The sequence below is a fragment of the Sceloporus occidentalis genome, unplaced genomic scaffold, assembly GCF_023333645.1.
Source record: "Sceloporus occidentalis isolate IW3139 unplaced genomic scaffold, rSceOcc1.0.p SCAF_4, whole genome shotgun sequence".
Lineage (NCBI taxonomy): Eukaryota > Metazoa > Chordata > Lepidosauria > Squamata > Phrynosomatidae > Sceloporus > Sceloporus occidentalis.
Genome location: NW_028316984.1, coordinates 58,841,243 through 58,942,456, shown reverse-complemented (window position 1 = coordinate 58,942,456; position 101,214 = coordinate 58,841,243). Strand labels below are relative to the sequence as shown.

Below are 101,214 nucleotides of genomic sequence, written 5' to 3'. Positions count from 1 at the left end.
GTGCGCTGCCATTTTGACATGACGGACACTTAGAGTCCACACGTCGCAGCGTCATAATGACACCGCAAGAAGAACCCGTTTTTTGCGGGTTCTTTTTGCTCCGTGGGAAGGTCCTGAGGTCTGGAAGCTGTGGCTTCCCTGCCGAGCAAAACCAGGCGCTGGGAGACTGCCCTTTTTGGGCGCTCTCCCCTGGGCCAAAGAAAACAATGAACTCCCGAAGAAGTGGGAAGTAACTACTATCTACCACAACCACCCTTATCTCCTCTCTCATCAGTCACTTCATACAAGCATTGATGGCTCTTCACTCCTAACAGCATCTCATGTTTTAGAGCTAGAATAGTTTTGAGCAAGTGGGATATCATGCTTGTGCAAGTTAGTCTTGGCAAAAATTTAGCTTCCCTTCTGTAGTTCCTCATTCCCATCTCACATTTTTCCAACCCTGATGAATGGATGGGGTGGGGAAGAGGCAATAGTGGAGGAAGGAGCTAGATATTCCTGTCCATATCAGTGGCTTTCCACTTGATTTTTTCTCAGTGCAACCCCATTAAATTAAAAACCTTGGTATATTAGCTATTAGATGGCAACAAATTAGCCATTCCTCTGTGAGGTTCTATAAGGCTCAATACTGTCCCATATGTATTTCAACATCTGCATGAAGACATTGGGAGTTCTGGGATTGGATGTCAGTATGTTGATGGTCTCCAAGTCTAGCTCTCCTTTACAACTGATGTCAAGGAGGCTGTAGAAATCCTTAACCATTGTCTGGGTGAAATGTGGATTGCATGTGGGTGGATAAACTGATGCTCAATCCAGGTGAGCCAGAAATTCTGTTGGTCAGTAGGAAAATTAATGAGGGGTTGGGAATGCAATATGTTCTGAATAGGGTTGTACTTTCTCTGCTCAGGTTCATACATTTGGGGTGCTCTTGTTCCTGGAAGGCCAACTTGCTGCTGTTGTCAGGAGTGCTTTTGCTCAGTTCTGGTTGGTCTGACAGCTGCACCTTTTCCTGGAGAGGATAGATCAAGCATTTAATGCCATAATTGCCTCCTGGTTGGACTACTGAAATGCACTCTACGTGGAACTGCCCTTAAAAAGTGTCCAGAAGCTAGAGGTAGTGCAAAATGCAATATCCAGACACCACTCTTACAAGAACTACTGGCTTCCAAACTGAATTCAAGGTGCTGGATTCATCCCATAAAGCTCTAAATGGCTTGGGCCAGGACAGCGGAAAGACCTCTGTCTGTCATGAATATACTCCAAATCAAGATCCTCACTGGAGGCTTTGTTGTGTGCCCGGACACTCAGGCGGTGAATCTAAACTGGTATGTACACATGACAGAACTTTCTCTATAATGGCACCTAACTCTGGAACTCCTTTGCACGCTTAGTCAAACTGGCTTCATCTCTTCTGGGTATTAGGAGGGCAGCTAATGCTGTTCTATTTCACTCCGCCCTCAGTTTTTTAAACTAGAGGTAGCAGTTCTGGCTGTTTTTCATGTCTATAGCTTTAAAGCTATTTAGTCTCATATTTTTAATGTATACAATATTATAAACTTTAAGCATTGTACATCATCTTGGGGGGCCTTGGGAGGCTGAGAAGCAGTGAACAAAAGCCTTAAATAAATAAATATACAGTACACAGCTTGATGTTGCTAACTGCCATCAACTTCGACTTATGGCAACCCTGTGAATGAGAGACCTCCAAGTTACTCTCTCATCAGCAGCTTTGGTCTTGCAGACTTAGGGCCATGCCACAGGCACTTGACCTAATAATAATGAAAAGAGAAGTTTGCCTGCCTTTGAGAGGCAATTGTAGGAAAATAAAAGCAAGGAGAATGGAGGGCACAGAAAGACATGTGTGGATGAATGTGAGTAAATGTGAGTTAAACATACTCTGGCTTTGGTTTGTCGAAAATGAGAAGAGGGAATAAGGACCTCATAGATGAAGTGGGCTTTGTGGAGGGCTTCAATGAAAGCAGTAGCACATTGATAATACTGGCAAGAACACATTAAATGTATGTAGTCTTCACATAACTTGACAGCATATAATAGTGTGTGTGTGTATACAATAGTGTATATAAAAGGGTACTCCTCTGACATCTTTTGGTGGGCCCATTTTGATGCTGTTCTGCGTATCAAACTACGGTGGACCCTTGTTATATGCTGGGGTTTGGTTCCAAGAGCCCCCATGGATAACAAAATCTGTGGATGCTTAAGTCCCATTAAATATAACAACATAGCAAAATGTGTCCCTTATAAAAATTGGAAAATCAAGATTTGATATCTGAAATTTATAGTTTTTTTGAACATTTTCAAACTGTGGATGCTTGAATCCATGTATAAGAAATCCGTGTATAAGAAGGGCCGACTGTACATAGCTCATATATTGATAACTGTGGCCTTCTTTTTCCTTTCTACTGGCTTTTCCTTTCTGGGGAGCTTAGTAAGAAGTAATGTTTGTTGCCTACTGGCCACAGATTCAGCATTCATCTCACCTTTGTATTTGAAAGTATGGCTGCTGTCAATCTGAGTGGAGTTCACCAGCCACAGCTGGCGTCTCTTAAATTTTAAAGCCTTGAGTAAGGAAAAGAGCCTTGGAAAACTAAATTATAAACTTGCACCCTGAAATGAGAGTGCTGCAACAGATCTGCAGGAAGCAAGTTCTCAAGTGCGACTAAGCATGTCTTCAGTTTGAGTGCCTTCAGTGTGTCCTTTCCTTCATCGGAATTCATAAATATTATGGAAGTTCATTCATATTTAACAAGATGTTATCTTCCAGGTTAGACATTAATATGAATGGATATCTGTTTAAGATGCTAAATGGTTCTGGAGAAGATTTGAAATGTTTCAGTTAGTGAGTATGACACTGCATTTCCTTGTAGGTCTGGAGTTTGATTTGTTAAATTAATATTTAAGGAGGCTAATTAATTGGAATGTATTTGCACATTTTTTCCAGTTTTGTTACAAACTGTCCTGCCTTTCTTGCAAGAGATCTTCTCCAAGGAGATGGGGGATGGAGTTTTAAATGTTCGTGTACAATTTCTATTGCTTTTGCCTTCTCGGTGAACTGTGGCTAGGAATCCATACTAGGATTAGGAAAGGGCAACCTGTGGTTCTCCGGATGTTGTCAAACTGCAGCTCCCATCATACCTACAAATTGTATTCTAACATTTTAAACTCCTTCTAACATAGGAACAAGACAGAAGACCACTATGTCAAGCATAGAAAACTGACTAGATTTCTCCTAATTTTCCAATGGATCCTTTCTACTGTAAGAACAGGGAATTAAAACTTGGTATTCAACAGCAGCAGCAGTCTATAGTACAGTACCTAGATCTGAAACAAGTTGTTTCTATTACAATCCAAAAATATTGCAGTACATGCTAGTGGTGTCTGTTCTTCGTCCCTTGGGCCATTAAACTAGAGTCCTATTTCAAGTCCATGGTTATCAGCTTCTAATCAGTATTTGAGTACACTATCATACATTTTTTAGAGAATATTCATGGCCACCTCTTAAATGTATTTGCATTTATAAACCTGAAACAGGGAAAAAGCATTCTGCCCAAATAGTTAATTTGAAAGTAAATATTTAAGAGGAGTTAAAATTACTCCAAGGGGAGGGTTGAGGGGGAAGGAAATGAAATAGTTTTGATTTGTTTAGGTACTGATAACAGACTCCTACTTTTGACAAGCTGACAAAAATAGAGAATGGAAACTTGATGAATCTTCTGTCATGTAGCTCAATTTTCCCAAATTATTTCTCCAATTAGTTGTAGTCTTTTGTGAAGGAATGTCTAATGATAATTAATACATTCTTTTAATTTGTATATTCAAGCTATAGTATGCCTGACACATGCAGATTTGGCATCAGGGCAAGTCAATTTCTTTCTTTCTTTTTGAAATCAAAATGTTTTAAATGCACATTTCTTTGTTAATGCTAATTATTGATAACCCACTAGATTTTCAAGGGCAAACATTTCCCTAACTAAACATACTCTCTTGATCAGTAGCTTACCTAGGACTGAACTGAAATTGAAAATTTAGTCATGAGTCCATTTGTTTTAACAGAGCCATGTAACATAATTTAATAACTGACAACTTCTCTTGCTTAATAATAGCTATGAAGTGGACTCATCTTATTTACAGAAAGGTAAAAAGGTCCCAGATAAAAGTCCTATAAAAATCTGTTATGAAATCCACTGGAGGAATGTGGAACCATCACTCTTTCTCAGCCTGACCTGGTTGTTGTGAGGAGAGCAGGAGAGCCATGGAAGCCACCTTCACAGTCAGTAATCAAAATGTCTTAGATAAGTAAAAGTACTATGAACATTTTATATAATTTATGAATCTGGGCTTCAGAGAAATCTACACAGATCCAATAAAAATGTAAGTGAAGTTTGTTATAAATAAATAATACATACAAAATATTGTGGGTGTCTAAACACAGGTAGGCACACAGGTGTAACATGAGAGGCTATGAAAGTGAAGATCACCAGGCATGAATGTTAATAGTAATAGAAGTCCAATGGCAAGCATTAAAAATCAAGACAACTCTTTTAAAAGGCAGACATGTTTCAACATTTGGCATCTTTTTTAGTGGCCATACAACATTATTATTTATATAAAAAGAGTAATACCTTAATTGGTCAACGCAAATGCAGAGAATGAGTTTTACTAATGGAGCTGAAATTTTATTACCTGTCTTTTATTGCCCTTTGTCCCTGGTCCTCACAAGACCAAGGAGTGGCCTCTGCAACAGAGTAACATCTGAGGAACAATGTAGGCTGTGGCTCTAACATCTTCACTTTCTGTCTGCAGTATGATTTGAAACATCTTTGCCTGATGAAGAAGCCAATGAAGATTTCAAAGCTTGCATGATACATTTTCTGTGTTTTGGTTAATCAATGAAAATATCACTTCTTTGTGAATTTTGGATCTTGTTGTATCGTTTACTACTCCCTCCCTGAGCCTTCTACATAAACTCCTAAGACTCAGTGACCAGGAGAAGATGGTAGACTGACAGACAGTTCTGATCCAGCAGCTGCTCACAGGAAGAAAAACGTGTTACTCAAAAATCTAGGGGTCCCAGAAAGGCACCTACTATAATATGTTTTAGGGAAATTTTAATAGCTCAAATAAGAATACCTTGGCTGGGGAAACATTCAGCCTGGGATCTTTTCCCCTTTGTATATTAGTTCCAAATCACACCAAACTCCAAGGCAATTCCAAATAGGTTTTGCAATTTTATTAATAAAATAGTCAACATTCTCTTGCACACACACTCTCATGCACACACACAAGAACTAATGAAGCAAAGGTGGGAGAAAGTGAAACATGGAAGCCTTGCTATTGGTAATACTGTACTGATCTTGAAGCCTGGTTCCAATTGAGGGGTGTCCAGAATTGAGATGGCTCAATAGCCACCATGGCAAGTGGGCTGGCAGGCTTATTGAGGAATCTAGCAGATGTCGAACAGACATTCTGTCCTGCTTCAGACTAGACCTAATTGCTAGTGCCTAGGTAGTGGTATAAATACTCAAAATCATGTTCCAGGGCAGCCATTTCAGGATGAATGGATTACTTCACTGCTAAATGGTCTTCTCAAGGGAGAGAAATGTTTGGAAATTGGCATGAATATCTCAGACAAAACAAACTACTACTACTGGAGAAGGGTCTTTTGCAGTGTATGCACAACCACCTTCTTCAGCCAGAATCCCATCATCGCCCTCAATAGATGCAGGGATTATGCTGATGTCTTTGGGTGATCTCATTGTGGTGGGTGTTCTTGCTTTTTCCCATGCTGCAATCAGTGTCTCTTTTAATATTAAATTGATATCACAATTGAGAGGGGTGATTAGGGGTCTGATCTTAGAGTAGCAAAGGCATCTTCTTAGGCCTTTTGGTCATCCCCAGTGGCATACCTAGTATATTTGACACTTGGTGCAGATCATTTTTTAATACCTCCCTCCTTTCTTCAACAGCCTTTTCCATGTCTGGTGGGACTGCTGGCCAAGTGGGAGAGAGAGGTCACTTTCTTTACTGCTTGGCCAGCAGAGCCTTTGGACCCGGAAGGCAGCCCCGTTCCACCAAGAGTGGCAGAATAGAGTGAGCTGCTCCTTCCAGATCTAACAGAGTTGCTGGCCAGGTAGGAGAAGGAGGCGACTCAACTTCCGACCCGGCCAGCAGGGCTGCCAGACCCGAAAGGCATAACATGCCCTTCCCACCAGCACACTGAGTGATACCCCCATCTGAGAGATCACCTAGTGTAGTTCACACCCCATTGCATCCCCTAGTCATACCCTTGGTTGTCCTATAAAGGCCCAAGAGGATGAAGCTTTCTTCCTAATGCTGCCTGAAGGAATGAGACTAGCTGGGTCTCTGACTGCCTCTCATCTGCCACCCATCCTCCACTATCCACTGAATGGCTGTTGGAGGAAGGTGCACAGCAAGAAACAAGAAAACAGCTAAGTCCATAGTGCAGAGTGGGAAGAAGTTATGTAGTATATCTGAAGGAATTTTGTGATCTACAGTACCAGTGTAATATGTTATTGATGTTGTTTTTAAATGTGAATTTTCATTATTTTTAATGGGTTTAGGGTTATGGTAAACTTTGTATTTTACTATGTTGTAATCCTGCCTCGATCCACAGGGAGAGGCGGGAAATATAAATAAATCATATTATTATTATTATTATTATTATTATTAATGCAGGATCTTGGCTGTTACTTTTAAAACTTCCTTATTTAAAAGGGTCCTTGAACCAGTAACTGCAGTTAATTATTTCAAAAAGTACATTCCCAGTCTCGATCCTGCACTGAAAAGTAGTCTGCAAAGATAAACAATGTTTTCTTTTGGGCCTAATCTTGAAGAAAAGGCTAGATTAAGGTTCCAACACCATACTGGATTGAAGATAATTAGACAGCTGTTTGGGTAGTTGTTTCCTAACAGAATTTATTCCAAAGGCATAGTTGTGATAGTCTGGGTCAATAGGGAAAGAGATCTTGTAGCACCTTTGAGACTAATTGGGAGAAAGAAAGAAATTGTGAACATAATCTTATGTAGTCTTATGTAGATTTAAGTATGCTTTCTTAAATGCATAAACGAAGTGCCTAGGAACAGCTACAGCACTCTCTCCCTCTGTCTTCACAAACAAACAGAAACACACAGAGAGAGGGGGGGGGGAGGGAGAGAGGGAGGGAGAGGGAGAGAGACTTTATTGTTTATTTCAAAGACAAAACACTGGTTATGGCTGCTGGATTAGGAGAGGGAAAGCAATAACATCCATATGCCTCAACTAGCTCCAACAATGGGAATGCTATCAGCTCTATGTGAACAGACTTTGCCATTACCTTACAAAGGGAGCAATTACGAGAGCCAATGTGAGCCATTTTGCTAATGCTACCTGACTTTGTGCTCTTCAACATAGCAATAATCAAATTTATTTGTGATGGGTGTTGCAAAGAATGCAAATGGAACACTCCACTGAACACTTGTGAACTGTAAATAGAGCATGAAATCATTTTTGCACTGTAATTTTTTTAAAAAAAGACACCCCCCCCCCACAACATAACCTTTGCTACCACATCACTGATGTTTCTGCTGTGACAGTGTAAAATATGGAGCAATGTGGTCTGTTACTAGACTAGAAGAAGGGGGAAAGAAAAGTTTAAATGGAAGATCCAATGCAGAGTTAGTTGTGCTGATTACTGAAGCCCCATTGAAAACAACAGGACTGCTTGTAATTTAGCCCAAGTATATCAGTGGAATCTGAGGTGATAATGTTTGATGGACTGAAGACTGAGGTTTATGGCTTTAGGCATCGCAATGAGTTGCTACTGAGTTGCTGAGTTGCTGGATGAGCCCAAGCAGGTGTCCCTCTATACAATTTTGCTTCCCAGAAATGATCCAGAGCAGTTTACATTCGCCATATAAGATAAAAAAAAAAAAACCTACACAAATGTACAAATGATTGGTGGCAAGCTGGTAAATGGAACAAGTAGTTAGTTGTTATGTGCCATCAGATAATCTTCAACCTACAGTAACCTTATCAATGGGGATTCTCCAAGATGACTGGTCATCAACAGTCTGGTTCAGGCCTTGCAGACTCAGGAATCTCATTTCCTTTACTGAATCCATCCATCCATGATGTTGTATCCATTTTTTCCTATGGCCTTCCACTTTATCAATCATCATCATCTTTTCCAATTAGTCGTGTAGTCTCCTCATACATCCAAAGTACAGTAGACTTAGTTTAATCATTCTGGCTTCAAATGTGAGTTCAGGCTTAGCTTGTTCTTGGGCCCATTAAATAGGCACACCTCAGTTAACAAGTCCTCTGACAAACAAGCTCATTTTTACAAAGATCTGTATACACAGAGAGCTCAATTTTTCCTCCATGTCCTCTACTTAGCTGGAGGCTTTTAGCAGCCTTCCTGTTGTAGGATGGTGAAGAAGGATTGCAGAGTGAAGTCGAAGGCTTTCATGGCTGGCATCCAAACACTGAAATTCTGGACCATGCCAACCACTACCATGTCAGGAATAGCAAAATAAGGACTCAGCAAATGCAAATGGGAAACCATTCAGAGTCAGGGGCTTTCCCAGCAGATAATGATCACCAATTAGCAGACATTAATCCTCTTTTGCATTAGCCTCCCAGCCTGAGGCACAGAACAAGACACATGCAAATCAGTCGTGCATTCCCAGGCTCCCACAGTATATATACACCCAACTTTTTCCAGGCAAAGCATTCTCTGAAGATGCCAGCCACAGATGCTGGCGAAACATCAGGAAGAAAATTTTCTAGAATATGGCCGCATAGCCTGAAAAACCCACAAAAAACCAAAGATTGCAGACATAGACTTTATTGTCAAGTTGCAGAACCACATCTGCAGTAAACAATGCAAAAATGCCTGAGCTGGTAAAGAATGGGATTTTACTCTGGCCAAACCTACAGGAACTGTGTGTCTGCTGGCAACAGGCAAGGTATCAAATCCTTGAAATCCTTGAAATAAGATAAACAGTAGCTGCCTCCAGAATCATTACTGAGCATGCATGAATAGCAAAAAAGAGAGAAAAGAAGAAAGCAGCTAGAACCAGTATGTAGTTCACCAGCAGGGAAAAAACCAAAGGTTTAGAAGTTTGCCCACCAAAACAAAGAAAGAGAGAGAGAGAGAGAGAGAGAGAGAGAGAGAGAGAGAGAGAGAGAAAACACACCTCTGAATGCATTTTGGAGGAAGCTTTTTCAGATGGCCTCCAGGAGGTTTCAGATGTTGTTGTGTATTTCTGAAAGGCTTACCTGACCTGATTATTTCATTTCACGTGCACATTTTGTTAGCGCTAAATAAAGCATTTACTGTGACATGATGTATTTCCTTTCCCTTTTCTAATTTCTAATTAAAAATAAGATGGAACTAACATGGAAAGAAATAAGATGAAAAGAATAGGGACAGGATTTTCTTCCCCCCGTTTCTGGCTCTGATACCCAATTTTAAGTGAAGGAAGTAATGCACAGAAACACAGCTACTTTGTTAAGAGAGATATACTTTTCTTTTTGGTGGCCCACTGCATCTCCTTCACATTTCAAATTAGTTGATTTGCTTCCTATCAGCTTCCTTCATGGACCAGTTTCCAGAACCACAAATAGAAAGTGGAAATGCAATGGAAAGGAGAATTCTGACTTTGGTATTTAATTATATGTCCTTACACCTGAGGATCTTATCTAGTTCCTTCATCACTCCTTTTTCAAATCTTAGCCTTCTTATGTTTTCGTGACTATGGCCTTCATTTTGGAGTTTATCATATGGGAGGAATTTATCTTAAATTCGAATGAAAACAAAGTGGGGCCAGAATGCATTCACTTAAAGTCACTAGTTTAGCACAATTACGTGAATGTGCATTGCGTTCGAACTGGCTTCCCATTGCCTGAAAATAGCATGCCATTGCCTGAATTTGTGTGTGGCAGTCTATCACGCAATAACGTGAAATCACATAATTTCGTTCGGACTGGCTTCCCATTGCCCGCATTTGCATGTAGTGGGTTATCACGCAATAACGTTAAACCCCATGATTGTATTCAGATTGCCATTGGATTATACTTCCAATTTCCCTTGTCTGATACTCCTTTGACTAATGACTGAGCCAAGGTATATATATAGCCAACTGTTTCAGTGTTAATTCCCAACTTTAAAGCTATGTAAATCATCTGTGGCCATTATTTTTGTTTTCTTCGCACTGTAACCCAGCTTTTATACTTTCTTGTTTAACTTTCATCAGTAGTTGTTCCAAGTCTCCATGCTAGTAACAGTTATGTCTTCTGAAAAGGCCTCTTTCAATTTTTATGCCTCTTTCCTCAGAGATTATTGCTGCTTTCCATAAGATATTTACAAATAAGTGTTAAAGAGAGAAATCATTAAAGCAGGAAATATACATTTTAAAAACCTTGCAAAAAGGATTAAAAAGTGACACAGAATAGCATAAAGTGTTGCATATGCTAATGTATTTAAAGCATAGATTTACATTTGGTGTGTGTGGGGGGGACCTCTACGGGTTGACTCTCCCTTATCTGGAATTCTGAAATCTGAAATACTCCAAAATCCAAAATTGTCAGCCTAGGTGGCTGAGATAGTGATCCCTTTGCTTTCTGATGATTCACTGTACACAAACTTTGTTTCATGCACAAAAATATTTAAAATATTGTGTATAAAATTCACTTCAGGCTATGTTCATAAGGTGTATATAAAGCATAAATGAATTTCATTATTAGACTTGGGTCCGATTTCCAAGATGGCTCACCATCTCTATGCAATTATTGCAAAAATCTTTTAAAAATCCAAAATCCAAAACACTTGTGGTCCCAAGCATTTTAGATAAGGGAGACTCAACCTGTATTAAGAGAACCAGCATTTGAGCATTGGATAATGTCCAGAGTTGATGGGCAGGTAGGAGAAGGAGGCAACTCACTTTCCTATCTGGCCTGCAGAGCTGCCAGACCCCAAAGGCATAACATGCCCTTCCCAGGCTTGGCCATATAAACCCGCTGCTTATTTGAGAACTCTTTGTTTTGATCCATTTCATTTGTGGCCTACCTAGGGTTGCTATAAGTCTGGACCTCCAAACCGGGACAAATGTAGGACAAAATTTTCAAATGTAGGGCACATTTTTTTAAAATGAAGGACACACGAAAAAAATTGATGGTTTTAAAAAAAACGTTAATATAAATTCATGTTTCTTAGGCATGATCAAAATGGAGGACATTTGGGCATTATTCCTGGACAGATGACAGAAATGTACTTTCCCTTTCTGGCCACCCCCCCTCCCCCCATACCAAACAGCACATTTGGGCACTGAACATGGCTTTACTTAACATGGCAATCTCTTGCATATTTCAGAGGCTTATTCGATAACCAAACTCTTTGGGTTTCACACTGAACATGTCAGGGATTTGAAGGGTTAAAACACAGCATACAGGGAAATGCTTGATGTGTGTGTGTTTGGCCATGAGCATTCAGCAGAAGGACAAGGTTGATTAGCACAGCTGATGCACATTGGCTCAAGGACACTTCAGTGCCCAAGTGCACATAGCCATGGATGATTAAACATGTGTCTGGATTGCACAGGAGACACATGACATGGTTACACACCTGAACTCACTGGGTTTGAGAGACCACATGGTCTGGAGACTATATAAGCCCAGGGGTTGCAAGGGTGTGGTGTGGGTTTGAAGTAGGAGTTGGATTGGTATGTTTGGAGTTGTAGAGATCTAGTTTTGTATTATAGCACTGTGAATAAAGAGCACTTTGAGGACTAAGGCCTGTTACAGACAGCCAAAATAAAGCTGCTTCAAGTCACAGTGGAGGTATGGTGTTTCAATCATGCATGCGTCCTAAGAGTCCAGAAGCCACACCAAAGCCACGCTCCAGTCCTTAGGGCTAGAGTGTGGCTTTGGTGCGACTTCTGGACTCTTAGGACGCATGCATCATTGAAACACCATATCTCCACTGTGACTCGAAGCAGCTTTATTTTGGCTGTCTGTAACAGGCCTTAGTTTCTCTTGTGGTTTATCAGAAGAAGCTATAGCATCGGTTTTCTGTGTGTCCCCAGAGGTTCCTGCATTGCTGCAGTTCCTGGAAGACATCCAGTTGCTGTTATCCCAAATTGGACTTTGGAGCCACGCTTCGGCTTCTGGAAATTGCCAGCTCTGCTACAAGGGTCTGATTTAACCCCAGGACTCATTTGAGTTGCTGACAGTGGTTGTTGGACCCCAGCAGTTGCGCTGACAGAACATGCTATGCATACTGAATATGTCAAGGTGGTTTAACAAGAAGTGAGTTTGCCCTCGGATTCAACTGTACTTCTCAGAAGTGTGTATTTGGTCAAGGGACTTTGGTTTTTTTCCCACTGCGCGTGAGTTTGTAAAAATCAGAGCAACTTACATTGGTCGTGCCTCAGAAGCTGGCTCATTTCATCATCATCATCATCATCATCACTATCCTCTTCCTCCTCCTCCTCTTCTTCCCACCCACCCACCTCCTCCTCCATTCCAGGCCACACGGCCGCTCCTCCTTCACCTCCTCCTTTGATTCCTCCACGCGGCCGTGCAGCCTGGAACTGAGGAGGAGGAGGAGGAGGAGGAGATGGGTGGCGCGGCCGCACGGGGAGGCAGGGGAAGGTGGGTTGGCACCGCACAGGCCCCAAACCGGGGGCTGGGGGCCAAACCGGACCGGGACCGGGAGGGGCCCCCCAAAAGCGGATTTGTCCCGGGGGCCACCGGGATATGGCATCCCTAGGCCTACCAGACATGTTTGGTCCACTTACCAAGATTGCCAAAGCTGATGAATGCTGTCAGTTACAGTGTACCAGCATCTGCATCATTCCCACCTGTCTAGCTCCAGGGCTTGTAGCTGCTAGCCAGCGGTGACTGCTGGCCATAAACTGCCCATTTTCTGGAGCAATCCCTCAAAGGTCAGACAAAGAAACTGAAGCCTGCTGCCTGGCACACAGAATGAATGCAGTTTGACACTCCTTTAACTGCCATAGCTCCATGCTATGAAATCCTATGATGTGTAGTTTGTTGTGGCACCTCAGCTCTCTGACAGAGAAGGCTCACAAAACTACAAATCCCTGAATTCCATGGCAGTTAAAGCGGTTACAGTGCTGTCAAAGTGCATTAATTCTGCAGTGTAGATGCAGCCTCAGTCTAACCTTTTCATTAATGAATTGATACATTCAGATGGTATCTTCATAAAAGGAAACATCATTTGGAATGTGAAGGTAAAATCACACACACACACACACACACACACATGCAAAAGAGTATTGGCAATAAAGCAAAGCTTTATGTTGCTTTTATGGTTGGGAAAGAAGCTAAAGCACCAAACCATGATGAACTGGCAAAGTTGGGAAATATTTATTGATTCGTCAGATAGTTTCTGGAATGCTGATAAATAGGCTGATAGCTGCTGTTATTTTCCACTCATCCCTTCTTGATTTGTTGGCTGATCGCTACACTGAGGCTTTATTTATCCCTCTGGGGTCATTCCTCCCTTCTTTTTCTCCCAGTTCCAGAGAAAGGCAGACCAATCTAAAATAATGGCTGCCCAAGCAAACATGCACACATGGAAGCCAGTTTTAGAGGCTTTTGTAACCAAGTTTACAATGCTGCATTATCTTTCATGGATTTACTGGAGGGTGGTGAGATTTTCTTTCAGTCTTAGTACAAACATTCTCCTTTTTAATAGTTAGAAGCCCATAACACTCTACAAGCATAAATACTAAACATTTTTACAGATGTCACAAGAATTTTTAAAACTTGCAGACAATACCTTCATAAGGGCCAATTTAATTTACACAAATGTTACTTTGCATATACTTTTGTCAAATATGTATGTAAATGCACAAGCATATATGCATCTTTACAATCCCTTTTCTATTCTCATCCTTATTTTTTCCAGGTACTATATTAAAATAACATTTCCCCTTCTCTTTCTATGTCCCATCTTTCCTGCAGTAGTTTTGATAGTTATTTTTAAAATTAAAATTGGCCAGTAATATTTAATTTTTATTGATTGCAATGTCTGTCAAGGATATTGATCTCATAATTTGCTAAGCAACCTAAAATTGTATGAATAATCTGTAGTTTCAATAGTTAATCAAGTTCAGTAATCACAAAGATACAAATGTGTGTGGAGAATATTTGGTTAGAGTGTATGTTTGACTCCAAAACGGAATGCATTTTTTCTCCACATTACGCTTTCATATTCTGCAGTAGATTAAAATGTCAATCATATTCTCCATAGTTCATACAGTGTGTCCTCTAAGCCTGAGGGAAGGTGCGCACATGTCTAGATTTGCTTATACCTCACCAATAAAAGACCCATGTGGAATGAAATATGTGCAAAGTTGAGCAGTGAGATGTCAAATTTGTACCGAAATAATGAGTTAGCACCAAATGCTAATTAAATATTGATGAAAGTCATACTTTCAATTATCTTCATTATGGCCTGATGTTTTATGTAGACAGTAAGGCCTGAAGTAGGAACACATATTGTAATTAGTTGTGTTGTATTAAAAATAAAGGTTATTTTTCTTCAGGGAGGAAATGGGGGCTGAACTGAAGGCAAAGGGGAGGAGGGAGCTTTTGCAAAAATGTTCAAGACTGCCCAAAAAACAGATGTTCTTAGAGATTTTTCTTCTTCAGGGATGTTACAAAGGTAGGCAAAAGTATTTATACATTCATCATGAGGAAAAATGTGGATCCATGAACATTAACTTTTCAGGGCTGATTCCATCATTACATTCACCATAGGATTCTTGGCAGGATGGGATTTGTAGGTTCAAACAATTGCTGAGTCAGAAATAACCATGAGAAACAGATGTGATATTTGTCCTGCCAAATGAAATGGGCAAACATTTGTCATATCAAACTTAAAAACTAGGAAATCCACATTGTACACTCTCTATTCAAAGAACTAGACCATTCATACTATCACCTGACAGTAACTATTGTTATCAAACTCGGGAAGGGAGACAAGACAGGCTGGGCCACTAGTAGACCTTCCAAGAAACCAGCTGCACCAGATTCTTCCTGTCCTCTGTTCTCCCTTGGCAGCGGCAGAGGAAGAAAATAAGGAAAGCAGGGTCGCCTCCTTTGGCTCTGCTGGAGGGCAGCAGATTCTGATGCAAGTACAGAATCAGTGGCTCCCATTTCAGATGGCATGTGCATGTGTTCTTGTCATGTACAGGAACACTTCAGTTCAGAAATCTGGGCTTCAGCAATGAAAAAAACACCAGAAAACCTTTATTCAGAAAGATGTCCTCCAGAGATGTATGTTGCCAGGACTGAGACATAAGTATTAATGCAGCACAGTTCAAGCATACAGTAATTCAAACCTTTGGGTGTGCTGATACTCCATGTGCCCATAAAATCAAACAAACCCATTTCTTCTTTCTTCCCATGGACATCCCTCCTTTCACTCCATACCATCCATTCCCATGAGACTGACCTTGAAATTCCCATTACAGCCTCTCATCCTTTATTCCCATCTGCTCATTAGCCCACAAAGCAATGTGAACAACAAACTTTACAATTAACTTAGGACTACATATCCCATCACTCATTATCAATTCATTGTGAGCAAGCAAAGCTACAGCATGCAAGCCTACACTATTAAGCACGGCAGGCAAGCTGAAAGTCCCTGGCATTCCTAGATTTTAATACAACCTTTCAAAGATCTATCTAAAGTGATGAACCTATTCAGGAAAGGTTGAGTTCTGCACACTGAATAGTTATTTTAAAGTTGCTACTAAAATCTAGACAGGATTAATCATTCCATGGACATGGAAGCCACCAGCCACTGATGCATAAAATACTGTATATAAAAATGAATCCTCCATTGAAGTAGATGGGAAAACCTTTGTGAATAAGAACAATTTTAGGCAGGCATTGTTGGGGGCAAATTAGCTTACTGTTGTAAACCGCTTAGACACTGCTTAGGCGGTATGAAGCGGTATATAAAAATGAAGCTTGTTTGTTTTGTTTTTGCCACAGAATTGCAAGAATCTTGCAGGGGACCAGGTAGGTTTTTTAACTGAAGCTGTACAGGGAGCTCATTCTAGGTATACATTTAGAGGGGACAAAGAGCTGCAGAGGTACTTCCCATTGGTGCAAAACTGCCATTGGATACAGTACACTAAACCAACCAACTCTAGTAGTAAATCCTGACTAGGTATTGGACTGTTGCTAATTGATTTATTTCTGGCACAAAAAAGCAACACTGAGGAGAAAATGAAGCCAATTTTGCCTAACACTTTAAATCAACAATTGTTTCGAGGAATTCTGTGCCAGCCAGAGTCAAAGTAAAATGCTGCCAGTAGATTAAAATGCTGATATCTTAATTTATTCAAATATATTTGTCAAATGCTTCCCTGATGGAGCTTCAGATATATGAAGCTGAGTTTTTTATTTGCTGTTTGAAAAAAAAACACGGATATTTAATTTTTTCTGCTCAACACAGCCATGTTCCAGAATGTAAATTTGACTGGAACACAGTTCTATTTACTGTGCAGTTTAGTTTGAGCTGGAGACCACTTTACTTTAATTAATTAATTAATTAATTAATTAATATCCCACCTTTCTCCCTGCATGAGACCCAAGGCAACTCACAACAAATTCAATGTATAGATAGAATCCAAGTACAGGCATCTTTAAGTATGATCAAAACTGGACCTATTCCATAATAGTTGATAAAATATAGGGTGAGATCATATATTCACAACTCTGCAATGCCCTAGCTACATAGCAGGGAGAAAACATACCACTTTTATGAAATTCAATGAATTTCGATCAGGGCATCTTGTGCAGTGTCCTGTCATGCACAAGGAGTTTCTGTGGTACAATGAGTACCATAGTGTTCTGGTGTCAATTGCACAATGGGCCCTCTAGCATCCTGAAGTCCATGGTGCAATGACAACAGTGGCACAACAGCCATGTTGTCAGATCCATTTGTGTAGTCGTCTCAATGACAAACCCCCATCTCTGCTTCCCTCTGGAGAATGTGCAATGTCACAAATCACCTTTTTGTGACCATAAGCCAGTTTTTGTCATTGTGTGCCTTGAAGTCATTTCCAAATTATTGTAAACCTATGACTGGGTTTTCTGGGGATGAGAGTGTGTGGTTGTCCAAAGTCAGCTGGTGGGTTTTCATGACTGAATGGGAAATATAACTCTGATCTGCAGAGCTGTAGTCCAACACTCAAAATGCTACACCACATTGGCTCTCATTACATAAATATCTAGCAAGATCCTGCTCATACTGTATTGGTTTTGTTTGTTTTTTAATGGTGTGTAGAATATGTATTAACAATATCCGTTAAATTCTCAAAACTAGAATGTTTGGAAGAGGCTGAACTTGATGTGTTTGGTATTCATCCCACCTCATAGACAAGACACCTGAAAGGCTCATGTCCAAAAGATTCAGTGACTCCAAGGGCTAGTCTACATGTAACTATATTATGTCGATTGCTGTGGATTTTCGCACATTTACACTGACCATTGTCTTCACTTTCCTGCACAAATCAACATCTATTCACCTTCCCTCTGCCAAAAATGTGAAACCACCCAAATCCATGCAGAGTGGCTGGACAGCCAAACACATTTGATAATGCACATCCTCATGGATCCTCTGGCAAAAATCACAAACCCTTTTCTAGCTGAGTTTCCCCTTGCAAAAAGTTCAGATTCTTCCAAATGACATGTGGCTGGATCACAGTCCATTCAGTTTGAACAAGTAGTATTTTAATGAGGTAGAAAAGCCCATAGTCAACTGAAGAGTAAAATGCAAACTAAAAAGAGAAAAGACCTTGAGGGCCAGCTGATTTGAGGATACTATCCTTGTTCCAAAAAGTCTTTTCCCTCTTCACTTCTAAAGTCCTGCTTTGGAATTTTGCCATCCCCAAAATCAAAATCAAAATCAAAGCTCCCCCAGACTATAAGAAAGGGATCTGAACATCCAGAGGCGAGAGTGTGTGGAATTAATGACGGAGTAATATTCCAAGAGCCATTTAATTAAAGCACTTTTGTTAATAATGCAGTGGGGAGGGTACGTGTTATGTAATTAAAGATAGCACATTGGTAAATGATAACTATGCAAATCCAAATCATAAAATGGAAATGCAATTGGTGTTAAAATAAGAAACTTAATGCAATGGGGAAAAGAGAGCCAAACTGAAATGAGATTCTGCTTGTTTCTTAAATGATAAATGTTAATCAGATTTGAGCAATATGATGTGAGGGGTGTTGTTGAAATACCAAGCATTGCTTGAAAATCCTGCTTTACAAAACTGTCCTACTGGTTGGATCAGGGATATCTAATGGGGAACAAAGGACCACTGGATACAAAGCCTTGTCAACCATGTGCTGGCAGGACAGAAAGGAGGGAAGGGATGGTGGTGTGTGTCCTCTTTTTTGTCCTTATTTTGTTTAGCTTTTAAAAGAATGTGGAAATAAGGGAGGTGGGAGCATGCATGGCAGTTCAAGGGCTGACATAACCCTTCCCCAGTGCTCAATACAGCATTTAGAAACAGAGTTTAGGCACCCCCCAAAAATGGGGTAGGCAAAGTTACTAAGATAATGAAACATGGCATTCTGAATGATTTCATGTCTCATTCTCTGCAATGCTAGAAGTTTTAGGACTGAAGGAAAAATTCATGGGGAGGGGCAGAATTTATTATTATGCCCTTAGTTTGTTTTCCCCGCAAGTACACACCTGGTACAAGATGAAAATGCCAAATGTTTTCACTTTATATAACTGTTTACATAACTGAGTGTAAAATATACCTTGCATAAAACCCCTGAGTTTTGTAGTTTGGAATTCTGAGATTTGTAGTTTGTTGAGATAGTTTGAATTCTTTGCCAGAACACTCTAGTTTAGACTAATGAACTACAGCACTAGAGCTCTTGGGCACATGCCTCACCAAAGTACAAAGCCCAGGATTCTGTTGAACTGAGTCTTGGCAATCAAAGTGCTACAACTGTATAGCAGGGATACTCCTCAAGATGGACTGATTGACAAAGACATAAACAATCCATTGAATGTACTTTATTGTGAGATGATCTCCATCAAGGAGGTTTTTTTTTTTTTTTAAAAAAAAAAAACATCTTGATGACTGCATAAGAATTAAACAAATTGGGAAACCTTCCAAGAGACTGAAGGCATCAGACTGAAGCCTTGACGTTATTCTCTTAGTTTGCTTTGACCTTCACATAGGAAATTCATAGGGTCACAATAATTTACAGGCCATTTGAAGGTATGTGGATGCACACAAGCATGCACAAAAGATCCTGAGAAAATAATTGGAGAGATACATAGAGCCTGCTCAAACTGCCTAGGAAATTTAGGTTCTTCCCTGCATCTCAGGAAATGGATTATAATCACAAAGGCAGCCATTTAAAATATATGTGCCATATATACACCTGTTTCTTCAGCAGCCTTGTTTCTCCATTTTTCCAGTCAGAAGAAGATGATACAATTAGCACATAATAATAAGAGAAAGAGGTGACAAAAGTCAATTTATTCTACTCCACATGTTGCATAGACTATTTTGCTTTTGCAGTCAGTCAACATAAAGTAAACACAGACATTCTTAGACAGTCTGACTGCTCAGGCACATAAATTTGAATTGCTTGCATAGAGAGAAAACATTGTAATAGCAGAAACTTCACATTTCCTTCCCATACTTGATTTGACCCTTAGCTTTTGTGCAACCGGGCATGTGCATAACTTGATCAATACAGGGAAGAATTAGGAAGACATGCTACCTTTGTCATATGGGGCTTGTGCCCTCTCTCTAAGTTTGTGAACTGAACCCATCATTGGCTTTGAAATTTTTCTATATAATCTGCAGAGAAAGTACAGGCTGAGCAAACACACATTCACACAATTTGTCAATGCTTCATGGGTTAAGTCTTAATGTTAGTTTTCCATAGTGTTTATTAGATAAATTATCATCATGGCATATCTAGGATGTCCCTGTATTGTTTTGTATTTTAAAATGCCTCTTATGCCCAACTTTTATTTTTAAATGAAATGCAGCAGAATTACAAAAGCATCACCTCCACAAAATCTCATATTCTAAATAACTTGATTTTTAATTTGAAACCAATTACAACATATCATCTTTTGGGGAGATCACTAGCTTATGTGGAATTGCTAAGATAAGGTAACCAAAGCTTAATTGCCTTTAGTTATAACGAAAGAGTCAGCCCCATCTTGCTATAAGGAAAGAGGCACAAGACTATGACAAAATTATACAGTTGCTCTCCATATCCACAGATTGATAAGAAGCAAGGCTGCCACAAAAGACCAAGACACCAAATTGGAAGAAAGGCCATAACTTTATTAACCAAACAGCACAGGGGTAGGGTTGGCCCAAAGCATGAGGTCTGGATCATCAACCAACCCCTAGTCACTGGGAGCTGCTGAATTGATGTGGCCCCCGCAATGGCCACACCGCATGCCCTCAGTGCTTCCGGGTCATAAAAGACTCCCAATCCAGTGCTATGCAATCCTGGATACCACACCCACCAGATCCATGACCTATGTTACCGCCCCAAAAAGAAAAATTGTGACAACACCAAAGAGAGGGAGGGAGACCCGAGCAAGTGTCACCCAAACAGAATGCCACATGGCCTTATATAGGCCCACCAACCAATAGAGAGCCAGGGTAGGAAGGAGACACCGCCTTCCTGGCTCCCTCAACCAATGGGCTACCCTGGAGGAACAGGACAGCCAATAGGATGGCTCTTCCACCCCATCCAGCAGAATGGGCAAATAGTGGGCCCACCCAACCCAGCAAGGCATGCTGGGAGCCCGGACGGGCCAGCAAGAGCACAGATAGTGGCTTGCTCCCCCGGGAAGCAACAAGGCCGGCCTGGAAGATGTGGGGCGGCCTCATTTGTTGAGGAGGGAGGCTGCCACAAAAGACCAAGACACCAAATTGGAAGAAAGGCCACAACTTTCTTAACCAAACAACACAGGGGTAGGGTTGGCCCAAAGCATGAGGTCTGGATCTGGATCATCAACCAACCCCTGATTGGTCAATGAACCAATTTGCTTGGTCATGGCCAAGCTTTGGGATGACATAGGGGCCACAAAAAATGCCTGGATAAGACATGCAACCGGTCGATCACATGTGTGCTATTAAGACCCTAGTCACTGGGAGCTGCTGAATTGATGTGGCCCCCGCAATGGCCACACCGGATGCCCTCAGTGCTCCAGGGTCATAAAAGACTCCCAATTCAGTGGTACGCAGCCCTGGATACCACGCCCACCAGATCCATGACCTATGCTACTGCCACAAAAGGTTGTTCCAGGCAGGAATGCCTTCCACCAACCCAAGAAACCGGACCCAACCTAAAGTCCAGAACAAGAGTCTATATGTTGCCAAACATAGCCAGAAAAGGGTCCAGATTTTCACCTGCCCAGCTTCTTGATGGATTCAATCGGCATGCCACTGTCAGCAGCCAAAGTTGCTGCGCCAATGCAGAATGAATGTCCTCCAAAGTCCTCAGGAGGAAGACCCAAATGTTGAATGGCCATGCGCAGCACCAACACCAGCTGGAATCACATCAAAGGGGATCCATCAGTATGACAGAAGAGAGGGACGGAACCATGACCCAATTGGTCACACTTGGACCTATGGATAACTAAAAATACAGAATTAAGGACAAAGGAAACATCACCCACTTGTAAAGCTCTATTTGACATATCTCACTTAGAGGAAGGCACAAGTTCTCCCACCCTCAAGGCACCAAAGAAAGCAGTAATAAAAGCTGCTCTGAACAAATGAAACTCAAAGTCAGAGCTGCAAACCTGAGGAAGCTGTTGACAAATCTTGCCAAACAGTGTAAAACAAATGGAACGCCTGGAATTACCTTGCTGCTGATGAGCTCTTCTTCAGCCCTCTAATGTCTTTCTCACCAAGAAGACAGAACATGGGTCACCAAATCCTCCAGCTTTTGAAAAGAACGAAATCCCAGCAAGGTGGACAGACATGGTTCGAGGGGCAGCACCATTAGCTTTCAACCAAACCAAGAATTGAAGGACCATGGAAGACTCTATTGGTTAATGAGCTGGGATGCCTTTTGCACCAAAGAAGGCATATAGCTTGGCAATAGCTCTGAGATAGGCTCTGAGAGAAGCCGGGGCCAAGGAAGACAAGACACCCTGATTTATTTCAGGCATCCAACCTCCCACAGCTCCTCTGGGAAGGGCATGGGCGAGGGATCCTGGCTTCCTGAAAACGAGAGAGAGCGTCTGCAATGTTATTTTGGAGGGTGGGCACAAAATGAGCTTTAAAAGTAATATTATTATAAAGGCAGCGAAGAACAAGGTGACACACTAAATGCATAACTCTCTCAGATTTAGAAGTCTGACAATTAACAATTTTTACAATAGACTGATTGTCACACCAAAAGCAAACCTTCTTATGAGCAAAGGCATCCCTCCAAATGTGAATGGCAACCACAATTGGGAACAGCTCAAGGAAAGTGAGGTCATGCAGGATGTTCCTTTGAGCCCAACTTAGAGGCCAGCGCTGGGCACACCAATGACCCTGAAAAAATATTCCAAAACCCAAGCTCCCAGCTGCATCAGAGTGAACCTGTAGCCTATCACCAAGATTCCATGGATGCTGCCAAAGTGAAACCCCATTGAATTCAGAAAGGAATCCTTCCCATAGGTGGAGATCTTCTTTAATGCCTTTGGAAAGGCGGACACGATGATGAGCGAGACACAAGCTAGCAGTGATCCTAGCCAACCTGATGCAAAAAGCCCTGCCCGGGGAGATAACTTTACAGACAAAATTAAGATGGCCAAGGAGGGACTGGATCTGCTTTAATGTGGCCTTATGGGCCTTAATGGTGTCTTGCAACAAAGAGCAGAGAGCTCTAATTTTATCATTGTGGAGGCAAGATATACCGGAAACTGAATCAATGAGAATTCTCAGGTAAGTGAGGGATATGGTGGGGCCCTCGGTCTTTTCGACAGCCAAAGGAACACCAGTCTCAACAGCTAACTTTGAAAAGGTGTTCAAAAGCTAGAAGCAACCATCCTGATTGGCTTTTCCCATAAATAAAAAATCATCAAGGTAATGAGTGACAAGTGGTGAAGAGGCCCTCCGCCTGACCTCCCATTCCAGGAAGGTACTGAAGGTCTCAAAAACAGCATAACTAATAGAATAGCCCATAGGCATGGCCTTGTCAAAATACCACTGACCTAGGAATTTGAACCCAAGAAGGTGAAAGTCATCAGGGTGGACAGGCAGCAGACAGAAGGCTGACTCAATGTCACACTTGGCCATCAGGGCCCCGCGTCTACAGGAGCGCACCAACTTGACTGCATGATCAAAAGTTACATAATGGATGGAGCAGAGCTCCAAAGGAATAGCATCGTTGACTGATGCCCCTGGGGGGGGGGGACAGGTGGTAAATGAGATAGAATTTGCCAAGTGTCTCTTTGGGCACCACTCCCAAGGGAGACACACACAAGTGAGGAAATGGCGGGAAGGGGAAGGGGCTTTCAATCTGTCTGGCCTCTAATTTCTTGTTAATTTTGGCTAAGAGGACCACAGGCATATTGCAGGCTGACTTTAGATTTTGAGCATCCATAGGAGGGAAGGGGCCCACAGCCGGGATATGAAAACCCAAAGAAAAACCCTCAGTGAGGAAGGAGGCAGCTTCACAACAAGGGTAAGCCTGGAGGAGAGGAATAAATGCTGCAGGTGTGTGGGCTAACTGGAAAGAAACCAGCATTGCATCATTTATGGCTCCCTGACCCCCCGGCATCAAAGGTGGAAGAGCCATGCTTTTTGCCGATGGCTGATTGAGCAGGGCATCCCAGGAGAAAGGGTTGCTGAGATCTCGCAGGACGGGAACAGGCCAATTTGGCAAGGGGGCTGAAACAAACCTTGCAGGAATGGTCAAATTTACACTGAGTGCAAACACACTTGCCTCCATTAAATTCCCAGCAAACAAGTCGACGGGAATCTTTTTTACCAGGCCTGGCAGGAGCTTTAGATTTGGTCTGGGTCCCAACTTCAAGAAGCCAAATCTTGTTGTGAAGGAGATCCCATCGCTCTCTGGAGCTCTGGGAGGTGTGCTGGTGAAAGGCTGTGTCATGAAAGGCTGTGTCATAAGCAATGGCAGATGCATTGCTGGCAGTGGACCTAGCTGGCAGAACATTGAGCAGATGGTTATCAAAGTGTCAAGCTCGCTCGGGGAATGCCATAGATACCACAGCCCTGAAAATAGTAAAACCTTCAAGCCAGTTGGTGAAGGTGTGTTCAGAGGGAGTTTGGGCTCTTTTTTTGGCTTTTTAGAAGAAGTAACAGCAACAGCTTCTTAACCCTTAGGTTGTAACAGAGTTACATCAACAAAACAGCCCTGTAAAATGAGCTTTCTAACGTTTTTGGTTAAGTGAGAACCAGGAGGGTGCTCACCGGGGCAAAAACAGGAATTTCGGCAGCCTGAGGATCTAACCAAATGCCCTGTAAACCTGGGTGCCAAGATCGATGCTTAATGGCCCACCGAGGTAAACCTGGAACCAAAGCATGGTCAATCCAATAAACATCCCTGCCCACAGGTCTAATAGAAGATGTACCCTCCCCATGAGTGTGGCCCGTAGAACGCATAGAGTGGGCCTTTTTAGACTTCTTTTTAGACTTGTGCTTCTTTTTGTGCTTCATGCACGCAACATCAAAGCCGACACCAACATCAGGTAAGTTCTCATCTGAACTGGAGATCAATGAGCTAGAGGAACTGGAGCTGCTTGAAGAGCTAGAAGAACTAAAAGCACTGGATGATGACACACGCTGAACTTGGCCCTTCAATTCAGCATGACCACAAACAGAAGCAGGACGCTGACCAGTCGAGGCAGGTTGTTGACCGGAAGGATGCTGACCAGCCGAAGCAGGTTGTTGACTAGTAATCGCCCCTTTTGTGATAAGCTCTATGATGGAGTGAGACAGATTTGCCACAGCAGCCTCACTCAAAAAGGTCATAGTCTGTGGCACAAAGTTAATGTTATTAATTTAATCGTATTTTGATTAATTTAACTGTACTTACTTAAGGTAAGGGGATGAATTTTTAGTTGTATATTTGCTAATCTAATTGTTTATGTCATTGTTTAGGCATTTTTGTAAACTGCTTTGATCTGTTGGAAAAGCAGTACATAAATAAAATTTATTATTATTGTTGTTATTAATGTGTGAACGCTGTCTTTCTGGCCTATTAGCTGGTTCATGGACAGGTTGGCGAGCCAGAACAGCTTGGCTCCAAGTAACAGGGCGAGCAGACACTGACTTTTTCTTAGAAGATTTGATTGGCATGATGAAAGACCAGGAGTGGGTGATGGACTGGTCCTAAACAAATATGGGCCGAAGTGCAACTCCACAAGAATACGGGCCACAAAGAAAAAAAGGCTCAAAAGGAAGCACAAACAGTCAAATTCAGCCCATTTGGGCCCCCACTCTGAAGAAGAAATTGGGGGGGGACAAGCATGCCAAAATGGATGCTTCATCAGTTCAGCAGGGCCTAGGCCAATGTTGGTGGCACAAGAGAGGAAGAAGGGTGGGGCATAAAAAGCATGCCAAATTATGAGCTGCAAGGGTGCTGCAGGACCAAGAAATGGCCAAACAAAATGGTGACGCACCAACAGAAAAGGGGGCATGACAAGGCGTGCCAAAACAGCAGCCGTGCCCATTCAGCAGGGCCTGCCAGCCACGAACAGCACCGGCTGCCTAAAGAAGAAAAACCAGTGGCGTCTGCACCACATACAAAGTTGTAATTTGACAGATCTCATTCGGCAGGCGATTCCATAGACTGGGAGCGGTTGCAGAAAAGGTCCTCTGGGAAGTCACAGTCAGTCTGGTTTTTATAGGATGCAATAGGCTCCCTTTCTTCGCTTGGCTCTGCTCCTTCTGAGAGCCAAGCAACTGTCACCAGAGTTGAGCAACTGTAACCCAAACAGAATGTTGTGTGGCCTTATATAGGCCCACCAACCAATCAGGAGCCAGGATGGGAAGAAGGCACCGCCTTCCTGGCTCCTTCAACCAATAAGCTACCCTGGGGGAACGGGGCAGCCAATAGGAGGGCTTTTCCACCCCATCCAGCAGAATGGGCCAATAGTGGGCCGGCCCAACCCAGCAAGGCATGCTGGGAGCCAGGGTGGGCCAGCAAGGGCCCAGTGGCTTGCTCCCCCCAGGCAGCAACAAGGCTGGCCTCGAAGATGCAGGGCGTCCTCATTTATTTGTTCATGGAGTCAGCCACCCATGGCTTGAAACACACACACACACACACACTTCAAAAAGGAAAACCTTGATTTCACCATTTTATAGAAGAGACACCATTTTACTATGCCATTGTATTTAATGGGACTTGAACATTCACAGATTTTGCTATCCATGGGGTGGGGGTGGGGTCCAAACCAAATCAAGGGCCCACTGTACATTGGAATTTCATCTAGACATATTGTGAGTCAAAGGTACAAGAACTAATTAAAAGACTAGAATTGAGAGCAGTGCTATACATTAATTTGGAAGTTCTGATGGTGTCAAACCACTGCGGGATCTGGTAAATGTTTAATCCAACGATGGTCTATAGTGGCAGGCTAAGGGGGTACATTACTCAGAATGCCATAGTTGACTGTACCCTCCCAGGTGTGAGGAGCATTTTCACCATGTTTCAGGGTCCTGGGCCATTTTAAACCCCAGCCAGACCTTTTCTTTAACAATAAGAAATGACTGGCCAAACACTTGGAGAAAATGTCCCCTGTTGCATAATTTTCCCATTCAATACATGGGTGGCATACCACAATCATGCAAAGATTTACTGTGTCTCATCTTGATGGAAGATCCGACTCTCTATATTCCACGAGTGTGTGATTTCCTCACAAATTCCTACCTGGGAATGTTCTCTGTGCAAAACTGAATAACACTTCAATAAATTGTCCTGTAAGTCTGCAATCTTATACTCACTTACCTGGAAGTATATGTCCCATAAAATGTAACAGCCTTTCAAAGTAGACATGAATAGATCTTGTGCATTTCTTTTCAGAAGTCATTCAGTTCAATGACGCTTACTCTCAGTTAAATGCATTATAGGATTGTAGTCAAAACCATTTAACGGGTTGGCAGCCTTACTCTAAATTGTGATAAAGTGCAATCATAAACCCCATATTTAATGTAAACATTTCAAAATAGTTACACTGAGAAAAACTGCATTGAAAATGAAATTGGGCCTAAACAAATGACAGATTTAACAAAGTCTCTTTATTTACATAGAAATATGTGTATGCAGGTATTTTGTACTTGTACACATACATTTCTAAGTATATATACATTTATAATTTCCACATACTCTACAATAAATAACTTTTAGCTGTATTTTAAACTGCCTATAGAGTAGGGTAAAAATACATGTCCAAAAATAATGGCTTACGACTAGATTACAAAAGCACCCAGTATTGAACTCATAAAGTTTAGCAATAAATCCTAGTTTATATACAGCTAAATCTAGAGTACACAAGACATAAATGTGAACTAGAATTTTAGTGGTTTATCATCTTGACAGAAAAGAAAAATGGAACAGATGTTAATGCAGAAAGAAAATCATACTAACAGGAAAAAATAAATAAATGAGTGTGCAAATTGGGATACAACCTCCAGTCCTAGAAGGGGTCACACTCTCCTCAAAGGACTGTGTTCTCAGTCTGGGGGTGCTCCTAGATTCGTTGCTTCACATGACAAATCAGATGAATGCTACGGTCAGGAGTGCCTGTTATCAGCTTCAGCTGATACGCCAGCTGCGCCCTTTCCTGGAAGTCAGGGACCTTGAGACTGTAGTAAATGCGCTGGTAACCTCACGTCTTGATTTCTGTAATGCACTCTACATGGGGCTATCCTCGTGCTTGGTCCGGAAACTTCAATTAGTTCAGAACATGGCAGCCAGATTGGTCTCTGGTACATCCAGACGAGACCATATAACACCGATCTTAAGATCACTCCACTGGCTGCCTATCAGTTTCCGGGCCTAGTACAAGGTGTTGGTTATTACATTTAAAGCCATAAATGGCTTGGGTCCAACCTATCTTCGGGACTTCCTCCTTCCATACAACCCTCCCTGCACACTTAGATCCTCAGGGAAAAATCTGTTACAGCCTTGTAAAACAAGGCTGTCTATGATCTCCCAGAGGACCTTTTAAGCTGTAGCTCCCAGATTGTGGAATGGCCTGCCGGACGAGATCCGTTAGATTACCACTCTAAACAGCTTTTAAAAAGCTATAAAGATGGATCTCTTCCAGCAGGCCTTTCCTGAATAGTTCTCCGGCTATATCTAATTGCTGACCTCTAACTTCACCACAGTTATTGTATTTTTTTTTAAAGTATGTTTTATGTTATCAATTCTACATTGTTTAATTATATTTTAAGGGGGTTGGGTTGAGGGTTCGGATTGTATATTTTTAATCTTGTAAACCGCCTCGATTGCATTTTGTAGAGAGGTGGGATATAAATAAATTTTATTTAATATTATTATTATTATTATTATTATTATTATTATTTCTTCAGATTCATGACCAATGAAATAAAAACCACATTTTTTAAATTGAAAACTTCAAGTACAATTTGTTTTCTTTCATTAACGGATATTTGGATGGAGATTTTACTTGTACTTTGGAGACAGGAGTGGACTAAACCAATAGTTGACTGGGTATCCAGTGCTTTGTGCCAGCAAGTTTGAGTCCAATGCCCATTATTTGACCCAAAATGTAAAGGTTCCCCTCCCTGGTAAACAGAAAAAGTAGGGTTCAATTCTGCCCAAAGCCTCCAGATCAGATTAGGTTCTGTACAGGAGGTAGTCTGACCATGACGACACACAAGAGAGATAGTGCTAATGTTTAGTACCATGAATAGTCACCTCTCTCTGTATTTCTTAGATTTAGTTATGGTTAATTTTTTTTAAAGTCTCTTTTTAATATTATCTATCTTATCATTACAATGAAAAACCAGATGCGGCAGACAGGGCCAGCATCCATATTCTTCTGGGATCAACCAATCAGCGTCTATTGAATGTTGAAAGTGCAAGGTGGGAACTAAATGGGAGCAGAAAGGGAAAGAAAGGGTTGTTGGTCTGTTAAGAAAAAAACAGAAATGAACTGAAGCTGGCTAGAATGGTAGCATGGTAAAATGAGGGAGTTCAGGAAAAGATTATGGTATGATACATATGTAACTGAGAGAATTGTAAAGTAAAAACTAAACTGGAAATGTTATTGTTTGGAAACAAATCTTGCAATCATTTTTGTTCCTTTTAAGTATTAATCCACTGCCTGAAACTCTTCTGTACAAGGGATTTAACAGGTCTTGGCCATACGCCAAAAGAGACACAGGATATACTGGGTGTAACCACACTGTAGAATTAAACTAGATTGACACCACATTAACTGGCATGACTCTAGCCTACAGTATTCTGGGATTTGTAGTTTGCTGAGGTACCAGAGCTCGCTGACAGACCTGGCTGAGTTCCTCACCAAACTCTAGTCACATGGTGCTGGTTTGGATGAATGGTTGACGTGGGACACTATGCTCAAGTACCAGGAAGAAGCAACCCAGAAGTATTTCACACTTAAATTCTTTTTGCCTTCTCTTGCTTCCTGTGTAAGGAAGTATGGTTTTAGGGGATATACAGTTGTCCCTCCATATTCGCTAGGGTTAGGGGAACAAGACCCCCGTGAATATGGAAAAACCGCAAATAACAAAAACACTGTTTTTACCTGAGGGGACACCTCTCTAGGAATCTCTAGGTCCTCCAGTGCAACTCTGTGGTCAATGTCCAATGTACACTGACCACAGAATAGAACTGGAGTAGCTACAAATGGTCTTTCAGTGCAACTTTTAGTTAAAATTGACCACAGAGTTGCACTGGAGGACCTAGACAGTCCTAGAGAGAACATATTAATGAAATCCGAGAATAATCAAATCCGCAAATATCAAAGCTGTAAATATGGGGGGATGACTGTAATCTAGTTTCCCACATGCTGATGGTAAAATATGACTGAGGGGCTGTACAAACAGGCAAGAAAAGCCAGCATCAGGATGGAGTGGGGTGGGGGTGGCGACCACATGCCACAACTCCGCCCTGATGCTGGCATTATGCTGCCCACCCACCCACATGGCAGGTGGCATCACACCCCTTCTTTAGCGCACTGTTTAGAGGCGCTATGCCAAAGAATCAGCAAAAAGCTGCTGCCATGGTGCCAAGGGCAGCTTTTTGCCGCTTTAATAACAGCATTTTGCTGGCCCTTTTTGGGCTGGCAAAGGACCAGATTGGCCCCACAGCATGCAGTTGCCATGGGCACAATCTGGTCCTTCCAGGGGTGGCCCAGAGCCTCTCTGTCGGGGCGGTCTGTAGAGCCTCTGGGTTTCCAATAAGAGTTGCTTTTTGCTGGCATACATTTTGCCAATGTGCATTGTAGCAACAGGAAAATGACGGTAGAACCATAGCTTCTTGAATTCCTATCAGACTGGCTAGAAGAGGGAGGGTAATTACAGAGACCCTTTGGATCCCACTTGTGGTTTCAAACAGTGCTAGTGAAAATTCTTCAGTTACTGTTCTTGCAGCAACTGGTAACTGTAAACCATGCTGCTGAGATTTCTAGAGTTAAATGATTTAATATGTATATAATTGGGCTGTGTATAATCCTGAAATGCACAAAATTTCTAGGTCTGTAGGAGGAGGTGCTGAAAAGTTCTCATCCCAACCCAGTTCCCTAAATCATAATTTTGCATAATTTTGTATGGTAACTCGAAAGAGGCTCCTTTTATATTGTATATTGCCAATTTGCAGGACTGTAGCTCTAATCTCTGATTTTTTTCAGATCATTGACAGAACCATGTCAACAAAAATGTTAAATTTTCAAGTGCTAAAAGTTCTTGTTCCTGCAGTAGAAAACTTCAAAAGGAAATTCATGTGATGCAAATGCTGAGCGGCAAGTAGCCTGTGAGCCACCTTGGGTCCTGTCTGGGAGAAAGGGGGCACACAAATGAAGTAAATAAATAAATAATACTCAATAATGAAGAAGTGGTGTGCCAACTTTCAGCATGGACATTTTCAGACCAAAGAAAGGTCTGGGAGGCCTTCAACAGTGTCAACACCTGGAATTGTTGAATGTGTTTATGGCCTGATTTTGGCAGATTGGCAAATCTCAGCTAAAATATCCCAGAAATGCATTGGTGTATAATTTATAAACTGTCAGCCAGATGGGTGCCAAGATATCTGAATCCTGACCAGAAACAAAATCAAGTACACATCTTCAAATGATTTTGCAACCTATTGAGTGATCTTGTAATATTTTTTTGTATGACTCCTCACTGTTGGCCACAGTGTTTTGGATATAAGGAAGGTATTTTGATGATTATGTTCAGAAGGGCCAAACAGGAGGAATTGAAGGAAAAACAGTAAGGGAAGCTGCAGAAAGGTGTTATCATTCTGCAGGACAATGTACCTGCTCATAGGGCTGGCAAAGCGATGCATGTTTTGAAGAATTGGGGGCTTTAGTGCATAGACCATCCACTCTACTCAACAAATTTTGCTTCATTTGACTATTTCCTGTTTCCAAACTTTTAAAATAATTTGGAAGGAAATTTTCAAATGATCCAGAGGTGATAGCAACAGCAGATAATTATTTTAGTGACCAGACATCAGATTTTTGTTTTTGGAAAGGTTAAAGAATATTGAGAAACAATGTGTCAAGTGTGTTGAACTTTGGAATGAATATGAAAAATACCATATCAATTTCATGGCTGCAGGCCATTCCCTTCTTGATAGGGCTCAGAAATTTTCAGCATCCCTTGTACTTGAAAATAACTACCCTAATGACACCAGATCCAGTCTGATCTTGGAAGCTAAGCACAGTCATCCCTGGTTGAACGGTAGGCTACCAATGAATACCAGGTTCTGTAGGCTATATGCTCATTCCTCCACATTTGCAGCTTTGCCTTTTGCGGCTTTGATTATTCACATATTTTATTAATATGTTCTCTCTAGGAATATCTAGGTCCTCCTGCACAACTCTGTGGTCAACTTTAACCAAAAATCACACTGAAGGACCTATAGATTCCTAGAGAGAACACTCTACTAGGCATTTGTAACTCCTCCAGCACAATTCTATGGTCATGGTCTGGCACATGTTGACCACAGAGTTGTACTGCAGGACCTAGAGATTTCTAGAGAGGTGTTTTTTCAGTTAAAAACATAAGGTTTTTTTATTTGCAGTTTTTCCACATCCACAGAGGTCTTGTGCCCCTAACCCCAGTGAATGTGGAGGAACGAGTATATTTAAGAGGCAGGAACTGGTAAAACAACTTTTGAGTACTCCTACCTCAAGCAAACCCTATGAAATTCATGGAGTCACCATATGTCTAGCAGTGACTTGAGGATACACATGTGCGTGCACACACACATACATATTTTTTAAAAAACTATTTTATGTAATCTTTTAGCTTTGGACAATGTTTAGTATGTTTTAGAGACAACTTATATTTTTCTGTTCTCTTTCACAGAAATCCAATCATTCCTGAGGCTACATATGAAAATACTTTTGTTTGCACAAAAGGATTTTCCCTCTCCCTAGGATACACATCTAAATCTGTACAGAAGCTCCTCCATTCCTCTGGAGCAGATTTTGGGATGCATGCATATGGCTACAGGGGAAGCAGGAATGTGTTCACCAAATATGCCCATTGCACTGGCAGGCAGACACTGATCTTCTCTTCAGTCAATCATCATTCATGATAAAATTGAAAGAACCTATTAATCTTTCACTGGAGTTTTCATTTGAACTTTCTATCAGGGACGTAGCCGGGGGGGGGGGGTGTCTTTGGGGTCCAGACCCCCCTTCCATTAGATATAATGGCGTGTACCGCTGCACCGCCATGCCCACTCCCCATTATAATGGTGGCACTTAGTCTGTACCCCCCCCCCCCCTTCCCAAAATCCTGGATATGTCCCTGTTTCTATTCTGGGGTAAATTAGTCCCTCATTGGTCCCATGAATCCAAAAACATTCATCCAAAGGTGTGGTCTGAGGGTATGTGTCACAGCCATCTTACTGAGGTTCAGTTGGTCAGTGTCTGGATGGAGATCATGAGGGTATACCACAGTTGCTGTCTATAGTTCCAGAATGAAAGAAGGATTGTATATAAATGCATTTCAGTAAAATAAAATAATTAATACTTAGTTGGACAAGTAAAGCATACTCTGATTTTTAAAAAACAAACAAAAACATCACAAACAATATCAGAACACATATACACCCCCCCCCCCCACACACACACACATAATTTTGGTCAGGTGAACACAGATATCAGATTTCTATTTTTCTACCATTTCACACCTGGCAAGTGTACATATTGCTAGAAGTCAAAACCCTTCTCCTTATGTCTGAGTAGGATTTCCATTGCACAGAAAGAGATGCATCTTCATGGCTTGATTGTTGCAATGAAAATTACATTACAATTTACTGCATTTAACAAGAACTGTCTCCTTCATAGACCTGGCAATCCTAGGGATTAATGTATTTTTACTATGGTAAAACTTATTGGGGTCCTAGAAAAGAAGGGCTTCCAGCACTGTGCTAGCAACTGACTTTAAGGATAACCCTGTTTAACTACATTAAGCAATAGCATTCAGTGGATCTTTTGACAAATGTTATCTTTAATGAGGACCCTGTTTTTAATCTATTGCATTTATTGCAAATCTTCATCTAGCAGTGTGGCAATACATAGAATCTGCTTTTAAACTCAGTAGTAGGTGCTAGCCACTGCTATTATAACAATTATACAGATATATTTCAGGAACATGGCTTCATTGTTGCTGTAGTATGCCTTCCAAGTAATTTCTGATGTATTGTGACCCTAAAGCGAACCTATCATGGTGATTTCTGGAGCTGAAAGTGTGTGACTCACCCAAGGTCACCCAATGGGTTTCTACAGCCAAGGGGAGAATCAAATCCTGATCTCTAGAGTTGTAGTACATTGCTCAAACCATTACACACTGGCTCTCAAATATGGCTTCAGTGGTGTGCAAATGACACCTCCATACTGCATTAGCTGGGCTTAATTCTGCTGGTCTTTAATTAAATGGTAAGCATTTAATAAGTGATATAGCTCTTGTGAATGATTCATTCCTGTACTGACTATGCAAATCTCATAAAAATTCACTGTAATGTTCAATTCCTACAGAACTTTTGCCTAAGCTTTTGCCAGAATTCATGGAAACTGTAGTGACCCCCCCCCCCCCAATAACCATATACCAATGTTTAATTCCCCTTTAAATTCCTACAGATGTTCATTTTAGTGTCATTTCTGCAGGCAGCTAAATATTTGCCTTGACATTTAATAGCAGTGCTAGCCCAACATTCATGTAATACCAATGGTATGTGTCTCCTTCCACACTAAACACTGTTAACTCTTTATAGCAGCAGGTGTTCTGATAGGTTGAATAGTACGCTTTGCTAACATGTCAGCCTCTTCCACAGATATTGCTAATGGTTGTTGTTTTCCCTACAACTGATTGGTACAGTTTAAGAAAAGTACACCCAGAAATTAAATGCATTTAAGTAATATTTGGGTACATGAATGTGAAAATATTTATGGTAACAGCACAGTTAGGGCTGGTACACATGCACAACATCACTTGATTACATATCATGCTGAACTGCAGTTGAGTGGCTGAACTGCAGCTGAGCAGCTGAACTGATTCCACTATAAGACATGTGTCTCTGAACTGCTGTGGAAGTTTGGTCAGTGGTGCTTGATCCAAGATGGTTCATTGACAACATGCACATTGCTGCTCGATGCTGTAGTCATCAAGTACAAAACATACATGGGTGAACCAGCCCATGACAGAGAATCATTTTCAGGGGAAGAAATGTGTTTATTTTAACCTGACTGGGAAGCACTGTCTTAAGACATTTAAAGTAGAATTTTAGACAGATCATCAATATTCTGATTTAATGGTCCATGAAAAGAAGATAGAGTGTATCATCCAGAAGATAAATAGGGTGTCTCACTGTGGTAGTTGTAGTCAGGGCAGACCTTTTGCACTAGTTTGTAGTCAACACTGTAAAAAGCAATGTAAATACAGATGACTTTAAATGGTTTAGAACACAACCAGGATACATGGCTTTGTGTCTGCTCTTGGTAGCAGATCTTTGAAGGGTCAAAGTTACACAATGCAGTTTTCTTAGCCCTGTCTGTTTTCTCATATTCAATTCGACAGTTGAAAGATTTAGACTCCTTGGTCTCTAAAGTTGACTGAGGTGAAGGTTCAAACTCCACCACCTTAGAAGGTGGTACCAGGCTCACAGAAACATTTCCCAGTCCTGTTGAATTATGCCGGAAATAAACACTGAAGGTTCCGTTGCCATGGTCAACAATTTTCCCTGTTATGAGAAGATTCAGCTTCACAGTTTTGATGTTAGAATGGAAGTCACCCCATCCAAACATTTTCTTGAATTTTCCAGTTTTTACAATTGGTCTGCGTTTAGTTCGTTGAAGAGACTCCTGAACCTCAGTGATGTTGGATAACCAATCCCAAAAGTTGTCTATGCTGTCTGAATATGACATTTGCCCATGTTTCAGTGCTGGTGATGGCTTAACAAAGAGGCGTAAAGGATTGATGATCCTTGAATGGACTACGTTATCAACCAGTGTGTCTGCAGCATCTTTGTCTTCCCAATCCAGTAAGTCTGTGGCACGTATGACTTGCTTAGCATCACAGCATATCTGTTAGAAAAGAGTAAACGGAAAGAATATAAATATTAAGGAAAACTATTTTTATCCTGCCTTTACATGATAAAATAATCAAGGTAGCTTACAACAATACTGTCATATTGAATGCCTCTTGCATAACTGGATTAAGTTGTGCAAGATTCTATGGAAACGTCCCCCATCCCCCTTCTAGATGCCTCCACCTTAGTGAGAGATAATACAGTGAGGCCTCCTTCATTGGTATGGCAGCAATCAACTACTGTGTGTTTCTTTTCTTCTCAAAAACATCTATTTCAGTGTTTATTCCACCTGGTCATTACTTTATTACCTAATGGTTGAGTTGTTACATAAGAAGACCTAATTTCCTCCACCTCTCCATTCCTCCCCATTTGTATCATATTTCTTAAGTCACAAGCCATTATAATAAACTGTAAACTTCTTTGATTTGTTTTGCATGTCATAAATACTATGCAGCAAATAAAACAAATAGTTCACTTGCAAATACAGTACTTGATGAATGAGGGGTGACATTTGGTGCTGCAATTTACTGTTAATGATATTGCACTGGGAAGACAAGGGCACACTGAGCAGTGTGAAAAATAAGATTTTCTTTCTTTTACCCTTTTAATAGCTGCATTTGTTTACATCTACATTGGAAGGATGTTGGACTTGAAAAATAAACAAGAGCGACAGAGCTTAAGAGGTACCAGATATTTACTTTGATCTAATCAAATGCTACTTCTCAACCCATATTACAGCTAAATTCTGAATTTCCATTCTAGTAGCAAGTGTTATATATTCTGCATTGTACAGAATCACTGGCTGTGTGAGTTGCAATCTCAGCCATCTAAAGAGCCGGGTTATTGTACCAAGTCAACCTATATTTCTCTGGAGTGCTAGAAATGCTCCTATTGTGAACCTAAGCTTGGAGGTTAATGCACATAGCAAGGCTTAACTGTTTTTAGTTCTGGGAAACATTTATTTCTTTACAATTTACAAAAATGTTTATTCATATACAAGATTTTCAGACTGTGTACAATAAGATAAATTTAGGACAATAAATAATAATATTATAAGACAAAATATATTAAATCATTTATCATTTAAAAGCAAACAATTTAAAACTAGTTAAAATAATTTAAAATCCATATCACATGAACAAATTGATAAAATAAATTAGGTCCCAAATGCTATCCTCCTCCTCCTCCTCCTCCTCCTGGCTAATGAAGAATATGTCAAAAAGGAAATACAAGGAAGGGGGGGGGTTCAAAAGGGGGGGGGGGAAAGGAAAAGAAAAATAATGCTCACATCTGCACAGGATCAGCTGAAAAGACTCACCCAAGAGATTTCTTTTTCACAGTATCACTGAGCAAATAATATACCTAAAGGACACATAGTCTACCTCCAGGCAACAATCTATTCACAAGATCAACACCATATATGCACTACAAACCAGGCCATCCTATTTTACTTGTATAGTGTGGTGTGCTGTTTTAATGTTTTAACATTTTTATTGGTTTTAACTATGCTATTTTTAATTTATCTTTCAATATTTGTAATATTTTATTATTTTTTAACTTTTGTAATCTGTGTTTTATTTCTATGTTTTAAAATTATTGTAAGACACTTTGAATCCCATTTTCGGAGAAAGCCAAGATGTAAATCCCCTAAATAACCAACCAACCAACCAAAATCAGTCATCATAATCAATAGACTTGGCACCAGATTGTCACTAAGAATGCCATCACACTACAGATTAAATGCAGTCTGATACCATTTAACTGCCTTGGCCTCATCCCTATGGAATCCTGGGATCTGTGGTTTGTTGTGGCACCAGATAAGATTTGATTTTTTAAAGAAAATTTTAAAACAATATTTCTTTCCTCCTTCCATCTCCCTCTGAGTTCACCCCACTCACACCATCTGTTCCACTGAGCACCTGCGTTTTAATGGAACACAGGCAAATGCTGAAGCTCATTTCTGCCCAAAGGCAGGTGTTTGAGGAGCAGTGGTGTTGTGCTTCCTTGGGGGTGTTACCTGGTGCAACCCAGATACCCCACATCCCACTAGTGATGCCTCTGTTTGGTGACCTAAGGCTTCAGACAGCTACTTTTCCAGCCCTACTGGGGAAGGCTGCTGCCAGTCAGTGTCAACAGTACTGCACCAAATGGAACAACAGTCTTTTTCAGTATATGAGAGCTTCCTATTTTCTTATGCAGAGGCATTTACACAGCCCTTCCACTAATGGGAAAGATGTTTGTGATAAAGGATGAAGATACAGCCAGCTCCCTGCATCCACAGATTCTTTATCCACAGATTGAACTATCCATGACTTGAAAATAACTTTAAAATCTATATAAATTCCAAAAAGCAAGCCTTGATTTTCCCATTTTATACAAGGAACAATATTTTACTTAACTTGTATTTAATGGGACTTGAGTTTCCATGGATTTTAGTATCCATGGGGGATCCTGGAACAAAAGCCCAGTGGATACCAATGGCTCACCATACACTCACTTCTGCTATTTCTGGAGCTGGAGCAACTTTAATCTGCTATACAAAAATGATGACTGAACATTCTTTGAAAGCTAATATGAACCTGTAGATGCCCAAACTTCTGTACAATCCATCCTGGGAAAGCCTATACTCAGCATTACATGTGGAAGGTCCCAGGTTCAATGATTTTGAATATATTTTGAGTATCACCTGAAGACCTGGGAAAGAACTCTCATTGAGACCTTGGACTGGCCACTGTCAGTCAGATTAGTATAGATAGACTAGTATAAGGAATATTTGGATGTCAGTTCCCTCCAAACTGACATCCAAATATTTACAAACAAGAGTAAATCAGATGCATAAAAGCAAAAAGGTTCATAGGGTAAGTAAAGAGTGCCCAAATGAGTGAAATGCCATACATACACATATTTTACTCCTCCCATGTTTAAACAGACACACAGACAGACAAGCAAGCAAGCAAAAAACAAAACAAAAACAAAACCATGCTGCAAATTCATAGTCACTGGTAATGACAATGCACCTATTTTAGACCACAGGATAAAGCAAACCAGATCCTTGCATGGACTGTGTGATGAACCAAATAAAAAACGTCAGTCAGAAGAATGAATATTTTTCTTACCTTTAGACATATTATATATTTACACATCTATTACTATACATAAATAATATAAAACAACTGAAGTGTTGGAATAAAAGCAGTTATAACTCAAAATTATGAAACACAGATGTTTTTGCATGAAAAATTTAAAGATTCCACCAAACCTATCAAATTTCAAAATAATTTTTACTTGACAGAGTTTAGAAGTTCTGTGATCCATGCATTTTACAGTATAATATCACATTTTCAGTCAGACATTGAGGTTTGACAAGATCGATTAAATCTCAAGCCATTGTCAATTACATTAAAATACAAACACACCATCAGGCACATAAAGTGAATCCCATACTCCAATGCTACATTCCATTACATTCTTTTTTGGTAAGAAACTTAGAACAAATTCTAATCATTCATCATAATAAACAGAGCTTAGACTTGACCGTTAATTAAATGTGTTTTCCTAGGGCAAAGGGTGCAATAGGTTTTATAGCAGCAGATGTGACTGCCATCCGGAAGGATGTAAGGAGTTTAGTAATTAAGTAACATCTCACTCTTAAGTGAAAATTCCATGGAAAATTCCTTGTTTACCAGTAGTCTGGTCCTTATATGTTTCCTAGAACATGTGTTGTTCTAGAACTAATTTCTTTCAGCTTTAGCCCATGTAAGTTTGCACAAAGGCTGTTAGTGGCACTTTTGTCCTGCTAAGAACTTTTTCCTGGCACAGCAATGACCAGATGCAATGAAACAAAACATGCACTCTGTCCTGAAAGTCAGGCATTCAATGTCATGTAGCATTATAGTACATGTACTCACAGCAGAGGGCCAACGCCATGTCAGGCTAGAAATAAACCCTGTGGTCTCAGGAAGGCTGTTATAGATTACAGTTATGTTGCATCTGACTCTCTCTCTTTGTGTATGTGTGTGCATGTGTGTGCACATATACAATGGGGGACATGTCAGATTGTGCAAAGTAAATAGTTGCCCATTACCTCCCAGCTCCCTGTTCAGACTGGTTATGTCTTGAATAAGTCAGTTTTTGTGAATGGTCAGGAGATGGAGGCTTGTCAGAAAGAAACAACAACTCCATATGGCAGATAAAATTATGATTGTGCTGAAGGTAAGTTTATAAAAACTACTGCAAGGAAGTGGTGGTGGAGTCTGAAGAAGAGCCATGAGTTTGCTGTGGGAGAAGAGCTGTGAGTTTGCTGTCTCTCCTTTGGACATTTAAAGTGCATACAGGGCAGAGCAGAAGGGACACAATTTGGCTACAGTGGAAAAGTGGATTTCATTAATGTCTATCCCCTTCCCCAATAATTTGAGCACAAGGAAGCAGATTTTATTGTTTTATATATTGGCTGTTCTTTATTATTCTTTACACTTTAATTTTTGCTGTTACTTTTTGTTGTAAATGTGTTTGAATAATTGGATATTTTTAAATGCTTGTTATATCTAAATAATATATAATAATTTTGAGATATGCAATCATGCTTTTTGGATGGTGCTGGAAGCACAATTCTCTATCTAAAACATATAAAACATGGTTGTTCATCCCAATGGTGCACTCTTTGAATGTGGTAGCAGCTGTGAGGGTTGCAAAAATAGCCAGAGAATTGTGAATGCAGGTCATGCCCTCTGTTGCTCACTTCTGCTTGACTTGATGAGAGGACCCATCCTCTCGGTCTAGTCTCCTGACCCCAAAAAGTTATATACTTTGGTTATTCCCTATGAAATTCTCTTATCCTTTTCTCACTTTCTCCTCACAAATGAGTCTGAGATTTCTTTATGACATTATATAGTGTCAGTTATTTTAAATTCAATAACTTTTTAATGATACCAATCTTTTTTCTCCTTTACACTTGCTTATATATACAGTGGGCCCTTCCCTTATGCAGGGATCCATTCCGGATCCCCCCACATAAAGGGAATTCTTCGTATACTCGCACCCCATTGTAAACAGTGTGGTGTGTGCTTATGGCATGTACACCATTTGTTTACTTGTTGCGTGGCTTCAATGTAAGCTTGAAGTTGTGTATAGTGCACTTGCGTACGGCATGGGCTAACTGTGTGTATATATATACACACACATACACAAACCAATTATCTTTCCTCTGTGCAGCAGACCACACTATGCTATACACTTTGGTCAAGAAAAGGTAAGGAGAAGAAAGCTTGAAGATATTCGGTGGTAGTGATCTCCTGAGCAGCTGCTAGTAGAAAGCTTCAGCTCTTGGAATTTGCTCAGCAGCTAGTATAAATTGAGAAATGAAATGGTAGACAAGTACGTGGACAAGTTGCACACTGGCTTTTCCTTAAAGACATGTGGTCATTCTCATCTTATCTGCTACCTTGTCCTTCTAAGTGGAAATGTCAGGGATCGAAACTGGGCAGTTTTATGTACTGCCTTGGGATTCTCCATCTGCCTTCAAGTCTGTAGTTATTTTTGAAAGAGCAACACAGTGCTGTTCCATGTTCACTAAGGAATCCACTTTTATATTTAGATGCGTTAAACAACCGTCAGACAATTTGTAACTGTGGACTCTTTATAATTTTCAAATATCATTTGCATAGCAATTGGTTATATCATAATGCCCAGTATCAACAATGATACTATTTTTCACTAACAAAACAAAACAACCAATGGAGCACCAACAGTGTCTGATTTTTAAGTAATGGTCTATCTGCAAATTAAGTAGTGAATATGATTTTACACACAGTCCTGGAGTGAGTTAGGTGACTTACTCAAATCCCTATGCATTTAGAATTTGCAAATTCTGTTCCCCACCCACCAATTGGTAATGCACCCTCAGTTATTACAGTTTTACTGCACTAATGAAAAGTGGCCAGAAATCCCTTGTTCAACAGCTTATATAATTGGATTGCTTTAACAATTCTGTCCTGTCTCCTATAGTTAAGTAAAATGACAAGCTGCTTCAGCAGGAAAGAAAGGAAAGGCAGGGGGAAAAATCTCTCATGATTGAATCTTGCAGCCTATTAAATTTTCTGCTTGTAGATGAATCTTATAAAGAACTACATTCTCTGTAGAGAGATTCACCACACCAGCATCTCTGCTGACAAAACTGAAAGCAGATCCCGCTACACAAAACATGGCTATCAATGATTAGTGGTACAACTTCCCCTGAAGCCATATCTCTTCTGAATCTTTAGGGAATTGTCAGAGCGGCATAATAGGAAAATGACAGAAAGCGGATGAAGAATGACAGAACTGAACTATATATCAGTATACTAATTGTTGATATTAATACTTTCCATGGCAATATATCATTTTCTGAAAAGCTGGCAGTGCTGATAAATACTAATAGGCACTTGGAACCTAACTTGAGGAAGAAAGAAGGGAGATAATTGCAAACTTTGTTCAGCTTTCCAAAAGCCTTTACTTTTTTTTTTTTTTTTAAAAAAAACCCTCTTTACAAAATACTACTGTACTTAAAACTTAGCAAACCAGAGGATGAAAAATATGCACAAAATATGAATAGAAGGCATATGAAAATATTTTTAGGTTGCATGTACACTGCAGAATTAATGCACTTTGACACCACTTAACTACCATGACTCAATGCAATAAAATTCTGTGATTTGGAATTTTGTAAGCTATTTAGCCTCCTCTGTCAGAACGCTCTGGTGCTACAATGAGTACAAACCCTAGGATTCCATAGAACAAAGCCATGACAGTTAAAGCCATGTCAAACAGCATTAAAACTGCATTGTAGATGCAGGCATGGTCAATGAGTATCCTTGCTCAATATGTCATGCTTCCCCATCTCCATTTTAAAATCTGCCAGTAGTTTGGAAAGAATTACAGAGAAACCAGGAGACAGAACAGCAAAGCAGGAGCAACTATGGTTCCTCCCGATCTTGTAGACACAGTGGATAAAAAGCTAAGCCAGCATGGAGACCCACCACCTGGGCAAATAATAAGACTCCCCTTTGACCTACACAGAGGCCAGAATGTCGTCCCTCCCATTTGAGGCACAGAACAGTAGAAAGGACTTCCTTAAGAGATAGGCCACAAGGGGTACTATTCTGTAATATTGTTTCGTTCTAGTTGTGGGACAAAGGTGAGCACCTGAGACTGAATCGACACTGCACAGTTACAGCAGCATTTGGGACTTTAACTGTCATGTCACCAGCTTACAGGATCCTGGGATTTGTATGTTGGTGAGGTAAACAGTTCTGAGGAACTGACTAAACTGTTAATTTAAACTGATTTAATTTCGTAAGAAATTATTTAGGACACTTTCGTCCAAGCCCTGAGGGACACTCCTGCCTCTTCCTCTGTTAGTGGGATGGAAACAATATTTTAAATATTCAAAAAATGGGGTCCAAAATATAAAGGAAACCCTGACAAGGAGAATCCTGGACTGATAAGTATCTTTACTGTTCAGAAAAAAATTGCACAGTTTCTATGCAGGAAACAGCATTTGCTGCACAAAAAGTACTATTTCTGCACAGAAATATGCAGAAAACATTGCTCAGTTGAGTGGCTGATAGGGAATACAGGCCATTATTTTCTGTATGGTATTTTCTATACATGAAAGATTTTCTATACAGAAAATGCACATGCTTTGTATTCAGAAAAGGCTGTTTTCTGCACAAAGTTCCCACCTGCAGCATTTGCTGCATAGGAAATAGCATTTTCTATACAGAAAACATAACTCCTTTGCTGAAAAATTTCAGTGGTTTCTTCACAGAAAATGTGGCTTCCCACAGAGGAAAAAAGTGCACAAATTTCCCAAGAATAAGTCCCAAAGTGCAAATAAAATGTGCAGGTTTGCCAAGAATAACCCAAAAACTGCAGCAGGAAGAAAACTGCTAAAATTAATGGCTGCTTCCTTGACGATGGAAATTGGAAAGAATTCTATCCATAGACTGTCACCAAAGGCTCTAAAAACATGAGGGCAACTGAGTAAGTGCTTTCTATCTTTCTCTCAAAACACTGTAACTGGAAGGGGAAATGATGAACACTGGCAAAAATATTCTCTGACTGGAAATGAGAGTTGTCAGTCACAAAATAAGCCCTTTGTTCTCTCCATTCCATGGTATAGCTTCTTTCCTTAGACAGCTGGTTTGTATCAGATGCCACATCAGTTGGCATCAGCCAGTGTGGTAACTCTTGTGTTTAATTTAGCTATCCCCAAAATGACAACAAATCACTGCAAAATTCATTAATAAACCAAAATGGTTATGAACCAAAAAAATGAAATTTTTGTTGTAAATTTGTTTATCTGATATAAAATAAAAATAAGGTTATAGTGTTGGACTGGAATTCCTGGGTGACATTTGGCCACTCGTTATGTCTGAAAATGTCCTACCTCATAGGATTGTTGTGAGACTGAATTGAGGAATAAGAGTGCCATTCATGTCACATATAAATGGGAGTTCAGTCAATTCTATGTTTAAAATATTTTAAACAACCAAGTAGTAATGACGATTGGGCATAGAATGGTCTCCATCTATTCCATACCAGATATATCTTTATGTGTCCCAGGGAACTGAAGTTTGAAATTCCTAATCCTGGATGTTTTGAGACTCGGTAAGCCTAAACAAAGGGCAAGGTTTTAAAAAATGAGATTATGAGGGAGAAAGAGAAAGCATGAGGGTTGGGAGGTAGGTGTGGTGGGTGAGAAATGAACTTTTCAAACATTTATTCGGTTGTTTCTTTCTTTCCAAAGGTCAACAAAGGGAGGAAGAGGAGGAAGGAGTAAAATCACAGACATGATTTCCACCTGTTATTAGTGCCTTTAGTGCAGTAATGTAATACATTAACATTAACTTTTTAAAAAATGCCCCCTTCAATATACATGTCAAAGAATTCAGTGTTTTAGAGCATATTAAGTATTAATAATAATAATAATAATAATAAAATTTATTTATATACCGCTATTCCAAATTCGATCACAGCGGTGTACAACTAAAAAATAATACAAAGAAACACTCAACAACAACATGATAAAAACATCCCAATACAATAAAAACTATAAACATACAACTATTAAAATCACAAGAATAAAACTACCTGGAGAAACAATTGTATATATTATCTCAATGTGCTAACTTTTTTCTACTGACTTGCCAGTCTTTGCTCCAGGTTTACTTCAAAATGATTCAGAGGACCCCTGACTTTCCTTGGGCATGACCCAAATATGTCATCCCAGTCCCTAAAAGGACATCTAACCACAAGGACACACACCTCAGTGACATCTTATCTGAATTGCTGTAATGCACTATACTTGGAATTGTTTTTGAAAAATGCTCAGAAACTTCAGCGTGGTACAGACTGCTCCAAAGGGGCGGATCTGTGGCACCCCTTTTCACTCTGGATTGGGGGCAGGGCAGCCTCACTGGCAGCCCTGCAGCCCCAATCCGGAGTTTTTCCAGACCACAGAGAAGCGGCAAAATGCAGCTTCTCTGTGGCACAGAAAAGGGGTGTCCTTGAAGCTTCATGTGGATGGGAGGCCGCCATGATTATGCCACCACCACATACTAGGGTTGCGGGGTGTGCAGTAGCTCTGCCCCCCTGCAACCCAATATGTGGCCAGGCTGGTGCAAAGCGCCAGTCTGTACCGCCCCTTCATTTCATCAAAAGAGCTGTAGTCAGGTTGTCAAGTGAGGCTGGCTACAGGGAACATACAGTTCCTTTGTTGCAACAGTTCCATTGCCTGCTGGTCCATTTCCAGGGACAATTCAATTCTGACCTATAAAGCCCTACATCACTCAGATACAGGCTAATTGAAAGACTGTGGTCCTAAACACACTGCAAAAATAATCCCGTTTGAGACCCCTTTAACTGCCCTGGCTCAATGCTAGGGAATTCTGGGAACTGTAGTTTTGTCAGACATTTAACTTTCTCCACAATAAACTACAATTCCAGGATTTCCCAGAACTGAGCCAGGGCAGTTAAAGCAACCTCAAACTGGATTATTTCTGCAGTGTGCTTTGGACGTGTATCTCCTTATATAAGCCTGTTCAAGTGAGAGGCTTTTCTCTTGGTCCCACCACCTTTCTCAGACATATTTCGTGGGAACAAGGAAAGGGCCTTCCCAGACTTTGGAATTTCCTCGCTAGGGAAGCTATTCCCTATAGAGTGTGTCTCTTTGCTCTCCTTCCACTGGCCAGTGAAAAATTTTCTATTCCATCAGGTTTTTAGTAATGGACAGTGATGGATTTTTAATAGCCTTTTATGTTTTTTGTTTTTTTCCCTAAGTTTTTTATAGTTTGACTTTTAATGAATTTTAAATGGCTTCAGCGATATAGATTGTTTGTTGGTGTGTGTCTGTGTGTGTGTGTGTGGGGGGGGGTTTGTAATATTTTTATATATTTTTAATCTGTACTGGTTTTAATAATTTCTATTTCCCTTGAGCCTCAGTATTGGGAGAAAGGCAGCATATAAATAATGAGGGTGATGACGATGACAATACCAATAATAAGCTGAGGTCATATTTGCTAGTCCCAGGATCAAGATGGGATAGGCAGTAACAAACAAAATACTAGAAGGGCCTCCCCAGGTGCTGCCTTCTGTCTTTTCAGATGCCTATATCTTTCTTCCAAGAAAATAAAGGTGATAAAGGATTATACCAGTATCTAAGAGAGAGCAAGCAAGAATATGTGAACCAGGCATTATTTAACTGCATGATGGAGAACATTTTCCATTTATCATTTAAACACTTGCTCCCCAGGAAGCATCTATAAATCTCATTTCCCCAGAAATAACAATTCACATGCAGATGCTTAACACCTCTCTGGACAACACCCAAATTACTTTTTGTTAGTTGCTGATTGAAACAAGCACAATTAGCATTCGCTTCCAACCAGCACCTGCTGACCACCCGTCTGCTGAACTTTATAGTTTAATGATTCTCCCTTCTTACATACTTCTCCAACGCCTGGGAGATTTAATATTACCTTTCCTTAAATCAGTTCATTAAAATACTAATTTCAAATTGTAATTATCTGTTGGTTAGTTCTGCTGCTTGAACAAGCCGTAGAGCTGATATACTCCTAACTGCAGGAAAGTTCACAGATGTTCCAGTCCCCAGGAGCCTCCTATGTGCTTCAAAGAGATTTAGGAAATGTGCTTTAGGAGTAAAGTGGACCCCCCACCCCCAGTGAAAAAAGTGGGATATGAGGAGGGGCAGGAACAAAAAATAGCATGACTTTCATAAGCCTTTAAATTAAAGATTGCTAAAATTGTTAAACAATATGGGCAAGAAAGAACAAAAGATCAAGCTTTTCTTACAGTGAACTCCTTCAGAACTTTGAGATGTTCATAAATCCTGACAATTTGACAGCATAACAGGTAACAGTTCTAATCAAACAAGACCTGTTGACAACTTAAAGTCTGAGAGTCAACATGTAGCTAAGAAGAACTGAAACCCCAGGTTTCAAATAGGGTGTAGGCATTCATCCAAATAAGTCCTAGCAATTTCAACTGTTTTCAGAAATTCAACCTGTAAAGAAACTGTAGTTCCATAAAAGGGGTGGGGGATGAAAGGTCAAAGTAAAGAAGTAGCACTGTTGAAGAGGCAAGGACCTAGTTGCCCTTGTAGATCTTGTTGGACATCAACTTCCATCAGTGCCATAGAGGGCCATGTGCTATATAGCACATTATAAAGACACAACTTTTTATCAATGTTCTGTTGGAATCAGCAAACTATCACAAAACAGTGAACAAGCATTTGAGTTCTTCAGAATCCTGGATGTTAAACAAAATAGGGAGGGGGGGGGGAATTTAAGCATTGGACTATGATTCTAGAAATCAGGGTTCAATTCCCCACTTGGCCATGGAAACCCACTAGATGACCTTGGGTGAGTCAAACTCTCACAGTCCCAGAAAACCACTTAGGCTCACCTTGGAGTTTATTGCACAGGCCCCTGGCATGGTCGGAGAATGGTCCAAAAGGGGCCAGGAAGGGAACGGAATGAGTGGGGGACGCATTTTACTGCACACAGAAGTCCCTCACTTGTTCCGTTCCCTTCCCTTCTGTTCCCAATCGTCCCCAGAGGACTGCGATTTTTGAGAACTGTTCTGAAACAGTTCTCAAAAATTGCCCCCTCTGAGATGGATGGGGAACCGATGGGGAATGGAACGCAACGAGTGATGGACTTCTATGTGCAGAAAAATGCGCCCCCATTCGTTCCCCACTCGTTCCAGTCCCTTCCATTCCGTTCTCCTTCCGTGTCTCCTTTCGTGGTGAGATAAACTCCCCTAACTCCTCAGCTTTTTGAAGAGCTAATTAAATCAGACTCTGCTAGGTGCGAAACAGATTTTAGGATCCATCCCTTGCCTTGTGTTACCATATCCATAGTCACAGCATGTTAAGTACTGTTCTAGCCAAAATGTGTTTCTGTCTGCTTTTCCTTAAGTTTTTAACCAAAACTGATTCATAACAAAAATCAACAGAAAAGAGCACAGAAATAACAATGATGTAAATATGTTTATATACATATAGGTGTGTATATGTCTGTTGCAGAGCATGTAATTTCTGAGGTGGCAATTGTACTTCATTTAAACAATCAGATATTCTAGTATGGCTGTGTCAAAATGTTAAGATCTAGGAATACTATAATAAATGTGTAGGTTATTTATTGTTATGCTTTCATTTGCACACATTTTGCATTATTTTAATTTAGTAATTTAAAAAACAGGAAACATACAGATTTGTAAATGTAATTCTTTTCAATGTACAGTAAAAGGTTATGAGATGGAAGAAAATATGCACCTTTTTTTCTTGACTGTCTACAAAGATCTGTAGGCTTACTCAATTTGAAAAGTGGGATCCTGTATGGAAGAAGGTAATTCGCCTATCAAAGAACGAATCAGTGGGGGTGACTGGTTTGCACAATGATATGAAGTTACTCTTAAACAGCTTACCTGAGAAGACTGCAATGTGCAAAGCAGCAGGCCACATGGGCTGTGGGCATTGTGTGAAGCCTTTTGTTTTTCCTGCCAGCCGCTACCTAGTGCCAATGGCTAGTGACAGAAACTGTTTCCACATGGCTTTTCTAATGTATAAACAGAAAGAGGCCCATCCTAGGGCCCTGTGTAGTAACAATAATACTGTGCAGCCATTTACCCAGGGCTGAGCAATGACATTCTGCTGCTTGAGGCAGAGTAGCAAATGGTAGAAGCATAAACAATTCAAGATGTACAGTTCCCAAAGGCAGTCAAGTTATTTTGTCACAGAAGGCAGAAAATCCCTCAAGCATCTACAGCCATCCAGCAGTAAAAACACAGTATTTATATATTAAACTAATAATGTGCTACCCTTTTTGACGCTCAAAGTCTCTTTTCCCACACTGTCTAATGGTAGTGCTCATCATGCATTCATTCAATTTTCATTGCCTTCCTCAGTGCATACTTTATGAGTCAGAAATACAAGTCCTGAAGAATGTTAACAGCAACAACAACAAAAGGACGGGGGCTGGAAACCGTACCCCTTTAACTACAACACAAGTACTGTATTTTCTGGCGTATAAGACTACTATTTAACCCAGGAAAATCTTCTCAAAAGTCAGGGGTCATCTTATACGCCAGGTGTCATCTTATAGGGCAGGTGCTGAAACTTCCGACCCAGACTGGAGACTCTGTGGTTGCCGCATATGGTGGGGGGAGCTCAAAAATGGCTGCGGGGTATGGAAAAAGGAGCTGTGTTTGCACTACTGCTCTGATAGTCTTTGAGACAGGGAGGGCTGGGCAGGCAGGGAGAGCTGAACAATCCAATCAGGCTTTGTATACAACATGTTTTCCTGCTAAGTACCTGCATGTCATAAGCATTTGAATTAAAATTACCATATTGAAATCAATTCTGATGTTTTTAAATTTTTTATTTGGTGTGCGTTGGAAGAAGGGTAGTCTTATATAGCAAGTATATCCCAAAGTCTATATTTTAACTGGAAAAGTTGTCTTATATGCCCAGTCGTCTTCTACGCTGGAAAATACAGTGTTTATTTCAAAAGCTCTGCCTTATGATGTTCAGAGGTTAGAAAAATGATTTCTTGTGATTACAACTCCCAGAATTTTCCAGCCATTAGAGCATAATGGCTGAGTGGTGGTGGGATTTTGGGAGCTGTTGTCCCTACAAATAGCCTTGCTAATGATATACTTTTGATCTGGAATTCCTGCCATTACAATTTTTTTTAATGGACATAGTTTGGCACTCAGGATTAAAGATTTATATGCAACAATTATACATTCTACCAAGGAAATACAATCGGGCTTGCTTCAAAGAAGTCATCTATCTCTGTTCATTGAATGTAAATCCATCAGGTGGTAATATTGACTAGAGGATGTTACTTCTAAAGTGAGACATTAAAAAATTGGGACAGTTGTGCGCCTTTTATTGTTGATTTTTGGCTTTCATGTTCTTCAGGATCTACTGGACACCTTGATGCCATATGGCCTTAATTAAGAGGGCAAGACCATGGAAATTATCAGATGGGAAAAAAACCAGGATGGGAAAGAAACAGGATGCTCCTGTCACAATCACACAATTGCTGCAAAGATTTTTCTTCAGGCAGGGAAGTGGAATGGCCCCATTACTTTTTATTAATGGGAGTTTCCCATTAATAAAAAGTGATGGGGCTATTCCACTTCACTGACAGGAGAAGGATGGAATGAGTGCGACATCGCAGAATGTCATGTGATAATTTTCCTCCCATCCCAACAGATATCACTGAGGAAGGTGGAAATGGAAACATCTTATGCTTTTTCAAAACAGATGTTTTCAATCATTTTATTAAATCTACTTGAGTTTTATAACAGCCCCATGGGATTGTCTGACTCAGTTAGAAAATAACTAGTTTATAGCATGACCACCATATCCGTAAATTCAGTATCCATGGATTCAGCTACCCACAGCTGAAAAATACATTATTTCTAGGTCTTCCAATACAATTCTATGGTATGCTTGAGCTGGAAGTCATTTGTCTAATTGAAAATAATACAATTCCCTATTATCCACAGTTTTAGGTTTATGGAGCAGGGGAGGGTTTGGAACATACCCCCCCCCCCCACTAATAAGGGGATTGTACTGTATAATAATGCACCTATAATTTTATGCTGCTGAGACAACTATATTAGACAGACTAATATCGTATTTGAAAGTGATAGAATTTGGATTCACTGAAGAAAGTAAACAGCTTCTTGTGGCTATTGCTGAACTCCTTAACAAAGTACAACACTCCCTCTCAGGGCCAAATCCAATTTGACAGAATAGCAACATTCATTCATTCACTCATTCATAGGTCTGTCTCACACATAAACAAGAGAAAAGAGTGCTTTGTTTTTAACATGAAAAGGAGCATATGTTTGGTAGAGTTAAACTCTACTTTTTGTCTTTGCCTGGCCCTATTCCCACACCTATTGCCCTGTTTGGATCACAGGACTAGGGATAGGATAGGACTTGATGCAATGGAGCCCTAATCTCACCTAAAAATGGCTACTCATGTGTTACAGAAAAGCAGGGAAGAAGCATTAATACATGTGGTCTTCCTGTATCTGTTTTGGCACTTGCTCACCAAATAGGCTTCCAAAAATCTGAGGCACAGAAGTTAAGAATTAGGTTCCTATTTTAATTCAATAGCCACAGATAATAATCCACATGTTTATCACAATCTACTTCCCATTGCAGCTAAAACTTCACAGAGGGGGGAAAAACCCTTTTGGTTCCCTATTTAAAGGCTCCCTTTCACCCATGTGTCTCATCTTTTGAAGCTGGGAATAAGAATTTTGAATTATTTGATTAAAACTAATAGTATACCTAATAGCTTTGGTATGCAGGAAGCTGAGTGAATTTCAGATCCTCTGTTATTGTAAAACATAAGAGATAATTAACAAAGGAAAATATTACAGTTATCTGCACCCTTTGAGAGAGTAACTAATGAACCCCTAACAGCTGCTGCTGAAAAATCAGGAACACTATCACTATCCATTACCAGACAAAGCACAGCTGACAGATGTTTGAAATGATAAATCAGTCTACACAAGGATTAATATAATAAGCCCCAGAAGACCTTTAAAAGACAAAGGTGTTGCAACAGACTTCCAGGTTCCTTCTATTTTGTTAAAATGCAGACCCCTGCTGAAATTGTGTTGCAAAAAACAAATGGTTCGGGGGATGGAAATGTAACAATCAGTGTACCTGAGCAAAATTTAAGTGTACTTGTCTAACTTAACTGTACTTTTAAAAGTATTTCCCTAAAGTACTCAACCCCCCCCCCCCCCCCCCGTGCTAACATTGAGAATACCACACTGAAGAGTTTCATTCAGGAGCTGCAGATGAATACACAATGTGAGCATACTTCATTTCAGTCATACATTTTAATTAAACCTGTTTGAAGTTGAGCAGTTGCATGTTAATATGCAATGAACTCAATTATTCAGACAGGGAATACTGTTTTGCCCTGCTTTGTTAAAAACTGGATCTCCAAACACATTGCTAAAACAGCTGACATTAGGAGAGCTCATATCCTCCAGTACTTTCTATAGGGTCTTTGGTCCTTTGGCCAATTTGAGAGAGTGGGTTGAGCAGGAAGAAGAGCCAGAAGGAAGCTCTGACAAGCAAAGAGACTGGACTCCATCTGCAAACGTTGAGAATCAGATATAGCAACATGGTTATATACCTCACCCTGTTGAGTACCCTGTTGAGTACTGTTAATATCCTCTATGGAGATTATCAGATGGTGAAAAAGGACAGGAAAGAAGTGCGACACTCCCATCCTTATTGCACAATTGCAGGAAGTTTATCAGATGACATCCTGGGCATCACTCTCATCCTGTCCTTATCCTATCAGTGAAGTGGCATGGCCCTATAACTTTTAATCGATAGTAAATTGTCATCAATAAAAAGTTATGGGGCCATTCCACTTCACTGACGGGAGAAGAATGGGATGAGAGCAACACCATAGGACACTGCAATCGTGTGATAAGGACAGGAGCGTCCCGCTTCTCTCCCATCCTTTTTCGCCATCTGATAATCTATGAAATCCCAGCAGATAATCAATTATTACCTTTTGCTTCCTGGAACAACCTTGTTTAGCTTCAGTTGTAGTAGTCCCTGCTTTTGAAGAAATCAGCTTGTTTAGCATTTATGTATTAGGCCAGATTTACCTGCCTTATGTACCAAAAAACCCCAGTGCTGTACTAGAGACAGCCATATTACTTAAGTACAGTTGGTCCTCCACATTTGCGGGTTTTAATTTCCGAGGATTCAATTATTCAAGAATTTGCCATTAAGCAGCCATTCACCATTGTATATATAATACTGTATAAGTACTTGAGTCCACTTATCATTTTATATATAATGACTTTCTTCCACAACCTGGCCAAGAAGTCCCAGGACAGCACCAGAGGTGGTGGTAAGCCCTGGCTGCCAGGTGCATAGTTTTTATGTTACCACCCTACAGGCTTTAGACTCAAAGCATTAGATATGATATAAGATAGTGGGGGCAAACCCTGACCAACAGCAAGTATTCTTCACGCTCTGCCACCCCCCCCCCCCCCCCCGGGACTCCATCCTCTTCTACCTTTGCAAGAAATGTGAACTACACAGCACACTGAAAGACAAAAACACATGAGTGAAGCTGGCTAGTACCAGGACAGGTGGAAGACTCCCTGGAAGAGGGAAACACAAAGAATGTGCATTCGGCAGCCAGGGCTTGCCACTGCTGCCATATAACACATGTGAAACCTCTTGTCTGAAGCCCAGGGAGGAGAGAGAACATGAAGAATCTGTGCCTGACAGCCATGTCTTACTCCCCCCTCCACTGATGCTCTGGGACTGCTCTCGCCCTGGTAGTTCTTTTATGTATTCATATTTTTCCCCACTTTCATGGGGGACTTGTGCCTCTAACCCACACAAATGTGGAGGGTTAACCGTATATGGAATTTATCATGGCATGACATCCACCCTCTAGTGAGTTCCTCAACACTCAGGATCATAGGTTACTGAGTCTCACTCTACAGGTCACAGTAGTTATTATTTTTAGACTCTTATTTTTTAGAATAATTTTGAGGGAAAATAATGAAAAAAACTGTCAAGTCATTCTGTCAAGTGTACAGTATATCAAGAACAATTGATTGACCTGAGTACCTTTTTAGTTACTCTGAATTCTTTCTCTGGATCCTTTTTTCTCATGATTATGTAGATCTAATGTAAATAAATAAATAAAAAATATCTAATTTATGGTAATCTGTGTCACATGTGCTGCATAGGTCCCTTTAAGAAAAGAAATACCACTTCAACCTCGAACTATACATGACTCTGGATTCTGTGGAAATTATCAGAAGCAGATTGCTCCCATCCTTATCACATACTTATCGTGCAATCGAGCAAAAGAGTATTATACATATTGCATTTATTCAGTCACTATTCCATCAATGAAGTGGAATTGTCCTGTCATTTTTGAATAAAGGAAGCTTCCATTAATGGAAAATGAGAGAACAATTTCGCTTCACTGATGGGACAATGATGGGATAAGCGTGACATCATCTGATAGCGTTTTGCATGTACACGGATAATTCTATTTCAATAATGGGACAATGGCCAAATAAGTGTGATGCCATCTGATAATCTTCGTGCCATCGTGTGATAAGGAGAAGAAAAGGACATTCTTTTCCCTGTGCGATAATCTCCTGTGACTAGAATTCTCCTTGTAAAATCAGCCATAGCATTTTTTGGTGTAGAGATGGAAATTACACGAGTGTATATTTCTTAGTATTAAATGTTGGGGACAGTTTTGATTATCAACCTACTAATCTATTTTTTACTGTTTTTTTAAAAAGTATTTGTACCATTACTATGAGCAATAAATATTTGTGTGTTTAAAGGAAATATGTATGTTCTGTCTATGGAATTCCAGTAGGAATTTAAGTTTGGGCTTTTGTAAACCAATTAAGATATTTGTTTGATCTTCATCCAACTTTCTGATGTGCTGTCCCTCCCTCTCCTCAGCAATTAATTGGGATTACTCAGGGTCAACTAACAATAGTATTAATTTAGATGAGATCTTGACTGTTGAATTGCACATGCTTCCCCCCTCTCTGTATCTATTCTAGATATATGATATAATGGATGGTTCTGTGATTCTCTATATATTTGTCTTCTAAGTCACAAGTGCCTGATTTTTGCTCTCCTGTGATCATGGAGAAAGTCCTACACACCACATTCTCTGCTTTCCAGGCTTTGCAGTGCAAGTCCTATTTTTATTTTTATTTTTTATTCTTTGTTGTGTGTTTCATGGCACCTCAAAATTCCCAGTTTATCATTCATAATACTCATATGGATCTATGCTTTTTTAAACTGTACATTTAAAATTATTTTTGAATGTGATCTCATATTTAAATATATTTTTGAATATGAATTGATTGTTTTAATATGTATTTGTTCTATTTATTGTTTTAAACTGATGTTGTGTGTTGTATATTAATCTGTTGCTTTCCCAGGGCTTGATCCATGGGGAGAGGCAGATAAGACATTAATAATAATAATAATAATAATAATAATAATAATGGTTGATTCTCTCTTATCCAAAATGCTTGGGACCAGAAATATTTTGGATTTTAATATTTCCAGATTTTGGAATATTTGCATGTGATGAGATACCTTGGTGATGGGACCCAAGTCAAACACACAACTCATTTATGTTTCATATATACCATACACACATAGCCTGAAAGTAAGTTTAAATAATAATTTAAATAATTTTGTGCATGAAACAAAGTTTGTGTACAATGAACCATCAGAAAGCAAAGGTATACTATCTCAGCCTCCCATCTGGATAATTTTGGATTTTGAAGTATTTTGGATTTTGGATACTAACAATAGCAACAGTGATGATGGTTAAATTCTGCATCTTCATCCAAATAAGAAATGACAAGGCCAACCACAATGTCCAAATACTGCATTACAGAGTTTGGAAAGACATGTTTAGCATTCTGACATAAATCCTATCTGGCCAAATAATTTTCCTCTTTATGATGAAACTAGAGGCCAAAACAGATGGGCAAAGCTGGATTGAGGCCATGGCAACCACATGCCACAGCCCCAATCCACCTAGAAGCCAGTTGAAAAAGGAGTGGCAAAGAAGCACTCCTTTTTTTGGGTACCAAAAGCCAGCTTTGCCCCTGCGCTGGAAGCTGCCTCATGACACTTCGGCGGCATTCAGTGTGTAAACGCTGCACCACCAGACCGTCATGAAGCCACGCCTGTGCAAATGGCTGAGTGGCTTCTGGGCAGCTTGGGAGTATGTGGTGTGTAAATGCCACAATCCTAAGCTGCCTGGAAGGCAGCTTAACTTGCTGGCCTGTTCCAGCTCTAGGTGAGGTCGGGTTGAATGACTAAACATTATTTTAACTGGGTTAAACTGCCAATGGGGGACTCCGCTCCAAAGCAAGTATTAGTATTACAGAAGGAGTTATCATCAGGACCTGAAAGAGGACAGCAAAAGAAAGGGTTATACCTCCTCTTATGCCTCCTATTGTTCCAGTAAATGGCTGTATTCATTTTGTATGTTTTTAAAAAGCATAAACTTTTAATATATAGTGGTGTATAATAACACATTCACTATGGCCTGCAGTGGTGTAGTGGTCTGGGTTTTGTACTCTGACTTTGGTGATCAGGGTTCAAATCCCCACTTGGTCATGGAAACCCACCTGATGGCCTTGGGCAGATTACACTCTCACAACCTCAGAGGAAGACAAAAGCAACCCCACTCTGATTAAATCTTGCCAAGAAAATCCTATAATAGGTCCAACTTAGGGTCAGCATAAATGAGAAATGACCTGAAGGCACATAACAACAAAATGACTTCAAGGGACCATCATCTGGGGGGAAAAAACTTCATATTAAAGTAAGAGAGAAGCCTCTTTTGTGGGAACCCGCATGGATACTGTTAACATACCATGAATGTTTATTTATTTATTTAGATTAAATTTATATTCTACCTTTCTCTCAAAATGAAACTTAAAGCAAGCGTGGGAAGGTTTTTTTTTTATAACAGGGACAGCAATGGGAAGCACAAGATAAACATGGTTGCATAGGGAAGAGTTTGACAAAACTGAAAAGAGTGTGCATGTTAAGAAATTGGAGATCATATTATTTCAAAAGCCAAAATGGTTAACAGTCAATTTGCTGGAAATATAAATTGGTTATGCCTGTAAAGTTCTGGAAAGTTAGTAGCCAGGCAGGATCCAGTCTGGATCATCACTGTGGAGCGAGAAAAGAATAAAACTTCTTTCTGTTGTCTTCTATATAGATCATCCTTGCCATGTGTATTTTATATACTGAAAATAGCTTCTGGTATCAATAATGCCACATCTGCTTCAGCCATTATGACTAGAAACCAGCCCCCAAATTGCAGAGAGATAAATGTCTATTCACAAGATTGGTGGTTTTTACAAATCAAGACTTTGGCCCAGTACATAGGACAGCAAAACGCCACCCCTCTTTGCTACGCAGCTGTAGGGGGCTCCTTTTTTGCGCCATCATAAGGGCTGCGACTCAGCTCTATGACACTGCCACTGCTGACAGGCGTCTGTATGTGGCGTCAAAGCTGCGCAGCTGTGGTACCCACTGTGTGGATGGGCACGTACATCTGTGACATCGCTAGGGCTGGGCACGTCTGGACGCCCAGCCCTATTGAGCCCTAATATCACCACAATATGCCTGTCTGTACCGGGCCTTTGTTTTGCATTTTGGTTTCATTGCAAATAAAAGATATTAGATATAAATTAACTGGAGATACTGTGAAGAAACAGCTTCACTGCTCTCTTTCTTTCTCTCTCCACTCTATCCACATCCTTGCAATTCTGTCATCTATTCCACTGGTTCCTCTTCAGGACAAATAGCTAGACAATTGATTTAGCTGCTTTTCAGGCTATAATCAAACCTTCCCCTTTATAACAATATGGAGAATCATGTGTTTATTTCCTTACTGTACAAGTATAGTTCTATTCAAATGTGTAAGGTATCAACCACTTTCAGTAATGCATTGTCTCAGAAGGACTTCTGTAACACACTCAACATGGGGCTACCCTCGTGCCAAGTCTGGAAACTTCAATTGATACAAAATATGGCAGCCAGGCTGTTCACGGACACATCCAGAACTGCCCATATTACATCGGTTCTAAAATCTCTCCACTGGCTGCCTATCAGTTTCCAGGCAAGGTACAAGGTGTTGGTTCTAACCTTTAAAGCCCTACATGGCTTGGGTCCTGACTACTTGCAGGAGCATGTATTTCCATATAATCCTCTCCGCACACTTCGGTCCTCTGGGAAGAATCTGCTACAACCTAAGAAGACCAGACTTTCAGCAGTAACCCAGAAGACCTTCTCATCAGCCACTCCCAGGCTCTGGAACCACCTGCCGGATGAGATCCACCTTATTACCACCTTAGAAGTCTTTTAAAAAGCTATTAAGACAGATCTCTTCTGGCAGGCCTTTCCAGACTAGGTTAGATCCATTAGATCTATTAGACTTGCCTCCCTCCTTTATTGTCACCTCTATTGATACCAATATCAAAATTGATTGATACCATCCCCCCGTCACCCCTCCTCTAGAGGAAGACTCATTTCTTGTGCTAATCTGCCGAAATTTCAGTGTATTTCTATTGGACAGTTTTAATTTTTTTGATGTTTAATTTCTTTTTATGGGTTGATCACTGTTTTTATGATTGGAGGGAGGGTTGGGGTTTTGGGGGTTTTAAACTGTAATTACAGGGGACTTTAATGGAGTATTGCAACCAAAAAGGGATAGATGGTCAAAGAAAAAGATTCAAAAGAATCAAGGAAAATTGCCAAATTCATGTTTTGAAATGATGGATGAATTTCAATTAGTTGATGTATGGACATATTTGTATGAAAATAAAAAAGGATTTACTTTCTGTTCTGGGACATACGATTCCCTATCGAGATTAGACTTATTTTTGGTAACTAAAAATTTGTTGACAAATATAAAGAGAATGGACGTAGCACCAAGATTACTGTCTGATCATAATCAAATTGAAATAGCGTTGGAGATACAGAATGATAAAAATCAGTGGAGTTGGAGGTTAAATGAAAATTTGATTAAGGATGAAGGATTTATTGAATCAATGAAAAAGGAAATAAGATTTTTCCTTAAGGAAAATATGACAAAAGAAGTAAAAAGTAAGATTGTGTGGGATACGTTCAAATCTGTGGTGCGAGAAATACTAATAAAGAGAGGGGCAGAAATGAGGAGACAACAATTGGAGCTAGAAAGAAAAGATAAACAGGAATTGAAAATATTGGAAGAAAAATTAGTGACCAATAAAAATAAAGACAAAATAAACAACTTATGCTATTAAAATATAAAATGCAGCAGAAAAATACAGAAGAATTGGCTAATAAATTAAAAATTACAAGACAGAAGTACTTTGAAGGTGCAAATAAGATAGGTCGTTGCTTAGCATATAAACTAAAAAAAGAAAGAGAAAAAAAGAGAATAAACAAAATTAAAATAGGTGAAAAGATTATAACCAGACAAGAGGAAATTATGAAAGCATTTCAAGAATACTTTAAGGATATATTTAAGGAAAATATAAAGGATATTGAAGTAGAAAATAAAATAAGAGGTTATCTCAAAAAAAAGAAAATAGTAAGAGTGCCAAAAGATCAGATAGAGAACTTAGAAAAGCCAATACAAAACGAGGAGATTGTAAAGGTTATAAGATCATTAAAAGAGGGCAAGGCGCCTGGGCCAGATGGCTTCACATCTCTTTTCTACAAAACTTTTGAGGGGGAAATTGCTAATGCATTAAATGTAATGTTTAATAATATTGCGGAAGAGGGCATTCCAGACACATGGCACATTGCAAATGTAGCACTTATACCAAAAGAGGGTAAGGACAATATGATAATGTCAAATTATAGACCAATAACGCTGATGAATATAGATTATAAAAAATTTTCGGGAATAATAGCTAACAGATTAAAAGATATCTTGAATAATATCATAAATAAAGATCAAAATGGGTTCCTTCCAGGAAGGCAATTAAGGTACAATATACGGACAGTATTAAACACAATAGAATATTATTCCATCATGAAAGATAAGGAGATGGCACTAATATTTGTTGACGCCGAGAAGGCTTTCGACAGAATGAGATGGGGATTTATGTTTCATATATTAAAAAATATGGGTTTTGGACCAAAGTGCCTTAAGAATTTAAATCAATTGTATTCAGATCAAAAAGTTCAATTGGTAATAAATGGTCAGAAGACAAATCTGATACCGGTGGAAAAGGGGACGAAGCAAGGTTGTCCATTATCCCCACTTTTGTTTATAACGGTGCTGGAGGTTTTGAATAATGCAATTAGAGATAATAACAAAATAAGGGGTGTTAAAATAAAAGGAAATGAGTATAAACTCTGTGCTTATGTGGACGACATGGTACTAATTTTGGAAGATCCTATAAATAGCATAGAAAGTACTTTAAAAGAACTGAAAGAATTCGGAAATATGTCTGGTATTAATGTAAATAAAGAAAAGACACTAATGATCACAAAAAATATGAAAAAAGAAAGAGAAGCAGAACTATCCATGAAAGCAGGAATTAAGGTAGTAAGAAAAGTAAGGTATCTGGGAATTTGCTTAACGAACAAGAACATTGAATTATTTGAAAATAACTACAAAAGAGCCTGGACACAAATTAAAAAAGATTTACAGAACTGGAATAATAAGGAAATTTCTTTATTGGGAAGAATTGCAACCTTCAAAATGAGTATATTACTGAGAATAATATTCTTGTATCAAAATTTACCTATAATAATGAAAGATAAAGTGTTTGTAGAATGGAATAAAGAAGTTAAAAAAATTCCTCTGGAAAGGAAAGAAAGCTAGGATTAAGTACCAAATATTTAAAAAGGGAAACGATAAAGGTGGTTGTGTGTTACCGGATCTGAAGGTGTATTTCTGGGCATGTGGACTTTTGTGGATACAGGATTGGATCAAAATAGATAACCCAAAGGTATTAAATATAGAGTCTGTGAATACAAGATTTGGCTATCATGCTTATCTATGGTATCAAAAACAACAAATTAACATAGATTTTGTGCATCATGAGATTCGTAAACCATTGTTAAGAATATGGAATATAATTAGGAAAAGATACTGTCGTAAGATTCCATTATGGGTCTCCACCCAAGAGGCTTTTTTTGGTAGGTGGGAGAAAAATAGAGAATGGTTAAAATATAAAGACTTATTAAAAGCAAATGAAAAAGGAGAAATGGATATAAAGACTAAAGAGGAAATAGAGGCGGAAGGAAAAGATATACATTAGTTTGGGTATTTGCAAATAAAAGACAAATTTAAACAAGACAATACAACAGAGGGCTTTGAGAAAAGGGAGAACGAAATTGATAAAATAATTTGGAGAGAAGACAAAGGAAAAATTGCTAGATTATATAAGGTATTAATGGTATATGAATTGGAAAATGAAAATGTGACTGAGACCATGACCAAATGGGCGCAGGAATTGGGTCATACAATATCAATGGATAATTGGGAAAACTCGTGGAAAAGAACAGCGAAATTTACGGTGGCACAGGATTTAAAAGAAAACTATTTGAAAATTTTTAACAGGTGGTATTTTACCCCTGTCAAAATCGCTAGAATATATAAGATGAGTGAAAATAGATGTTGGAAATGCCAAAATGAAAAAGGCTCGTACTATCATATGTGGTGGGGATGTTCAAAAATTAAAGGTTTTTGGAAAAGAATCCACGAAAATATACAAAAAATATTCAAAATAAAATATCATATTACTCCTGCAATGTATCTTTTGAATATGACCTCTTTTATGGGAACTGTGAATGAAAAAAAAATACTGGAGAATTATTCTGATTTTAATAACAGCTGCTAGAATCCTGTTGGCAAAAAATGGGAAAAATAAGAATATACCGGATATGGAGGATTGGTTAAAAAAAGTGTTGGAACTAAAAGAAATGGACAGATTGACTATGATGATAAAAAATAAAGATAAGGAATGTAAAGAGTGGGGAAAAGTGGACTACTTCCTGAAGACAAATTGGAAAAATATAGAAAAAGAAAAAAATAAATCGATTAAGGTCATAAATTGTTTGCAAAATAAAGAAGAATAATGAAAGGAGATAAGAAGAGAGGAACATGTTTGTCTTATTTTTCTTTTTTATTATTATTATTATCAGTCATATGGAGAAATGAGAGGAGCAATAGAGCAAGGAAGTATTGCTAGTTCGTAAGGAAAGCTGTAAGTGTATTGTATTATTGTATTATTGTAATATTGTGTTATGTATATATGTATATAATGGGTGTATTGTATGTAACTTTATGTCTTGTATGTAATGTTATATAATAAAAATTAAATTTAAAAAACCTGTAATTTTTAATTGTTTGATGCTTTATTTATACTGTTGGAATCCGCTCTGATTCCTTTGTGAAAAAGCAGAATACAAATAAATATCATCATCATCATCATCATCATTATTTTGTTTTGAAGTTTGATCATAGAAAGTTTCAATTACATCTAGAACTATGTTCCCCATATAGTGTGCCTTTGATATTTATCACATAAGGCATAAGTGATATGAATTCTGATTATTTCTTCATTTGTCTATTCCTTTTTTTATCATTTTATTGGTAGAATGAAATTAATAAATTTTATTATAATAAATTGATAAAATAAAATATTGATTAAATTCACCTTACAATAATATATAAAAAAACTTTTACATTATATTCCCCATACATATAATATATCCCTTTATATTCCATTCTTTACTACTTTATCTAACTTTAATTCATATTTCTTTTCATCATATATTTTTCATAATTCCCCCCTTCCCCCAAGTGCTCCCCATCACCCGAGCCTGTCTTCTTATTACTCTATCTCCAGAATTGTAACTCTTCCTCTGGTGGTAAAACACCTCCTTCTTTTCCTAAAACTTTTTGTACAAATGTTTTCCATATTGCTTCGAAATCATTTCTCTTGATTATTCCTCTTCTAAACTTAATTTCACTAGTTAACTTATCATTAATTGCTATTTGCCATATCTCTCTATACCAATCTTGTATTTGTAAATCTCCCTGGTCTTTCCACTTTTTTGCTATCATTAATCTCACCGCTGTTAATAAATTTGTAATTAGATCCTTTATAACTTGGGTGCAGTTAGTTTTATGATATAAAAATAATAAAGCTATCTTTGGACAAAATTCTAAATCAATTTTTGTTATTTCTTTTATCTCTTCAAATACCATTTGCCAAAATTTCCTTACAGTTTTACAACCCCACCACATATGCATATAAGTGCCTATCTCTTGACACCCTCTCCAACATAACCTTGAATAATTCTTATTTATATGACTTAACCTTACAGGCGTTAAATACCATTTCCAAATTATTTTATAATAATTCTCCTTTATTCGTATAGAATAAAATTTTAAATGGCGTTGATTCCAAATTTCCCCCCATTCGTGGACGTTTATTTTTTGTGCTAAGTCCTCCTCCCATGTTGTCCTAAGATAATCTTCTTTCTCATTATATTTTAATAATAATTTATATATTTCACTTGTGACCCCTTTCAAAGTTTCATTTGCCTCTATACTTTCTCTTTGCCTAATCAACTGTTTAAATTTTGTATATTCTCTAATCTCTCCTATATTTTTCTCATACTTCTTTGTCCATTGTTCCAATTGAATACAATTATACCAATTTAATTTTGATCCTTGCAATTTCTCCTTTATTTTCCCTTTCTCCCTCATAGTCTTCATCCATTTTTTTATCCTATATATTTCTTGACCTTTTACTAATTTCCCTACGTCTTCCTTTAAATTTACTGGAAATTTTTTTAGCATTATAACTGGTGTTAAAGGTGAGATAGCTGGCATTAGTTTTTCTTTATTTTTTTCCCCAAATTTCTAATATATTCTTTAAAAAGGGGTTCATTTGTCTATTCCTGACACCAAATATTTTGTATCATTCACACTTTTGTCATGTGTAGGTGACTCACATGGGCAACATTAAGCAATCTCCCTTGTCAAGATGTGGCATTACTAAGCAATGTGTTCTCAAAACCAACTTACTGAGGATAATTAAATGCTATTGTACAGTTGCAAATATCTAGGTATCTTATTCCCACATGACCTTATTTCAGATATAAAAGGTGATCATTTGAACAACAAGACCTCTTTCTATCCTGAATCAATAATTTCCCCTTGGTTGGAAGATACTCCTTTCATCTTCATTTTCTTTGATAGCCTTTTGGTTTGCAAAAGCAGAGAAGCTAAGCAGGGCTGTGCCAACTGCCCAGTAATGATTCCATATGTAAATCAAAGTCTTTAAATCTGGTGATCTACTTGGCTATTTTCAAGGTTTCTTGACTTGAAGTTAACATGGTAAATAAAGCAGATTTTTTACAGAAACATCTGCTCTTCAAATATCTATTCATTAAATAACTGAAGAGACATCATGTGTAAGATAACTCAAAAACTTATTTTCTGCTGTTCCAGAGAGTAAGACGCCAGCCAGTTAATTCTAATTACAACAAAATAATTTCCTGATCATTGGTGACTGGAATGCCAAAGTTGGAAGCAAAGAAGAATCAAAAACAATAGGCAGATTCAGATTAGGAAAAAAATGAGGTGAGGTTTTTGTGAAGCTGACAACCTATTCATTGCAAACACATTTTTCATACATGTATGATGTCCATATGTATAGTAGAAGACTATACATATGGACATCATCAGATGGCCAACTCAAAAACCAAAAATTTAAGACCAAGAAGGAATAAAAAGACGTTAAATGCAATACACAAAAGAGTTATATAAAAGAGATGACAGGATGCAAAGAACAAAGAGTCATATCATGGCTTCCCAACTCCAGGGGTTTCTGGATGAAACAGATTATCTAGATCCATTTCAATCTGGTTTCAGACCTGGCTATGTAACAGAGACAGCCTTGATCACCTTGGTGGATGACCTACGCAAGGAACTGGACCTCTCAGCGGTTTTTGATACCATCGATCATGGTATCCTTCTAGACCGCCTCTCTGGGATGGGGCTTGGAGGTACTGTTCTACAGTGGCTCCGTTCCTTCCTGGAGGGGCGAACTCAGAAGGTGGTACTGGGGGACTCCTGTTCGACCTCCTGGCCATTGACCTGTGGGGTCCCTCAAGGTTCTGTGTTGTCCCCTATGCTGTTTAACATATACATGAAACTGCTGGGAGAGGTTGTCCGGAGTTTTGGGGTGCAGTGTCATCAATATGCAGATGACACTCAACTCTACTACTCCTTCCCACCTCAATCCAAAGAGGCTGTCCTGGTTCTAAACTAGTGCCTGTCTTCAGTAATGGACTGGATGAGGGCAAACAAGTTGAAACTTAATCCAGACAAGACTGAGGTGCTCCTGGTCAGTCGGAAGGCAGATCAGGGAATAGGGATCCAACCTGTGTTAGAGGGTGTCACACTCCCCCTGAAGACACAGGTTCGCAGTTTGGGGGTACTCATGGACTCAGCTTTGAACTTGGAGGCCCAGGTCTCTGCTGTGACCAGGAGTGCTTTTGCACATTTAAAACTTGTGCGCCAACTGCTCCCATTCCTTGAGAAGCCAGATCTGGCCACAGTGGTACATGCCTTGGTTACATCCTGTTTGGAGTACTGTAATGGGCTCTACATAGGACTGCCTTTGAAAAGTGTTCAGAAAATTCAACTGGTTCAAAGAGCCGCTGCCAGGCTGTTAACAGGGGCAGATTACAGAGTCCATACAACTCCCCTGTTGAAACAGCTTCATTGGCTGCCAGTTTGTTTCCGGGCACAATTCAAGGTACTGGTTATAACCTACAAAGCCCTACATGGCTCAGGTCCACACTATTTGGCAGACCATTTCTCCTGGTATGAACCGGCCCAGACACTGAGATCCTCTGGAGAAGCCCTTCTCTCTATCCCAACACCTTCACAAACATGGTTGGTGGGGACACGAGAGAGGGCCTTCTCAGTGGCTGCCCCTAGACTCTGGAACTCCCTGCCCAGGGAGATAAGATCGGCTCCCTCCTTGATGGCTTTCCGATGGCAGGTGATGACCTACCTGTTCAAACAGGCATTTAAGGAATTACTATAAGGACAGGCTGGAATGTTGGTCTAGTTTAATCATTATTTTTAATGTACGTCATTGATTTATTTATTAAATGTTTTTAATTGTACTTTTTGTTTGTTTGTTTTTTAATGCTGTGAAGGCACTCTGAGTCCCAGTCCTGAAGATGAACCCCAAATTCTAAAAAGCTAGGTGGAAGCTGCAACAAGGGAAATGGCAGAAACAAATAACCAAGAATGGACAGTATTCCACTTAAACTGCTGCAATCCATGTTGACAGAGTCAACTCTAGTGCTAACTAAAATATGTCAACAGATATAGGGGGAAAAACCCGATGGCCAACAGATTAGCAACGATCAATACACATCCTCATCCACAGAAAAGGAGACAAAAAAAGACTGCAGCAACTATAGAACCACAGCACTAATCTCCCATGCTCAAAATTCTGCAATATAGATTCCAGTCATACATGGAGAGAGAAATCCCAGATATCCAAGCAGGGTTCTGGAAAGGGACACTAGGGACCACACCGCAAACATAGGATGGCCAATGGAGTACACCAGGGAATTCCAAAAGAAAATTGGCATGTGCTTTATAGACTATAGCAAAGCGTTTGACTGCACAGATCATGAAAAGCAATCAAACACCCTTAAACATATCTGACAGTCCTGATGAGGAATCTGTACTCAAGACAAGAGGCTACTGTCAGAACAGAACACACAGAGACAGAATGATTCCCAATTGACAAAAGGGTCAGACAAAGCTATATCATATCACCCTACCTGTTCAATTTATATGCAGAACATATTGTAAGAAAAGCAAGCTTGGACATAGAAGGAGAAGTGAAAATAGGAGGAAGGTATATCATAAGGGATTATGAGGCTCTGGGTAGGAAGCTGAAAAAGATGGATGCACAGGTTGTCATCTCATCTCTTCTCCCAGTTGAAGGCCATGGCCCAGGAGGGAGAGGAATATAGCAGAAGTGAACAGCTGGCTCCGCAGATGGTGCCACTAAGAATGATTTGGATTTTGACTCATGGGCTGTGGTTCCATGAAAGGGGGGGGGGGACTTCTGGCAAGGGATGGGTTGCACCTTACCCCAGTTGGCAGAAACATTTTTGCCAATAGTCTCAAAAAGTTGATCAGAGCGGCTTTAAACAGGGTTATGAGGGGGAGAGAGACAATACTTTGAAAGGTAGGAATTCATCAAGGGCTGGAGATAATAGTCAAACTGTTACTGAGGGAATAAGGCAAATAGTGCAGGACCCAACAATGAGAGGGAAAAAGCATTGCACATGTAGCTAGTGGGGAGGACCCATAGTCTTAGATGTCCCTACACTAATGTCAAGAAATGCAACATGGGATATGCAGTTATAGAAATAAAATATGTATGTGAGAAGCAAAATGACTAAGCATGTATAGACAGAGAAATCACACAGGTGTAAAAGGTGATCTAATTTGGAAGTCTTGGGAGCCAAGGACAAATTTTGGAATGAATATTGGCAACACCTGAGACTTGTTTCATGGACAAGATAATCAGATCATATTCATGGGTTGGACTTGAGTCTGGGGTGAACAAAGTCAACCAATCATGTGAATGTACACACCCAGTGGGTGGCACCTAACAATAGCTATAATAATTGCCAGTTTTGTTAATGTGATGCTGATTGTTGTGGATGGTTGTGGTTGATTGGTAGAATTGTGGAAGGATAGTTGGGCATATTCAGAGAGCAAGAATTGTAACTGTATATAGTGTATAGTAGAATAAAATAGTACTTTTGTTTAAGACTACAAAGTCGTTTGGTGTCTTGAGTGAAAACAACAAGAGTCAGCAAATCCTGATGGTGTTGGAGACATCAGAGGAAGAAGAGTGAGAAAGCCTGAAGAGGTTTGTCAGGGTCTTCAGCTTATTCTCAGAAACTCTGCTGCTTTGGAAGAAAGCAATAACCACTGGCCAAAACTGGTCAGCTCAGCTTCATTAACTTGGTGGTAAGTTACAGCCTGAGGTGAAGTGCAACAACTCCCATCATCCCTGACATGCACAGAGCATGTGAAATAAGCAAGATGAACTTGAACTCCCTAGCACAACAAAGCAAATACAATATAATAGGCATCACTGAAACCTGTGGGATACGTCTCATGACTGGAATGTAGTAATAGAGAGGTATAACCTTTTAAAGAGAAATAGGCCAAACAGGAAAGGAGAAGGAATAGCATTATATGTCAGGGATGTCTACACCTATGAAGAGATCCAGGACTTAAATCCTAGAAGCCAGGTGGAGAGCATCTGGATAAAAATTAAAGAGAAGAGAAACAACAAGGATGTTATTGTGGGAGTGTACTACAGACCCCCAAGTCAGACAGAGGAACTGGATGATGCCTTTCTAGAACTGATGACCGCTCTCTCAGATAGGAAAGACGTAGTAATGATAGGAGATTTCAGCTATCCTGATATTTGTTAGAAATCAAACTCAGCCAAACTATTAAGGTCTAGCAAATTCCTCACTTGCCTGGAAGACAATTTCATTGTCCAAAAGGTGGAAGAGACAACAAGGGGATCAGTCATTTTAGATGTGATCCTAACCAATAGGGAAGACCTGGTTAATGGGGTGCAATTGGTGGGATCCTTAGGTGGGAGTGACCATGTTCTCCTGGAGTTTGTTATACAATGCAAAGGAGAAGCCAGGCATAGTCAAACACACATTTTAGACTTTAGGAAAGCTGATTTCAATAAACTCAGGGAAATACTAGGGGTGATCCCAGGGTCAGGAATAGTAAAAGAGAAGGGAGTTCAGGATGGATGAGAGTTTCTCAAAACTGAACACACAGGCGGGATACAGACGGGCAGGAGAAGACGTCTTGGAGGTGTATTCTGCTGAATACGGAGCCTCCAGACCGCCCGCCCCGGGGGCGTGCTTCAGATGTTGGGGCTTCCACACGGGGGGCAGTGAAGACGCCTCACCTGGGTCCGTTTCGGACCCGTAGCTTCTATACCGTCGCCTCGGAGGACGCCGCAAAGAAAGGGGCAGCTTCCGCACGGGCGGCCCAAACCGCGGCTTTTTTTTTTCTTTTGCCGGCTGAGAAGTGCGCAGCTGCGGCACTCCAGCACCAGCCGGCAATTTCCCTTTTGCCGGCTGCGGAATGCGCATGTGCACATTTAAAGCACCCAGGCCCCTTTAAACTTTTTTCCCCGCCCGCCCTGCCCAAGAATAAAGGTGGCCACCAATGTAGAGTGAAGTTTAAAACTCTCAAGGCAGCGTTCTTTGAAACCCTTGAGGATTTCAGAGAGGAGCCCCCGGTTGACAGGCGGCCACCATTCTTCTCGCGGCTGAAGGACCTGTGGGTCAGGGGAGATCGGCCCAGACCAGAAGATCGCCATCCTCCAGGTAAGCCAGAGCTCTTGCCATGCCCTGTCCTCCCCTCTTTGACCCTTCCCTTGCCCTCCTCTCCTTCCTGCATGGTGCCAATGCCATCCCTCCTCTTCCCTTCTGCAGGCGTGTGGCCGAGGCGGAGGCGGAGGGAGGGAGGGCACCGTGCCAGGTCGCCCTCTCCACCATCCTCGGGGGATGAGGATGTCCCCGAGGGTGGGCCACAGCCAGGACCAGCTGCTGTGGCCCCTCCGCAGCCAGAGCAGGCTCCTCTGGCGGCAGGTAGGTCCCCAGGGTGAGGGGTGGGGGTTGCCTGACTGCAGCCCCCACGACACTTGTGCCCTCCTCTGCCATGCCAGCATGGTAACTTGGGCCTTTTCTTCCTCTTTTGCAGGGCTTCATGTCCTTGCTGCTGTCGCCGCCGCTGAGGAGCCTGGCCTGAGCCGCCGCCTGCCAGGGGAGCCAGGGGACTTGGCCCTCGATGCCAGGACCCTGGATCGAGTCCTCCAAGCCCAGCAGCAAGGTAAGTGTGGAGGTGAACCCAGGGAAGGGAGCGGGGGCACCCAGAAACCCTGCCTGTGGGAGTGGGTGATGGGCTCCACAGGCTGATCCTAACCATCCTCTTTCTTTTCCCCCCACAGAGAACCGGACAGAGAGGAGGTTCGCTGCCTTGGAGGACAAGGTGGAGAAGCTGGCGGAGAGAGTGTCCTCCATGGAGCACACGCTCCAAGAGATCCTCCGCCGGCTTCCCGCCCCACCGCCGCCTCCCCCTCCCTGAAGCAGCTTCCCTCCCCTGCCCCCTCTGCCATCCCCCCTTCACCACCACCCTTTACCATCCCCCCTTCACCACCACCCCTTCCCTTTGTATATATGTACATAGAAAACGTTTTTATTGTTATGTTAATAAAAAACTTTATTTTTTTAAAAAAAATTGTGTGGTTTATTATGCGCAACTGCGGCAGTGTGGCTGTGAGTGTGAATGTGACAGCTAGGCAGGAGTGCTGGGAGGTAGCAATGTCCAAACTCTGTCCTTCCAGGCGTTTGGACTTCATCTCCCAGAATCCCAGACCACAGGGCATGGTGGCTGGGGATTCTGGGAGATGAAGTCCAAACGCCTGGAAGGACAGAGTTTGAACATTGCTGGCTTGGGGACCAGTGAGCCAGGCATGGTGGGAGGAGGGAACAGGAAGGGTAGACTAGAGTAGATAGGGCTGGGAGGGAACACATGCCCTGGGAGGCGAAAGATCTTGGGCACATTCAAGGTCCGGGGTCTCATCCTCCTCCTCCTCCTCCACCACCACAGGCTCAAGAATGTTTGGCTGTGACCATATAGCTATAAGGTCAGCCGTCTCCGCATGAGACCAAGACGTCCCCCTGCCTTTTTTCGGGGTGCTGGTGGATGGCTGTGCCATCCTGCCTGGTGCCAAAGGGGAGCCGCCGCACAGCTGTGCCAGGAGCAGCCGAACTGTGCCCGTTCCCAGGTGAAAATGGCGCAGGAATGTGTGTAGGGGGTCACTTTAAATTCCAAACTTTCCCTTATCACTTTCTACAACCAAAACATCCGCCGGCAAAACTTACAACTTCCCGCGATTCCAGCAACGCATGCGCACATGGAGCTCTAGGGTTAGGGTTACGAGACTTAAAATGCGCCGCAGCTGTGCCGCAGCTTCCACAGCTGCATGGCAGCGGACGCTGCAATTAAAGCCCGACTGCAAACCACGCATGTCCCGGACCCCGACCCAATATGCGACGCAGCTGACACGGAGCTTTTAAATGGGCAACTTATATTTGCGGCGTAGCAATTCTGGCGTACCGGTGCAGCAGCTTACAGACAGAGCTGCGCAGCTGCACATCAAACGGAAAAGAAGCGGAGAAAAGCAGCACCTTTTTAATGCCGCCTCTTCCCGCTTGGGGCGTGCGGGGGGCGTGTTCATGGCGGCATTCAGGTAAGGCCCGTCTGAAGGCTCTACCTTCATGACGTCATGAATACACCCCTTTTTGCCTGTCTGTATCCCGCCACAATTTCAAACAATTCCAATGAGGAGGTGTCTCAAGAAACAGGGATGGATGACTAAGGAACTTTCAACTGAGCTAAGCTTTAAACGAGACATGTATAACAAATGGAAAAGGAAGAAATCAACAAGGAGAAATTCAAACAAACAGCTAGCACATGTAAGGGTAAAGTAAGGAAAGCTAAAGCGCAGAATGAGTTCAAGCTTGCTAGAGAGGTTAAGAACAACAAAAAGGGCTTTTGGGGGTATGTCTGTAGCATAAGGAAGAAGGATATGGTAGGGCCACTGCATGGAGAAGATGGCAAAATGCTAACAGGGGAGAGAGAAAAGGCAGAATTACTGAACACCTTTTTTGCCTCAGTCGTCTCACAAAAGGAAAAGGGTGCTCAGCCTGAGGAAAATGGAGCAGAGGACACAATAGGAGAATTGCAGCACAGAATAAGTAAAGAGGTAGTACAGCAATACCTGGTTAATCTAAACAAATTTAAGTCTCCAAGACCAGATGACCTACACCCAAGAGTATTAAAAGAACAGGCAAATGTAATCCCAGAGCCACTGGCAATAATTTTTGAGAACTCATGGAGAAAAGGAGTAGTCCCAGAAGACCAGAGGAGGGCAAACATTGTGTCCATCTTCAAAAAGGGGAAAAAGAGGATCCCTACAATTATTGTCCAGTTAGTCTGACATTGGTGCAGTACAGACATTGCAAAAGCGCTGTGCTAGCGCCATACTAGGTTTAGGGGACCGCACAGCAACCACACGGTTCCTAACCCTAGTACGTGCTGGCGCCATAACAATGGTGGTGCCCTGTGTACATGGGTGCCGCCACTGTTATGTAAACGCTGCGTGGTGTCCGCACGTTGCCGTTTACATAACGAGTGTGCCAGTAGTGCACTTGTTATGCTGTCCCTGCAGCTTTAAAAGGACCCGCTTTTCTCTGGTTCTTTTTCCTCGGCAGGGAAGCCACGCGGTTGGGCGGCTGTGGCTTCCCTCCGGAGGGAAAAAAGTCTGCCAACGCTCTGGACATTAAGGAAGGTATGTACTGGGCCATCAATACCAGGAAAGATTCTAGAGCAGATAATTAAACAGAGAGCCTGTGAACATTTAGAAAGCAATTCCATAATCACAAAAAGTCAACATGGGTTTCTGAGAAACAAGTCATGCCAGACCAATATGATCTCCTTTTTTGATAAAATTTCCGGCTTGGTAGACAAAGGGAATGCTGTAGATATAGCATATCTGGATTTCAGTAAAAAGGTCCCCATGATATTCCTGCAAACAAGCTGGTAAAATGTGGGCTAGACAATGCAATTGTCAAGTGGATTTGTAATTGGTTGACCGGCCGAACCCAAAGGGTGCTCAGCAATGGCTCCTCTTCATTCTGGAGAGAAGTGACTAGTGGGGTCCCACAGGGCTCTGTCCAGTGCTATTCAACATCATTATCAATGACTTGGATGAAAGAACAGGGGGCACGCTTATCAAATTTGCAAATGACATCAAATTAGCAGGAATAGAGGACAGGGTTAAAATTCAAAATGACCTTAATAGATTAGAAATCTGGGCCAAAGTTAACAAAATGAATTTTAACACAGAGAAATGTAAAGCACTGCACTTAGAGGAAAAAAAATGAAATGCACAGATATAGGATGGGGGGACACCTGGCTTGAGTAGAGTACGTGTGAAAGGGATCTAGGAGACCTAGTAGACCACAAGTTGAACATGAGTCAACAGTGTGATGTGGCAGCTAAAAAGTCCAATGAAATTATAGTCTGCATCAATAGAAGTATAGTGTCTCGATCAAGGGAAGTAATAGTACCACTCTATTCTGCTTTGGTAAGGCCTCATCTATATCCAGTTCTGGGCACCATAATTCAAAAAGGATGCTGACAAATTGTGCATGTCCAAAGGAGGGCCACCAAAATGGTGAAGGGCCTTATGAGGAAAGACTTAGGGAGCTGGGTATGTTTATCCTGGAAAAGAGACAGTTAAGAGGTGATATGCTGGCCTTGTTTAAGTTTGCGAAGGGGTGTCACATTGAGGATGGAGCAAACTTGTTTTCTGCTGCTCCAGAGACTAGAACCGAGATCAATGGATGGAAGCAACAGGAAAAGAGATGCCACCTCACCATTAGGAGGAACTTCCTGACAGTAAGAGCTGTTAGACAGTGGAAAACACTTCCTTGGAGTGTGGTGTAGTCTCCTTCTTTGGTGGTCTTTAAAGAGAAGCTGGATGGCCATCTGTCAGGGATGCTTTGATTGTGATTTTATGCATGGCAGGGGGTTGGACTAGATGGCCCTTGTGGTCTCTTTCAACTCTATGATTCTATAGAGTCTTGAATACAAATTCCTCATCAGGACTATCAGATGTGTTGGCATTCCCATGTCTTTAAGAGCATTCATAGCCTTTCATGATCTATGAATCAGCCATTAGTGAAACAGGATTTTTTTTACAAATGGCTAAAAGCACTGTTAACCCTAGCTTGTTCATGTCACACCAAATTTGATGATCTAAACATAGTTGCATTTCAATTTCAGATGCTTTAATCCCTTTCTCTAAATTTCAGTTTCATCAGGTGTAGACTGCTTTTCTCACTTCTGTTGATTTTAGTGTGAACTGATAGAGCAGAATATAGCAATTGCACACCTTTAGTGAGGTGAAGCATAATATATAGTGCTTCTAGTCATCCCCAAATGAATCTAGTAATTATTTTTGTTTGCTTTGCTTTGGTTTGTTGTATAGGCTAATTAAGTTGTTAAGCCAGTCACACTCAAGTAAATCAACCATATAGTTACATAATTTTTCCTAATAAACACTAGTAATTACATGTACTGGGTATGATGGCCACCAGATGCTCTAAAGAAACTTATTTCATCTGTTTTCCAAGAAATACTCTATTCATGTGCGGCATGTTTTAACAAATAAGTTAATTTTTACTGCAACATTACATAGCTCACACTTACTGTATCAAAATCAATGGAGAATGAGATCAGTGGAGAGATTGTAATAGCTATAGTCTATCCCTACCTTGTTCCCTAACCACTAAATATGTAACACAAAAGCACATATATAACACTTAATTTTTAATTTCATAATTTTTTAAAGAAAAAGGATAGCAGAAAGCATTGTAAGAAAAAACTCTGAAAACAAATACTAAATAAAGGATAGCATTGACATTTGTTGATGAAATGTATTCTGAAGAAGTTAGGGTTTATCTTTTTTGTTGAAAAGGCTTCGGTTTTGACCTCACAGTCTCTAGACTTGGAATATCACAACACACACAGTAATTGCACTCTGCTTTGGAGAGAAGCAGCCTTCTCTGTCAGCTGTGACTCCTCTGCCTGAATAAGCACCAGAATGTCAAAACTGGAAAAGGACTTCCATCTGTCAAAACAGGGGTTCTTGGAACTAACAAGAAATCATACAATAAGTGGGAAAACTAGGCAGTTATTTCAAATATTTCTGCATTGTCTCCCATCCCACAAGGGCTCCAGAATTGATGAACAAATAAAAACCAATTAAAACAATATAAAGATAAAAACATTTTTAAAACACATTTAAAAAACTCTTCTAACTCCCCCTAAAAGCAGTTTAAAAACAATCATAAAATCCAATTTTGAAACAGATAAAATAGCAACTTCAGATGCTGAATGCCATGCAGAAAAGCTTTGTTTTGGCTGCCCTCCAGAAGCTCAAAAGTGATGGGGCCAGCCTAATGTCTTTGGGTAGGGACTTCCATTTGAGGGGCTGCTACAGAGAAAAGGTACCCACCAACCTAACTTCACAGACTGTTGTGACACACAACAGGGTCTCCTCTGAAGATCCTGATTTTTTTTTAAGGCTCATAGGTAGATATGCATACCCATCTGTAGTACTGACAGATCCGCAGGCACTTCAGAATAATATTTTACTAGCAACAGAAGTCAAAGACCTAGCCATGTTAATCTGGTTTATGAGGTATTTTGGAGTTTCAGGATTCATGACTATACTGCATTATATTGGGAACACAGGGTTATTCTTTTGTAATGTAATATAATGGATCAAACAGAAGTCTTTTGTGGGAGGTAGGTGAGATGGAAAGGGACCCAGATCCGCTGAGGCTCTTACGGCATGTTCCAGGTAAAATGCAGCAATCACATCATTCAGAAAAACCTGAACTGGATTCCGATGATCAATGGCAGATGCTGGCTTCCATATCAGTTGTGCAGTAAAAATACTCCAGATTTTAACTGAAGTTTTTTTAAAAGGGACTCTGAACCCTATCGATTGATTCATCTCCTTGGACAGCTATTTTAAAGTTAGCCAAAATCTTCAACCACCCCACTGATTTGGAAGCCACCAACCATCATTTCTGTTGACTGAATCCCATGTTTTCATTCTTCGAAACAAGCTGATACGGTACACTACTATATAGTTAATACTTCCTTCCCTTATCTTGTTGCTTCAGGTTAAGAACTGCTGTCCTAAAGCTGTTACTTTTTTTTTTTAGAATGATGTTCAGCTGATTGGGGCTGCATCTGCACTGCAGAAATAATTCAGTTTGACGCTGCTTTAATTGCCACGGCTCAAGGCCACGGTATTCTGGGTTTTGTAGTTAGTTGGGGCACCAGGGCTCTCTGAGACGGAAGGCTCACAAAACTACAAATCCAAGAATTTCATAGCCTTGAGCCATGGTAGTTAAAGTGAAGTTAAAATAAATTATTTGTGCAGTACAGATGCAGAGTAGGGTGCTCACTTTCCTCTAGAAATTGAGCATCCCCTTGACTTTTCTAGAAAAAGCTGACAAGACAGTGTTTTGACACAATGTTTTAAAATACTTGGCTGCAAAATAATTGTTTTGGTCACAACAGTAAAATTCTGCACTGTTCTGCTTAGTTCCTGTAAACCCATACCTGTGACCTCCTTAATAGGGTCCATCCATCTAGCATGTGGCCTTCCTCTCTTTCTGCTGCCCTCCCACTTTCCTACCATTATTGTTTTTTTTCCAATGAGTTGTGCCTTCTCATGATGTGTCCAAAGTATGACAGCCTCTGCTTTGTCAACATGGCTCCCAGAGAAATTTCTGCCTTCATCTGTTCTAGGACTCATTTGTTTGTTTTTTTAGGTGTCCACGGGATCCTCAGTGCTCTTCTCCAGCACCACAATTTGAATGAATTTATTTTCTTCCTATTTTCTTTCTTAACTGTCCAGTAGTTGTTCCAGGCCTGTAAGGTTTTCTGCTAGTATTATGGTATTGTCTGCATATCTGTGGCGTGTTACAGACTACCCCTTTGGGGTGACCTGTAGGCACTCCTTTCCCCACTGGATCGGGGCCTCAGTTGCCAGAATGGCAGCCTCTGAGGCCCCGATCCACTGCTTTCCAGGCCGCGAGGAAGCCCCAAGGACACCTGGTGGTGGCGGGGAGGAGGAGAAAGGGGCCGCTCGGCCCCTTTCTCCCTTGCGTCACTGGCGCAGCTGTCTAAAGGCTGTGCCAGCGATGCAAATCATGGAAGGAGCTCTGTTTTGGAGCTCCTTCTAGCACCGTGGAAAGGGCGCTCTATGTGCCCTCGCGCAGCGCAAAGACGTCACATCCGTGCCGCCTCGTTCGTGACGTCGTAATGATGGCCCCCGTGTGGAACGGGCGCCGCCATTTTGTACGGACTCGATCCGTACTAGGGTTAGGGGTGTCCGGAAGGCAGCCTTTCTAACCCTAGTACGAACGCAGTCCGTACTATTATACCCATGCGTAACGGGCCTTTCTTAGTTGATATTCCTTCCTCCTATTTTCAGTCTTCCTTCCCCTGTGTACAAGCCTCCTTTTCATACTATAAGTTCTGCATATAAGTTGAACAGGTAGGTTGATAAGATGCAGCCTTGTCTTACCCCTTTGCCATTTGGGAACCATTCTGTTTCTCTGTGTTCTGTTCTGAGTGACTGTAGTACCTTGTCATAAGTACAGATTCTTCATCAGGACTATCAGATGTTGGCACTCCCATGTTTTTAATGGCTTTTCACAGCCCTTCATGATCTATGCAGTCAAAGGTTTTGCTACAGTCTATAAAGCACATGCTGATTTTCTTTTTTAATTACTTGGTGCACTCCATTAGCCATCATATGTTTGCGATGTGGTGCCTACTGCCTCTTCCTTTCATGAACCCAGTTTGGGCCTCTGGGATTTCTCTTTCCATGGTTGGAGTCTATGTTGCAGAATGTTGAATATGATTTTGCTTGCATGGAAGATTAGTGCTATTAGTCCTATAGTTGCTGCAGTCTTTTGAGTCTCCTTTTTGTGGTGTAAAATGGTGTACCTTATCTCTCTGGCTTTGTTTCGCGAACAAAGATTCAGGAAGGACTAGAGAGCAGAACAAAGGACTCTATGTAACATTTGGTGTACCTTATATAAAATAGCAAAATCTAGGTTTGATTTCTTGAATTTATATCTTTTTGGAATATTACCAAACTGTGGATGGCTGAATCTGTGGATAGAAAAATCCATGGATATGGAAAGCTGACTGGAATAAAAAACTGTTGCTGCTAACATCTATCATATTTCTCACCCCAATTCACCTGTACAGGAGGTGAATTATCTGGTTTTGCACCTACTTGAGTCTGCTCATTTTCATCATTCAGTAGCTGAATTCTTCAGCCTGAACTCTATGTTGAGTACGTAATTTTTATGTTGAATACATACAAGTGAGAACCAATTAACAGAAGACTTAACAATACTCTGCAGAGGAAAGAAGAGATGAAGAATTTTTAAAATAATCAATCCATCTTTTATGAGGAAACCCTAGCTGCCATGACTGTCCCATGACTGTTTAGACTGAGATCTGCCTATGTCCACAAGCCCATCAGATACATCAGATATACCTACAATTGTATCTCCTCACTAATTTCTTAAGTGTTACATATTTTTCAGTCTTTAGCAAATGTTCAGAGACATAATTAAATTATGTTAAAGGTTAAAAGCCAGCTAACACAGAAATATTTAGGTGTGTGGTGACCATGAACATTCAGCACACAGAGGACGAAGCTAATTAACTACAGCTGTTGCTCATCGGTACAAGGTCATTCTGCTGCCTGCGTGCAGCAAGCCTGAAGATGAACACGTGTCTGATTAGACAAGGGACAATTTTCTGTGTGGAACAGGAAGAGGCTGATTTTGTGGGACCACATGGTTTGAAGTCTATATAAACTCAGGGACTTCCGGTAATGGGTGTGGGTTTTGAGAGAGGAGTTGATTGCGAGTTCTGTATAGTCGCATTGGTTGTTTGGTTGCACTTTGTAAATAAAGATAAGCACTTGCGGGAGCTTGGCTTGTCTGGTTGTTAATCAGCAGAAGCCTGGCAGTGAGTGCTGGAGAGTTCCCGTCAGTACCTGCATTCCATCATTTCCAGAAGACATCCATCTGCTGTTATCTTCGCTGAGGGCTGTGAACAAGTTTCTAAAATTGTCAGCTACTCTGCTATACTCTGACATCTGGAATATCAGTATGCAAAGGGATCTTGTTGCACTTTGAGACTTATTGTGTGAAACAAGTTGTAACATAAGTTTTTGAAGACTTTATCTACTTCCTCAGATGCATGGACCAAATCTATGAAAGCTTATCCTACAACTTCTCTTACACAGTTAGTATCAAAGGACCTACAAGATCCCTTTGCATACAAATGTGCTGAGTTAGTTCCTGTGTTTGCTATAGCAGAAGCACACAAAGTCTTACAATAAACTTCCAAACTTGGCCTACAATGAGAATCAAGGACTGATTTCTATCTACCATACACTTTACAATTCTGCCCTAAACACAATTTAATCATCTTCCTTGTTATTTATTGTGTAAATCCATCACAAAGAACAATGAACTCCTTCTCAGATAGGTGAAGATGTGGGTTTCCAGGAGTTGGACTCACCAACATGTCAAGGACCAGTAATAGTGCTACAGAATTGAGCATTGACATATGACTGGTTCTTCTTTATATCAGAAAAGATGGTACAGCAGGTGAAATTGAAAATCATACACATATATGCCACCTGCAAATGTGGCATGTATATTAGTAGAAGTCAAGGAAGTGAGTATGTACGACAATTCACAACTGACTGTTGATATGCTTTCATAAACACAAGTTTTAGCAAATTTTGATAATCACAAAAATATCATCCTCTCAAAGATGGTGGGGCTTATAGTTAGTTTTAGTGATTCAGGAGAAGTGAGCAAAAGTGTTTCTTCATCAATGCATTGTTAATGTAAAGCACATGTTGCTAAAATTTATATTAACACTATCACACATGGCTTTTATATAGGGTTGCCATAACCCGGCTGCACCCGTGAATTTCCTGATTTTGGGGGCCCCGGGCCCCTCCCGGCACGGGTGCAGCCCAAAAACCGGGACCCCCCGGTTGCAGCCGAGTTGCTGCGGCCTGCAGGGCCTCGCTGCCCTCCTCCTCCTCCTCCTCGGGGAGGAGGGGAGGAAGAGGAGGGCAGCGCGACCTGCCTGGGGCGGAGGAGGCGCCTCCCTGCGCGCCTGCACCACCCTCCTCCTCCGCCCCCTCACCTCCAGGCTTCGTGCCCGCCCGCATGGAGGAGGTGAAGATGGATGGAGCCAGTGCCTCTTGCGCGCGGGCGCGCGGGGAGGAGGAGAAGAGGGGGCAGAGGAGGTGGGGGAAGGTGGCGCGCCCGCGCGGGGAGGCAGGGAGGGTGGCGCACCCGTGTGCAAGTGGTGCTGGCTCCGCCCGCCTTTGCCTCCCCGCGCAGCCGCACCACTCACCTCCTCCTCCTCCGCCCCCTCTTCCCCAGGCCGTGCGGCCGCGTGGAGGAGGCAAAACTGGAGGAGGTTTGCCACCTGCGCGCAGCCGCGCGCCACCCTCCCCACCTTGCACGCAACCGCTTGCCACCCTCCTCCTCCGCCTCGTCCGCCCCAGCCCCCAGGCGAATGGAGGAGGGGGAGAAGGAGAAGGAGGAGGTGGGGGAGGAAAAGGAGGAGGGGAAGGAGGTGGTGAGTGAGTGGCCAGAGAGGCCTCAAGGTGAGTTTTTGGGGGTGCTTTTAATGCTAACAAGTCTCCCTTACTTTGACAGTGATAGTGTGGTGGTGATCATGATGATGAAGATGGTATGAGTGGGTCAGCTTGAGAGGCATGCATGCACTGTTTCAGAAGCCGAGAGAGTGTGACTTTCCAAAGTGCCTTTTCTGTGTGGTTTTGGTTCTGAGGCCTGGTCAATGTAAATTGCTGTGATTTTTACAAACTCATGCGCAGTGAAGAAAAACCAAAGTCCCTTGACACACACTTCTGAGAAGTACACTTGGTGCAAGAACGGTGAAACCACCTTGACATGTTCAATATGCATAGCCATGTTAAACCATGCTAAGTGTTAAACCCAAGGGGTTTGGTTATGGAACAAGCCTCTGAAATATGCAAGAGGCCATGTTCAGTAAAGCCATGTGAAATGCCCAAATGTGCTGTTGTGTGTGTTTTGGAATGGAGGTCGGGGGTGTTTTGCCAGAAAGGGAAGTCCATTTCTGCCATCTGTCTAGAAATAATGCCCAAATGTCCTCCATTTTGATCATGCCTAAGAAACAGGCATTTATATTAACATTTAAAAAAAAAACATCAATTTTTTTCGCGTGTCCTCCATTTTTTTAAAAAAAATGTGTCCTACATTAGAAAAATTTGTCCTACATTTGTCCCGGTTTGGAGGTCCTGACTTATGGCAACCCTACTTTTATAAAAGGTTAGATGAGTTAATGAAGGACAGATCTATGGCTGGCTATTAGTCATAACAGTGAAAACTATAACTTCCAAATTAGGAGTGCAGCACAAATAATCAAAGGCTAAAGACAAAATACAGATCAGCTATCTTTTATACCCTGTTTATTAAAAGTAAATGAAGAATGGTTAGATGGACCAACAATTCTTAAGAGTTAGTATCCAAATAACCACTTTACCCATATACAGGGACTTAAGCATGCCCAGTGAGTGGGTGGGAATGATTATGGCAATTATAGATTTTAAAGAGTCATCAGCATATCAGATACCATCAGCGTATCAGATACCAAAAGGCCCTGAAGTTTCAAAGGTAGCTTCTTGTGTAACACTGACCAAACCTGGAATCACCTGAACTTACAAAAGGTGTTTTATGATTCTTTGAATACTAGCCTAAGTTTTTGTATTCCTTACTTTCTAATTTCTATAATATAATTTACTTAAAATGATATATAAAAGAAAATGGCAATGTGCCTATTCTGTTGGGTTCCAACCCTAGTTGTAAGACTAATTCATTCATTTTTATAAAGAGAAAGAAAGGAATAGTGAGACTCTGTTTATCCACATAGACCTTCCAACAAGATTCATTACCATTAAGTATAGTATCTGTTTGGATAGGCTGCATGGGTTGGGTGTGGGACGCTCTACTTGGTGGTGGTTCTACATACTCTTACTTGGGTATTTTTTGCCTAGAGATAGGAAAGCCTGAAAAAACACCAGAAATAACTAGGAAGAAGGTTTTCTGTTTTTTTCTCTGCCCCCCCCCCCCAACCCCCGGCCAGATTCAGAAAACAACTGGAGAAGGGCAGATATTTCACCCAGATAAGAAATACTTTTATTCATTGGCTCATCTACACAGATGAATATTGTTCAGCCTGTTATAGAAGGGGTAATGCTCTACCAAAGTGATCATGTTTGTTTTCTGAGGATGCTTTCTGACACCAATACTGTTGGCAAACATTTAAGTGAGTCTGTGGTTCAAAGGACCTTTCTTGTACTTTAGCTGACCTCTTTGAGTTCCATTTTGGGAGTCCCATTTTGGCAGATCAAATCAATTAATCATAAACTGATGTGTCAGCAACAATGTTATCTGGATGAAGTCAGTCTAGTCACAATTACAGGTTATTCATGTCATTTAGATTACTGAAAAGTATCCCAAATAGAACCACTTTTTAAATGGGTTAGCAACTATTGTGGGTCCAGAATTGATCTCCAAGGTTTATTAACCACACTGGTTCTCAGTTTCTTGGGGGGGGGGGGTGTCTAATTTAAAATGTCAGTTTAACCTTTAAAGTAATAAACTACTTGGGCCTGAAAGACTGGCTTCCTCCTTTATGTACCTAGAAAAACCTAAGATCTTTGTTAGAAACCATGCTATAAAGGGGGAAAAGACAGGTAATTCCCAAGAAAAAGGCCTTTGGGCAGGGCATGCTAGTTCTGGCACATTGTTTGGACCAAGCATGACCTTTTTGATATTTTGGGGACAATATGAATTTTCATTGGGGGGGGGGGGGGTCACACAGTCTTTGAACTAATTAAAGTTGTATGCTTCTCTTTAATTTGTCAGACATATTTTATTCCGTTTTTGTACTGTATGTGGTATTTCAGTTGTGTTATTTGTTCTATAAGCTACTCACGCAACAATATAAATTTAACAAATAAACAAATAAAAGTAATATAGGAACACAGGACCAAAGTCAGTCTGTGCAGAGTTGTCTACTAACTACAATTCAGTTTCTGAGTCTTTCATTGCATTTAAAACTGCACATTTTGTCCCTATTTTAAAATCATGAACTTCCTTTTTCTTTGTCTCCTCCCCTGCCCACTTTAATTAGGAGGAACCACATGTATGCACACAGTGGACACAGGCAGTGTCCAAACAACGTATACATTTACAGGGAAACAGTGCTATCTTTCTAACATCACTTTGCCTGAGTGCGTCATCTTGGAAAAATGAGACAGCCTTTTATCTGTATATTTCTGCATTTTTACACTTTTTACAGTTATCTGCTTGATCAGAAGCCTGTGACAAGTATGCTTTTCCCCAAAACATCATGGAAAAATCTGAAGCTTTGGAGATGGAGAGGAAAGTTTTGGAGATGGGAGCAGACAGTTGTGGCCCTCAGTCATTTGTTTAACCCAGTTGCATTTTTGCTGAATGCTATGAGAGAGGTCTTGCAATGATTGAGAGCTATGTAATAGTTGCAACAGGCAGTAAGGCCCATAGTCTTATGAGATCTGAGATTTTCAAGCTTCAAAAGATTTTACTGTAAGATTTAGAGAGGTCTATTTAAAGTTTCACAGTGAAGAATGAGGATAGGAAGAAAATCAATTCATTTGAAATGTGGTGCTGGAGAAAAGTGCTCAGGATACAGTGGGCAGCTAAACAGACAAACAAATGTGTCCTAGAACAAATCAAGCCTGAAGTCTACTTGGAAGGCAAGATGATCAAACTGAGGCGGTTGTACTTTTGCCACATCATGAGAAGGCATGACTCATTAAAAAACCATAATGCTCAGAAAGGGAGAGGACAGCAGACCAAGAGGAAGACAGCATGCTAGATGAATAGACTCTATAGGGAGGTTATGGGTCTATATAGGACCTAAGCATCTCCCTGTATTGAAGATGTCTCATCCACAGGGTTGCCATGAGTCAGGATCAATTTGAAGGCAGTTAGCAACAACAACAAACTTAAAGCTTCATTATGTAAGGCCAGCCTAATTCTGGACATGTGGACAGCACAATACAACCAGCCATCCAAGGAAGAAGCTGGTAGCTGCTCATCTCCAGGAAGGAGTTTTTTTTTCATGCCATCCAGACTGGATACACATTTTTTTTAATCTTCTTTGGAATATTTGCCTTTTCATTGCACTTGTTATCACTTAATAAAGACAGTAAAATAGTGAGGGAATATTCCTGTAACTAGTACCATGATAAGTGAGACTTCTTTCCATTTTTCAGACTTCAAAAAAGCCCAGTAATTGTTTAGCTTTCTATAAATGGGAGGCAGGAATGCACAAAAGACAGAGGACTGTATCCACTAGTATATGGGAACAAGAACATTAGCTGCTGCCTTTTTCTTCTGTTATCTGGAATTGGATGATGGTTGGAAAATAAGGGGAAGAGCAACACATACTGGTTCAGCTTGTAGATGCAGGGACAGAGATGGAGTTGGAAGAATGGAATGGAAAACCACACCCTGGAATTTTAGATATACAGCTTGCCAAGTTCTTGTTTCAAACATGTTCAGTTTCCGCGGTGTTCACTGTTTCACCAACTTTCTGGATCTCAAAGGTATTTAACCATGTTCAAAAATTTTATCTACATTTAGATAATACTATCTGGAAATAAGCTTTTTATCAGCCTCCCTTAAAGAACTGTGCATGCCCTTAGCCAGCCCTAGGAAGAATCTTTTGAGCATAAAGACATTTAAATGTCCTTTTAAAAAATCTGGTTTTTATTACAACGCCATGTTTGTATATGAAGCACCTGAATAATAAATTGTATGCTTTGTCCATATGGATCAAACAACTCTATTTCAAGCTAGCTAGCACTTATAAAGAGAAATTTTATATTACAAAATTTCAAATACATACTACAAAGAGAAATACATGGCATGTTCAACTTGTTAATATATATAAAAATGTTATCTCTGGAATTTATTAAAGTAAAAAAAAATCTTAGCAATTGCTATTTAAAATTAAGAACATTTTCCCTCCCACAGTAAAGAAGACTTTCCCCAAATATCAACATAAAAAACTAAAAATATGTATTACATATGCACTCCCATTTAATGTCATAGATGTCATCAAGTACTTTTGAGATATAAAGCTTAATACAGTGTTTTCAAAATAAGGCCAATCTGAGAATTTTCTTGTTATTAAAATACTGTGCTGTCATTCCTTTCTAATAAGGCTGCAAAATGTGCAATATATATATATATATATATATATATAATAAAATAAAAGCACTGCATCTATATTTTGAATGCCATCTTATGCATTTTTCAATTTAAAATGTCTATTTGCTGGTATTCAGTGTATTAAAGTTGTGACTCATTATTTTAAGACTATGTTTTGGAACATGCATTTTGCCTAAGATAAGGGAAATGGGAATAAATGACAGAAAAATGATAGGATTTGTTTGCAAGAATATGGTGAATAGCCTTGATTCGGTATTCACAGCAGTGTCTTAAGGAATGGGTCAGAAAATCCTCTTATAAAAAAGCACTTTCTTTAATATCAGTACCTACAATTCCCTTACTCTTCTATCCTAATTATTAATATGAAATTGAATAATTTGCAAAAATAGAAGAACCGAGCAATCATTAATGTTACATTTAAACTTTTAAAGCAATGGTAGCTATTGGTTTTAATACTGGACAGAGCATTTTGGCCCTTTTTACTCTCTATCCAATTACTATCTAGGTGATTATTGCTTGGACACAGCATTTTTGTTCTTACATGCAATCAGTTTCATGATCTTTAACAAATGATCAGTTATAACAAATTACCATCCCTATGCCAATCCATGATCCACAGCTTGAAAATAATAATAATAATAATAAAAATAAAAATCCAAAAAGCAAGCCTTTATTTTACAATTTTATATAAGGGACACCATTTTACTGTATATAATGGGAGTTGAGCATCTATGGATTTTGGTATGAACAGAGAGTCCTGGAACCAAACCTCAGTGGATACCAAAGGCCCATTGTGTTTCCCACTGCCTATCTATATATACACAATCCATACACTGACAACTCAGTCCTATATATATATTTAAGCACTACCATTGAGTACTTTACTCAGATGCAGTTCTGTTCATTAGGGCTTACTCTCAGGTAAGTGTTCCTTAACACTGCAGCCTCACTGAAATCTTAGTGTAGGTAAACAAGAGTTTTAAAAAGTATACTGTATAATCTTCATTTCATCATACAAAATGCACACAACTATATCCACACATAATACAGTGGATTCTTGTTATACGCTGGGGTTTGGTTCCAAGATCCCCCGTGGATCACAAAATCCGTGGATGCTCAAGTCCCATTAAATATAATGACATAGCACAATGGTGTATCTTATAAAAAATGGGAAATCAAGGTTTGATATTTGAAATTTATACTTTTTTTGAACATTTTCAAACTGTAGATGCTTGAATCCATGTATAAAAAATCCGTGTATAAGAAGGGCCGACTGTATAGAACTGTTCAGTTTAAGGGTGCATGCAGACTTGGCAATTTTGTTCTTAATGGGAGTAAGACAATACTCCCAATGTTTATATGTGTGCATTTAATTTCACACTGTGCAACTACAGACTTCATAAAGTATCTTTTCCCAAAGGTATCTTCCTTTAAAACCCCTTACTTAAAAGGCTGGGTATCATATTATGTATGAAATATCATCAGATGACTACCTGAACACACAGGGTTTCTGAATCCCCTCAATGCCATCTGGCAATCTAACTACTAATTATCCACCTGGAAGTCATTGACACTGAAAAGTATGAGCACACAACTAAATGGTAAACAGTATGGACAGGCAAGCTTGCATGTTGTGCAGGTATTTAATCACTAGCTATATAGTATTACTTTCACATTAATTATATGCAAAAGGATTCAACATATTTGTCACAGCTTACTGAGGTTAGAGCTCTGACAGGCACATCATAGCAAGAAAACATTAAGCATAGCTTTTTCACACTTTACTAGCTTCTGTTCACTTAAGACTCTAACAGTGGAGTCACATCATTTTCCTGTATGTGGTACTAAGGTTTACCAAATTCGGATGACACATTTAACATTGTATTCCTTTATCCCTTTACCTGGCACAAAGGCCCACTGAAGTCATTAATACTTTTGAGCACAGGCATAAGTTACAAAATACGTAACTTATTTTGATTTATTACTTCATAAATTATTAAAGAAGTAACAATTATGACGTACTTTACTGTGGATAACAAGAATGTACAATTGATGTCTTTTGAGCCATCACTGCATGAAATGTAAATATCTAGAAATACAGAAAATGAACTATTCTCGGACAAATGGTTATCTCCTGTATCAGTGAGAAAAGGTCTCTGCTTTGTCTCGTTGCATGTATGTTTTCTCAGTAAAAGCACCATTATCCTTCAAAGTGATCAGCACACATGAAACAATTCTTGTAAAGCCACAGCAACAATGTTCAAAACATAAAAAATGTGGACCAAAAACAAAGTCCTGTCAGAGGTTTTATCAGTGCCTTTCATATCTAGCTGATTTTTTTTTTAAAGGAGGGTATTTCAATTTGGCTCTTTCCTGCTCAGCAACTCTGTAATCCATTTACTGCTTTCCATTCATATCCTTAACCCCTGTGTGGTGTTTAGCTAGAAACTCCGCTCTACGAATGTAAACAGGCCTTTATTGTTCCAAAAAAAGGAAAGCAGTGTGAAAGAAAATGTGTGCCTTATCGCAAGGCTGCAGCTCAGCACTTCACTGCTATGATAAAGTGTTGGAGCAACCGAGAAAGCAAAAAAGAAGGGGAAAAAGCCCCACAACATTACAAGACAAGCACAATCAAAAACCGGATTAGAATTTGACATAAGCTTCCTCAAAAACTAATCAATCAACTCATGCTGTAATATTAGAATCCCGCTCTTAAGGAGGCCGTCTAATCCCTTCAAGGTTTATTACACATTTCCTTATTGACTGTAGTCTCTCTCTCTCTCTCTAACTCTCTCTCTCTCACACACACACTTTTAGACTAGAACTGCAGTCATGGGCAACCCCCCCCCCCCAAAAAAAAAAAAAAAACCAACTTTATATCCTGATATGGTATGAGCAGGGAAGACAGTTCTGAAAAAGACTGTGATTAAATTTAACTGCAATATTATATATCTTGCTTGTCTGAGCAAATTTGGGGAATTGGTGATTTTATGCCTTTTACCACAGCATTCCATATATTTAGTGTCCAATACATTTATTTCTCACTTGAGTTTCATGCAACTGCATTCTGTGCTTAGTAGCCCTCTGTCCCTTGAAGTTCTTCCTCTCTACCTTCAGCACTCTTGGTTTTATCATTTGCTTCAGAGGACCATCCTCAGTCCCATCAAACTCTGCCAAATGAACATATTTAGAATAGGCCTGTAAATACACCGTGTAATCCTACCTAATGTTCACTTACATTTGACAGCAACAAGCACATATAACAATACTTTATAGTTTTTATGAGATACTTTAGGGGATATATGGGATACATGTGAAACTGCACCACAAATGTAGGCTGCAGTCCTAGGCACTTATTCAGCGGCAAATCCATTAACCAAAGTTTGAAGTAAAGATGTGTCAAGCTGCCTGAGTGAAAAATAACTGTGTTTCTTTCCTCTTTGAGCCTCCGAGGGGCTGTAACAATACAAAATCCATGTTTATACGTAAATCTTCTCACACCAAAACTGTATCTAAATGTTTTACTTCTAGACTGGAAATCAACTGAATAGTCCTCGTCTATGAAAGATTACACTATAATAAAACATGTTAGTTGTTTGCAACGGTGTCTGGACTACGCAATAAACCATCTCCCTCTTCAAAATATTTTTAGCTTTTTAAAATGATGCCACAAGACTATCTACCATGAAAGAAAAGTTGGAAACAAACGCACAAAGTAAATGAATGCAAGCAAATAAGATTGTCATTCTCTTTAATAAAATCGCTCTAGGCCAGCAGTTCTCAACCTGTGGGTCGCGAGCCCTTTGGGGGTCAAACAAGCCTTTCACAGGGGCTGCCTGAGACCATCGGAAAACACTAGCAAAATTACAGCCATGAAGTAGTAACGGAAATAATTTTACGGTTGGGGGTGACCACAACATGAGGGACTGTATTAAAGGGTTGCGGCATTAGGAAGGCTGAGAACCACTGCTCTAGACCCTTCCTGCTAAAGAAACATAGGCTGCAGTTCTCAGAGTGACAAACAATTTGGGTCCCATTAAGCAGTCAGTATCCGCCAGGGCTTATATCCCTATACGCTTTTGGCAACACTCTTCATTTGTTCTCTCTTTCTCTCCCTCCTCCTTTGCTGCCGCCGAATAACAAAGTTTCCCTGCTAGAAACAAATCAGTTCACATCCAAGGAAACACTGTTTCTTGTCACAGAAGATGCTGGGCATGCTAAGAACCAAGGGAGGTCCCTAACTTTTTCTGGGCGCATTCTATTTGGTGGTCATTTGTGAGTCGGTCCTGGACCAACCGAGGGATCTTGCAGCACCAACTGCAGCATCCTACAGACTTGAGCCTAGCTCCTCGGATGTCAAATGTCCCCCAAAGCTTTTTTGGGTTTGTTTAGCCCAAGCACACCTGACTGGCCAAAGAGAAGATCAGAGACCCTGGTCCCAAACCCAGCACAGGCCCTCCTGGGTCCAAAGCATCAGCGTTTCGGACTGACTGGACTCTTTCTCGCAATGAATCCCCACATTATCTTCCTCCTCACCGCAACTTTATAGGGAACACAAAGCGTGGACACTGCCGACTTGCAAAGGCACATCGGTCCCTCTTTTTAGGAAAGGAAAAGAAAAGAAGGTGGCCCCTTTTGCTCTCTGCCTGCCTCAAAAGTTTTCCCCGACTAGCCAAAGCGAAGCCACAGGATTGCCCCAAGGCCATAAGATACTGCAGTTTGAGCGTTGGACTCCGGCTCTGGGTTTGAGTCAGCCATGGAAACACATTCAGTGACCTTGGGCAAGTCACACTGTCTCAGCCTCAGTTATGGGGTGAGATGGGGGAACTGGGGGTGAAAAATGCCCCTCTAAAATAATAATAGTAATAGTAATAATAATAGCAGCAGCCGCCCCCTTCTGCCCGGCTCCTGTCCCGGAGGAGAGGGACAAACTCGCCCGGCCCTTGGGTTAACTGAGGCTGGACTTACGAGCGGGAAGAAGGCGGCGGCGAAGAGGCAGCAGCAGCAGCAGCTCCGGAGGGCCAGCAGCGGCCAAGGCGGCGGGAGGCGCCCCATCCCTGCGGGAAAGGCGGCTTTCACCAGTCCGGTCCTGGGCTCTGGCGCATCTCCTCCGCCGCGCAAGGAAGCAGCAGCAGCAGCAGCAGCAGCAGCAGGGCGGGCAGCGCCCCGGGCATCGCCTCCTCCTCCGCCCCTCGCCCAGAAGGAGCAGCAGCAGCAGGAGAAGGAGGGACACCAGCAGCAGCAGCAGCAGCAGCAGCAGACCCCTCCAAAGCCCTTGGTCCCCCGAGTGGCGCAGGCGGGGCTCTGGGGAAAGACCCTGCTGCTGCTGCCCCAGGTCCCCGGCCCAAGGGGCAGCCCTCCTGAGTCCTCCTCCTCCTCCTCTTCAGCCCAGAACCCCGGGAGGAAAGAGGGCAGGGGGCTTCCCTCTCTCTCCCCTTTCCCCCTCTTCCCCGCTTCCCTCTCGCTTTCTCCCTTTCCTTTCTCTCTTTACCTTGCCATTTTTCTCTCCCTCCTTCCCTCTCTTTTTCGTCTCTTTCTTTTTCTTTATCTCCCCCTTTCTCAATCTGTCTTTATCTCTCTGTGTCCCTCTTTCTTCCCTCTTGCTCTTTATTTCTTCCCCCTCTCTCTTCCCCTCCTTCCCTCTCTTTCTCCCTTTCCTTCTCTCTCTCTTTACCTCGCTCTTTTCCTTTCCCCCCTCCTTCCTCTCCCTTTCTCTCTTCCCCCTCTCTCTTCCCCCCTTTCTCTCTTGTTCTCTCTAGTCTCTCTCTCTCCTTTTCTCTTCCCACTCTCTTTTTCTTTCTCTCTCCCCCTCCTTTCTCTTTCCCTGTCTTCTTCTCCTTTTCCTTCTCCCTCAGCAGAGCCCCCTCCCTTCCCTGAGGCTTGGCGGAGGAGAGGCGGGGGTCTTGGCGGGAAAGTGGCCCGGCTCTCCCTCTGAACTGAAGGCGGGCTCAGCCGAGGCAACGGAGGCGTCTATGGGGCTGGAGGGCGGGAGAGCCCTTTGGGCAACATCAGAGTGGGCCTCATGAGGCTAGGCTAAGGACGCCGAGAGCAAGTGGGCTTCTCCCTTCCAGGCGAAGCAGATGCAAAGGAGGACGAGGCAGGGCAAAGTGGAGGACGTTCAAGGGGGAAAAAGGGAGGGCATGCCCCCAATAAAAGCCAAAATAACCCCACTCCTGTACATTCATGCCTCTTAATCATGCCCAGTATGGAGGACATTGCGGAATTCCTCCTGGACAGAAGACTGAAATCGAGGACATGCCCTGGAAAAGGAGGACATGTCTGGCCCCCCTTTCCGCATGGGCATCCAGAGCAAGTGGGTCCCTCCCCGCCCCCCCCCCCCTTCTATTTTCTCTTATTGGAATGGCATGGAGGGAGAACTGGGGGAGCCAGAGCTTTGGCCCTCTGGATGTTTATGGGAAGACTAGTCACTACTACCTTCGAATAGGCCAGAAGAGAAGGGGAGTGAGCTCCTCTCCTATAAAGTCACCCCCCCCCCCATAGCCACAGATTTTTTTTTATTGTTGGATTCAAGCATCCAAGGTATTTAAAAATATATGAATTCCCAAAAGCAAACCTTGATTTTGCCATTTTAGTTAAGGGACACTATTGAACTATGCCATTGTATTTAATAGGACTTGACCATCCATGGATTTTGCTATCCACATGTGAGAACATTGAAGTATATATTCCTATTGCTTTCAAAACCAGCATTTTAGTCGCCCTCCTTTGGACACATTTTTCAACATCCTTTTTAAATTGTGATGCCCAGAACTGGACACAATATTCCAGGTGGGGCCTGACCAGAGCAGAATATAGTGGCACTATGACTTCCCTTGATCTAGACACTATACTTCTATTGATGCAGCCTAAAATTGCATTGGCCTTGTTAGCTGCCACATCACACTGTTCACTCATGTTCAACTTGTGGTCTACTTGGACTCCTAGATCCCTTTCACATGTTGTCTCCTTAAGCCAGGTGTCACCCATCCTATATCTGTTTATTTCATTTTTCTGCCCTAAGTGCAGTACCTTACATTTCTCCCTGTTGAATTTCATTTTGTTAGCTTTGGCCCAGCTTTCTGGTCTATCAAGGCCATTCTGAATCTTGATCCTGTCCTCTGGGGTGTTAGCTACTCCTCCTAGTTTGGTGTCATCTGCAAATTTGATAAGTATACCCCCAATTCTGTCATCCAAGTCATTGATAAAGATGTTGAATAGCACTGGTGGGCCCAGGACAGAGCCCTGTGGGACCCCACTGGTCACTTCTCCAGGATGAAAAGGAGCCATTGTTGAGCACCCTTTGGGTTCGGCCGGTCAACCAATTACAGATCCATTTAACAGTTCCTTTGTCTAGCCCACATTTTACAAGCTTGTTTGCAAGAATGTCATGGGAAACCTTGTCAAAGGCCTTACTGAAATCAAGATATACTATATCCACAGCATTCCCTTCATCTACCAAGCTGGTAATTTTATCAAAGAAAGAGATTAGGTTTGTCTGGCATGACTTGTTTCTCTGAAACCCATGTTGACTTTTTGTGATTATGGCATTGCCTTCTAGATGTTCACAGACTCTCTGTTTAATGATCTGTTCTAGAATCTTTCCTGGTATTGATGTCAGACTAACTGGATGATAATTTTTGGGATGATGAGGTATGGCATGGGCCTTTATCACACGTGGGGGGTTTTCAGCTCAGATCCGCAGTCACTCCTGTCTAGCAATGCGAATTCACGTTAAAACGTGATGTTTTACCACACCTCGTTGCCTTCCGAATCGAGGGGGAAGCGGACTCAGTTCGATTCCAGACAAGTCACGTGATGCAGATTCAGGCACATTGTATTACCACACCGAAGGGTTCAACAATTCAAATCGGTACCCTTGGGCATGCTCAGTGGGGCTCTGGATGCTGTCACCCTTCCCTGCCCCCCCTTAGCTGTCATCCTTTATCGGGGTGAAGAAGTAGTCAGGGGATGATGGGATAGGTCGCAGGGGGTCAGTGGAGCCAGGATTTGGATGCAAGAGCAGGCAGGGGATGATGGAATGGGTGGCAAGATGGCAGAGAGGATGAGATGGGGATGCAGGAGCAGGCAGGGGATGATGGGATGGGTGGCAGGGTGGCAGAGAGGATGAAATGGGGATGCAGGAGCAGGCAGGGGATGATGGGATGGGCGGCAGGGTGGCAGAGAGGACGAGAGGGGGATGCAGGAGCAGTCGGGATGATGGGATAGGTGGCAGGGTGGCAGAGGGGGCGAGATGGGGATGCAAGAGCAGGCAGGGGATGATGGGACAGGTTGCATGGGGTCACTTGAGGTTAGATCAGGTGATGGAAGAAGCAGGGGATGATGGGATAGGTCATAGGGGGTCACTTGGGCAAGGATCGGGATGCAGGAGCAGGCAGGGGATGATGGGATGATGGGATGGGCGGCAGGATGGCAGATAGGACGAGATGAGGATGCAGGAGCAGGCAGGGGATGATGGGATAGGTGACAGGATGGCAGAGAGGATGAGATGAGGGATGAAGAAACAGGACGCAGGGGGCCAAGAAACGTGACATCGGAGTGATCTTCCACATCAGACCAATTCGAAGTGAAATCGAAGTGAGCTTCAATGCGAATTCTGTGAATTTACTTTTTTTCCGAATTCATGAAAATGAGGAGTCAGTGCGGAAGCAGCATGAAAGGAGTGCCCATAGAAAGGAATCACATTCACGTTATGACGTGAATCTGTATCGTTGGACCCGCAGTCACGTGAGAACTGAGCTGCAAAAGCTCTAAAAATCTCCGTCAGATAAACCTCATGGTCACTTGTGATGTTGCCGCATCTCTATTTTGCCATAGCACAGTGGTGCGATAAGACCCCTAGAGTCCTGGATTGGTTCCTTGTTTGACCTGGTTAGCAGTCCACAGACCAGGCAGGCAGTATGAGGGCATGCTTATCTCATGTGGCCAGAGGCCTAAGGGCCAGTATGAATGAAACATCAGGGTGCCTCTTGGGAGCAGTGTCACTTTAAGTCTCGTGGAAATTTACTTCTCAAATGATCATATTGAACACTGTGCTAAAATGGAAATAGCATAACTGTACACTAAGTGTGCAGGTTTCACAGTAACACCATGAGGGGAAGATGTCAGGTAGTGTTCTGGATCTACTGGTATATGTCTAAGTGATTTGCAGAAAATCAGCAAGGATTTCTGAGTACCAATTGTTTAACAAAGGCATCAAGGCAATGGCTGTCTTCTACTTTAAATTATACTGCTGAAATTAAAAAGAAAAAATGGGGGACCCTAGTCTTTGGGACAAGCGTGAATGTTTGCTTTCAAGAAATGTGAATTTCATTAATTTCTAGTCAAAGCAAATTCATGGACTGAGAATTCTTTTAAGTGTGCAGTTCTTTTTGGTGGATCTCAAAGTTGTGAAAATAAATAAATAAATAAATAAATAAATAAAGCATATCCATCACACATGCAGATTGCTCAGTGCTGACACCTTCACTTTACCATATCTTTGCTGATGGAAATTACAAAATTACCTCAGTAGTTGTGGGAGTGGGATTTGGGCTGAATTATTTGTTACAATTTTGTCCAGTCTAATAGTTTTGTAACCATAAAAAGAGCTGAAAAGGATCAAATTGGTTAGACCCTTTTGCTAGTGAGAATGGTACAATTAAGCCCAACTATCTGGCCTTCTCATGAACAAGAAAATAACCAGAGGCATTTCTGTAAGCTGGTGTCTATCATATAGACTCCCATTCCTCTTCTAAGGAGGTCTAAGTTATAGCTGAAAGCCAGTGTGGTGTAGTAATTTACTCATTGGACTATGACTCTGGAAACCTGGGTTTGAATCCCTGCTCAGCCATAGAAATCCACCAGGTGATCTTAGGCAAGTCATACTCTCTCAACCTCTGAAGAAGGCAAAGGCAACACCCCTTTGAACAAATCTTGCCAAGTAAACCCTCTGCTGGGTTCATGTTAGGGTTGTCATAAATTGGAAACCACATGAAGGCACACAACAGCAACTTGTTAATTTTGAAGCAGTGTGGCAGAATCTGAGCTAAAAATCTGGAGGGAGGAGGGTTATGACAGTTCTGGGTGTCTCCCTCCCCACTTCCAAACAGATAACAAAGCAGTAAAATTTGGGACTTCTGTTAATGTGGTTTAAGTTGTGGACCTCTTCTTATGCCAGGGATGAGAATTGGTGGTCCACTAGATGCTGACAGCAGCTTCCTTGATCCTTCCCTATTGGATTATACTGGCTAGGGTTGATCACTATTGTAGCCATGAATCTGGGTTACTCCATCCCTGACCTAGGATTAATCTGTATATTTGTAAATAAATCACTAATATTACAAAGCTTCAGTGGGTCTCCAGGAAACCAAACCTAGCAAAGTTAGTAGCTTCATGAAATGTCACTAATTAACTCTTGACAATATTAACAATACAATATATTATAAGGCACAGATATTTTGAAATAAGAAAGACTGCGTATTGTATTTTAGCTCTATAGGGTAGAAGTATATTGGAATAACAAGGAACAATCTTTCAAAAGGGTGGGTGGGTTTCCAGCCACAGATTTTTGAAAAGCTTTGCAGCAATTAATGATTTTCAGAATTATTTCCCACTAAGGAAAACATTAATGTCAGAATCTATGTAGATTTCTCAGGAAAGAAATATGAGCAGCATAATACATCCTTGGTTGCTCCTAGATTAGTTCAGTATCCATGTGGATTTTCAATTAGAATGTAACCTTTCCCTCATCTAATCCTCTAGAGATATCATTTCTAAAGTATATCTGTGCAGAGCAACTGAATTGGTCTGGTTTTTTGTGATGTGCTTGTTCATTGATCTCCTATATTTTAAAACCATTATTTAAAGTGGAAAGTATTCCTCTTGGAGTGGAGTTCACATGTGTTCTTCTGTTCTGCATAGATTCTGGAAGTACTCTAAATAAAATATCTGTCACTTAGAGCAACTGTTTGTGTTTTCTTTCATCAAGGAATTTATTTTCTTGTCCTTCCTTTTTAATAGCATAAGCATTTTCAGGACTTAATAGCTTTCCACCATTGGTGTGGATAGGGAGAAAATCAGAGGACAACACAAGCCCAAACTGCTGCTGCAAGGAAATGCATCACGTCAGTAGTAGACAAGTGAATTAATATGGGACTAGATTAAGCAAGAGTTAGTTCTGCCTTAAGAGGTATGAGCAAGCACATTAATAAAACAACAAGGGACGGCAACCCCTGAACAGAATCTTTAAAGAGAAAGGAATCTGTAATGTTTGCATTGTGCTGTGCAGCTACTTGTCACTAGATCAAAGATAAGCAGTGTTTCCCAAAGACTGTGATTCTGATCTAACTATCCAGAAACCTTCATTAAATGGGGGGAGGGGGTGCATCTTTAAATGTATACGTTATATTTTTTTTCAATGCTTTTCTCTGACCTTTCCTGCATGGGCCAGGGTATTTCTGCTGTTTCCCTCTTCCCCACATTGTCTGTCAATGCCACAGCAGCAACAGGCAGTTGCTCACACATACACATGCACCCTATTCTATATTTTTTATCGTTGCTGCCACAAGTCATGTCCTTTGAAGGCAGAAGGAGGTGCCTGGCTTCAGTCTCATGGCTGGACACTTCTCTCTGACATCAGAAGATAGGACTCTGCCAGCGATAGTGGCAGAGGGCAATGTAGCAGTGTGCAAAGTAGAACAAGTGTTTGCTGCCGTGTAGATCTCTGAGTTTTCCTGGAAATCCCAGAGCAAAAAAGCAAGTTTATTTAAATTGTTTGATTGGGTGGAAGGGCTGGGTTTGGTATGGGAACACCTTCAAGGCATGTAAACAGCCTGCACATGAAGCTGGGTTTTGATCATGTGTCATCTGAACTGGATACTGCCAGAGTGGTGGTGGTGGGTAGGAATAAACCTTTCGGGCTCTGTGGACAAGACCTCTGAGCCATTGGCTGCATTGCATGTTGCCAATTTTTCAGATAACTTTCTACTAAGTTCAAGTGTTTCCTTGCTTTCTGCTTTCTAGTAAGAATATCTATGTTGTAGTAAGAATATCTGAATTCTAGTATTAACTGTGTGGATGTTTTAGTCATACTGACAGTGCTTTTGTAGTATTAATGCAGCATCCTTCTTATGTGAAGGGTATAAACCACTGTATGATTTAAGACTGTCCCTCCCCCCCCCCCCAGATACTCATTGCTGATGCATACTGAAAAAAAATTACTAAACAGGTACTATATATATAGAGAGAGATATATATATCTTGTAGTTAAGAGATAGAAGAGTCCTGCCAGATTGGACCAGATGTATCTAGACCAGCATCTATTTTATTTAGGATTTAATGAGCAGACAGATGCTTCTGGAAAACTTATTTATCTAGTCCAACAATTTCTGTTCCGCACTGTAACCAAGGTCAGTTTACAGTGGAAAGAAAATCCTCAGTCCTAATGATAATTGAGTAAATTCCATAGTTTTATCATGATATTCTTTCTGTATCAAAACCAGTCTGTTTCCAAATATCCAGTAAGATGTACTTTAACCCGATCTGTGTTTTGTAGTATAAAATGATGTATATATTAAGGAAACAGTGAGATTCAGGATAAATGCCTGGTGGCACAGTGGTTAAATGCCTGTATTACAGCCACTCACTTACAAACCACAAGGTTGTGCATTCAATACCTGCCAGGGCTTAGAGTTGACTCATCCTTGCATTCTTCTAAAGTCACTAAAATGCGTACCCAGCTTGTTAGGGGCAATTAGCTTACACATTGTAAACTGCTTGGGCTTAAGTGCACTGATAAGCAGTGTAGAATAGCTATTGCTATTGCTAAGTGCTAGGGTTGTCATCCAAGAGGAAAGGGGGAAGTAGCCCAAAAAGGTTTGGGGATCACTGGTCTAGTTAAAGTCTGGACCTAAAATCTACTGAATAATAGTGGCAGGCCTGAAGGAAGCTGTTCATTCAAGGAAGCCCACAGATGGGACAAAGCTGAAGCAGTTGTGTAAGGAGGAATGGCCCCAAATTCCTCAAAACAGATGTGAGAATCAACAAAAGTTATTGCTGCTTATGGGGATTCTACTGGTTCTCGTACTTTTTTTTAATTCACACAGATATTGACTGTTGAATCAATTGTAAATAAACACATGTTAAAATGCATCATGCTGATAAATAATTTCTTTAATCAAGTTATCTGTTTTTCTTTTTCCTGTCCTTGAAAAACTATGACATAAGTGCAAGTTGTATATGGACTGCATACAAGAGAATGTTATAAGACCCATCTTTGAAGTTAAACACGTGTGTATCCCATTTGGGAAACAATAGGATAAGGCACAGGTGATAATCTCCTAAAACAAGTATCCTTTGCATAATTGTATGCCACAGCTAGATCCTAGGATATATTGCTGGTATGGCACACCAGAAGGGGTGGCCAAACAGAATGGCATTCCTCAATGAAAGTGTTTACTGTGTTAAAAACCCTAATGCTCCTATTGTTTCACCTTAATTAGTTGCATCTTCTAAACATAAAATCTCTCTAGAATGAAGGTAGAAGATAATCTGAGGACATTACCATATGAATTTTGATTTCACTGCAGTCGTGTTAATAAAAGAAAATGTAAACATATCAGTTAGGGAGCAGTTATTATCACACATCTCTGCAATAGCACAACTGGGATGTTTTTACCATCATTGATCCCTCATGCTTTCTTCTGCATTCCTCCGTAATCCCTCCTTCCTGCCCTATGCTCTGCCCACTGTGCCTCTGGACTTTACTTTTATTTTAAAATGCAATTCTGAAGTCATGCTTATGTGTTTTAAGAAAAGAAATAGAAAAAAAAGAACACAGGAAATACTGAGGGGTGGGGGACACTGATACCATATTACTGCCAATACACAAACTGCCGAGGAAGCACCATTTTGCACCATTTTACTCCTTGCAGTAATGGAAAACCAGTGAGATTGGGAGTTTATTGATGGGTTTTCCCATCAGTGAAAAGGGATATTCTAACAATGCTTCAAAGGCACAGCACCAATGAGACAGACACAATGTTGTTCAATAAGTATTGCCAAAGATACTATTCTCCAAATTTATTTGAAGTTTAAAAGCCTCGTGTGATATTGTCTGTGTATAAGAGCCAAGGGGGGTGGGGAAGCAAAGATGAGATTAGTCATGCTGGATTCTGTTCTCTGTAAATTTATGCAAAATTCCATTCCAGGTACAAAGCAAGGATTGTTGTATACTGAGCCTTTAAGAAGCAGGGCCAGGGGCCTGAGCATTGGTGGGCCATGTTAATTCTCAGTTCTGAAGGGAATATTTTTAGTTGGGCAGAACCTGGTAGGTCAGTTGCAGTCTGTCAGGAGCAAAGGACAGCCCTAGGACTACTGTGCATGGCTATCTGAGCAATGAAAGACATTTACTTAGGTAATAATGAATATTGTAGGTGTCACAGTGAAAAGAGCGCTTCTCTGACTGAGCAAGAGTAACACAGGAGATCAGGGGATCTGGAAATCATATGATGAAGACCTAGGCATATCTGTATCTTTGGCAAGCTCAGTTCACCCTTTAGGTATGTTTTTAAAATAAAATAGAATAGAATAAAAAACAACTGGACCTATCTATTGAGTATACAAGCCAGAAAGGTAGAAATACCTTCTAAAGCTATCATTTCCATTTGAAGGGGTAGTGATTTGAATTGTTGACATGGTTACCTGTATTATGGAGCATAAATAAGCATGTGCGCGCACACACACAGTAACGTCTAATTTAGATAACAGCCTTGTTTTGTAGTTTCATTTTGAGCATAGCCAAACACAGACCTCTAAATCTTGCTATGGATCCTGCTCCTCCTGTTGATACCTGAAATGATATCCCTAGTCCCTTTGTCTCATACTGCTACATCTCTCTCTCCTGTCCATGTGGCATTTGTATTATATCAATGAGCCTCTACAGACTGGCCTGAAAGGCCGGCCTGAGGGTCTGCATGCTCGACGCCATAACCCTGCCCCATGACGCCATTTTGGCATGTGCCCGTTTAAATGGTGTGCGTCATGATGATGCCACTCTGGTGCTGCATCTACATGATGTAGTGCCAAAAGGGCGTCATCACACCATGCTGTGCTGCGCCTCACCACACCACGGTGGATATAGCACAGTTTAGGAGAAGCAAGAAGGAGCTGCGTTTTGCCACTCCTTTTTGTGTCCTCCAAAGGCCGGATTGGGGCTGTGGCGTGTGGTTGCCACGGCCCTGATCTAGGGTGAAAAGAGGCAGCTGTATAGCCTCAATGTCTTTGCACACCAAACACAGCTCATTCTTGCTGGAGATGCCATACTATGGCTTCAAGATAAACCTTATATTTAAAATATTCACTTTTATTAGCAGTTCCTGATTAGAAGCAACACACTTTTCTTTCTATATGAGGGGGTATTGTAAAGTTTTAATTATCACCTAAAAAAATTGACAGGAAGTTTATTTTGATTTGTAATTGTTAACTTTCTCTACGTAGTCACCATCCAGATTTACACATTTCCCCCAGTATTTCTTGACCCTCCAAATACCATTATTGTAGAAGTCTGCAGATTGTGCCTTAAACCACTCTTCCACTTCATGAATGACATCATTTGTGTTGTCAGATTGGCGGCCTCACAATGGATTTTCATTTCTGGGAACAAGAAAAAATAACTTGGTGTGAAGTTGGGAGAATAAGGCGGCTTCTGCAAGATCTCAAAGCCACATGCCTATAATAAATAAATAAATAAATAAATAAATAAAGAAAGAAAGAAAGAAAGAAAGAAAGAAAGAAATATATCCCGCCTCTTCCGATTGAAGATCAAGGCAGGTAACAACAAAGAAAATACAATATACAACAATAAAAACAACAAGCCCCACTGGAACTGGGTGGGACATGTAATACTCACTGTGACCCAAAGTAGTGATGAGAAGAGGCTATTACTTTACTTCTTCCCCTTCATCCAAAGTTTGTTCTTCTCATTTCCCAACAAGGATGCAAATAAGAGAAAGCAAAAGACCCCATATAAAGTGCATTTAAAGGTAGTTTCTTGTATCACTTTAAAAAAAATGATACTAGTGAATGCCGAAGAATTATGTCTGTCATGCAAATGTCAGGAAGAATAATGGCAGGACTATAATATGAATGTGTG

The 101,214-nt window shown here is 40.8% G+C and overlaps 1 protein-coding gene across 1 annotated transcript; it reads right to left on the bottom strand.

Annotated features, from left to right (window-relative positions):
* Window positions 1-33,381: 33,381 nt before the first annotated feature.
* On the bottom strand, window positions 33,382-90,196 carry LOC149313895 (neurexophilin-2-like). Its single transcript, XM_089520099.1, has 2 exons — window positions 90,033-90,196; window positions 33,382-35,831 (listed from the first exon to the last, which is right to left on the bottom strand). Exons 1-2 carry the CDS (start codon window positions 90,117-90,119, stop codon window positions 35,088-35,090), a joined length of 831 nt encoding a protein of 276 aa, XP_089376225.1. The 5' UTR covers window positions 90,120-90,196; the 3' UTR covers window positions 33,382-35,087.
* Window positions 90,197-101,214: the final 11,018 nt, after the last annotated feature.

Bases quoted from the DNA above. Each gene is read 5' to 3' on its own strand.
- LOC149313895 (XM_089520099.1), bottom strand. From the start codon at position 90,119: ATGGGGCGCCTCCCGCCGCCTTGGCCGCTGCTGGCCCTCCGGAGCTGC. The intron at 35,832-90,032 runs GTAAGTCCAGCC...CTTTTCTAACAG, and splicing joins CCGCCGCCTTCTTCCCGCTC to ATATGCTGTGATGCTAAGCA.